At 38.6% G+C, this 144179-nt stretch overlaps 2 protein-coding genes across 2 annotated transcripts; one reads left to right on the top strand and one right to left on the bottom strand.

Moving 5' to 3' along the window:
* Positions 1-17882: 17882 nt before the first annotated feature.
* On the bottom strand, positions 17883-24048 carry yipf5 (Yip1 domain family, member 5). Its single transcript, XM_003446940.5, has 6 exons — positions 23899-24048; positions 23008-23125; positions 21743-21915; positions 20227-20372; positions 19311-19492; positions 17883-19042 (listed from the first exon to the last, which is right to left on the bottom strand). Exons 2-6 carry the CDS (start codon positions 23115-23117, stop codon positions 18880-18882), a joined length of 774 nt encoding a protein of 257 aa, XP_003446988.1. The 5' UTR covers positions 23118-23125; positions 23899-24048; the 3' UTR covers positions 17883-18879.
* Positions 24049-38488: 14440 nt separating this feature from the next.
* Positions 38489-123914, top strand: kctd16b (potassium channel tetramerization domain containing 16b). The gene is made up of 2 exons (XM_003446941.5): positions 38489-40365; positions 121375-123914. Exons 1-2 carry the CDS (start codon positions 39528-39530, stop codon positions 121836-121838), a joined length of 1302 nt encoding a protein of 433 aa, XP_003446989.4. The 5' UTR covers positions 38489-39527; the 3' UTR covers positions 121839-123914.
* The last annotated feature ends 20265 nt before the right edge of the window (positions 123915-144179 follow it).

The following is a 144179-nucleotide window of genomic DNA, read 5'->3' as shown; positions in this document are numbered from 1 at the left end:
ATTCTCACAACTGCCATAATGTTAAAGGTTGAACCTAGGGTTAAAAAAAAGAACATAGGGTTTGTATTTCATCCCTTTAATGGCTTCACTTACTGTTTTAGACAGGAGCAAAAGTGTATTTTTTATGTTTTCTAAACTTATAATAATGCAATAAGGATTTCAGAATGTGAATGTGAATCAGGCATTCTGGAACTGTTATGAATTCTTATATAACCATGTAAACCATTACAACCATTAGACACTGTCCTCAGTGCTTTATCATAAAAAATCCTAATAACTAATTATCAATATTAGTGCAACATTAATTAATTATCCAGTAGAACTTAAAGCATAAGAGCTACAAGGTTAATGTTAGGTTGTACCTCAAGCTACATTTTAGATGTTTGCAGAATCTGTGTCTATGTCAGTGCACCCTCTTTGACCTCTTTATGACCTCTGTAAATAGTCTTAATTTGCCAGATTTGGCTTAAATAATATGTTGGGGTTAAAACTTTTGTGATACTACCTTACATATTAATTTGCTGCCAAATGTCTCGGCAGCAGTAATGTTAATAATGAGCATTTAGAATAATAATACTTATTTGAGGTGGCAGGCATGCACACACATAACTAAAATAACTCTTTGTATAATTACTCTAACAAGGAGAGGTAAGTTATAACACACTAGCTCGCAAAACACAAACATATAACAACAATCAGGTAAGACATAAAAGCTTCACTTTAGAGAAGCTTAAGTAGAAAGACTTTGCAGACAGATTACTTCATATTAAATGACACAGAAAACAAGTCATCCTTTCAAGACAATAGCCTCAAGGTTTCTCATGCATCCGTTGTACAAAAATGTTCCTGTTTCCTAAGCATTTTTCTTGATCTTTCACTTCCTGTTTTATCATTTATAACATTGAGAAGTCATCCAAAACAAGGGTTTCATTACCTTGGTAATTGTTGCACTAATGAGAAGCTTGTTTATCTAGGAGGAGTAATTAGACATGTCATTAAGCATCAATTAGGCCCATGGTGTTTTAATCTGGCATTAGGATGCAGCCAGAAAGAATGTTCCCATGCCTACTCCAGATTGGGCACAGCTTTTATGAAAGATACTTTGCACAATTTGCCCCAAGACAGAGGGGGATGAGTACTCGTAACCTGAGCACTCAGAGAACAGAAAATATATTTTAGTGCTTAGTGCAAATAAGAGTGTCTTGGTAGCAGTATATGAATACAGAATATAACCTGCACCTTATAGAGTCCAGACAGCCAGAGCTTTGTCAAGGAATCAGCCATTTATAGAAAACAGTTATACAGTCGCGTGAAGAAGAACGCTGTCATAACTGTGCAGTCCTGTGGGAGAAAAAACCAAACAAACAAAAAAAATTATTTCTGGCCCACTCTTCTCGACAGTGTTGCGTCAGTTCTCTTGCAGGCGTTATTTATGCACAGCTCTCTTATGGTCCTGCTACAGAGTTTCAGTCAGGTTGAAGTTTAGATTTTGACAGGGCCCTTGATTTTTTTTCTTTTTAGGCCATTGTTTTGCAGATTTGCTGCTGTTCTTGAGACTGTTGTCTTGTTGCATGACCCACTTTTGGTCAGGCTTCAGCTGTCAGGCAGATGGCCTCACAAAGAATACTTCGGCATAATGTTCAGGGTTGACTCGATGACTGCAAGGTGCCCAGGTCCTGGGTAAATCAAGCTCAAATCAGTAGCCTTGTACTACCATGCTTGACATTAGATATTTGTGTTTGTGCTGATATGCTGTGTTGTTTTCATGGTGTTATGGCTAAAAATTTCCACTTTGGTCTTATCTGTTCAAAGGACAAACCACAAGACTTCAAAGGAAGTCTTCAAAGGAAGTCTTGTGGTGTGCTTAGGTACAGCTTTGCAAACCTAAGCTCTGCTGCCATGTTCCTTTTAGAGAGATGAAGCTTTCTGCTGGCAAGCCTTCCAAACAAACCTTTCTTGCTTAGTCTTTTTCTAACTGTACTGTCATGAACTTTAACATTTAACATACAAACTAAGGTTGTAGAATTTGAGATGGAGCCCTGGGTTTTACACAGTCTGACCTTGGAGTGAATTTACTGGGACATCCTGTCCTGGGAGATTGTGACATTGTGACACACACCTATTCCAGAACAGCAAGCTGCAGGGGTGGATCTACAGAAATCTTCTTAGGGTGGCGGGTGGCATGGAAATCAAATGGGGTGGCAAAATCAGAGCCTTTAAAAAAAACAAAAAACCCACATATGCAGGTGTTACATATGGTTAAAATGACTCAAATCCAGTAAGTATGCACGTATACCGTATAAATATTGTCTATAACTTAATTATTTTCTGTATTTTCTGTCATAATTAAACATTTCAGTTACATAAAATGTGAATTTCTGGTTTTATGTTCTGTATAGCCTGTATAATAAATAAATATGCAGCCCAATAAGTATAAAATCCAGAAAGCTACACAACATGGGGCGGTTCATTTACAAACACAAGTCTAACTTAAGTTTCATAATGTTTTTTGTTAGAAAAAATCAAATTGTTGCTTGAATTTACACAAAATGTCAGAAATCTGCACTGTTGTGAAAAAAAAATTTAAACCTAATTTTTCATGATTTGTTGGATTAACCCTCTGAGGTCCAAAATATAACTGGCCGTTTTTGACTACTTTTGATTTACTTTTGTATTTCACCCTCAAATTGTTTCATTTTATTTTTTTTCCTTGCCTTGCTTCTTGGTATCATTCTTTTCAGCTCAACCTCACATGTCTGAATTTAATGTTATTTTTTCATTGACATACTGTATTAACACAACCAATCTGAAATCACACAACAAACATAAAATCCTAGTATATATATATATACTAGGATTTTATGTTTTTTCATAACTTGAAATGCAAATATAAATTGTAAATTTTGAAAACTCATGTGCAAATTTTGTAAACAAGAAGTTATATAAAACTACAGAGAACAATCAGGTGTCACAATAAGATGCTCCACAAATTATTTGAGCCGGTTACAAAAAAAAAAAAAATTGTCCGCCCCAAGACAGAGGAGAACACCACAGGGATAAACCTTGCAGGCCTGACAGCAGGAGGTGTATCGCTCCTCTGGTTTTCCACCTGGAGACAGTGTTTACATTGAAATCTGCCTTTGTGACATTCATTAGTGCCCTCACTGACACACAAAATAACGACTAGACAACACACTGACAATACATTTTCCACGCTAAGCGTCACAAATCTCTCACATCTCAAAACTCGCTATCGATTAGGGCTGGGTATCGTCACTGATTTCTAGAATCGATTCATTTCCGATTCACAAGGTCCCGAATCGATTCGATCCACGATTCGATTCAATTCGATTTGAATCTGGGAAATTTTGACAGTCAGAAAATATTATAATTCAGATCAATACATTGACATATTTTTGTATCTATAAAAAGGAAGCTGACACACGCTAGACTTTATCAAAGGTGTGAGCGTCACATCAGATGCCTTTGTGTCAAAGTAGCTGAAGATAAAACACAGAAAAACATGAAGGTGGTTTTCCTGGCCTGGGATTTTATAAAAATATGTATCTGCAGTACATCAAAAACGAAAGAAAACCATTAATCAACATATGAACGTTACCTCTGACGTTACAGCGGTTTTATTAGAGACACTGCTAAGCGTTTTGCATTTTGCATAATTTTAAAAAGTTTAAATTTGTTCAGTATTGAACGGCAGAAATTAGGTTTTCTTTTCGGAAGTATGTAAAACGAAAAAAAAAAAAACAGCGGCCGACAGCGCTGTAAACAACAGTAGAGTTGTGCGTAACAAGCAAGCGAATAATGCAGAAAACAGTACACAGAGAGAGAGAGAGAGAGCTGTGCATGAAGTGTGATTTTATCGTGGGTGAAGCAAAACAGTAAAAGTCAGAGGGAATTCATGACGATGTTTACGTGAAGCGTAGTTTGGATCTTCTTTTGCTGCTGGTTCGGTCAATATTGTTTGGAGAGAGATAAAACTAACAGCTTTAGAATCAGCGCAAAAAGGGCGTGAACACAAAGCGCGGACCCGCCGAAACATCAGAATCAGCGAGCTGTCGGCTTTCAGCCCCGACCGTGTCCGTGCAGTTGTTGTGCCAGAAAGTGATTGCCGTCCGCGGGAACGCGCGCAGCCGCTTAAAGCTGCAGCGCCCGTCGGGTGAGAAAGGCGACATCTCACTGATTCTGATCCGCGGGTCCGCGCTGTGTGTTTACGTCCTTGTGCAGAATCCGTGTACCTGCTCTCACTTACTGTCTTAGCTGTTTGGTGGTTGTTGAAATTTTGTGAGGTTTCACCTGAGATTCTGGCGTTTCGGGCAAAATAAATTTATTTTAAAAAATCGATTCAGGATTTTAATGAATCGATTTCACGTTATCCAAGCCAGAATCGATTTTAATCGATGAATCGATTATTAAAACCCACCCCTACTATCGATATATCTCTCTCTCTCCCTCTCACTCGCTCTATCTCACTGCCACTCCTGAAACATTCCCCTCTTCTTAAACAACCAAATCCCATGGGTTGCCATTTTTTTTATTGGTCGACATTCCACCAATAGGAACGATGCAGCTTTTTTTCTTTCTTTAGTGTTTTCGCGCTTCCTTAGATAATGCTTTTTTTTTTTTTTTTAAACCATGACGATAGTATTTAGAAAAAATAATGGCTTATATATATATTTTACATCACAACTCTGGATTTAGTAACACTATGCAATATGTTCAGTTTTATAATTTATATTCAGTGTTAACTGTAGCTAGGTTTAAAGTGTTAATGCTATCTTATTTTAATAAACAACGCTGTCATATGCAAAACTAGGATGGCACTAGGGGTGGCAAGAGACCATTTTAGGGTGGCACATGCCACCCCATGCCACCCTTCTAGATCCGCCCCTGGCAAGCTGCCAAAAATATCTGCTTTTAGCCTGCTGCTTACACTTGCTGATGATTAAGTTAATCAAGTGCATTTGGTTTACAGCACCTGGCTGCTACTTACCCTCTTAATTCTTATCGAGCCAGTAAAGGTGTCCTTTCATTCTCACAGAACTCCTGTGAAAACCTTCTTTTTCACCTTCTTTTGTTCTGTACACATGATATGGCTTTGCTATTCATGTGAACTCTTAGTAATTACAACCACTCAAAAAAACTACTGCTTATGAGTGAATATCCCAACTAAGAACATACATTAAAACCAAACCTTAATTTATTGTTAAAATGACTGTACAAAATACCATTTAACAAACAAACTGTGGGAACCAGGATGAATGTGATAGGATGTTACTAGCCCCACAGTGATAAATGATTTAGGCATTTTAAAGCATACTGCAAACAGATGGTATGAAAGAGCCAAAAAAGTGCAACTTCAGTGAACTAACACAATGCTTCTTTTATTATTTAACATCTGGGTCCTGGTCTCTTTCCAAACATATGTACAAGATTAGAAACTTACCATACCTTACCACGCCAAATCTCACAGTGAATACTAAATTTAGCTGATGCATTAAATCTGGGCGCCTTTGTGGGATAAACAAATGCAAACTGACTGTTTCTGTTACATACATGGTGAACAGAAAACATTTATTATGTTTATTATTATTGTGATGTTTGTATGTTGGGAACATTACAATAGTTGGGAATTTGGGAGCAATATGATGCCTATCTGATTGGATAATGAAAGAGGAAGCATTGCTGCAGTGCTGCACGGCAGAGCGTTAAAAAACGGGGTACAGTCAGCACATTAAACAGAATTTGTCCAATATGAATGCAGCTCATACAGTCACCTCCTTTAAATTATTTAAAGTCTATTTTGTACTGATAAAATTTGGTAATGCAGTGATGTCCATTCAGCCTACTTTTCATTTCCTGATATTAGTATACATGCAAAAATCTACTTGTTTCAGGAAGAAGCTCATTAGTGCTCTAACAAACAGAGCACAATGATCCAATTTGTTCTTCTGTTGTGCAACATGCGTGAACAGCTAAAGACAAAGACCTACTTCCTGTACAGTACAGTTAAAAGAGACTAAAGAGATAAACAGGGATGATGATGAGGAAGTGATACAGTAAAATCATGTAACCGCTTAACTTTGTGAATTTAATTTCATTCATTTTAATCTCATACTCTGTTATAGTATCTTTTTACTTTTGTTCTGTGTGAAGTGTGCATGTTCTCCATGTGCCTGTGTGGGCTTCCTCTGAGTTCTCTGGTGTCCTCCCACAGTACAAAGACATGCCTGTTTTGTGAAGTGATGATTGTAAATTGTCCCTAGGTGTGGATGTGAGAGTTTGTGGCTGCCTGTCTCTCTGTGTTAGCCCTGCGACAGACTGGCAAACTGCCCAGGGCATATCCCACCTCTTGCCCTATGAAAACCCGGATAGGCTCCAGCCCCCTGCTGAGCTGGATGGCCTGCTCAAAATAAAATAAATGGATAAAGGTTCCTTATCTGTATTAAATGTTGCTTTCTTTATAGCTTTACCTAAAAAGATCCAAAAGGTGTGGGAAGAAGTGTCCCTGCCACCATCCCCAAAGCCAGACCCAATAGCCAATATACAGTTAAAGGTACCAATAACACCAAAACTGAAAGCATTAACTCCAGGGTGAACAAACAGCTCTGAGCATGATACACACAAACAGCCCTATTTGAAACTTTCTTTTAGTGCAAAGAAGGAAAAGAAATGTTTGAGAAAAAAAATCTTCTATCACACAGCATCATGCCATATCACAAAAACACAACAGGAATAATAAGTTAAATTTATCTTATTAAAAGTGAAAATACAAGAACATTCAGGAATTGACTTCTGATTTATTTGTGTAATTATGTGCAACCATTACAACTGTTAAACACTAATGAACAAATCCTCATAACTATCATCTATCTACAATTATCAATATTCAGCATGAACAGAGATGGTAACGCGTTACTGTAATCTGATTACTTTTTTCAAGTAACGAGTAATGTAAGGGATTACTATTGCAAAAACGGTAATTACATTACCGTTACTTTCATGTAGGAACGCTGCGTTACTGCGTTACTAAAACCGTGATTTTTTGCGAGAACGTCTCATGACAGTGACGTAAGCCAGTGCGACGTTTGTGACAACAGCTGTGTGCAGATCAACAATGGATAATATATCGAGTGCGGGACAGAGTGTAGCATGCAGCGTTTAAAGCGTGGAAGTACTGACCTTATTTTGAGTTTGATTCCATAAAAAGTGACAAAAACATTAGTGTCCGTTGTGCGTGGGAAGAAAACTTTTTACAGCGAAAAAAACCCCTAAACTTCCAAGCAAGCACGGAGTGTACTATGACGTAATGTGAAATTCACAGAGAAACTCGCGGATTCTTCCACTGACCACTGCGGCACACCTGCACCAGGGTAAACCTCCGCCTACCCCACTCCTGCTTTACAGGTGAAAATAGAGCAACAGGACCGCTAGTCTTTGATTTTATTTATTTTCTGCTGTGTTTTACTTGCATCTATTTGAAAGAGTGAGTGTAAACACAAAAAAATATTTTATTTTATGTGCTGGAATGTGCAGAAAATAGGTTTAAATGTTAAACAAATTTCTTCCAGTCAGAGAATGTTGCATATAATTAAGTTTTTGCTTGATGCATAAAGTTAAAAGATTTAAAGTTTAAAGTTTTAAAAAGGGATATTTCCATTTGATTACATTTTGTATGATGGATTATGCAGAAAAAGTAGAATTGGGCTGAAAGATCTATTGCTTTATCACCTATTCAGGTTGTAAATCATGTTTTTAAAAAGTAACTAAGTAACTAAGTAATTAATTACTTTTGAAAATAAGTAATCAGTAAAGTAACGGGATTAGTTTTGGGGGGAAGTAATCAGTAATTAGTAACTGATTACTTTTTTCAAGTAACTTGACCAACACTGAGCATGAATTAACACTTATCACACAAAACATTAAAACTACTTAACACAAACTAGTCTGTGCATTCACAGCAGTGATATGAAACCTTACGGGTTTGGGACTTGCACCTGTGTTTCCCACAGTCATTGAAATGGCAGCTCTCTCTCTCAGCTCTCTAAATCTCTGTTAACTTGGAGTAAACTGATTTTAATTTGTTCATTTTTGAATTATTTAGCTTCATTGCGGGTGCTTGTGCATGGAAGTCCAGATCTCGTCTGTGCCAAGGCAACCTTTGACCTCTGTATGGCCTGTGTCCCGTTTGTGCACCATTTATGGTCACTCCTATAGCTCCATCAGATTACCCAAAATTTGTATTGTGCTGGCTGCCGCTCTGTATGTGCACTATGCCATTTATTGTGCCTGTTCATTGTCTTTATGGGGACTATATTTGCCCAGTCTTTCTTAATTTCTATAAGTTGTCATTAAGTATGTTAATGCGTGAGGATTGCCCAGACCACATGCTTGCGCTGTGCTTTGCTTGATCCAGGGGTAAACTGTTCATGTATTCTGCAAGCTGTTGGAAATCATGAGTTTCAGAGTGCGTTCTTGCATTGTAAATGAAGAGCCTATATTATTTAACTATTTCACTGCCTGGAGTTTCCTACGTGACCCTTCAAGCTGACCAGCAGGTACCTTTCTGGGCAAATGTGGTGGGAACACAGAGAGCTCTCGTGACAGTGTCCAGGTGCCTGTTCAACTCTGTCACCACTGTCCCATAAATAACACACACAGACATAGCATGATTTACAGTCTCCAGATTCCCTAAAACCCCCCATTCTGCTTGATATCACTCACACTGGTGAATCTAAAATCTTTTAACATTAGTGGAAAAAATGGATGGATAAATATAATTATTAATAACTTTGCTGATTTTTTTGTAATCTATGAAAAGACATCGGATTGGACCCTTTTGCAGGCTTCATGCTTGACAGCACTGCTTTAAAATCATCATATCTCACTAAGGCATTAATCTTGATGTGTAGTAAGCTCCAGTAGAGACAAACGGTAAAGATTCAGTCTTATGAAATAAAATCAACAACCAAAGCTACAGTGGCACCCAAAACCACAGCAAAGACAAGGTGGGAGGAACATGTCTTGGATTAAAGCACTGCATATTTCAGTGCTTTAAAGCAAAAGAGTATTTGGGTATATCTGCTTTCCTATTTTATATCCTAAAAATAAGTACCCTCTCTGTTGTGCTCCCTGTACTGAGTGGCTGCTACTAACATTTCACTGTCTAATGAAACTGTCATGGACTTAAGCAATACAGAAAACAAACAAACAGATCCCGACAAGCATGCAGCCCACTTTGCAGAGAGTATGATTAGTTTGTACTTCGGTATATTATATTACTCACTGAAATTGGCTTATTCAGCTGTGCAATTCAAATTACTCAGTGACCTGCACTGTTCCAAACAGGTTGAGTTGCAGAGGAAAAATGGTGAAAACACTTTGATTTGGTTCATAATGAAGCTTTTTTTCCCCCTTTCAGTCATCCAGCTAATCAGTGAGTGTTCATGTATCTTTATTCAGACTTAAGATGTTCAGTATATGTACAAACGAATATCACTATAAATGCAGATTATCAAGAACTGCGTCAGTCAAAACTACACTAATTAAATCGCATCTGAATCTGAAACATGGTGCCCAGCAGTATGGAGAATGCCAGCTCCCTAACACAATGATTTCTCACCACGGTTTGGAAATTCTTCTTTTACCACGCATAGCCACACAACACATGCTTTAATTAGTTGTCATATTTTTATGATTAATATTCCTTGTAATTCAAGAAATAAATGACTAATATGAACTGGGAATTCATTTCATTAAGTATTCTGGAATCTGAAAACAGTAATCTGTAGTCGGATTTAAATGAGCTATATATGATATTTACTCAGGTCATATAATTTCCCATTCAGGACTTTAAATTGGAATGAATAATCATACAACCTTTATTAAAATGGTAAATGGACTAGTATTAATATAGCGCTTTTCTACTCTGAGCCTTCATTCAAACAGTGCTTTACTCTGTGCTTTTAAGTGCTTTCTAACTATGATCCACACACTATCGGGTAGATGTGGGTAATCTTGTATCCCCCAGTTTGCTGCCTGCACACAGGGGTACTTCCCAGTATTTCCCAAGGAAGAAGACTGCTTCCCAGACCTTTTTTTTACTCACTCATGAGTACCCAGCTTTCTTGGAGTCACTTGATAGGGTGCTGGACGGTGCTCCACCTGGTGACTTCATTGTTCTACTGGGAGACCTCAGTGGTCATGTGGGCAATCGCATGTGACTTGGAGGGGCAGGACCACAAACTGGACTGGGACAAAAAACCCAAACAATTGTTGCACTGCACCATCTGACAATTAACTTTAGCTATTAGCAATGGCTCATGGTCAAAGTAGCCATTCATTTTACATAATCCTTGAATCTTTCCCTTTGTAATTATGTTATCCGCTTAGCACGTTCATTTCACCTTCCACCTCCTTCCTGGTTGCGGATGGGACAGTTGCGTTAAGACATTTAATTGGGCAATTGAATGTCGGTAATGAAAATGACAAATTGGCTGCTGTCAGTGCTTGTTCGGCCGGTGCGCAGCGGACCTTCAAGCTGGCCCATTGGCCCAAAACTGCGTCGGGCCACCAGGAAAATGCCTGTTATGCCAGATTACCAGTTCAATCCTGGGCATGAGTGGGAGGAATTGCCTGCTGGATCTCAACCTGATGTGTGTTCTGTTATTGGACTTTTACGCAATCCACATTTTGTCCATAATGCCATACTCATGTTGATGAACAATTTTGTAATCATGTCTTCAGATCTACAGTTGCAACTCTTGGACACTCAAGTAAAGAGAGGATTAATACCTGGTGGTGAGTTGGATCAGGTGGCAGGAGAGAATGCTGGTTTACCCAGACATATAGTGAGGGTCCTCAGGAAGCATCTGGTGTAGGCACTTGTGAGATCATCAATTCCTACCTCCAGCAGAGTCTTAATGAAACTCTTGATCCTTTCATGGATATTCTATGGTGCGCCAGACTTTCCCCAGACATCTACATGTGGTTTTGGGCTTGGAAAAGGGATTCAGCCACATTCTTTGGGGCATCCTGTAAGATGTGCTTCAGGACAATTTTGTATCTGAGCCATTGCTACAAGCCATTCAGTCCTGTAGAAATACAGAGAGAGCTCAGTCTGTATTTCTGGCGAGCACTCCTCCACATTGGAAGGGACCAGTGGAGGGAATTCAAGCATCTGACTAGGATGCCTCCTCCTAAGCAAGGTGTCCCAGGCACGTCCTCCTGGGTGGAAGCCCCAGGGCAAACCCAGGATATACTGGAGGGTGACTTAAGAGAGGGAGATTTCCAATCAGACTATAACACCAGTGACCTGGCCCCAGATAAGCAGGATAAAATTGATGGATGTCTGGATGGATAAATCAAAGCCATATACTGACATTGTGGTGGCCTGTATATGTTGTAGCTTTTTATTTATTTATTTATTTTTTTAGCAGCATTCTTCCATTTTTCTTTTCTTTTTTAGCTTGTCTTTTTCCTTGCTCCACCCTTTGGTCAAGTGTGTGAAACCCAACATTCTGGTCACTGGATCCTTTGTAAATAATTAAAACCACAAGGTTATTCAACCATGTGAAGATTTTTTCTTCTGCCTGAGCTCTTCCCTTTGGACTTGCAATAAAGTCCATAGCTGTTTGCAGCTCTCCAGTATGCTGCCAATTACTTCCAGGTTCCTGGATAAAAAAGAGTGGTTCAAACAACTGTTGACATAACATATACTACTGAGTTTAAAAGTCCTAAAATGATGGTGATTTTATCTCTACTTCACTAAAGAGTAAATAATAAATCCAACTGATAGCCGGGCTGTGGCCCAAACTAAATAGAATGATAATGTAATAAACAGTTTTTTTGTTAGAGAAAAAAAGTAAAATGCTTGTTCTCTATTCTAATCCAGAGCATTCAAAAATGCATGGCATAAGCTTCATAATTCAAAACATTATCTTAACACAGCAAGCAGCAACTCAACTGACATCATATTTGGACTTTCATTAAAGTTGAATTAATACTCCATTACTGTATTTTCCTGTGAATCTTTGTGCACATTTTGATGTTATTTGATCAGCATGACACACAAATTGGTAATTAAATAAATAAATATTATATCTAAATGTACTGAAAATGTGCACAACTGCACCTGGCATTGTGTCCAAGTTTTGAAGCTACAAATTCTGTTTAAGCCTTTTGTTTTTTGTCTGGAAGTTATGTAAGAATCCAGGCCTGCTGCAGAAATCTAAATCACAAACAGAAAGAAAAGGCTAAATAAATTCTAGCAGCGGTGGATTTACTAGCAACTTTTTAGAAGCAGCCCTGACACTCTATAGTGCAGTTTCAACATGCTCTCCATCATATCCTTATATTGTGCATATTATTTAATGGTGGAGCCTTTCATTTAATTATACATTAAACATTAGTGAATATGTATAAGAGCACACATATTCACTGTAAACACCGTGTACATTTTATTTAGTATATACGTTGTAAGAACAGCTGCAGCAAGTACTGTTGGATTTCAGTTCTTCTGAAGCCTAAAGTCATTTTTCAAGGCCTTCAGGCACTAGAGCCTAAACAGAAACTGCATGAGGACAGAACTGTCATTCAGTATTTCTTAGTAATATTTATGTCAAAGTTAAAATGTTATGGGAATAAATATGACACCATATTACAACAACAAACACACAAAATTGTTATACATAGTTTCTTTTTAATTGTTAAAAGTTTTTTGTACCTTCTTTCCCAATGCCGAGATAAAAACTACTGTAATGACGGGCCATTTAAAGCCTGGTAATTGTCTCTGGCATCCTGAAAACTCCATTTTGGCACAGAGGAGAGCACTTTCACAAACACAGTCCCAAAGATGCATTACTACTGCAAACACACGTTTTGTGAATAATTAAGAGAAGGCACTGGAAATGTTGGCAAGAATAACTGAGTGAAGGAGAAAATTAGCTCTTCTTCTAGACTGTGGATGGTTCCCAGCTGTACAGAGGGTTTCAAAAAGAAAGCATGGTTTGAAGAGTGAAATGGTGTCTCAGGAGTTATTCATTATTTCTTGGTCAGAGAATGTGGAGTGCCTGAAAATCTGTCTTGGTGAAGGGATCATGGCTTCACATATGTGCAGTTGTTTTTCTAAGTTACACATGTGTGTTTTGTTTTTAAGTTCAAGTATAATTGTATTATTTATTGTTTTTTCTTATTTCTTTTCACAGAGAGGAGTTTTGTTCTTAAACATACATATGAGACACAGCTGATTATTGGAAGAAGGCAACAAAAATCACTGTTACTTAATCATAAATTCAGATGTTATTTCATGGGCCATGTACAGCTGCTTGAGATCAACTCTGGCACACTTGAGATCGATTTCATCTCAAGTGGCTCAGTCTTGAAGTGTTTGCACTTAATGAAGGATTCATTGTGAAAACAGATGATGAGCACCATGAGATGTCTTAAGAAAAACAAGTCCAATGCCTGCTTTCAATCAGCTGCAAAACTTTAAAACTTTAGAGTTTACATTAACAGTACAGTTTATACCAAGGCATTGCTTATGTAAGGAATTTGGGAAGTAAACCACTTTAATAATTTACGTATTTATTTTTCAGATAATGGTAAGGTCTAGAAATAACCTGAGGTTTTCATACGTGTACTAGAATGGCAATTTACTAAAAACTTCATTAATGAATTAAGAAATTATTAGTGATTTTCCTGCAATTTTCACATATTGCAGAACCATTAAGTGGACCTGACTGGAACACTTAGAAAACCGGTTCTGGCTATACATATGATGTCACTGCTATAAGTTCTTATTTTGTGTGTTTCTGCACATGCTTGTGTACATTTGGAAATGTACATGAGTTCAGTGGAGAATGGCTAGATTGCTTCGAGTTGATAGGAGGCAACAACAATTCAAATAACACCTTGTTGCAAACAATGTATGCAAAAGAGCATCTTTGAATGCATAACACATTGACCCTGGAGCAGATTGCCTACAGCAGCAGGAGACAACACCCCTCTCAGTTAGGAAAGGAAATCTGAGGCTACAATTCAAACAGGCTCCAAAATTCAGAAGTTAGAGTCAGAATGTGGAATAAACAACATGAAATCATGGATTCAGCCTCCCTTGTAGCAACAATTTAGGCTGGTGGTAATAGTGTTTTTTGACACACTTTGAGCCCTTTAGTACCAACTGAGCATAGTTTAAACATCGCAGCCTACCTGAGTATTGTTGCTGACCATGTCCATCCCTTTATGACTGCAGTGTAATGATGACTGGCTTTTTGAACATGACAATGACAATCTAACAGAGGACCTTTGGAGTGGTGGAATGAGAGATTCACATCTGAATTAATGCAGTTCTGAAGATCAAAGGGAGTCATAATAAGGTATGTGGTGAGTGTATGTTGATGTGTAAATGTGTTTGTCTCTTCAAATATGTTTAGCTTATGCATGCATTTGTCTTTGCTCTCAAAAAAAGATCAAGATCTTTTTACACAAAGAATTAGGAGTTCCTGTGAGCATGTCGCTTAGAGCACACAAATATACAATATGCACACAGAAGTACATGCTTGTACAGGAGTGCTTGTACACACATCACACTTAGACTCATGAATACACATGAGCATGCACTGAAGTACATGCACGCGCTCACATACACATCCATATTTTATCTTAGCCAGACTCGGCTGATCGGGCCTTGCAGTGTTTGCATTAGTTCATTGAGTTCTGAATCAACTGTTAGAAGAGTCCACAGTACAATGAGGGGTACAATTAGCCTAATGAAGTGCAGGAGCATATCACACTCAGTGCTGTGCTAACAGTTGCTCAGTGAATATTCATGTGCTGTTGGCTTTGCAGATGCATTAAAAGGCAGCACTGCGTTGCTGAATACCAATCGTTACATTTCCAGCCGTCGCTTCTCTGGCACCTCACTGAAGATAACATCCTTATCAGCCTCACTGCTCCGAGGCCTTTTGGAGTGTATTGCTTACACAAGCTACACCTCTTATCCAGTAAAATCTGCTGCTGTCAGTGACTTAAAATAGAAATAACTTCTCATAAAATATGATATTTAAACATATTTTTTTTTAAAAGTTATAGAAGTAGATGCATGTACTCGATTATGTATTGCTTGTATTGCTTATGTTTTTTAATTAGTTGAAAATTAACATTTCAGGATTCAATTTAGACAAGAAAAAAAATGACATTCTCAATAAATATCACCAGAGTTAGGAGTTACACAGTGACTTTAACTTATGATTGCATTTTCCCCCAAAATCCTTCAGGACAATGACAATTTTGTGGCTTCTTTGATTTCTTTTGTTTTTAATTCTGAGTAATGAAAATCTTCCCATGAAGGCACTGCACATGCTAACCATGTTAACTGCAGGAAGGAAATGGAAAACAAATTCCAGGTTCCAGTGTGGCTTTCTTCTTTTTTTTTTTTTTTAGAAAAAGTTGAAATGCTGACTTTTGTTTTCCAAGGCTGCACGAATGCCACATGCATCCTGATTTACAGCGAATCAGCCTGCATGCAACCCACAATATTATCACAATCTTCCTTATTAAAACAATGAGCTTTAAGTGGTTTCCCCATTCTAGTTTCTTCCCCTTTTTTTTTCGTAATCTCAGAAGCTTTTATCGCTCTATGTATTTCTCTCACGCTCTGTGTAAAAATGGGGTGTTTTCTTGGGGACAGTTTCAACATTATCTGCAGCTCATTGGTCAGCCAGGCATGCTTGCTGGGTAGGACAGACCGTGTCCCAGGCCAGCCAGATGGAGGTGAGATTATCCAACATTAGATGACATAATGGTGGGCCTTATTCCTCAGAGACAAACAGAACGATAAGCCACTCCTAAAACAGCATGTAGGTGAAGATGAATTTTAGGATTAATATTTTACTAGCTGTACGAGTACTGGCACAACAGAAGCAGCAATAGTGACACTATATATCTATTCCAGTGAATACAAAGATTAATATTACTTTGCACCCATGTCTTAAAATAAAACGGTTTTGATTTCAAACAATTATTTATTTATTCATAAGAACTTTACATGGGTGAAAAAGATTTTGATTTCACAGTAGTCAGCATTGTGGAAGAACACTGTATATATTCTCCTACTTGAGGCACTTAAGTAATTACAAAAGAAACAAACTGAAAGTTTAAAAGCCAATCAAAAAAACGAAAAATGAACAACAAGAACAAAAAAGTCAGAGTACAGAGTAAAACGGGATGGGTGTGTTTGGCTACCAGATGATCTTGTGCTAGAGTGAGACATAAATTTTATGACTAAATGTGAAAAGAAGCGAGGATGCAGTCATTGCTCCAGGGGATATATACTTCATATTGTAGCCAGTGAATACATGAAAAGCCCAAAATTCAGTGAGTCATAAGGACAGTAACTCAACACTGTCACCTGGAGGCGCCTGAGTGTAAATTTTCAGTAGGTGATGAAAAAGGGAAAAGCTGGATTCTTGTTGACATTTCTTAACTATTAGACTTTATGAATCTCAACTTTGTGGTGTTTAAATATCTTTTGCCACTGTTGGATATTTTAAACTAGTTTTATATGTCTTTCACACTTAAATCTTTTTTTTTACATTTTGGGGGTTTTCCAGAGGAATTTCGACGTTCCAGAGTGTTGCAATTCTGCAATTGGGAAACTGTAGAGAAATGTAATTAGAAGAGTGACTATTGCCTCTCGGCAAATGCTGTATCCAGCTGTGAACTGATGTACAAAAACAGAGACAACCAGTTAAATCTTGACTAAAATGATTTTGAGGAACTACTTTACAAATAGGAAATGAGACGTATCAACTTCCTTTCCTAAACATTACCACAGGACTGCCACGGGCGCAGAGTATTCCCACAGCAACTACTGACAGAAAGAAGGGAAAAAAAAAAAAAAAAAAACTAAGCCCAAGAGGAAAATGTAACAGTGAATCTCTGAGTGAATGGAGATGCAAGGCACTGAAATCTATGAGCTCTGGAAACCGCCTGAAAGCAAATACTGTACGTAAGAATGTTTGAATGTCAACATCCTGTTCGCTTCTATCGTACAGAGAAGGCTTCATTGATCCCCAGAGCTGAGGCGATGCATAACTGCATAATAATTTGAAGCACCCGAGACACTCAACGTGGCGAACATGAGTTAAAAATTCCTGAAATGACTCATCTTTTATTAATCGAGAAACTGAGAACATCTGCATCAAAGTGCAACATTACAGTCTTCCATCTATTAATAGCTTTGACACGTCATGAAAGTACAGGTTGATTTTGAAATTGACACTCAAATTAAGACCACACATACACAGAATGTCTATATGAGGGGGCCTTTGATCAGACTCCTCCCACTAGGTCTTCTTGAAATGCTACGTCTGTTTTGGTGTTAAGTTTGTTGGAATAGGAAAAAAAAAGGGGTCATTTTTAAATTGTTGAATTATTCATTTATCTAAAGTGGGTTATTATCCATTTAAGGAGGCTCTTTGTATGCGTGTGTATAAAACAAAGAAAACCTAAAAGAGGGAAGAAAAGAACAGGTTTGAGTCCATTATTTCATTAGGAAGCTGAAGGTTCTTGCATTTGCAGACATATGGCATTATGTTTCAGAACAAATGGGGTTTCAGCATAATCTTTCTAATATCCTCCAACCACCACAGAAGGGCTACACCTGAAGCTGAAGGTCTGTAGTTGTAGGCTGACAGTGCCCTCACTTGGCCAAGCTTTAGCACTGTAGGAGAATGTTGACAATGTTTTTCTCTGCCAGACAACAAACAACGGTGGGTCCGTGGCCCAAATAAAATCTTTGTTTCAGTCTTCATAGTGGTCGTAGAATTTCTTAGGATGACCACCAAAACATTTAACCACACAGCAGGCAACCTTCAAAAACAACTTTAATGTGCATGAGAAGATATGAACAACAGATGACACATCAAAGCATTAAGTGAGTCGTCTCTAAAAATAAAGATTTAAGAGATGAAAAGGGATACATACAAGAACGAAAACCTATAGAGACACTTCTGTACCTAGACACATACAGCATCTCTAACAATATTAATTCTGAGCATTTGATCAAACTGGTTTGGTTTGGGAGCAGTGTTTTTGTGCAAACTGTTGTTGTCTTCCTGAAAAGGCATCAAACTCAAAGGAATCTCCAAAGAATATAATAAAATACATTAGATATAGCAGAGCAGCTGTCTTTCTGTTCAAAAACACACTCGATAAAGTTCGTGGCTCTTCGGTTGTGAAGAAAATGCAATGCTGCGGAGGAGACGACCCCTTCGCTGTTAATGTAGTCCTGTGCAGAATGAAAGTGGGTGTTTCCCTTAGTCTTGTTGTTGCTAAATCTATGGGAGGCAGAAAATGCTCATAAAAGCTTTTACAAAAATCAGGACAAATGGGATTTTAGCGGAATTCAGATTAGGTTGCAGGGTTCATTTTTATTCTTGAAAACTGCAGTTTTTTCCCCACCTGTGTCCAAAACACTTAGTTCCCCTTAATGTCCTTAAAAATCGCAGGACTGTACAAGACCATTTAAGGCTCAACTCGGTCCACAGAAGATCCCCCCCTCCCAGCAGGCTTGTTGACAGTCTTCTCCTGTAAGACGCATATCAGGGGAGCAAGGTGACGAGAAGTCAGGTGTGACACCATATAGTCCAGCTTGAGAATGGTCAAGTTGTAATGTGGGGAAAGGTGGAGGCCAATAAAAGAAGACAGAAAAAAAATCCTGGTACCAATTTAGTCAGGAGCGCCCACTTTTCTGTAGTAACAGCATTACTAGCCAATAATTTCACTAATTACACTTATGCCAATTAGGCCGACATTACAGAAACTGGGGAACAGTTATTTGAAACTGTTGATGAATTGCGGTTTTTAGAAGACTGAGATGAGCGCGAACACCCCATAAAGCAGAGCGCATGGGTAAGCAACCAACAGCTGCTGCCCATCCATGGCCAACGCTGAGATGAAGATCTTTGAGGCTGAGAAACTGCACCAGCTAATGATTGTTGCTGTTAGTATAATTCCCATCATGCCCCTAGAGAGGACACAAAATAAGCAGAAAGTTAGCCTTGACCATTTTAACAGTTTACACCGATACATCGTACTACAGGTGGGGTTTATTAAACAACCAACTGATGTTATTTACGGGCTGTACTACAATAATACAACAAAACTCTTTATTTTAAACTACTAGATTATATATTAATCTAGTAAATAAATACTATATCTTTTTAAAAGTCTTTTTGCCAGATTTGCAGGCTACATTAACAATCATAAACCTTTTTGTTTTCCTGTATACTCACTGTAAAGAGAAGAGAACTCCAAAACTTGAGAGAATGATCATGGGGAGGAGGCAGTATCCCAGCACGCTGGCCACGCAGCCAAACGACACGCCTGTCATACTCATGAGGTTGAGTAGGCAGTACATGCCAAGGCAGCCAATCGCACTGATGCCATACACATAACCAAACTGGATTTTACCTGACTGTAAACAGAGAGGAGGAAAAAAAAAACAAGATCCAGCCACACAATTAGATATGGACTACACACACCCACAGTTCACACATTGAGTTTGTAGTTATATGCTCTGTGCTTTTTTTTTTTTTTTTTTTTAAACAGTAATTTAATTGCCAGAACACACACAAAAATAATTTGACTACACAGCAGTTGTGTGCTGTTTCAACTATAGCTGATAAATAAAAAGTCATTTGCATGACTCAGATTTGATTGGAAGCAGCCATTTACACTGAGATCTAACTCAATGATCACACTATGAGATGGTGATCACAAGATTATAATGAGACTCAAACTAAAAAAAATAAAACAAAAACAAAATTACTGTGGATATCAAAGCTATGAATTTGGTACAGTCTAATGAAGCAGATGCTCATGATGAAGGCCTTGTGCACAAGTCTCATAGAAAATGATTGCATGGTAAACAAAGATTCATGGTTCTGTCATAACTTGAGCACATTCAACTGAACAAAACCACAACACTTACTTTACTGATAATTTCATCACTGATAGCGCTAACAGTCTATAATGTAAACGACTACACAGCCTCTGACACATCGATACCAATCTACCCAAATTATAATTAAGACTTGGCACTTTTATTAATGTAGTAGCCAATATTTTATTATTTTTAAGTATTATTACTCGTCTTTACCAGTTTATCTTCTTTTTAATTTTCACCTAAAAATCAACCAAATGATTTACCAGAAGAAGTGTTGCTCCAAAGGCCAAACAGAACACCATAGGCCCAGCCAAGTCTGTCTCGTTCATGATGCTGCCATCTGCTACTTTCATTGGATGGAGAACCGTCAGAGTCTTCTGCCAGATGTGGTCAAAATTGATTCCTAATTCTAAGAGAAGAAGAGATGAGACATTTCAGATATTTATACTATACTATTTTCTATACAAACACCAGGCCCTATTGGTTGAAAATACATCTGTCCTCCACAAATACTCAATGTGGGATTTCAGGTGTGTCTTCACACCTGAAATCTGAATCATAATTGTAGATTTTCCAACTAAATAATGGCTCAGTCCTAAAACGAAACTCAATTCTATACGGATGCATAAAACTATGACCATTTTTATAAGATTTCTATTAGACTGAATCTGCCTTATTCTAGTTTTGTGTATGCATCTCCACATATAACCAACACTGCAATATAAATGCATCTGGGTGGGCAAGTGCACACATTGTGCGTTTGTGGAGCAGCTACACATACACAAATTATCATCATCGTCAAATGATGACAGATAACAGAAGTATATTTCTGAATGCAGAGATTAATTTCATTTAGCTCATGTCTTAAACCCGGATTTTGATAAACTAACACCAAAAATTTTAACTGATACAGGTCAAACACAATGTGCTGATTTCCCAGAGTACAGATTTATATACTTATACCCTGTTTTGGGGATAAGGTACTATAAGACTACAGAAAGTACTGGAAGCAAATATCTACAAACACTACAGTCAGAAACACTTCAAAAAAGCTAAATGTCTGCAGTCTTTCTCAAGCATGTAAGTAGACGCAAAATAAAACAATAGGTCTGCCAAGAACAGGCAGAAAAGTCAGGCCTGCCAGTTACAGAGACACTTGGCAGAACTCCATCATTTGATCCATCAATGCTTTTATTCTATCAAATCGTTCTTGTAGTCATGAAAATCTCTGAGTCTGGAAGCAACTGCAACAGGCGAGTGAAACTGTAATTTCATGCTTTGATAGACAGTTTCTCTGCTGAATATCAGAGATGATACTGAAGGCTGATTTCAAAGATGCTAAACTTTTGCATGTTGGGACTTCAACTGGAGCTCCTCCTACACTACTTTGAAATCATATCAAAGGCTGACAAACAGTACAACAACTGATTACTTGCATCAGCTGATTCAGTTCAATAAAGCCATTCAATTTATAGTATTATGAAACAAAAAGTAAAGCAAATTCAAATGACTAAAAACAGAAATCAAGCATTTCAGCAATCTCAGCAACTGATAACAATAATACTAGTCAGTTTTCTTGCTAAAAAAGAAGGAATAACTGGAACAACTATTGAGATACATTTCACAGAATGTAATCGAGATAATTTAATGGATTATTCTTTTGCTCTGGTTCTCCACAGTATTGAGACTGGAATGAAATGTTTTTGCTCAATCTTGCTGATAGACAGACAGACATAACACACCAGCATGTAAAGATCATAGTCTTGGTGCTTGACATACCTTCTAACAGTGGTGGCTCATCATCAAAACTGTTACTGTACATGGACTGTGATGCTGATGGTGTGTAGGTCTGTGCGGGCTGGAAGATTTGTCCGGTATATGGCTGCTGGGGCTGCATTACTCCTGGGGATGGGTAGCCCATGGGCTGGGAGTAATCATATTGACCATATGGCCTGGGAAATACACAATAATAAGAAACTGGAAACTTAATTTAAGAAAAAAAAAAACATAACACAGCATCAGAGCACAGCACAGAATAAGGTACAGAATGAAGACAAAATAAAATACCAATATAATGAACAATTACTTTTAAACTGGCCCTAAACCTAATGACAGGTTGTGCTACCCTAGACAGCAAGAATTGCTAGGCCAACTAGGCCATTCCAAAAGCTTAATTTTTTAAAAATCATTCAGAGGTGGACTTGCTAATGTGTTTTGGATCATTGTCCTGCTGCATAACCCAAAAGCGCTTGAGCTTCAGGGAACAAAGTGAAGGTCAGACATTCTCCTTCAAGATTTTCTGGGAGAGAGCAGAACTCATAGTTCCATAAACTACAGCAAGCGGTCCAGGTCCTGATGCATCAAAGCAGGCCCAGATGATCCCACTACCACAGCCATGCTGGATTGTTGTTGATACTGTTTTTATGAAATACTGTGTTAGTTTTAGGCCAGTCCTGTAACAAGTCTCGGGTATCATCAGGTTTTGGTTTTTGATAAATGTGAGATGGGCCATTGTGTTCCTTTTAGTTTTTGCATTGGAACTCCCATGAAGGCCAATTTTGCCTAATCTCTTTCTTACTGTTAAATCATGAACACTGAGCTTAACACTAAGGCAACTGAGAACTACAGTTCTTTAAATTCTTTTTCTGGGTTGTTTTGTGACCTAGATGAACCATTAATGCCCTCTTAGAGTAATTTTGGTTGGTGGGCCATTCCTGAAAAGGTTTCACCACTGTTCCAAGTTTTCTCTGGCTCTCACCCTGGTTTGCTGGAATTCCAAAGCCTTTTATCCAAAGTCAAAACAGCTCTTTTGTATTTACTCAGGTTATCTTTGTCTAATATTAAATTCTGTTTGATGATTTGTGTGACAAATATGCAAAAAAATAATAAATCGGGAAGACAAAAAATACTTTTTCATGGCACTATATGTTAAATACACAAATTACCAAAAATCAGGGAGATTAGTTTTGAGCACCTGAAATGGCCAAGTAATAGTGTACCAGCAGCTGAGAAATGATCAATTAAAAATGGCTTTATGCACTTACTTATTGTAGGGGTTGTCAGTGTTGCTGTAGCCATAGCCGGCTTGGCTTTGGTCATCTACACTGTAGCTGGACTGGTAAAAGTCTGTGTTAAAGTTGTCAAAACCCGACATCTCTTACTCTGAAAGTAAAAGAAAATGGAACACAGTCGATCAGCGTGGAAAGTTATTTTAATGCGTCTGCTCTACATACAGACACAACACTCTTATACTGCACAGCATAGACTCGCTTAACAATGCCAGCTTCCTTCGTAAGCTATCAATGTCAATTAGAAATACTCAGTGCTGTTATCCGAAATGTCAACCTTTGCATTTAGTTGCGTTTAATCTTTTTGTGTCAATTACTTGACACCTCACCACGTCATCGTGGTAAAAATCGTACACAAATGCGCAGCGACCAAATTTCAAGCCTAACTGCACAAACAACGCGACGTGACAGTTGTAGTCATGTTTAAAAAAAATAAACAAACACATTTTACCTTCCATTTATTTGTTAACAATAAGAAAAGCCTCACAACAATTAACGCTAGTTGGGTCCCTAAATGCAGCAGTGCTAAAGCGGCTAACAAAACAAACCAATACCGTAAGCTGTATGCTTCAAGCATTTTCTTTGCTTATTGTTACTGACTGTTCCATCTATAAAATGGTTCAACAGCTACGACCACGGGCACGTAGATGAATAACTGATGTTGTCGGTACACACTGAGCTACTAATCTTTGGGAGGCTAACGTACCGTTAACTCTGCAGCTAATTGGTTAGCTAATGCTAGCCATAATAGCCGGCACAGACCTAACTTACACAAAATATCAGCGACGGTTTAGTATTCAATCCAACTTTTCAAACTTAATCACTATTTTCACGCTATGAAACACCACGGTCGTGCCAAACTCTTACCTGTGCTGTGTGATAACTCTGCCCAGAGCCCTGCCAACTTCGCTGCGGCTGCTACGTGTCAGGAGAAAGGTAAATCTTCCGGGACCAGCCGTCGCTAACAGGAAATTGTTGGGACCACTGACAAATTCCTGCTCGCAGAATATCTGGCGCATCCTGCTGGCGATTGATGGTACTACACGTCCATAAAACTCACTTGCTACCAAAAGGAAGAAAAACAAAACAAAACATAACAGAAGACCAAGGAATAAATGTTTTAACTTTGTATAGGCTTCAGTCACTTCTCGGATAACGTAACTCGCAAGAAAAGGCAATTACTGTTAGTTTCTGTGTTTTCTGGGCTGCTGTGACTTTTTTCTCAGGGATTAAAAAGGGTTATACACAATGATTTTGTTGCTGTGTTGATACGAGCATTTACATATGCACCATATCCAAAGATCAAGTGTGTAGTAGTGGCTATCTGATAAATACAGTCAGTTTGAAATGTCAAACAACATAAAATCATGCAATTTTCCCTCTTAGTAAATTATTATTATCATTATTAATTTATTTTTAAATAATATATATATATATATAAATATATATATATATATATATATATATATATATATATATATTAATATACTGAAACATGATGGCTCTGGTGCAAATATCATGGGAACAAGCTGATGAATTATGTTTCCATAGTGACCCATACAAAATGGAAGTTGAGCTGCAGGAAAGAATTAGAAGTGTGCACAGAAATAGAACAGGAACACATTCTTATAACGTAAAATGATAAATTCCTTGTATAGCTTTGCTTAACAAAGTCTCACAAACAATGAATTTTACTTCTTATGAATTCAAGTGCTGCTTATTGTGCTTACATCTGGTACGTAACCCTATTAGGTTCTGACTCATATCCTGAGTAAATGATTCTCTAGTGATACCAAATAGAGACAGGAAGTGTGAGATAATTTAAGAGGACAAGCACTGAGCTCGTGGTAAGAACAGAGGTAGCAGGTTTTGTTGAGAAACAGATCAATCAGTATGCTTATGCAGGAGAACTGCACCGCTATCAAATACTCCGGTGAATCCTTCCTCTTTGATGATGACGACAGATAATGGAAAGTAATGTGCTGATGACCTCTGCTGAGAGGAAATAGGGAAGGGAGGAAATGGGAACTGAGTGAACATTGCAGATGCACATGGGTTTGACATGTGGGACGTGGAAAAACACAAATGTAGAAATGCAAGAAGAAAAATATATTATTGGTGCCTATACATTCTTGATCCAGTGCTCTCTATCTTTAGAGTGGTCAAGACCAGTATAGTGAATTAATGCAACAGAAAAAGCCAACAGGAACAAGAAAACTGATATAAATTCAGATGACTCTTATTAAACAGTCTCCTTCCATTACTACTATCTCGATCTCTTACCCAGGGCTTATTAAAACTGGATTATTTCTGCTTCACTGAAACAAAAAACACTCCTGGCAATCATAATAGGAAATATGTGAATTTCTTGACATAAATTAACTGGTGCAGTGTGAAAGGCAGCTGAATTACACCTGGCTCCCTACCTAGCCTGGAGTTACATTCTTCTTTACAGAATGATGAATGAGAAAAATGCTACAGAAGTGCATGAACCAGAGATTTATCATTATTCAGGGCAGACATACCGAGTCCCCTCTGTCTTTAGGCAATAATATACAGAAAAGCCTTTTTGGTCAATATTGTACAAAACTGTTGTCTAGCCAAGGTTGTGCGGAAGAAATCCACTGATCTGGTACCATCTGTCACATTTTATCTCCCTGGTAAAAACAATGCTCAGATCCCAGCATTTGCTATACATCCACGATACAATGAAACGCATCACAAAGGTGCTCTATTGGATTGAGATCTGTTGACTGTGGAAGTTATTTGACTACAGTAAACTCACTGTCATGCTAAAATCATTTCCTTTTTTTCTTTTTTTTAGCTTTGTGAAATGGCATGGTTATTCTGCTTGAAGCAGCCATCAGGAGATGGGTACACTGCTGCATGTTGTCAACAACAATACTCTTTTAGGCTTTGGTATTTAAACAATAATTAGTTGGTGTGAAAGGGTCTAAAATGAGCAAAAAAGTATCCTCCACACCATTATACCACCACCAGCAGGAACTGCCAACACAAGCCAGTATGGAGTCATGCTTTCATATTGTTTACACTAAATTCTGATCCTAAAATTTGGATGTTTTAGCTCAAATCAAGACTCATCAGACCAGGCAACGAATTTTCAGTCTTCAGTTGTTCAATACTGGTGTTCTTAGCTGACAGTAGTGGCACCCAGTGTGCTCTTCTGCTGTGGTAGCCCATCTGCTTCGGGGTTTAATGTCTTACATATTCAGAAATGCTGTTTTGCACACCTTGTTTGCAACGAGCGGTTATTTGAGTTACTGTCATCATCCTCTCAGCTTGAAGGAATTCGGCCATCCTCCTGTGACCTCTGCCAAGTAATTTTCTCCCTGAGAGCTGCTGTTCACTCAATATTTTCTCTTTTTCAGACCATTCTCTGTAAACCCTAGAGATGGTGGCGTGGGTAGAAAAAAATCCCAGCAGTTTCCAAAATACTAAGCCCCTCCCCCTCTGGTACTAACAACCCTGCCACGTTTGAGTTTTAACATCACTTAAATAACCTTTTCTTCCCTATTTGGATGTTCGATTTGAACTCAGAGGGCGATCTTGATCATATATACACGGATAAATACATTGAATTGCTGCCACCAATCAGCCATTGCTTGCTGATTAAACATTTGTGTTGAACAGACGTACCTAACAGAGTCGCTGGTCAGTGTATGTTTTTATCACTTGCTTCAAGATTGCTCCAGGATGATTCTATTACAGACTATTTTTGTGCAAGAAACAGGTCACCTCCTTTCCCAAAAAACAATCAACCAAAGTGCATAAAAACAACAACAAAAGAATGTCATTAAAAACCCTTCTCATGCTGTGCAGCCCTGGCATGGATCATTTCTCTGTCTTATGAAGAACAAAATCAATTTGATGCAGGGAACATGAATTCTTACAGCAAACACCCATGACTAATCATAAGCAGAAATGAGTTGCTTCCCCTTCATTGCCTCTCATCTTTCTTTAGACTTTTAATCATCTTTAAACTTGAGGAACATGCCTTTCTTTTTAATCCACTTAATTAAAGAAAATTGAAAAGTGCCAGAGAGGGTAATTGAATTTAGGGTACTGTATTGCCATATGCTGTCATAATTGCCCTCTTATAAAAAGTCTCCGTTGTAATCCTGCTGTCACTGCCTGGCTGGATGAGTGGATTAAAACCACTGAATTTCCTCTACTGAAGCAAACCTTCGTCTTCAACCACCTACTACACCCCCGATTAAGATTTCACCTGCATTAAGCGAGGAAAAACTTATAAATCTTATATGTTCCCCTGAAAGAAAACTATGCAGATGGTAGGCATTTTTCCTATTCAGTAATGCATACTGAACATTTTAACGAGCACAGAACCAATCCTGTCTCCTAAAATTAAATTCCATTACAGCTAAACTGCATTCTCAGTTACATTTTAACGCAAATGACGGGGCTTCACAAAGCACACAGAGCTCTAAAGAAATGAATCTTGAGAACATTTACAAGGTTAACTTCAGTTAATTCATCGAATTCATTTCCTCCCGCCCTATATGACTGCTGCACAGATCATAAATTAGTAGGCATCTGGTTCGCTGGAGCAGCTTTCTCCATTCTATGAGTTAGCTACACGAGCACTAAAATGACAATAGACACCTGAAGAGTTTGAGAAGTTTATTCCAAAATGAGATTTTTTACCCTCATGAGGTTTTAAAAAAAGAGATTTAGTCAGCATGCATTATCTTCAGTATAATATGCAATAATACAATGTCTTCTGTGATATACCAATGAAGTATGAGGTTAGCTCTCAATGGTTTCTTGATCTGTATTACACAAAATTATGCAAGGTAGCTATGGTTCAATGTAAACCTTTGTTTGCAAAATGAGAGATAAGAATTGAAGCATTTTAATGTGTAGTGCGGACATTTGCCAGCTTTTTTCCTTCCTGCCTCTGGTTGGCATAAAGGGACAGCACCAGTCGACCCACGAGTGTTCTACCTGTCAAAACAGATTTAGGAGCTTCTAAAATAAACCTCATATTATGAATAGCTGTATGGCTTTGGTTCTCCTTCTTATTTCTATGCTTCTCTCACAGACATCCTTCCAAGTTTTACTTTGCAGTTTACTTCTCTCACAAGTTTGGCCATGATGCCTCCATTCACTTCGAGATATGATGAACTTATATTATTGTGAGCTGATGCTGAGATGTGTGTTTGTGTGTGTGTTTTATATGAACGCAGCTTAAAGAAGAGACGTCGGTATTTGAATGTTGTTTATTTCCAGACTCTTTCCTAAACTCCCACACTGTCTTTCCCTTTATTGCCATGAATTCACAGTTACCACAGTTACTCACGTGTGATTTGGTAATGGAGTTTATGGTGAGAAGTTTATGACCAGTGGGTTTGGATCTGGAGATAGTAGGTCATCTATTAATTGGAAGGTCAGTGGTCAATTCCTCAGCTCCTCTGACCGACATTTCAAAGTCTCCTTTGTCAAGATACTGAATCCCAAGTCAATAATCAGTATATTTGGGATATATTTGCAAATTTGTGAATGTTATTTGTAGCTTAAAAGTGCTTAAAAGCACTTCAAGTGCTCAGTATGAGTAGTAGTACAGTGCTGTATAAGTACTTCATATACCATGATAGCTAACCTTTCAGACCTTTCTTTCCTTCAAACCCATCAGTGTCATTTAGGAGAAATAACAGCTACATGTCTCTTTAATTACATGCATCACAGTATTATAATTACTGCCAATGGAATAATAAATATGTGTCCCATAATGAAAGATTTCTCTCTGCATGACTGTTGACTATCAGCAGGAGGAGAGATAAAAACCCTGGCTCTCATTCTGAGGGACGGACACAAAAACCTGAGCCTTACTATTTTTGTCTTCAATGCTAATAAGCACCAACTGGACTGGTAATATCTTAATGAGATTTCACATCATTAATGAAAAAAAAAAAACAAGCATGAAAGCCAGAATTATAAGCCAGAAACAATCAGCGTGGTCTGTGCTTTAACAGTAGAACAAGATAAGAACACGAAATTAATAAAGTTGTACTGCAACTCCTGACTTCCACAGAGAGTGAACTGCATTGTAAACTGCGACTAAAGCTGCAATCGTTCACCAGTTTTGTAATTCTTGTTGACTTGTTCTGTGTGTGGGGTGACTCCCCACTGGATGTTCTGTCTTTCTGAGGAAATTAATGATGGCAGAAGTGAACTGAGACCCAAATCTTCTACTAACTGTCACCTTCATTTTGTCACACTCGCAGAAATTATTCATTTTCACTGTGTCTGCTGAGGGCTTCATACACTACTTGACTGCTTCTTCGCTCATTCTACTTTAATATTGAACTGCAACCAAGTTACATCGTGCTGGATTGGATATAAAGACAAATGAAACACATTTAAAGCATTAAAACATGAACAGCTGAAGAGTAAAATTGGATGCTATACCTTTAAAGGGGTTTTACAGTTCAAAGACTTGTGGAGATTTGGCCCTATCAAGAGATTTGTCACACACTGAGGACCTGTGGAAACCACCCTTTAATCCCAAGAGTGGGTAAGCAGGAGCAAGAGAGAGATTGTGATGTAACACACAGACACACACACACACTCTCTTACACACAGGGAGAGGCAAATATACACACCACACCAGTACACTAGCATGGCTAGCTACCCCCTCCACAGTGTTCCCATGGCCTTTGTGCTGGCAGAGAGAGAGCGGATGCTTAGCAACATCTCATCTGCATGGTTTGCCAAATCAACAGGGTCAACATCCCTTTAGGCTTGGAGAACTCTGCTGCGCTGTGCAAGGAGCTGCCTCAGACATGCAGAGCCTGGTGCAGATGTGGGAAGATTCTCTTCATTACAAATATCTCTTGTAAGCTGCTTGGTATCAGTATTCACCTTCAGGATATATTCTTCTTAAAACAGGGAAAATGTTGCCATTGTGACCACTGACCATTTGCTCCTATTTTCTACTGTTTGTGTTGTTTCAGGAGATTTTCTTTGTCAACGCTTTGTTATGCACACTGCTGCTTGTATTAAGAAATATGGAATTTACTGTATGTAAAAAAAGGAAAAAGAAAAAAGAAGATATTTATCTTTGAAACAAACTGAAATGTGTTAGAAGGGTGTAATTTGTGATAAAATAATGATAAAAATGAGGTAAAGAGAAAAAACATGACTGTTTTAGATTCTAGTTTTCCTTATTTGCCCATTATTTGGGTTATTTATTTTTTTGACTGGGGTCCAGAATAACCTGTGGCAGTGACTGCTTAGAGCCATGCAAAGTCCTAGATTTCTCAAATCTCCAAATTAAGGTAGAAAGGTTGACAGATTAAAGCATTTATTGTCTTGTGAAACTGTATTTTCATAGTGTTACATGCATTCAAAGTCAGGATAATAAATATAATAACATCCGCAATGCATTTTATTCTATTTAGGTTAGGTGATTTGCAACTTGCTCCTGAATATCCTTTGTAATTACCTTGGATGTACAGTACATGGCATCAACCTGACTGCATGGCTGCTCTGTACATTTTACTAAAGCTTATCTGTGTCTGATGTAATCCACATAGGAAGATGAGTCAGTATGCACTTACACACAGTCTGACTCAATGGATTTTTTTTTTCTTTTTTAACAAATGAACAGAGATTTCTTCCTTCACTGTGGAGCTGTCAGATCCTCCACCCCCTCCCATCCTTTCACTACACCCACAACTTGATCCTGGCCAACTGCTTTCTGAGTCCCACATGGTGCAAATTGAATCAAGCGCCAGCTACTGTAAGATACACTGAAAACCTCCTGGTTTTAACACTGCATACAAGTTTGATTATCTCTTTGTGTGCAAAGTTTGTACATTTGTTCCAAGAAGTGAAAAAGAACTTTAGGAGAAAGGTCTGGCTACTATTTTCATTTTTAACAACAATACTCCTTTCCGGTCAGAAAATAGACTAATTAATACATTAATAAGTTCAGTTATATTTCTAAAGTCAGTTATTATCAGACTGCCTTAGGCACATCTTGTGAAAAGGAAAACAGAAATCTGTCTGATACAGTACCCCTAAAGTCAAAACTTTGAGGGTATTGTAACTGAGAAATTTATTGGACATGTTTAAATATCTGATCGTTGTTAATATTTCATATTTTTTTTTTACCTGCACCTTAGATAGAGCACTGACCTGAACATAGTGTATCTCTCCTCTTGGCCAACTTGCTTTGTCTCTAGTTCATCTTGGGGAAACCGCTGACAAGGTAAAAATTTTAGAAGGTGGTTGGATGGTGAATTCATTGATGGATGGATTGTTTATCACTTTTTGTGAAGCCTTTAGTTAGCTTGTCTACTTTGTCTTGGTTTGCCTAAGTTATGTAACATTCTAACACAGTCCTCCTTAACAGTTAGAGGTAAACACACCGATTCTAATTAGTGAAAAGATCACAAATAATGGAAGGTAAGTGTTCTGCTCCAAACTGTGATGCAGTCTTGTAATTCTTTTGTATCTCGTCTTGTTCTCTGTGGAAGCCACAGTACATGAGATAGGAGCCTTGAATACAGCAAAAGATCGTAGACCTCTAAAAAAATGAGGCCTTCAACATAAATACATTAATGCTATGACAGCACAAACCAAACTATTGAAAAAGTAAAAAACAAAACAAAAACAAAAATACTCAGAAAAACAGCAGGATACCTAAATTAAAACTATGGATTAAAATCTAAATTGGAAATACTAATTTGCATCTGTGAGATACCAAATGCAATAATAAATACCATCTATCATTTAAGAGTTTGAAATACAATGTATCTACAAAGAAACTAATCTTATAGCACATGTATGAAATAAACAAAGAAATGCAGATGCATTAATACCTATATATTCATAATATAAGTTATTAATATTATTATTAAAAAGTAAACACTGGTCTAGAAGAAACCACACAAGTGAATTCTTGCTGGAACAACATGCAGTGTATACTCTCTTGATATCTAAACAGCCAATCACCTGGAAGTAACTCAATGCATTTAGTCACTTAGGCATGGTAAAAACAACCTGCTGAAGCTCAAAACAAGCATCAGAATAGGGATGAAAGATCATTTAAGTCACTTTTAACATTGTTTGTGCCAGACAAGCTGGTCTGACTGTATCAGAAACTGCTGATCTACTGGGGTTTACCTACGAAACCATCTCTAGGGCTCACACTGAGCGGTCCAAGAGAAAAGAAACAGAGCAAATATCCAGTGAGTGGCAGTTCTCTGAGTGAAAATGCATCATGTTAGAGCTTAGAGGAAAATGGCCTGACTGCTCCGAGTTGATAGGAAGTAATTCAGTAACCAAAAGGTATGCAGAAGAACATCTCTGAATGCACAACATGTTGAACCTTGAAGCAGATGGGCCACAGCAGTGGAGAAAATCACATTGGATGCCATTCGTGTCAGCTAAGAACAGGAAACTTAGGCTATAATGCACACTGGCTCACCAACATTGCTGTGTATGGATGTCACAGAGGATTGGAAAAACATTGCCTGGTCGGATGGGTCTCGATTTATGCGACATTCAGATGGTAAGATGAGAATTTGGTGTCAGCAAAACCAAAGCATGGATCCATCTTGCCTTGTATCAATGATTCAGGCTTGTGATCTTTTCTTAACATACTTTGGGCCCTTCAGTAGCAACTGAGCACCATTTATGCCACAGCCTATCTGAGTATTGTTCCTAAACATGTCCCTCCCTTTATGCCCACAACATGCTCTTTTTCTAATGGCTGCTTCGAAGCTCATCTCATCTCAAAGTGATTTCTTGACTGTGACGATAAGTTAACTGTACTCAAACGGTCTACACAGTCACCAGCGACTGTGTGATACTATCATGTTGATATGGACCAAAGCATCTTGTTGAATCGATGCCATGGACAATTAAAGCAGTTCGGAAGGCAAAAATGGGGTTAAACCTGGCATTAGCAAGGTGTTTATAACAAAGTGTGTTCCCATTGAGTAGATTTCAAGATAAAACCCAAAACAATTATGTAAACACTGAATATCACACAGGATGTGTGTTAACTGGGTGTATACAACAAACACAGGAAACTATTATAGAAATGTTCTTGATCAGATCTTAATTTAGCAGTAAGACCTACAGTCATCTCTGTGCAGATACACTCATACAAAGCCCTGGCTCAGTTGTTTGCATCCAAAATATCTTTGGATCTTAGATTTTGATGCTCTGTTTAGACTTGGCTGCAAGGATCCACCCGCTTCCTTGATGCCTTCTCCTGTACAAAAAGTAGTGCAACACAGACACATGCACACACGCACACACACACACACACACACACACACAAGACACCTGCAGCGTCAATGTTAGTGAGTGGGATGACAGCTCTGCTGCTATGTTGCTGGCCAAAAGACAAGCTGAGGCGTTCAACTTCCCAGCTCTCTGTGGTGTCTTGCAGTCCTCTTCTTATTCTGGCTCCAGGAGTTGCTCGTCTGTCCCTCACCAAGCCACTCTGCTCTGGCTGCCAGAGCCCTTAATGTTTAGTGGGCTTCCTGGTAACTAGCCATGTCTCCAGGGAGAGCAGGGGGCCTAGTTTAGCAGGGAAAAGCTTCATGGCCTTGTGCAGAGAGTGGATAAGGAGAGGTTTTCAAGAGTAGAGCAACAAAGTGACACAAACCAAAACCAAACTCATTTTTAACCTGCTGAAATGAATAATACTAAAAAAAATCCCATGTTGCTGAAATCACATTGCTCCATTGGCAAGAGGATATAAAACTGTCAAAATTCATAGACATGCCCTCAATTTGTCAGTCTTGACATTTTGAGCCACAGAGGATTACTCTCTGCTCAAAATTGTTTGTGGGTCACATTACTGACATTGTATTATGAGATATGACGATTGTGTCAAACAGTTCAATCTACTTCCTCAGTGCAACTGACTCCCACATTAGATCTGTTTGTTGGAACCAGCTAAAAATATCTTGTTTAGATACCATATCTGGGGCATCGGGACTTGTTGCCGACTCCCACAAGTACTTCATTGAATTGATGTTTGAAGATTGATGTCAGAGAGACAAAAATATTCGTTAACGATAATGAGTTCATTAGTGTACTTCTAAAACAAGCCAAAAACATTGCTCAGCAATGTTTAAAGGCACATTTGAGAATGATGACTCATTGGTTTAGTAGCAGCAAGTGTTGGAGAGTAAACACTTTCAGGACAGAGTTCAGTCAGCCTGCATGGATCATCTAATTGAGTTGGAGTATCGGCAAGTTATTATTTTTTGGTTTTGTGTATGAATAAATAAAACAATAATGAAACAAAAGTCTTTATAATTCAATTAACTAAAATAGAGCCTTTCCTTTTTCAGACTGTTACAATTGTGGACCATAGTTTTAAATTAAACAAACAAAAGGAAAAACTGAGTTTTCCACTTTAGATGATTTAGTATTGATAAGCTGTATAACATCTTTTTAAAAATCTGAAATATTAATAGGGGCAAAAGTGTTTGAGTCGGTTTAATGCAGTGTTTCACCACAGGGCGATTGTCAACATCAAAATAAAAGGTTTTTGCAATTAGCAGGCTCTTAATATCTGCCATTCCACCTTCTGGTCACATGCAAAACAGAAGCCACCAGCTGTATTTTTTTACATTTCCCACACATATACATACATACACGGATCAGGCATAACAATATGACCACCTGCCTAATACTGTGTTGGTCCTCCTTTTCCTGCCAAAACAGCCCTGACCTGATGAGGAATGGACTTCACTAGACCCCTGGAGGTCTGCTGTGGCGTCCTGTAAGTTGCGAGGTGGGCAACTTACAGGACGCCATGGATCAGAGTTGTTTGTCCAGCGTGTCCCATGGATGCTTAAGTAAATTGAGATCTGGGGAATATGGAGGTCACGATAACACCTCAAACTCATTGTTGCGCTCATAAAACAATTCCTGAACCATTTTAACTTTGTGGCAGTGCACAAATCCTGCTGAAAGATGTCACAGCCATCAGGGAATACGGTTTCCATGAAAGGGTGTACATGGTCTGAAACAATCGTCCAGCCAATACAATTTGGCCCTTGTCAAACTCGCCCAAATCCTTATGCTTGCCCTGTGGGGACAAAATGTTCACTTGCTCCCTCATGCATCCCACCGACTACCAGCTGCCATGATGAAGAGGTAATCAGTGCTGTTCACTTTACCTGTGTGTGGTCAGAATCTTATGACTAATCGGTGAAGTCTTTAAGAAAATCATTCATGCACACACAGACACAGCCTCGTTTCACCTTAGAGGACATTACATTGGCTTCCATATAGTATAATCCACTTAACCTAACTCTAACCCTATCCACTATCTGATTAAATCTTAATCTAACCTTAAACTGAATGTTAACCCTAAAAATTGCCATAGAACCTGATTTTGCTTGTCATTAAAGTGAAGTCAGGCTATTGCAATGTGACTGCGCAGATTCATGTGCCCACATCATTAGTCATACAAGCAAAAGTGCACACGTTGCTCTCAGGCCCTGTAATTTCACAGTGATTCAATAAACTTGACGGCTCCCTGTTGGTAGCAATGATGAATTAAAAAATAATGCTATCACTAATATGTTTTAAATAACACCAATAATCACTTTCCTCGTGTATCTGACTGAAATGACTGCTCTCTTGTAGAATTCAGTGCTAACATGCTCGAGTTTTTTCCCTGTGAAATTTTGCAAATAATAAATAGCTGTCTATACGTAAAAAAAAAAAGTTAAAGTACACGTTTGAGAGATAACTAAGGTTTTCATAGAAACTCTTGGTAAATACTCATCCTCTCTGAGTCGGCTGAATTTATGCATTGAATGTCTGCCTGCTGTACTTGCAGATTTCCCATCTAAGGCCTGGCATCATTCAGTGTGGCTGTAATGAGAGATGGAAGTGGGAGTAGTATGCTGTTTATTTCAACCATCTGTGACTGGCCTGAAAATTTCCCTTTAATAGTTTTCTCTGCACTGCACAGGAAGAAAATAACTGTGCTGCCAGTTGATCTGTATCAAGGAAGAGGAGTGTTCACCAAGTCGCTTTCTTTTTCAAGTGAAAAATTAAAAATCCCTGTGATATAATGTCTCTCTTTGAAAAACCATAAATTATTAATGTTGCCGCTGTGCTCGCAGAGTGAATGTTTGTGTATAGCTTTAATTTGTTAATGTGAAACTAAAAGGATTTTAAAAACATAGAGCGCAAGGACATAATTTGGAAATTGTAACTACTGCACAAGCATGTTTTATGAAAACCCAGTAAGTATGACATTATAACCCTAACAGAATAAATCAGAATCCTGCAAAAGATAATTTCCAAAAACTGATTTTCTGGACTTAAATGAAATAAATTATTTGAATTATTTGAAATAATTCAAACCTATGTTGATACTGTACATTGTGACCTGAAATGCAGGCACGGTGCACAAACCATAGATGAATGTGTCTGGTGATGGTGTTGCTGTGTGTTTTGGAAGACTACACCAGTGAATCAAGTGCTCTTTGGGGACAAAGAAAGCTAAGGTGAAATTAATTTTGTCAGCACAAGCAGGTTCAACTCCTTACAGGTGGTCAATCGTCTGCTCTTTAAATAGCAGCACAGTGGGGAGTGTTGTAGTGCCCACATGTATTTATGAAGACGCAGCCGACATGGCCTACTTCTGGGTGACTGCTGATGTCCGGGCACACCTCCTCTCTTTCTGTGTGTGTGTGTGTGTTTGTGTGTCTGTTTGCATGATTGTATTTTATACAAATTTTTGTGCGACTTTACAGCTAAATTGATGGTAAACCTGGTGGTTTAATTCTCAAGCGATAAAACCACAAAAGAAAAAAAACAAATGGTCACTTTTTTCTCTCTAAGAATTTCATTTCCAGTAATTTTTGTGCAAAACCTGTGAGGTGTGGGTGTTGTGTTAAAGCAAAATTAAAAGTTTAAAAGTGCTTTTAAAAAACCCACATGACACCGCATCCCATAGAAAGGCATTAATAGCACTAAAAGCACTGAATGCAGGATGAGATTGTGCATTAATACCAAACGAAAGAGAAGCGATTCCAGTATAAATGTTTTAGTGACTTTACTTTTTTAATTTATCTGCTGCGTTTGATTGCCTTTTTGGCTATGTTGCTTTAAGCTACAGTTAAAATGGATGGAAATTAGAATTAACACTGAAATAGAAAAGTAATGGCATAATTTTCTCAGTGGTAGGGCATACACAACAGTGAAGGAATACACCTGAAAATGCAGTTTTGCTCACAGCAAGGTTGGTTAAAAGTGGACAGATGAGCTCCAAAGGAAAATAAATTGCTGAAGGCAATCAACCAATCAATAAAATACAAACATGATTTGGACTTTCTGAGATCCAGCAGACTACATATACTTCATTCTGACCCACACTTCTTATATACAAGTCCCTCTTTGGTTCTGCAACACTTTTCACCATGCAGTAACTGAATTCTGTATAATGTGCTGACTACTTTTGTCCCCATGACATAAAATTTTGATTGAAAAAGAAAAGAAAAAAGATCCCTCTTTGTAAAACTTCCCCAGAAACAGAAAAGTGACAATCCAAGCCTTGGAATGTCTGTCCGGAAAGTTTGCAAATGCAAATGCAAAACTAGCGCAGCATGCATAAAATGCATTAATTAACGCTAACTGTAAACCAAAAAGCTTTCACCCACTAATTCCATCACCTCTCTGTGCGAGGATATCTCCATGGCACTGAAAAAAAGGAACTTGAGAGGGAGAAACATAGGGAGGCGCTGTTGTTCATTTTACAAAGCAAATGCTGAAGGCTCACACAATATTTCAATTCAAAGGTATTTTTTTTTATCTGAATTTTGAATGTAGATATTTGGACTTTGGATTTCAATTTGTAAAACAGTCCTAAAATGGAAGGTGCAAATATGTTGCACGACAGTAACGCACTATGGTAACATAAACATGTCCTGTAATGATGTATTTAAACTAAATGTCATGCAAATGGATTCAAGCTGCGGGTCAAATTACAGCATTGTGCTCCCGTTATAATAATGGCACAGCGATGGATGGAACATTTCTTCCTCTATGCACAGTAAGCGGCTGGGAAATCTTAAAAAAATATATTTTTCATTGCAGCTCCTTAACCTACGACAGCACCAGTTTCCCCACATTTGCATACAGCGGTGCTAGTATTACAAATGGCATAGGTTAATATAGCAAACTTTAGTGTGCTGTATATTCAAATAGGGACAAATGATTTTTGCTCAGTGCGGTGTTTACTTACACAGATGCTTGTGTTTGCATGCGGGTACATGTAGGAGAGAAGGGGCAACATTGAAGACACCACCCAACTCTGTAGGGGAAGGGAGGCGGTACAAGTGTATGCGAAGGAGAGTGGGGAGAGTGTATGTTAGTGTGTGTGTGTGTGTGTGTGTGTGTGCTCGGGGAAGGGGCTGAGAGAGAGAAAGAGGGAGAGAGAGAGAGAGAGAGAGAGAGAGAGATGCTCGTTTCAGTACCGCGGACAGTTCCCGGTAACAGCAGCCAGCAGTGGTTCGGTCCTTTCTACTGCTTTAAAGAAAGAAAAAGAAATCCAAACTGAGGTTTTAACACCTCTTCGGGACATAAAAAAGAAAAGAAAAAGAGTCGTATATGGGGTTTTCTGTGTTTTTTTTTTTTTTTTTATGAATAGGAGGGTACTTTAAATCAGCGCGCACCAGGCGACATGTCTGGATGTTGTGACAAGCTACAGACAAAATGATTAGAGGACTGTGTTTGCAATCTCTGCGAAGTTTCTCGTCACTGAAAGGCTTTTTTCCTCCTCCCGTCATTCTCTACAACCTTCAAAATCGTCTGCTCTTGAAAGGAAGTTAAAGAAAAAAAAACAACAAAACAAAAAGAGAAAAGTGACAGCGTCGCATTTGCACCTTTTTCATTTCGGGCTAGATTCTAAAATAAGTTGTTCGACTTTTTTTTCTGGTTACGTGCGTTTGTGGAAAAGGACATATTTCTATTGGATGTTACTTTCAAAAACTAAAAAGGCAAGCAAGGCAAGTGCTTTCTCCCCCCTCCATCCGGTCAAATAGCCTTCTTCCAGCACTCACTGGTTTTCCATGTAGGCTAATGCTCTTTTCCCAGAGGCGAAGGGAGTCCCACAACCACTAATGCAGTCAGCTTTTTGATGCGCCAGAATACATTCATCCTCTCTTACAACGACGATTCTTTACTCCATTCAAGTTGCTCTTTTCAGTTTTGCCAATTCGAGACTACGAAGTGACATCTCCCTCTCCATTTTCGACAACTGTTAAAGACTGGTAGGTGATAATGGCAATGCAGCCATGAAAAATGCTCATTCGGATCGCTGTGAGATGAAGTTGGAGGTCCTGCGTCAAAATAACACGGGGCACAACTCGGGCAACTTTTGACACCGACCCATCGCTTTTTTCTTTCTTTCTTTCTTTTTTGAGACTTGTGGTTGAAAGAGGTGTGTTGCCTGCTTGGAGCTGTTCATGACGGAAACGATGGCGCTGAGTCTAAACTGCAGGACTAATCCCAAAGAGCAGGCATCAGTTCAGAACAGTTTCCCAGATGTTGTTGAATTAAACGTCGGGGGACAGGTTTATTACACGCGTCATTCAACTTTGGTGAGCACCCCAAATTCGCTGCTCGGTAAGCTATTTTCTTCTAAAAAAGACGCATCTAACGACTTAGCAAGAGACCCCAAGGGTCGATATTTCATTGACAGAGATGGCTTTTTATTCCGGTACGTGTTGGACTACCTCCGGGATAAGCAAGTTGTCCTCCCGGACCACTTCCCGGAAAAAGGGAGGCTCAGAAAAGAGGCTGAATACTTCCAGCTGCCCGACCTGGTGAAGCTGCTGACCCCTGAGGATATCAAGCAAAGCCCGGACGACTACTTCCACAGCGACTATGAAGATGGGTCCCAGGGCAGCGACCACCGGCAGTGCCCGCCACCCTCTCTCGTTCCCGCGGACAGAAAGAGCGGGTTCATCACTGTGGGGTATCGAGGGTCGTGCACCATGGGCCGTGAGAGTCAGAGTGACGCCAAGTTCAGGAGGGTACCTCGGATACTAATATGCGGCAGGGTAGCCCTTGCCAAAGAAGTGTTTGGGGAGACGCTGAACGAGAGCAGGGACCCGGACAGGACCCCGGATCGGTACACCTCCCGGTTTTACCTCAAGTTCAAGCACCTGGAGAGAGCTTTTGACATGCTGTCGGAGTGTGGTTTCCAAATGGTGGCCTGCAACTCGTCAGTCACAGCTTCGTTCGTCAACCAGCACACAGAGGACAAGATCTGGTCCAGCTACACAGAATACGTTTTCTACCGTAAGTCACACTGGTGCTTTAGTGAACGAAAGGTCACCGTTTGCAGGCGTGCACGCACACGCAAACTTGGAACGCCGCTAGAAGGCGCACATGGGTTGTCAGCTGGCGTGAGGGGAATATCTGGCTGTGGGGATGGGTGGGCCTTCCTAGCTGTGGACTCTTTTGAGTGGTGTGAGCGTGCCAGTCACTTTATAGTGGGTGGTGAGATCCGATTGTCTGTATGGCAGTGCTCTTACACCTGACTTCTGCCAGCAGATTTGCTCGTTGACCAGCAGCCTGGAAGATTTCCATGATAAAGAACCATTATATATAATTCCTTGCATGGATTCCACATTTCTGTGCCCTGTAGGTAGCCTGGATCTTCCTCTTTAAACGCAAGCACAGCTGCAGAGTCAGGTTTGCATTCTCAGTTGAAGTCTGAAGTTTTGTGGAGCGAAACCTATTAGAGATCATTTCCTGTAATTGAGGTTAAGCAAAGGTTTTCCACTTCTCCCTGGAAGCAGTGAAACCTTGCAGCTAACACATGATTGACAGGCTAGTCTGTGTTCCGATTCTGGCGTGTTCAAATCTATTACAGCATGCTGCAGCCTTCAGTGGGCTCTTATATTTCAAACGATTTAACCGGATTTTAAAAATTTCACAACCATCTGAGCCAAGGCAGTTGTGAGAGCAGTGATTCATCAGTGCTTGCCATTTCTTATTATGGTACAATTTGCTATTCCACCTCCTCTCTGCTTTTATCCAGACCATCTTTTCAACTTCTTGCATTCCCTCATAGCTTTTGCTACTGCTTTCCTTCCATTTCGCCATCTTTGCTGCTCAGTAGCTGCTGGCAGAGTGGTAGTAAAGAAGATATCATCATGACTGTTATACTGGCTCTCATAAGATTTTATGAGGCAACAAAATAATCCATATTTTTTAATCTGAGAGTATATAATTTATAACAGACGTCATAATGATACTGTGGATGTTCTTAAGTTTTCAGTACCTGACTGCTTAGATGACAAAGCTTTTGTCACACAACCCCTGAAATGGTAGCAGGGGGGCATTTTTAAGAAAACAAGAACAATTCTGGAAATAAAAAGGCCTCAGATTTGATTTGACATATTCTAAGATAAAACCAAGTCACTCAACTACCTCACTGCATTTGATCAGGAATTATATCATAGCATTATGAGTACATGTAAAGACTATGGGATCCTATACTGGTCATAGTTACCATCCCTTTCAGTTTCTTAATGTGGAAACAGTGTTTGGGTCATAGATTTTTTGGAAAAGGGCACATTTTTCTTTAAATGTTGCCTCTGTACACCTATACAGAGTGTTTTAAATATAAAATCAGTTTGTTGGTTATTGGATGGATATTTCAAAGGATTTTATGTCAGTCAAGGAGAAATAGTCCTGCAGTCATGCACTTTAGTTGTCTTCTGTGGTCTTTCTATGTACCAGATTGTTGATTTTGCCACTCCTAAAGTTTTTGCTGTCTCCCTCATAGCTCTATTTGGGGTTTTCAGTTTAATGATGGCCTCCTTTATTTGCATGGACATCTCTGCGGACCTCATCTTGAGATGTCAGTGAAAAGCTGAAACCACAAATTACAAGTTCAACGCTTGGAATCAACTCAACATGTTTTATATGCATAATTTGCCATGTAATAATAAGGGAAGAGACCTCATTTGGCCATAAAACGTCTTGTCATTCAATTCAAATTACTTCTGAGTCTCTGAAAATGGAGGACTATGCATAAAAATGGCTGCAAGTCCTAAAAAATGATTGCACTTCTTTTATGAAACTTTTTTGAGTTAAAGCTGAAAGTCTGCAGTTCAATCACATCTTGACTATTTCAATTAAAACTGTGCTGCGGTGGCCTATATGTCTAACTGTCCAAAAACGAATGGACAGAACTGAATGTATCAATAGTTTGATATTAAATTTAAGTCTTGTCACATAAGCAAGGTACAGAGGACAGCATCGTGAATATAGATGCAAATAAAACATTTTAAAGCTGACAGCAGTGTTGTGCCAGATATCATCACGTGAAAAAATAAAGGAGAATATGTTTCAATGTTGTCAAAAAAGGTTACAGTTCTAAAAAATAAGAGTTGTGACCCTGACTTATCTCCCAGGTAACACTCGTAATGCTGCAATCTCTCGGTTTAGTATTTTGTGAATACGTGTTCATTTTGCTGATAATTACATTATATTCTATGCAGACTTCTGACTGGCATCCTTTTTATCCCAGCAGAAAAAGAAAACAGTGCAAATCAGCTTGTCTGTTGCAGTTTTTAGCAGCAGCCATGTTCTAAATTCCTATTCCATCCTCATTCCCAAGACATTTGTAATTACATAGCAGACCGTTCTCCTACTTTAAAAAACTGCAATAAAGCATTGGACACTGTTTTATATTCATAAGATTTTCTATTTCAAAAGGTAGACATCTAACCCAGTTTTTTAGCACCACTGGCTTTGTTGTCTCAACTCAATGCCCAATCCTCCAGATGTTTGGCAAGTGAAAAGAGTTCTGAGCTAATCTGCACAAATTTTTACATTTAACATTACATTCTAAAACGCTTATTTTTTAACATGTTCATACAATAAAATAAGGCCTTTATTAAATATTACAATAATCTTTTTTTGTGCATTGACAAACTTGTCATTGCCCCCAAACTTATGGACCTGACTGTTTTGCCTTTGTCCACAACTATGGAGAATTTTAAATCAAACGTTCAAGGTGTGATTGAAATGCAGACTTTCATATTTAATTCAAGGGGTTTAACTAAAGTTTTGTTTTTAGTGTTTAGGGTTTATAGTAATTGGTACACATAGTCCAACATTTTCAGAGGCTCCAAAGTAACTGGACAAACTAACATCTTTCAGACATTTTTAAATGAGTGCCTGATGTTTAGAATCCAGGGACATAACAAGATACTGTGTTTTGTCCCTTGAGATGCTCTGCTAGGTCTTTACCATCAGCTGAGACTTGTGGGTCTTTGCACTCGGTTTTGTATTTACTAACTGAGAAACATGCTTTAATGGGCTGAGATCAGGTGACTGACTCGGCCATTGCATTGAGAAACCCTCGGGTTGCTTTTACAGTATGTATTGGGTCATTATCCATTTGTACTGCAAAGTGCTGCGCTGTTAGTGTTGCAGCATTTGGCTGAATCTGAGGACAGTATAGCACCGTACACTTCATAATTCATCCTTCTACTTGTATGAGGAGTCACATTATCAACAAACACTAATGGCAGCCTGTTTGACCTGAGCTTTCTCTCCTTTTAGTTTTTTCTCCTCACATAATTCATTCTGCTATTTTTAATCTTGTCTGATCTTGTAGGCTGTTTTAGATATTCTCTGACAAAGTCTAATCTGGCCTTTCTGTTATCCATTCTTTTAAAAAATATCAAATTGTTTATTTGCCCCCCTCCCCTGTGAAAGTTTTATTTGGGGCTTTCAGCCTAACAAATATTAGTCCTCACTTGTGTACGTGTGTCCTCACGTCATACACATAAAACTGCTTGTTATTCAATTCTAGTAGCTTCTGTATGTTGTGTCACTTGTCAGTCACTTGTTGATTAATTTGGAATGGTAAATGAACTGGTTCTTATGTAGCACTTTTCTACTCTGCCTGAGCACTCAAAACGCTTTATATAACTTACCCCATTCATAACAGCTTCTACTGAAGTGCTTTCTATCTAACAGTCGCAAACATTCCTACTCCTATGGATGCATCAGAGAACATCTTGTGGTTAGTATCTTGCCCAAGGATATTTGGCATGCACACTGGAACAGCCAGGGATGAAACCATCAACCTTCTGATTAGTAGATGACCTGCTCTACCTCCTGAGCTACAGTCACCTCAGAATCCAGTATAGTGGTGTAGAAAATTATATATTTGAAAAAAAAGAAAAAAACCCAATAAAAAAAGGAAAAAACAAGCAAACTGATGGACCTAACTTCATTTTTTTCCACCTCTGGGATGAGGGCCAGAGCCCCTGGTTTCAAAAAACACTGAGTCATGCATTCATCAGCGGCCTTGGGGAAAACCAATGCTAATCACATCAGTCAAATGAACATGTGGTCCCAGAGCAAACTGGAGTAATTAAAAAAACAACAAAACAAAAACAAAAGAAAACAAATGAACAATCAAACATAAAAACGATTTGCAGAGCTGTGTCCAGAGCTCTGCATTAAATGCTGGCATAAAGCACAATGACTCGAAGGCTCTTGGCTCTCATAACCTTCAGAAGTAGCACTAACAAGCTAAATAAAGTGGTGTTGAGGGCTGCTCAGATGAACACACACACACACACACACACGTACTATAGACACAGAAGTGTGTCACTCACATTGCTTATACAATATCTGTGGACTGCTGCTGCCTTTCCTTGCTTACTGACAAACAACAAATGCTTCCTGGCTTTGTTGACAAATGTTCAGCTTGTTAGAGGCCACACGCTCAAAGGAGAGTTCACAAACAGTGGCAGATGTGCTTTGGCCTGTACTTCACTTCACAGTAGATATGCACACAGGTAAGCATGGTATTTCTGAGCTTGTATAATGCTGCAGTCATCTAGTGGATTAAATGCAGTCACTGACAGTCCCATGTTTATCTGCCTGTCACATTTTTGGTTCGCTCATCAGCCCCCCTGTCTCCCCCGCCCCCACTACGCACACACACACACACACACACGCGCACACACACACACACACACACACACACACACACACACACACACACACACACACACACACACACACACACACACACACACACACACTCTTCCTCTCCTTCATTGTCTGTCTTCTGTCTCTTTTCTTTTCATGTCGCCTCATTTTGTCAGTCATACCCAACTCTTCTCTCTTGTCTCGGTTCCCACTGTCCCTCTCCTCAGCTTCATTTTGCTACATGCGCCGCAGGGGTAAGGAGCGCTGTGGCGGCACCAGTTGCCTTTACATGCCTCACTGAAGCGTCACGCCTTCTGTCTTGCTTCTTATTCACATCTTTGTCTGTGTGTCTCTGTAATTATTTATTTTATCTCCAGATTTCTCATTCCTCATTTGAGGTATTCTATCAGCCTTTTTAATGTACACTACTGTTAAGTCTGTTAAGTTATGTGTGCCTACTTTTGCTTACTTGTCATCTTAGGCTGTTTATGTTTTACGAAGGATTTTACTTGTTTCAGCTTAGCAATGACCCCTGCACTGAGCAAGTTCCATAAAAAAAGATTTGTCCCACCGTGTTCTGGAAAAAAAACAAGTCTGCTGTGTATTTAGCCCTTCCTTTAACCTCACTTAACATCTTTTGGATGAATGGTATCATCAGCTGGAGGTCTTACCAGTTTCACTGCCTTACTAATGCTTATGTGGCTGAATGGGTGCAAATCTCTGCAGCTAGGTTCCAAAATCTTGTTAAGAATATTCCCTGAAAAGTGGAAGTTGTTACGGCATGACAAGGAGGACTGTTGTTTTGTGAAGAGCTCTGCAAAAAGTGCATTTGCTGTCGGTGCAGTGTTCAGTTGTTTAAAGAGCTTTGGCCATGTAGGGAATCTACCTGACACATCAGTGTTACCATTACCAGCTGTGAATCATTTCCCTTAGGCCTCACAGTGGGTTCTGTACCAAAATACCCTACAATTAGCTAGCTAGTGTTACCAAAAACCTAATTGCTTGTTTTAGTCAAATGAGTATCTTCAGGGAAAGCAGGCTAAACAAGACAATGCTGTGTCAAGTTTTTTTTCTCGATTTTTGTCCATGGATAAATCTTTCTTTGCACAGCAACAGTCTTGATTGTCAGCTATCTTGTTATTTTATATTTAGAACACACACAAATGATTAAAAAACACACACACACACAACAGAAATGACTGATCTTTAGACACATTTGGACAAACACTTGATCATGAAACCCGTTCTATTAATGAAGCGTTTTAATGAAGGTTCTTGTCTAAAAGTCCTGACGTCAGAAACTAGTATGTTCCCCTTTAGGAAAGATATTTGATACATTTTGCATATTTGTTCACAGAAAACAGCTCTAACTTCTAAATTTCCATCAGTTAAGCAGCAAAGCTGTCTTGAGCCATAACATTTATACCACCATGCTTCAGGCCAAACAGAGCATTTCAGCATCTCCTGAAAAGTTCTGTTTGACCTGCACCAAACTGTACCAAGGTCTACTGTTACTTTGGCAAGAAACAAAATTGTGCTGCTAAAATAGCTCAGATAGTAGATAGATACAGTGTGACACCAAAAATTACTAAAGTTATGTGCAGATCCTGTGATGGCATTTTAGGGTTCTTGGAGACTTCTTTCTGCATCCTTCTCTTCCTGAGTTGAATTTGTTGGTGCTGAATGTAATGGCAGTTGCTTGAAATCTACACCACTTGTAGATGATTTCCCTCAAGGTAACATAATTAATTCAAAATATTTCAAGAGCTCTTTCGATTCTGGCATCATGACACCACACACTTGAATCTCAAACAGAGCGCTGACCCAAGATAACAGAGTTTTAATTAAGACATATTTCACCTGCCACTTCATAAACTGGTTCATATCGTTGGCACCTTGGACCTCCATTCACCCATTCATCCATCCATGCATCCGCCCATTTTCTTCTTCTTATCCTGATCTAGATGTGCAGTTTCCCTGAGACCATCCTTTTGTGTATTTAAATCATGACTATTAGCTGAAAAAGTGAATTGTATGAGTATGTCATTTTTATTAATCTGTACTATTAAAAAAATGATTGGATATTTGTCCTGTGAAAACATGTTAAGGAAGCAAATCTATTGGCTGTACTTTTTCAGTGACTCCAGATGCTTTGCTTAGGGGCATTGCAACAGTGGATGAAAAGGTAACTTACCTTCTATTCCCAACATTGTCAGCCTTCACTCAGGGAAATTGTATTTTCTTGCCATAAGCTGAACCTCCTCTATCTCTTCCAATCCTCCGTTTGCTTGTTATCCATCACCCTGTATCCTCCTCTCCTCTAATTGTACCTATCAATCTCTTTCTGTTTCAGGCTATTCAAATTCTGAATAGTCTCTGAAGCCTTACAAGACAAAGTGTATTTACCAATTTGTTGCATGGCTGAGGTGACTGATAATCATCTCTTTTGACAGTTACTTCAGTGAATTGCTAACGTTGACCACAGCAGAACCTTCAAGCAAAACAACATCTACCATGTGGCAAAAAATATTTAAAGTCCGCAGAAAAAAAATGATTTTGTTGGATCAGGATGTTTTCCCACCAAGGCTTTATTTTTACCTCCGCAGAACATGCCAGTGAGTGAATTATGTGTCATCACAAATGGCCACTTTCATGCGACCACGTATGCTGGCGTGTGACACACTATGCCATTAGCTTTTTACGCACAGACGAGTAACTCCTTGTGTGGCAAATGTGATTTGGCAGGTGGCAGCAATTACGGTGTCTGTGCTTGTGTGTGTGTATGTGATAATGCGTGACCCATGTTGCACTACCTGAGGCATTTGCACACCCGTTGAGCCGCCAGCTAAACCCACCTGCACTCTACCAGTCTAACATACACAGAAAGACACACGCATCACCATGTGAAACTACATCATGCTAATCCTGCAACCTTCTCCCAGACTAGTCAGTGATGACATTAGCAGCAGCGGCCCCCGTGCTGCAGGCCTGTAGGAAGTGATTAGCCGAGGAGCAGACAGGCCATGACAGCTCTGAGGAGAGTCTTGATAGAGACAGCTGCTACCCTGGCCTCAGCACCACAGGGGAGTCCACCACCACACACCTCAAGTTCGCGTTATTTAGAGTGAGACAGAATGGGAGAGGAAGCAGGTGGGGAGTACAGTTCAGTGCCTGAAAGAAGGGACAAATACAGATACGGACACTTTTCTTTTCTTCTTACAAATATTTCTGCTTGTATAACTGCTGCTGATACTGCTTGCTCTCGCTCTCTCTATCTATAGACATATATATTACTTCGGAAAATGGCTGGTTTGACCATTTTCACAGGAATGTTTTTATGTTTGTTAAGCCGCTTATCAGTGACCTATGAATCATACAAAACATAAAAGACATAAAAAGGCACCTATCTCAACGGATGAATAACAGACTTAGCAAAGAACCAGTGTTGAGCACTTTGTTACTAGCAGCTTGTTACAAACACACAAAATTTGCTCCAGTTTTTTTTTCTCTTTTGTCGAATCTACAAAAATGCCAAAGATAATACAGTTTGACAGGCATAAAATACCAACAAGCTGATTCCCAAAGTGCTATTAGCCAAGAACTTGACATATCTCAGCATGCACGGTGGGCAGAGTATCCTTAATGAGCTTTTGGAAACAGGACTATTGCAGGTCAAAAAGAAAAAGCTGCAGAAATAAAAACAAGCAAAGCAAAATGTCATGTCTAGGAAATTGTAAAATAGGGGAAAAAATCTGACAAAGGACCCGAGAGATGCACCTGGTCATCTATACTGTTTGCTGAAATGTTATTGGAAAGGTGGCTTCAAGAAACCATTCTTAATAAGGAAGGGAAGCCGGGAGAAAAGAGTGAAGTATGCTAAATTACACAAGAATGGGACTGAAAATCAGTGGCAACAGGTCACCTGTTTAAAGTTGAATGTTCAAATTCTCATCAATATGTAAAGAGCATGTCACGGGAGAGGTACAGCAGTGAGTGTCAACATTCATCTGTAAAACAAGGTAGAGGCTCTATCATGGTTTTGGGCTGTATCTCAGCCAGTGCCGTTGGGAATCTTGTCAAAACTGATGGAGATGGATTTTGATCCACCTTGCAGGTCTAACTTTACAGGTCGAAAGTTAGACCTGTAAGTCTCAGTTTTTTATGATGAATTTCAACATATCTTTGCATGTTTAAATAAATTGCTCTAACTATTTCCCATTCTCTTAGCAAGATATAAAGAAAAGGGGGTTTCTCAAGGCTCAGTATATGTAGATAGATTGTCTTATACTTGGGAACTGGCTATTCTAACTGCTACAGCTGTGTGTGTTTTTTTCCTTTTTAAAGCTGTCTCAGTTAAAGCCTCAATAGAGCTCGAAGCGGGAGAGAAGGAAAAAAAGATAAGATCTGGGAATAAGAGCAATGAAAGAAAAGAGTTACTTAAAGGTAAACTCTAAAAGTAGTCTAGGGCAAACAAAAATGAACTCAATTTTCACTTTTGAAATAGAGTTTACTCACCTTTTGAAAGTGATAGAAAATACGTTATGGGATATGTTATAGATAGATGTCTTAAAAAGTAACCCAATCCTGAAAATGTGGATTGTTTTGCATTTATTTAGCAGTTTCTAATCAATTTGGCACATATAAAAGCAAGAGGGCAACAAGGAAACAAGGAAAGGCCAAGTGGGTCATATAGAAAGAAGAACTTGTTTGCGTAGCCTCATTTTGAACTTCTCCCTTAGATGTTTGGTGTAGCTAGAGTAACTTTCCATGATCCCCTCCCACTGGAGAATATGGGGAATTACCAAGCTCGGAGACAAAGAAAGAGGAAGAAATACACAAACAAAACAAAGTGAACAGTGGAGCATCAACAACAAGCTTTCCTAAGTCCTCGGTGACTCCCTACTCTCTTAGCCGTCTATCAGTCCATTTTCTTTTCCTCTGTGACTCCTGGCACTCTATTCTCTCTGCGGCGGTGGCACAGCTGATATAATGCTGATGCTCTTTCCCCGTTGTGTTGAAATAAGTGCACTGTGGTGCGACGAGGTGTGGAGCGTTGCCATAATGACAGAAACTGCAGCTGGAGAGTCTCTTCACAAACTCAACCCACCAGCTGGCTCCTGCAATGCATCAATGCTTTAATAACCCTGCTATGTGCGATTCCAGATTGGCTGTAAATGCAATGTAAAGGGTATACACGAAAAATTTCTCACATCTGCAAATGCATTGCCTAATCATACAAACGTCTGTTTCCACTATGGGAGTGCATGTGTCATGAAGTTAAGTTAAAAATTTCTATAGCTGTATCTAACATCTGAGTGCAGAACTATCATAAACTATTGAGTGTTGACTGAGGAAGACATGTCTGACTTTGGTTAGTCAGTTTCTATATTTGTATTGAAACATTCAATTCAAATGGAATTTCCCTGCAGCAGTTTTAGTTGATTATGTCGAAAAGTAATTCACAAATCTTAAACAACTAAAATAAATCCGAAATGTTTCATATATATTTGGGCTTATGAAGGTTGCCATTTCACATGCACAACTAGCTGACCTGCAGTCAAGCAATTGTTATTATTTCTAATAGGATGTAGTGCTGTCTTTGTTTGTAGTTTCCAATCAAAAGGACACAAGGGAAGTGAAGTAAGGTTTTCATAGCTTAGCTTTCTTATAGATAAGAAGAGAAGAAAGGAGTGCCTTTGGATATGGATGGTATGTTAATGGCGCCTTTGTCCTGATGCATTTTAGGTATTTAGTTGACTAAAAGATCTTTCAAACACTGCTGGTTATAAGTGACGAAAACCAAGTGCCATGCAAAGTGAGTGGAAATTGCTTTAAGAAAGGTTAAACATAGGCAAATAGATGCTTTTCTAGCTAGGCAGCAAACCATCCACTACAGCTGTTTCTGCCTCTGAAAGCAAACCAACAGTCACGATCCTGATCTTTGAGGATGCTGATGAACTGCCAGTTCAGTCAGACTAGAAGTATTCAGTGTTCTGCAAGTTAAACTAAAACAGGTGCTAAGATTGATATGACTACATCGATTGCAGCCTTATGGCTAGGAAATGTGCATCTGCTGATGACTGTGGATAGAAGAAGTATAAGGATACAATGAGATGGATGCTAATCTCTGAAACTGCTCTTAGTGGATCATGTTTGTCATTAAATGATAGTTTTATTCTTACACTTCCCTCTAATCCCCCGATTTAAGGATTCCCTTTAAGTTGTTGTTTCGAAACAGTCATGTTATTGATCTTGTCAGTTATTTGTCTTTAAGTTCCTTGAAGTTTCACAAAACTTAAAGAAGTTTCTTTATTCAGAGAAAACCTCAAAAATCAGACGATCCCATTTGAGCAAGCATTTGGCTACGGTGGGAAGGAAAAACCCTTTAACAGGAAGAAACCTCTAAGCAGAACGAGGCACAGAAAGGGGCAGCCATCTGCTGTAACTAGTTGGGGGTGATGGAAGCGAGACAAAAGACACACTGTGGAAGAAAGCCAAAGATTAATGATAACTAATGATTAAAAGCAGAGTCGTGTAATAACACACAGTGCGTGAAAAAAGGTGAGTGAAGTAGAAACACTCAGTGCATCCTAGGAAGCCCACATCAGACAAGATCTGTTGCAGGTAATCTGAGCCAGCACTAACTATATGTTTTATTAAAAAGGAAAGTTTTTGGCCTAATCTTAAAACTACAGAGGGTGTCTATCTCCTAAATACAAACTTGGAGCTGGTTCTACATAAGAGGCGTCTAGAAGGCTGCAGACTCTGCTTCTCATTCTACTTTTAAATATCCTTGGAACCACAAGTAAGCCATCAGTCTAAGAGCAAAGAGCTCTATTTGTGTGATATGGTGCAATGAGGTCTTTAAGATGGGGCCTGATTATTATTGATTAATTATTGATGGATTAAAACAAACATTTATCTTCATATATAGGAGTTAAATGAAGGGGGTTGTAATGTGGCACTTTCTGAGTCCCGTCCAAGTTGCCTCATCTTTTTAATTTATCAGTACCTGCATTCAGCTCCATCGGGAAGAAAACTTCACAAAGAAACCTCACAGTTTGATCATGTTTGGAACCATTTCTTATTCTGTTGTGCCTCATTAGAATCACACATTGTCGCTCACACAGCAGTGGTCCACAGCCCGTTCGAGCATATGGTCATACCCTTGTAATTTCATTCCTCGGTGCTTTATATCTTCCTGGGGCAGAATGACAGTGCCATTTCATTTAGAAGCAGCAATGAAGTCTTTATGTGTATTAAGATAGCTAGAGGCACTGGTGTAGTAACTCCAGAGGAAATTATCTCTGGCAGAAATTGCAAAGGTAACTTGTGATACCAGCCGAACGTGTCTCGGTCTTAGAAAGGGCTTTGTTTCAAATTTCCTTCCTTTACCACTGAGAGAAAAGATGCAAATAATTGTCAAATGTCTTTATCCTGAATGTGCTAGAGCCCAAAATAGGAGAAATAATTAATCTCAAGCCATTACAGTTACATCTTAAACAGATACCTGAAACCATAAGTCATGGAGCTTCCAGAGAAGAGTGTCTGGGCACTTTTACAGTTGTGAATGTCTTAAAGGAGTATATACTATATTTAAGCAGTTAAACACTTTTAGCAGGCAGTACCTGAAGTTTTACCACTGTTACGGATTATTCCAAACTTCTACACTGTGTCTCATTAGTAATCCCTCTTTGTCATGTCAGGGTACTCAGCTGCTTGCTAGAGCATACTGTCATCGCCATTTCATTCCTAAGTATCTGTGAAGCTCCCTGTCCATTAAAACACACACACACATGCTGTAAGCATATGCATGGCATGCATGCACACATGATCCCTCCTCCCCTCGCACACGCTCGAAGGTTAACTTTATATAAACAGCTCACAGATGAAAAATGGCTCTCATTAGAGAGAAGATTATAAATCAGACTGCTCACTTAAACACACTTAGTGTATCAGCAGATACCTGCAATCTTTTCACTGTTGTGTAGCGTACCTACTGCCTATTAATTTCAGCCAGAATGAATTTTGTGCAGTGCTTCATTACAAAGTAACACCTACCATCCACACAAATTATTAGACATACCATGCTGAACCTTAAGCCACCTCATGGCCTAACATTTCTGCTGTAATCTGTTTTCTTTGCTTTCATCTGTAGCTCCCTTTTAAGACTGAGGGGGATTTACAGGGTAAATATATCACACTGAGATCAGAGTTCATACTTGAACACAGTTTCACCTCTCTGTCTTTTCTCTAGAAAGCAGAACTTTCAGCTTGTTTACATGCACATGCCTTCATAGGCTGCAGCCTATTTGTCTCCTCTGTGTGGGACCTAACTAGAACTACCACAGGAATCCTCTGTGGTAGTTCTAGTTAGATTTTTATGCTAAATATAACTTGTTAAGATCATTTTGACATGTTTCATGTATTATTGTGTTATATTATTATTATTATCCATACTATTTTATTAAGGATTTTTATATCAGTGGCATCTAACACAAAAAAGCTTCCACAAATTAATGAGCATAAACAAATAAAACATTGCAGTGAAAGGAAGGAGTGGTGTATTGTGAAAGAGTTCCAGAATGGAGTACAAGCCATACACATTTTGAATAACAGATCATTACAGACTCAGCATCTTTTTTCATTTTTTGAATTTCATTTACCGCGATTATGTTCTCATTATACTAGCAGTGCTGAGAAGGCACTGGAATATTTGCGAAAACTAACCTGCACAAATAATAAAGCATTTGGACAAAAGTATTGGGCCAGACCTTCTGGTCTTTAAATTCAGTTTTTTTCAGTCACATTGCCATAGTTGTATAAAATCAAGCACCAAGCCATGCCTTGAGAAACACAAAGAGCACACAGAGTTTAAGCATAGTACTGTAGTAGGATGCTACTGTGGCATCAAGTCAGTTTGTCTAATTTTCTCCTAGATATTCCACAATCAGCTGTAAGTAGTATTACTGCAAAATGGAAGCATTTAGGAACCACAGCAACTTAGCCAGGAAGTGCTAGACCACATGCTGGAAGTATATCGTGTAAAAGTAGACAGCGTTCCAAACCTCCTCTGACATTAGCATCAGCACAAAAACTGTACACCGGGAGCTTCATGTAGTTTTCATGGCTGAGGAGCTGCTGTAGGTGTAATGCGTGGGTGGCCAAGTGGACATATATATATATATATATGTGTGTGAATAAAAACAAAAAGACTACTGAGCAATCACTTCTTGGGTTTTTGGTTGGCTTTGCCTGATTAAAATCCAGTGAAAATAAACAGGTGTTTTTCATCTGATAGGCAGGAGGATTTTTAGAAAACCAAAGCGTCCACTGTAATCCCATCTAGCCCACAGTCTTGTTTACTATTCATTCTATAATGAATTACTGAGAGCTGTTCACAGTAGACTGCCCAGTCTGTGGCAGCCCAAAACAGGTCCCTGGCTGTTTGTTTGAAAAAGTAATGGTTTGCTACTGAGAGCCCTATGTACACATACAACCTGTATAATGGTCTCCTAACCGCACAAGCCAGTATTACCTGTGTGTAGAAGATGATTTGCTGGCTGTGAACCTGTGTGATTATGGTCTGCAGACAGGAGGTCTGTTGATAAATTGGTTTTGTGGGACAACAGCAACCGCATCAAAGTGTAAACATCCCACAGCACATATGCACAAATGCATGCAAGTACACACTCGCACAGACTATATAGATAAGATCAGACAGCATTCTGGCCCAGAGACACATTGTTTACCACTGGATTAACCTGGCCAAAGCTTTAGAGGGATTAGTAAGCAGTGTGCGCCTTTACAAAAGTCAACACAACCAAGGCACCAACGCTAACCACAGTCCAATCTGCAGACTTGTCTTTGTGTCTGCATGCAAGTGCCAGCCGTACCAGGGACTGATATGATCTCAGGAGTGCAGCAGGCTCATTTGTACATGAACATGCTTGTGTGTGCTGGGATGAGAAACAAGCAAATGGAGCAAGACAATTATCTACATCCATCACTTCAGAAACTCATTTAGCCAATTAAAACTGTTACAGGCTGACATTTAGGTGCAATGATCCCATTTTAATAATTAAGACTGTCATGCACACGCACATACACACACACACAAACATGTGCACACACAGAAATACACATACACACGCACACACTAAGCTGTTAAAATGGTAGGATCAGAGCAATAATGTAGTTGTCTCATAATATAATGACATGTCCTTGTTGAAGCGCAAATCTCATTCATCCTGATTAGGAGTTTGTGTGTGTTATATTTTCTTGTGTGTGTGTGTGTGTGTGTGTGTGAGGTGTAACATGGGACACTAGCCTTTTCAGAGTTCACCCCCCTGTTTTCGTGCGACACTCAAAAACAAATGTCACTCTGCCTTCTGTTATCAGACATCATTCGCCCTTTGCAGACGCTCTTCTTTGTTCTACTTCTTAACTTCACCCAGCCTCACTTCTCTTTCACGGATGAATACACGATGAATACGTGATCAGCTATGCTTTGTTTCTTTTTTCAGCTAGAAAACATTGTGCGGCTGGAGAGATGTGCCACAATGCGCAAACAAACCAAACAAAATTAGACTCAAAAACAGACAAACGCTAAAGAAAAAATATTTATATGAAATTGGCAACCATTAATCCAAAAATTAATATTTAAAATAACTATTCAATTTACTTTTGAACTTAGAATCTCTTTAAAAATGTTTTTTTTTATCATGTGTGTGATTTTGCTAGTGTTAATACCTTCTCAAGGCCATTGGAGGACTTTGCCTTGTTTGGATTTTTGATTTCCAGCTCCTGTTTACTGGTCAGGTGGTTTGTGTTCTCACTGTAACACTTAGGGCATTGTAATTCTGTGCTGTTAGGCACACCACATGGGCCTTCTGGATATTTGTTAATAAAGTTTTCAGTGCGACAGAATATTCTATGTATATTATATAAGCAACTCTTTGGATGAATAAACTACAAAAAAATGCATTTGTAATCAGTTACAGTTACCGAGATGGGATACACCCAAAAATATTCTAATTACCTCTTATAATAAAAATGTATACAATATTTGTAGACTATACCAGTCATCTTGTTGCATTGCATCCTTTTGTTCTGCAGAAATACCTTCATTTATATTGGTGGACAACGTGGGTTAGCAAAGTTACTATGATGAACTTGAATGCAACGCCATGAAGAGGGGGATTCATGTAGATCGGCTCAGTTCATTTTGTAGTAAGCACAAAATGTAGCACTGTTTTTGACTAGTTCTTTTCTATTTTTCTTTTTAAAAATTTCAATCACTTTTTGTCTGCCAGTCCAATCTTTTTGCAACCAGTGAACCAGGCCAGGCTGCCGGTGCTGTCGTTCCTTGGAATTCAATAATGTTTTCCCTTTTCAAATCGGGAAACATTACTGTGCAGCGTAAAGCATTTCGATGTGGACTGTGGTGAAAATGTAGTCCACATTAAAATGCTTACTCATTACATTCAAAACTGCGTAACTAGTAATCTGTGACGTACAGCTACATGCAATGGCCTCCTTCCAAACACTGAACTTGAACTAAATACATTTTTTAAAAAGGGGAGGCAGAACAGAAAAAGGGACAGCAGTGAAACAAACACATGATGGCTAGTCAGAGCACAGCTAACTTTCCAGTAATGGTTCCAGTATATGTCTGCTGCATTACAAAGTTTTCTGTTTTTAGTAGTTTTACAGCTAACGTTATTGCAAACTATCAATAGATGCTTAGATATGGCTCAGTGGCAACACAGAAATATGCTTTGGAATGAAATCTACAAGTGGGCGTTGAGCATATAGGCTACAAGCATATTTTCCTCTGTTTTTTGTTTGTCTTCTCAGGTCTCACCTTCCTCTTCCGTATTTCCTGCTGCTTTAAGGATTTGATTCTGAGCCAGTCATGCAGATCAGATAGGTTTCAGTTTTCTCCGGAGCATTTAAAACATCGTGGTGTTGTGGTGAGAGCACAGCCTTCTCTCTTCCGTAAACAATCTGCAACTGTTTGTTTTACTGATTCCAAACATTAGACCTGAAGTGAACAGAGTGATATAGCTGCCAGTGTTGCAGCTGCCGACAGATGTTTTTTTAAATTCAGGGTTGAGCTTCTGTCTCATTGTGTAGTCATTTCGCTTATTAGCCTTCGTCTCTCTATTTCCCTCCCTGTATTTCCCCCACCCACAATGGGAGTGTTTGGTAGGTGCTTGAGACCTTTGTCGTTTGCTGACTATATTCCCGTCTGTATTTGCCTCTCCTTAGCCCCCTTCATCCTGCAAGAAATGGGTTTAGCTGTGATTTCACCCTCTCTTTCTGGAAGAGTTGCTGCCATTTCTTTCTATACTCTGTCTTTATCATTATTGCTCTTTGCTTCACTTTTTCGTTCCAAGTGCCTGAGGAATAAAATCAGGGGCAGAAAAAACAACAGTCCCGTTGGTCCTTTTCATTCTGTGGTGTTTTATTTTCTGCTCCTCTCCCACTGATTCAAGCTTTTTATTTCCTTGTTTCTTCAGTAGATTCTCAAACCCTTTCTAATGCTTACTACCACCAAAGAAATATAGGTAGAGACTAACAACAACCAACAGGAATGAAAATACAGTAACCCAGTTACATTAAGGATGAAAAGATGCACTTCTTGGTCTCTTGCGCCTCTTACATTAACCACATGTAGCATAAATACTAAAGAAAACTTTTAAAGGTCAGATCAAAAAGGGTGGGTAGGACTGAGTTGGTTCTAAGGGAGGCTGGGTCCATCTTCCTGGTCTCAATTGTGAGCAAGTGTTGCCCAGGTGTGTGAAGAGAAAGTCAGGGAAAAGGTCAAAGTTTTTAAGAAATCCATAGGCCTCTTTTGAAACTTTGTTTCAGTTGTTCCTGTTATATTATAGCTTGCATGCACACTAAGAAAACAATGACTTAAATCATGAATTTCTAGTGACGTTAAGATGATTTAGGACTATCTTAAATCCACACACACACTGCTTACAGAACTGATACGGGACAAGACCCATCTTGCATCTCAATAGATTCATCAGTCTAAGTCAGTGCAGTTGAAGCAAACCATGCACGTAGTCCACATGCCCTTTTCCCCACCCACGTGCTTCAGGTCTTCCTGGGTAATCCTGACGTGTTTCCAGGCCACATGGGGTATTTAATCCGGCTATAATTTTTAAGGTCTTCCACAGGGTCTCCTATCAGGTGGATGTGAGAATACAGAATACACGCTCACAATCCAATCACAATGTGGCTTCAGTTCAATTAATTTAAATTTTACTTACATATTTGCCGAACAACAGCAGTCACCTGAAGGTGCTTCTTATAGGCAAAGACAATATTACAGACACCAGTGTCTGCTTTTAGGTGTTTGAGGTTCCACTGCCTAAAGAAAGCTTTTAAAGGAAGCTCTGAGACAATGTTCATTTGGTTTGTAACTACAAGTTTGAAAATGAGTTCATCAAGTTTGAAATGCAAGCGTCCGACTGACGCTTGCATTTCGAAACTGCATTTGCTCCTAGCGTAACGCAACTGAATCTCTGAATATCTGTCTGGACTGTTGAGTTGCATTGTTGTTAATGTAGCCATCATGTTCTGATAGTTAAAAAGACAGAGAGAGAGAAAGAAAATAATTCCCATTATGCTGCACTTTTTAGACGTTTCTGTTGTTTGACTGTTGTCACGGTCCCTAAATCCATCCCTAAACTGCTTCAGTTCAACAAACTTTTAATAATCAAAGTTTGATTACTTACAAAGCACAAACACAAACAATGGAGATGGGGAGGAAAACAAACAAAAGAAGACGATGAGCCAGCCACACAATAGAGTCCATCTTCTCCCCTAAACTAATATTAGTAAGATAAACTAATCAAACTAAAAAACTGCCAGTAACTCCCAACTCAGCTCGTAATTAATAAATAGAAACTGGAGAAGCAGCAGAAGGATACCAATGCTGTTAGAGGTGACGGAGGGACTGAGGCATCAACTGCCAATTACATGCTCTGTCTTTTCTGGCTTTATATGTGTAGCACTGAGGCTTCTGCAGCCAATCAGAACTAGGGATAAATTAGAGGAGACAGCAGGATGAGAGACAAGGAAGATAGAAACGCAATGGAAGGGTAATAAATGTCTCTTTAAAGTATTTTAAAGCTCGGCAATGCTAAATCATTTTTAGCATTTTTTGTTTTTTTTGTTTTTTTGTTTTACTAAGTGAACGTAATTAGAAAAAAAGCAATATTTGATTTCATTTTGACAATTGGAACTTAATCTCATTTTTTGGACACGTAAATCATCAGATCATTGATGGAGGCTAAAAGAAAACTGGTAACATGAATGTTGCTTCATTCAAACTATTTTATAATCATTGCTTTGGAGGCACACATTACAAATTGAAGATGCACTTGACTAACCAGCAAGGATATAGACGCATCTCAGCCTTGATTATAACGTGTATTAAAAGCACCAGGTGGCCTTGGAGCAACTTGGGTTTTTTAAAATCTCCCAGTTTTGGTGTTATTTCCCTCTTTTTTTTCCCAGTTAACATTTAGCCTTCAGTTGGTTTTCTTTGTGAAGTTTGCTTTTAAATCCAAGTGGTTTTGAACTGTTTGCTTTTGCATATGCATTCCTCCCATTCTGTTTCAGTGACAGTGATGTATTTTGGTCCTCCTGCTTACACAGATAGATGTGTCTCATATTGTAACCCTCATTCTTAAGAGGAAATTGTCAGCCTGTGTAATTGTGTGTGTCTCTCTGTAACATAAAGTAAACAGCTGAAAGGAGATCGTGTCAGTCACATTTGTGGAATGTCAGTTTATATTGACTCTCCAGTTTATGTTCAGCATGTATATTTATCTCAGTAAGACACTGAGTGACCATATATGACTTTCAGATATTGAAATCAAGACACCACTATCCAAAAGTATCAACAAAATGGAGCACATTATGTTTTCTAGACACATATACTGCTGCTGAGACAGCATGTTTCCATAGCTTCAAAGGGCAATACACTGACTCACATTCACTTCCTTCAGACTTACTAACATTACTGTGACTACAACTTGTTCAATTCTAGCATTACCTTAATCTTAACTTAACCTTAACCTTTCACTAAGCTTTTCCACAATGACATTCTATTAGAAATTTACAGTAGGTTCCAACAAGATAAGTATTGCGTGCCTGCCCACCCACCTGCATACACACACACACACACACACACACACACACACACACACACACACACACACACACACACACACACACACACACACACTCAAATGCTTACGGTAAGACAGGAATCCATTATCAGTATGGAGTAGCCGAGAGAGAATGTGAGTGATGTGGTATGAGTGGGTGGGGTGCTAATGTGAATGGATGCTTCTCATATATTGCATGCAGCCACCAGTCAACTGAAGTGATGACTTTGTGCATTCACGCTGAGCGGAGGACTTCCTGTGATCAACTTGGTTATGGTGTGATGAATGCGAGTCAGAACGATTTCATTTTGGAGAGGCGAGGTGCTGGAAGCCTCTGCGGCAGGATGTGATGGCTCTGTTTTTGAATTCAGCTAGGAGCAACTTTCACACTGATAGACTCACCGGAGGTTCTGGTGCCGCAATAATCAAAGTTCATGTCTGGTTTATTTTAAATTGCTGCACGCTGCTGTTGTCCACTCCGTTGTAACGTCGTTGAGTCCTATTTCTTTCAGCTTTTAGGGAATTTAAGTCAGTCACACCCCACATTCCAGGATCTGTGTTTGTTTGAAATGGACATGGTTGTTTTATTTCATTTTAATGCACTACCAAATAACTGCATGTCAACAATTAACCTGTATACTTAATAATTGGTGTTTCCTTCATATTCTTGCTGCAAAGATTGATTGATCATTCTTTTTTTTCAAGCATAAAAACAGCAATATTGGAATCGTAAAAAGCCCTTACTAATGTCTGCAGTCTTCCTTATGGGCTGTGCACACAACTGCAGCAACCTCCATCAACAATGCAGGGCAGCTTGCCCAAGAGGAAAAAAAAACTTCAAAAAAGGTCTGTGAATCACTCTGCTCTACTTGTAGAGTGCATGGTAATAACTGAAGGCAACTCACAAAATTGCTGTGGTCATACAGTTTGCTGTTGTTTTAGGGAATGCATAAAAAAGAAACTGCAAAAAACTTGACATTTGAATCTAGTACCAACGTTTAAATTCTACAGAAAAACACTTTAGGAAGAAGAATTTAAAAGTCACTCTCTAAATTCTTACCAATGGGCCAGCTAAGTGAATTTCTTGTTACTAATACAAGAAATTCCATTCTGGACTCAATGGGATCTTCTTCTCCCCCCTCCCCCTATCTTCTTAACATTTTTTAAAATTATTATCAATTTTATTACTTGTAATCACTTTGAAATGATGGATTTCATCTAAACTATCCACCCTTGGATTTAATATTTCTTGTAACTGTTAATTCTATACTTGGGAAATGATTTAGAATAACTCTGGAACAGTGTTCTCCCAACTGTCTTTGACTTTTGCGTCTAACAAACTCCAGTAGGGCAGTTCCCATATAAGTCTTTCTGAAAGGCCCCTCAACAGTGAATGAGCGAATCAATCAGTCACTGCTACTCCTTAGTTTCTTCAGCTGGTGCAAATACTCGTCTAAGCCAGCCAATAATCTCTGTTTGTCCAGGAAATGTTCCTCGTGATTCCACAGCGTTATATGCACTATAAATTGTAAGGTCATGTGTTATGAAAGAGGTTATCTGATCTGGTATTATCAAGTGATATTTCCACTTCATGGGCTGGCTTTCACTGCTGCTTCACGCGCGCATGGATCATCAGATAAGGCAGCGCTTTGACAGGGAAGCTATTGGCTGCCAGTGCCTCTGGAGACTCAGACACTCCACAGCTCATGCTGGCAGCAGAAATGGCCCACATGTATGCATAAACACACAGACACAAGCATACACACGCACACAGATGCTCAGAAATACAGAAATGCATGCAGAAATACAGACACACAAATAACTGCATGTAATAACTCTGTTACACTCAACCCATTTTCTTATTGTCTGCATAATGAACATATGAGTGGGGTGGTTCTGGCCAGTGGTTGAGAAGATCACGCAGTTTATGGATTGATCTCTGGCACCTTCTTCTCATGTGCTGAAGTGGCCTTCATACAGATAATGAATACCAAATGGGTACCAGTTAGTCTAGGTCAGGCAAACACCACAGCATAGCTGACCACTGCTGGTGCCTGAGCATGCCAGTGAACTGGTGAATGAGTGGAGCATTTTCCCAAATACTGCACACATATTACACTTTCTAATTTCAAAGAAAAAAGGTCATAGCCATGAGGTAGGTGCACTTATGGTGCAAAGGTATGTGAAAATGTGTATAAGAATTGTTACCAAATAACAACAATAACAACAAGAATAATAATAGTTGCTTGTTGGAGCTGAAAAGCTCAGTCAATCCACTGAATGACAGAAAATGTGATTAATAACTGTTTTGATATTGCACTTGCAACATGTTTCTTTTTTGTCAAACCCAAATTATTAAAATTAGCTATAACCTCAAATTTAAAGATTTGGTGAGTGATAATCAAATGATTATTATTTAAGTGTTTATAAGATATTGCATAATATTTAAAGATGTGAACGGTCCAGCTTTTTCCTGATTCTGATCAGTACCAATAACTTGGCTTTGGGTATCTGCCAATGCCAGTGTTTAATTAATAATCTGTATTCCTCAGCAGAAACTCGCCCTTTTAATGTTTTTAAGAAAACATTAAGTTCAACTTAAACAGCTTCCCTAAATTAGAAAAATTCCAAATTTGAATCTGTGGAATCATTGGTATTTATTATTTGAATAATAAATGCAAACAGCCCCAGGTGAAAAAAGTTTTATTGCTTCTGATTTATGTTCAGAAGTCTTATTTCAGATCAAAGTGAGAGTCATTAGATTACAAACTGCTGTCAAGTATAATAAATGTATAACAAGTAATTTTTAATGGCTAAACTGTACAAAGTGGCATATTTGTATTAATAATATATTCTAAAAAATGCAACTAACTAGGGATGAACCAGTGATGTGCTCAGAAAACGGAGAATTTCCCTGAGACCAGCTTGTGAACCAATATCCTAACCAAATATTACTAGTCTGTGCAAAAATACTTTTCTGTACTAGATGAAAATTAAATAGTAATGAAATAATCTATAAATGATTCAACAAAATAAAAACCTTTCAAAAAATCTTGCTACTGTGGTGTGTAGCCCGTTGTGTTGGCAAATGCAATCTGTCATGTAACTGGACAAATGGGACCTTTAGAGTTTTGATATGTGATCTGAAACTCGGATTTCCTGAAGACTCACCAAGTTTGAAAGAAAAACTAACATTCATCAACACGCTGTTCTTAAGGACTTTATGCAGATTTAGATTGTTTCTCCTCTTATTGTCAGAGGGTACATCACATGATCAAAGAACAAGTGGGACACTGTGAAAAGACGAGATGAAAGAGCAAATGAGTCTTGTTTTCACCAGTGTTCTTTTTAAAGCAGTCTAAAAGCACCCAAAAAAACCTCTCAGTGTAGAACCTCTGAGAGAGAAATGACCTTGAGGTTTGCCTAAAAAACAAAAAGATTCTTCACAGTCTCTTTCAGGGTGGGGGCCTTTGAAGTCATGATTGTTCTGGCTGAAACATACTGGGTGTCTTTTGTACATTATGATACCAGTGCTGATGGCTCCAGGAAATGTCTGGTCCCAAATGGAATTCTCTGTTGAATTCAATTTATGTGTGTCTCAGCGTGCTCTGGGGACCACTAGCTTCACAGCATACTATACAGTGGAAAAGATATATAGCATGGATGTTTCATCCTGATTTCTGCAACACCCAGCCTGGGGCCCAGAGCTGAAATGAACAGGAAGAAGATTGCCTGGTGCATATGTAAGAGTGCGGGTAGAAGGAGCTGTTGATGGAGTTCCTGCTTGTTTGTCACATTTTTAATTCCCCTAATGTTATTTGTTATGACTTTTTCATGAGCGCACCATGATTAAAAGTATGAGCTTTGTGTTGACACAATGACAGCTTCAAATGTGATCTGATAATATCAAAACAGGAGCACAATCCAAGATTTCTTATTTTTAATCTTCACTCGGCAGCCATTATATAACTTTCATCGTAGTCACACCAGATCCTCTGTTATTTATTTGAATAGGAAAGATGGCTCTGCTGCCATTAACTCGGTGAACCGTTTTGACCTGCAGTTCTGTGTAATCGATTGCAAGGCGCTCTGTAAAGAAAAGAGTGATTCAGGGAAAGAGACAGATATCGGACTGTGAGTGGATATTGTACCGGACAATCGTAAAGAAATAGTGCAATATTTTATCTTGAACATGGTGTAATGCTTCATCCTGAAAGATGCTGCCATGTTGAGTAAATTGTTAAGGACAAAACAGAATGCAATTATGCCTTCTGACTGCGTGGTTATATTTCCATTTTCAGCATGTTTCCTCACATGGAATTTGCAAGTGATTAAGTAGGCTATTTATTTCTCAGCTTGTCTCGCTTGTTTCATGAGTTAAAGAGGTTGTATGGGGGTTTTGTTCTTAGTCCCACAGTGTACCTAATGCGCTGTTTGCTGTAGCCTTTCGCCTTATGTTATCAAGAAAGATGCAAGCTGTATTCACCTCTGTATTTAGTGATTTTATAATATCTGAACTAAAAGATTAGTTCAATTTATGATTTCTATGGAAACTTGATTTGCATAAAAGCACAAAATTACACCAGCCGCTCCCAACAACAGACACACTAATTTGCATGTTAGTACATGATTGGGTAAGCGCTGACCATCTGCCTGACATTAGAGGAGTGACTGGATGATTGCATTTGATGACAATTAGGCCACACTGCAAGTGTAGTGCCAAAAAAGACATGACCAAGATATTTTGCACAGTTACCTGAACATCTTGTTCAGAGTGCTCTCTTTTGAGAGAGTCTACCATTATCAACACTAGGTGAACTTAGTATTAACTTAAAATGAAGCTGTCTTTTGAATTGCCATCTAACTGCGCTGTCTTTCTCTCAGCATGATTGAAGAAAAAGTAATTCTGACAAATGTGCACTGTGTCAGCTTTTGGATGTATCCTACTTCTAAATCCAAATTCTCCGTCTTAAAAATCTTAGAAACATGGTATCTAACCAGCACTCCTCATCACCTTAAAACAGAAACAAAGGATGAACTGTCAGTAAGAAACTTATTGTCATTAAGTGCTCTTAAATAAGAGATATTTATAGAATGATTTCTACAATGATTTCACAACAAAAAGATTTAAAAGTGAAGCTCCTTTCCTTTTTAGTATTTAAATTATTAGTATTAAAATTCATATTTATATTTATAAGAGATTTCAAGTGGCTTTTGGCTCACTGGCTTGTTTTGTAAACTGCAACTATGCTGTCTTTGTTCTAGTAGTAAATTAGAGCTGCTTTTTTCATGAAGCAAGTTCTAATTAACTCTCTGTATACAGCAGCACCTCCACAGTGACGGTGTTGCAGAGCAGCATATAATTCGAGCAGAGTAGCTTGAGTTCCTCTAAGAGTTGGTACCATAACCATTGACTGGAAACCTTAACACTGAGAAAAAAGACCTACGGTCTCACCAGACTGTTCGATGTGTACATAGGTAACAGATTCGTCATTTCTTCTTCATAAGATATATCATGATTCTGTTTAGGGGTGACATCACACATACAGACACATGTCTACAAACGAACACATAGACCTATAATTCATATATAATGTATATGCAATGCATAACTATTTGGCTAATGCTCAGTCATTTCCTTGAAAGAAAATATAGTGTCGCACAGACACAGATAATAATAATAGAGAACTTTGGTTTGAAGCAACTTTACAATTGCATGCTATTAATGAATTAATTAGAAGCTGCTTTCCGTGAGAAGGAGGGAGGCACACAATGGCAGATAGAGTGAGTGTGTTTGAATTTCTTTTAAGCAAAATGCCACCAATACCCTCCGTGGCTGGAGGGCGAATCCTCCCTTAATAACAGTGAAGTGTGAGTGAGGTTGTTGCCGCTTTATAATCAGCAACTTTACCTTATCCAGGAAATTAATCTTAATATTCCTCCTCAAGCATGCTCTTTATAGCAGCACAATTTATATTCATATCATCACCTCAGGGGGGTTTTCAGAACAACAGAGCAGCTTCACTGAAGCAATTGGACACTGTGTCTTGTGCTCAAGAACATTCTGCATGTAACCATCCACCTAACCTTTAGGCTCTACATTTGGGTAAACCAAATTGTGTTGTAAATGCCAACTGGGCTGCTATCAATAAGGTGAAAGAAAAAGGTTAAATGAAGCAAGAATCTATTAAAAAAAAATGATGTATGTACACACTGAGGCAAATTAAAACCTTTATGTAAAAGTAGCTTCTGTGTTTCTCATGGTGTTGATTGACATGACAAGATTATGTCCTACTGCCCAAGACTATTCACCTTTGCTTTTATTCAGACAACAAAAAAGCCTTTTCATTTCAACTTCATTTTATTAGGAACTCTGAAGTATAAAATGTCAAAGGCATGGACTTGAAAGACTGCTGGGAGCTTTGCAGTTTTAATTTGATATTTGGCATGTCTTGGAATGTATTTGCTTTATACTTAATGCATAGAAGAAACTTTTGAAGTACAATGTTTGCTAGATTAGAGTGTGGAGCTTATAGCTTGTGGCACGTATCCTTTCTTCTGTGCTTTCTGAGAAATGTGTGACTTGACTGAGAGATGGTGACAATACATGAGTTCCTGGATATTCTATAAAACAGCGATACTCCATCAATCTACCCATACCCAGCAGCTGTATGTTCTTAATCACTAATAGGGGAGCGACTGGAAATTTGAAGTACAGTACAAAGTACTGCACTTAAGATAATGCTAATGCTTTTAAAGTCGGGTGTTTACAAGTAAAAGTATTACCGAACTGATTTAAGTATCTATGGTACTCAGGAAGAAGAAGAAGAATGGATGCAATGCCACTTGTAAGCCAAGATTTTAGATAAGGGGGTAAAAAAGACAAGAAAGGAAATTGGGTGAATAACGAAAAAACAAATATTAGCAGTATCTTAGGCTGTGCTATCTTCTGTAGACTAGTGTAAAAGTGAAAATAAGTTAGATATCTTGCTATAATATGCTCTGTCTGTATGTTTGTTTATTTCTTTGTCTGCAAACTTTCCCTAGACCATTAGGAGGAAGACACAGGTACATTATAGGCCACTGAAGGCTCCCAACTATGTCATAAATTATAGTATCATCATGTTGCCTAGAAACCACCCCAGAGCAGAGTAAAACAGCCTGGTTTTAGCAATTATACATCTATTAACATGTTATAAAAGAATAATTTTGTCACAGTAAAATCAAATTTATATACAAAAAAGTTGAACTATACTTGATTTATTATTGCCTGGCAACCACCTAATAAGGGGCTAAAATTACACATTTTTAGCATACAAAAAACATCTACCATCCCCCTCTTTCTCAATGTGATTATTTTTTACCAGTAATGCGCATGTACTAGCAGGTTAAATGAATGAATATATCTGGAAAAAAAGAAATAAAAAACAGCCCCTAAAGGCAGGGTGGATGTTAAAAAGGTCTAAGAAAAAACTTTATTAAATACAAATTTAATACCAGTGGATTTATTTTTTTATTTAGCTCAGGGTTGTTATTTTTTTCTTTTCATCTCAAGCATTAACTGTGAAACAAGGATAGAGGATGATGAAAACATGTTATAAATGCATATGAATTTTGATGTCATGATCTAATATGCGTTAAGGGTTTTGTTGCATAATTTAGTATTTTATGCTTCTTTACAACAAGCACCTTGATGGCGTGTTTTCCTCATTGAGACAATGAGACATATTGAGGACTGCCTTTGACAAATCTCTGTTTTGCTCTTCATGTCACGATTACACATCCTAAGTCCTTTTGATATCAGTGGATTACAGCCTCTTTCAGGCCACAGGTAGTCGCTGGAGTAAGTTGCCAAGATGATTTACAAGCATGCGTTTGTAGGGCTCAGAGTACCCTGTTGATGGACAGGGATGCACATTCTGCTTCACATTTATCAGTGACACTTCAGTGCCCTCTCATGCCACCTCAGAGCAGATGTCCACTAAGGTAAACGGGACAGGATGATGACATACTAAGCTGACCTAAACCGGTGTGCACTGTGCACTCACACAGTGCACCCAGAGGGACAAACACCTTGGCGTGTTCTTCATGGAGCTTGAAGATTTAAAGAATCTAGACACATATGACCTGGATAAACACAAAAAACACCAGAACGAGTTACTGACTTTCTTTCTTTCCTTTTTTCATTTCAAATGACTACAATTTCAACAAAACAAACACAGGAGGTTGAAAACATTTTAAAAAATGACCAACAAAATGGTCTGTAAAACAAAAACAAAAGGTGATTGAGCAGGAACAAGCAGTAGCTTACCCAGTCCTGCCCTTGAGTTTGCCTACAAATTGGTAACTATACACAGGCACCCACAGACAAATACTCTCTCATATCTCCAACATAATGATATTCCCATTCTATACAATGCCACAGATATATACTCATAATGTGACTCAGGAGACAAAATGAATTATACATCATTTTATCTAATCTCTTTAACTTTTATACCCATCAAAGATGTCTTGCTCATATTTCTTCTTAATTTGTGCAATAGTTTTACTTTGTTTAATTGATAACTTTTTTTTTTAAATCAAACTAACATTTAAGTTTATTACTTACTTTTTGTCAACATTAAAGAGCTGCTTTAAGTGTTTCTCAGAACAAAAAAATGCTTGTATCATGTACAAAAACAACAAACCATACTATGTTTGTCACTCTACACATGTCATTGATATACATAGTAAACAGTTTGGGACCCAATACTGGACCTTGTGGGATACCACAAGTAATATTAAAGCACACAGATTTTGATTGACCAATTTGTCTATTACCAAGATACCTTTTTTGTTATAATAACTTGTTGTAATAACTTTTTTGTTGTTATAATTGTTTTCTGCCCCTCTCATAACCATCTAATTGATCTAAAGCCATACTGACTGAATGCAAAACTAAAAAAAAAAAAAAACTGTCAGAAAAGATAAAGAAATAAAATATTATTGGTCCTCCAATTCTAAAACCATTCCTGTTTTGGAGGTTGTCTTATTGTTGGCCCTCTAGTGCACCTGCTGTTAATTTCATTAAGACCAAAGCAGCTGAAACTGATTAAAAACCCTCTCTGCATTTTAACAGTCCGGATCAATATCCCAGAAGTTTTTAATGAAGTTGCTACATTTGAACCTTACTCAATAAATATGGCACTACCTTTGGTGAAGTTAGTTTCATGTTTATTCCTCTATCACACATCTGAAAATGCCATTCCTTGGAGTCTTCTGGGAAGTGGGTTGTGTTCAGCGGTATCGAACATAACCATCTGAAATTACTCTGGAATTGGGGCATAGCTCATTTATCTCGCTCTGTTTTTCTACACAGTGGTGAAATATTCAAACAGTCTCTTGCGGTGGTGGGAGACATTCAAATGCAGTTTCCTCTTTCAAACCTGCTGCATCTTTGTGTCTGAGCACGTTATGGTGATGGCCATATGTGGACATATGCTCTTATTGTATATTATGAGGCATTTGCAGTTGCATTCTGCAAATGCATTCTGTCTTTTATAAAACCTTATAGCTCAGATGAACAATGTAATTATCTCATTGGTTTAATTTTCTTTATATTACAGGATAAAAATCATTTAGCTCTTACGTATAGCCAGGATCTGTGCTTTCCACCCACCCACACACCATTAGGCAAGTTTGCCTTCTCTCTTCAAACGTTTCTTTCCCTGTTTGGGGCCTTTGGAAGGAGCTGAAGACTTTTTTTTTTCTCTCAAAATCTCGCACACATCAAAGTAGTCAGGTTACAAACAGATAAAAGAAGTTATGGAGGAGAGAGAGACCACAGAGAAAGAGATGATGGGAAATACACAGAGAAAGAGAGGAGAGAGGCGGGAGGGAGGCAGAATGTACTGTATCTCATCAGTTGGATGTATTTTTGTTTCCACATTCACTCACATGCTGCGGAATGGCACGCCACCTCTTCATTCCACACCCACCCACACACACACACACACACACACACGCACAATCACACACCTATGCACACAAGCACAATAGCATAGAAGAATGTCACTTTATCAGCAGCAGTGTGGAAAGAAAGTAGAATAGCCGAAAGGCAGCATCTCCAAAAGTCCTCAGTGATTCAGGACTAAACAGTTGAGCCTGCTAATAAGAATCAACAAAGCTGAAAAATCACTTGTGGCTATTCAGCATTTGTTTTCACACCTCTATTAACTTTTCCTATTATCTCCTCTTTTTTTGTTTTGCTTCTCATCTCTCCATCTGCCTCTCCTCTCCACACTTTGGCTATCTTTCCCTCTCTTTTCTTTTTTGGATGTCCTTAAGCACCCCCAGCTGGAAAAAAAACAACCTTTGTTTGGCTTTCTATTATCCCCTCATCCTCTCTGCTTAACTTTCTTCGCCTTTTTACTCTGTGTTGCTTTCCTCATTATACCCTTCTCCCTCTCCATCGACCACGATGCTCAAGTTCAGACCACTGCACCAATTTGGCCTGACAGCGAATTGTGTTGAAAAAAAAATCCCGCTTTGCTAAGCGGCCTGTCCTGGACTGAAGTTCAGACAGATAGGACATGATGGGAAGGGCTGTCAGCCTAGAAATTGTGTGGCTATTGGAAAACACACAGCCAGAAGAGAATCCAGCAAAATACAGCCAGTTTACTTTCTTTGTAATTTTTAATATCTAGTGTTCCAAGTGCCACATCAGTTAAATGGCAACATATTTGATCACAATTATTGCTTTCTTTTATTTTTTTGCAATTTTAATACCACTGAGTTAGAGATAGATTGAATTCCATGTTAGTTCTTTCTGCACATTTAAAAACATTGGTCTAAACAAAACAAAACCCCCAAAAGAGCTTGCATGTCTATTTCACCACAACCAATATAAATGTGCTAAACTCATTCATACGGTTCACTAATCTACTGAACTGCAGTCTCATCTTACAAGAGACAGAAAGAAATACAAAACATATTGGCATGCAGGCAAGCATAGACACACATGCACCATCAATCCCAGCCCCAAAATTCACATACTACACACACAAACACATATGCGCATACACACACACACACAAACACACACACACACACACACACACACACACACACACACACACACACACACACACACACACACACACACACACACACGCACACACACGGCTGGTTTCTTGGGCATTCTTTGCCACTTTGTTGTCTGGTTGACAACAGCCCAACTGTACTTGGTGTTGGAGTCTAAGTGTGTCTGGTCATATCCAAGACAGCTTTGGGGCAAAGTCTAATTCCTGCACATTCAATAGCAATCTGATTAGAGCTCTAAATTGCTTTTCCGCTCAGCCTCTTAGTGCTTTAACAATTTCTCTCTTCCCCAAACACCATATCTCAGACCTTTTCACTATCTTTCTTTTTCTCTGTCTGCCTCACTCGTTTTCTATCTTTATAATTACTGTCCAGCTTTCTATCTCTTACCCTTTTTGTACTTATCGCTGACTTCCTTATGACTACTATACTGTCTCTAATACTGCTGCACATCTCGCTTTCTTTTTACCTTCTTAATCTTTTGATTACTTCACTTGATCTGGTTCCCACTGTTTTCCCACTGTTATTTTCTCGTTCCAGTTCCATATTTTCTTTCTTTTTCTTCTTCCATTTTGTAATCACCACATACGTTTCTCGGGGTTTTCCTTTAGCTGCAGCAGTCAGAGTTTTCCAATCTTTTCCACACTCACCCATTAGCCCATTAGAGGCACGATGTACATTATTCTGGTCTCAGCGGACAGCCTATCTCTTTCAGTGCAGTCAGAGAGTCCCAGTGAATGGTATGTAGCCAAGCCAAGGGGGTCCAGCACGCCTTGTTAGATGTGTCTCAAGCTTGAACGATTAGCAATTACACTGTCTGGCTAAACTTCTTGAGACTTGATGGAGTCAGCACTCTTGTCCAATCAGCTATCTGAATGAAGCTATTTTCTGCTAAGAGTGACTAAGTTCTGTTGATGGCAGATGTTACTGTGTTTGAAAGTGAAGGTGCAGGCCTGCAACCAAGATGGGAGTGTGCATCGTTTTTTTGTCTTCAACAAAATAATTTGGCCTGGTCATCCTTAATACTGATATAAAATCATAATATGCACGATATCTTAACACAAAGTATAAAAATTCATCAACTAACAAATGCCACATCTATATTTTACTGCTACATGTTCTCGTCTTTTTGTGTTTGGTAAATATACAGAAATCTTACACAAGAACCCTGTTTCTTCCTCATGGTCCAAACACAAATGAATGTGAATGGGACATAGCATTATCTTCTACCATGTTTCTGGCCTATGACTGACTGGTGACATGCCCATGGTTTGACTCGCTGTTAGGGTTGGCTCCAGCCCCCCATCGTAACCCTTTGAAAAGATAACTGGAGATAGCTAATGTCTGAATACACTGAAGGCATTCATACATTATTAAAGGGTATCAAAGGAGGTGGTAAAATAGGTGTAAATTGAATGAGTCATATTCTTTAATGAAGACATTGTGAAACCTTGATGATCACAAGGCTATAAGGAAGCTCAGCGGCATCCCCCAGCAAGGTCATCACTCTATTATCAAAGAATCTCTCGAGATGCAGCTTGTAGTGTGTTGTTAGTCCACGTGTATAAAATATATATCTCTGTTGACCAGTCATGGCCACTATAATTGTAAAGAATTAATAAGAGTTTAATGCTAGACTCAAGAAGACCCAAACAGACCTGAAAACTCACTGGAAAAATGCATTACAATATCATAAAAAGTGTTAGAAATTTAAACTATTTTTATTTTAGTTAAAAAGACCCCAAACCCAAACTGTACTATTATTACCCCTCTAGCATCTTCCACTTCTGAATGAGTTGAATAGCGTCTCATAACATATATAGCGACTCATAATATATTTTCATAACTATGTTCATAAAGTGATGAATGGTCTAGCCTGCTACAATGAGCTGAACAGGTAAAAGTCATAACTTTTGCTTGGTTCTTTATTCCATCTTTATAGCTTTTTTTGAGCTGTATACACTGTCATGACAAAGTATTTCCACCCTTCCTCATTTGGTTTCTTTTCTTTTTTTTGCATATTTGTCAAACAGGTTTCAGATGATCAGATGTGTTAAGTTATGAATTAACTTTGATTACCGCATTTTTTGAAAAACTGAATTCAGTCTCACTAGCCACATCCAGACCTCATTACTGATAGACCGACTGAATCAAGTGACTTAAATAAAACCTGTCTGACTAAATTAAGAAGGCTAAAAGATCTCAAAATGCAACCCATTATTCCACAATATAAATAAACTAAAGAACATCTGAGACACAAAGTCACTGGCATTTATAAGTTACAAAGGGTTACAAAGCCATGGCATGACAGAGTTCCAAGATGAAAACCACTGCTGACCAAAAAGAACAAAGGCTTGTCTCACAAAAAACACCCAAAACATCTTGATGGACTTTTGGGAAAATATTGCAGACTGATGAGACAAAACTTTAACTTTTTGGAAGGTTTGAGTCCTGTTAGATCTGGTGTAAAACTAACACATCATTCCAACAGTCAAACACGGTGGTGGTAGTGTCATGGTCTGGGGCTGGAATCATGAATTCTCTAACAGAAATTCCTGAAGGAAAATGTATGTAATGTCTGTCTGTCTGTAGTTCAATTGGATTGTACAGCAGGAGAATGATCCAGTGACACACACCAGCAAGTTCACTTCTGAATGGCTCAAAAAAACAAACAAAATGAAGGGTTTGGAGCAGCGTAGTCAAAGTGTGGGTTTAAATCTGACTAAGATGCTTTAGCATGAACTTGAACATGCTTGAAAAGCCTACAGTTTAGAGTGGGAGAAATTCCTCCACAGTGATATGAAAGACTGTTACCACAAATGCCTGATTGCAATTCTAAGATTATTTTTGTCTAATGTTAAAATGTATTTGATGATCTGAAACATGTAAGTGTGACAAACATGCAAAAAATAACAAATCAACAAGTGGGCAAAGGAATTCTGGGCTACAAGTGAGTATAATGTGATGACTCTGATGAAGTAGTGTCAATAACATAGCTTCTTTACGCAAGTAAAGGCTGTGAATTATTCAGCATGATCCAGCCTGTTTTGACCTTTAAAAGTTTGCTTTCCTTGAGCTGAGAAGCAACTGATTCAGCTGCATTTTCCTGGAAGATGTGCAGAGAATCCTAATTGTAAGTGAAAGCAGGCAGTTTACCATTGTTTCAATATCTGTTACAGTGATCAATCTAAAACTGCTGTGGATTACTAAATTGTAGTTGTTGTACGGTATGTGGTAATTGGAGCACTTAGGGCAGTGACCCCTAAACTGGGCGAGTGATTCCAGGAACAGTCCCAGATATATAAATATTATACTTTTAACATCCTAAGCAGAAGATAATGTAATATTCTTATCCTACTTCTACCACTACCGTCACTGACCTGCCGACTCAGCTTTGCTTATTATCCCATCACATCACAACACAATGCACACAAACCTTTCATTTCCATCCATCCCTCTGTCCGCCTGTGTAACCCAAGGCTCTCCTACACCCCTTTAGTCAGTTCTGTGGCCTGTTGCCTGGACAGGAAAGTGATGGATTTGTTTTCATCAGACCTTGTGACCTCCCCTCTGGCCATACACACTGCCCAGACTGAGAATGCCATTTAGCCCTCAGCCCCCTTTCTCTGCAAGGACTGTATATGACCTTTAAACTCCGTCTTGCCAACAGCATATTTACTGTGCTGATACAACATATATAAAGGCAGAGGGAAAAGAGGGTAAAAATGAAGAGAAGGAAGGGTGACAAAGGTTTATAAGCTAGGGCAATTTCATGTTGTACTCATTGATCACTGTCAGCATTTTGCTGAGATCATAGAGTCAGACATTTAAGCATTAGCTAAACAAGCTGACTAAGCAATGCTGATGAAAAAATATGAATCCATGAATTATCCTGATGACCATGTACATGATTAAACCAACACTTTGTATATATTTTCTTTGATTGAACTGATTTTACTATAAAAGCTCCTCATTGCAACTAATGTGTCCTAATATAACCTAAAAAAAGAACAGTAAAATTGTAACCAACAACCATTGCTAAGTATTTGTTGTTCTGTTTTAATGAATGATTTGAACACCCTGACAGAGATGCAGATACATCATTACAGTTACTAAGACAGCAGTACTGTTTTTTCTTCAACCTAGAAGAAAAAATAAAATGACTAAAAAAGGATTGTGAAATTATAATCAGTGTACTTTTATAAGTAGACTGATCGGGCTTGTTGTCTAAAAGTAAGGTGCATGTTCCCAGTTCATGTTAGTCTGTCGAAAGATTTGAACAGAGATTAACTAAAAAAGGTTAGAACTCTGCTTAAACCATTCGATTGCAAATTTTGTTGGCTCTCACTATGTGCTAGTGTAACATGCTTTATATACAAGTATAGCAAAGAAAAAAAAGCTTTAAACACTTAAATTCAAATAAATTTGGATTTTGAGCTAGTGTTTTCAGGTGACCTGATCCCTTGTTATGAATAGACAGCTTCTCTTTTTCCTTATTTAATTCTCTTCATCTCTCCATCACCCCTTATTTCTTCTAGCTATTCATTTTGGTGCTGCAAATGCAGGGAGAAATGGATTTGTGCGGATCTTCAGCATAAGCACACTTGAACACTGCAACGGGAGTGAAAGGAAGCGTTGTTGAAGCCCATACTCTTATGCAAATTGCTTTTTTAAATTAATTACTTGCAGGACATAGGTGTCATAGGTGTTTAATATAACAATAAAAGTCAGGGTCATCAAACAACAAAATGCATATTCTTAAAAGTATGGAGGCCGTGAGTAACTGTAGTATTCTCCAAAACAAAGTCACTGACATTCTCCCGGCGTCCAAACTACTTCTCTGATTTTTCCCACACACCATTCCAGTGGCAGACATGCAAATTTTATAGCCCTCTTACTGCCCCCTGCAGCGACACAAGATGTGTGCTTCATCGTGACAAGCCCTTAGCCCTTGAAATTGTCCTTCCATCACTTGCCTTGTCTCTTTATGTTATTCCATCTCTCTGTCTCTCTCTCGCTCTCCTACTTGCTCTGTGTTGCCGAGCCACTCTGTGACAAGTCCTCACCCCCTGCGCGTTTTATTGGTTCAAGCAAGTCATTGCAAAGATGCCCCAAACAAATTTTGAGGATAGATATGTGGCTGCATGGAGGAAAATGCGGGGGAGGGGGGTGGCAGGGTGAGTGGGTGGGTGTGCTTCTTCAATTCCACTCCCTCTAGGCCTCATACAGCAAAATACCAGCGCTAGAAATGTCAGACACGCTCACTGCTCTTTCTTTCGCTCTGTGTTTGTCTGGCTCACTCTGCAGAGGCACATTCCCCATTCCGTTTTCTTGCAGCTCCCACTGTCTGTGATTTTGACGTGCACCAAGCTTGTTTAGGCCATTGATAAGAAGGCTTGTCATTGATGTGTGGTCAAAGTGTTTCTCTGTGGAAGTTAGAGGTGGCTGTTTTGACAGCAGATAAGGGGGAAGGTGGGTGTCTGAATGCTAATGCATGACAAGGAGTCAGAAGCACCTTTCATCTATGGAGAACAGGGATGAAGCACAGGAGATGAGCGGAGACACCAGATACAGCACAGGGCAAGAACTTCAGCTACTGTTGTTTATTTTCTCATATTTCAACTGTTCTTTCACCCTATTAATGTCTGCCTGAATGCCTTACTCTAAAGTTCTCAAACACTTTTATGATTCTGCTACAGATGCTTATGACTGCTTATTTTAAAGGTTTAAGTGCACATACGTTCTTCAATAAAAAAATATAATTTGAGAAAGCAGCTTATTATAATACATGGTTATGTTTTATTGTCAAGTGGCATCTAGAGGTTATGGATATAAAATCAAATCAAGTCAGCCTACCATGTTTCATCACAAAAAACACCGACCAAAATGTCAATGCTAAAAACAATTTAATCAGTAAGAACCAATTAAGTTGATTAGGCAAGATCATCTATAGGGGTCATTAATACAGTTGCCAATAATTTCTTTTCAAATTTGACCTAATGTGTAAATAACAATAAGAAGAGCTATGATTGTAGTAGAGGTATGAGCACTGTTAGTGAGGCAGATGACAGGTTCTAGAAGTGGAAGCAGTTCCACAGTTTCAGCTTTAACTGAGAAAGACCAGTCAGCCTTAATTGCCAGTCTGGATCCAAGGACAAAAAAAAATGTTGCTTGTCAACTGGCCAAATAAATAATCTGGGGCATGAAAGTCTAACAAGTCTGACAGATAACCTGGGGCTAGTTCATTCCACTACTTGTAATTCAGGAAACAAAATGTAATAGTTAATTCTAAAATGAACAAATAGCCAGGCTAGGTGAGATATACCCATGTTCAAGTATGGAATTCAAGTGAGGAATTTATTTTCAGCTTTTTAAAAACAGCTGCAGCCACAGTATTAATGCTTTGCCCATTTTTACATCATGTAAAATCATCCACTGAATGCCATGTGGCTAGGCTACTTCTCTCTTCTCTTCCCAAGAAAACTGCCAACCAAAGTCTATAGACAACCTACAAAATACAATGAGCAAAAACAATGAACCAAAAAACAAAGATGGGTAGAAAAACAGCAGACAAGCCCCCACTTTATGTTACGTCCTGGTTTAGGGGTATAGGAGCGCAACATAAGGGTTTTAAAAGGGTGTCCCTGCCCTGGCCCACAAAGCCAGACCCAACAGCCAATCAGCTGTTAAAGGTGAGGTTTATTGCTACCAATAACTCCAAAACTGAAAGCATAAACTCTAATGTGAACAAAGGCCAAAATAATGAACAAGACAAGCTATTCCTAAGAAGTGCTACTTAAAACCTACGTGAAACAAAACCAAACAAAAACAAGCACTATCTCTAACTCCCTAATTTAATAATAAAGAGAAAACCTACAAAAATTAAATAGTCAGTTCACCCAGTCTGCTTCAGTACTATTTACAAATGGACAAGACTATTTACAATACTATATACAAATCCTGCTGCTGCTGCCAGTTGCTGCCAGAGGAACAACTGATGCAGTGTTGCCAACTCCTCAGTAAGGAAAATCGCTATTGGCTGTCCTAAAAGTCGCTAGAAGTCGCTAAATGACGTCATCACCTAATTTGCATAATTGGTCACGCTAATATAATTGTAACCTATGTTGTTGGAGAGAGAAATAACATCGTGGAAGAGACATAAAGTGAGTAAAAAACGTCCTAAATGCATTTAGAGTTTATTTAGAACTACAAATTAAATTTCTTTTAGCAATTATTGTTTTTTTAATGTCACAATTCCAACCCTGCTCCTTTACCCGGGCTTGGACCGGCAAAAGTGACCCGAAATAGGCACTCTGGTGGAGTTACTTTGTGTTTGTGTGTGTTTATAAGTAGTTTTAAACCTTGTGATCCACAAAACAGCATAAGAGTAAAAGATTAAAAGAAGAACTGACTGCGTTACAGCACCCGCTGCTTGTTGAGAGTAAAAGCGATACGCGCTTTCACGTCTTTTTTTAGCGACTTTTTATAGAAAAAAAAGTCGCTAGGAGGTCTGAAAACTCGCTGAATATAGCGACAAAGTCGCTAAGTTGGCAACACTGAACTGATGGAGACAAGGTTTTTGAAACAGCCAGTTGATATTGGGGGCCAGTCAGCAGCTGCCAGGTCAAAGTCAGCCCAAAACAGTTCCTCCAATCAGAAAGAGGACCTGCAGAGACTCTTAAAGGCACAAGTACACAATACATACCAGGCATACTGACACACTGAGTCAAAATATGGCCAGGGCTGTAACACCATCCTGACATGAAATGAACTGTGTTAGGCAAAATATAAGCCTTCCATCCTCAAACAAGGGAAGGCTTATATTTTGCTAAATGTTCCTTTCTATTAAATATGATTGAACTTAGCTGCATAAAAATTGGGGCAAAGATCCTGACAAAGGCTTGCCTACGTTGTCAAAATAGATCATTTTACACTAAGCCTTATCTTTCCTCAAACATAACCCAACTATTAATGTGTTTAACAAACCTTTACTATTACACAGTTATATACTAAATAAAATTTCTAAACACCGATTTTCTGTTTTATTATTTGTGCCATCTGTCCTGCCACCAGCATACTAGGTTATAGGAAAGGTACAATCAGATTTCCTGTACAATCACTGATGGTGGAGGATTTTTAAAACCAGTGGTGTGTGGTAACTTTTATAGAAAGGCAAGCAAAAATGATTGTATTCTCTTTAATCTCCAGCATCATCTCCAGATACAACATGACCGATCTGGATAAAACCTCATTTTCTTCTGGTGGCTGAATCCAACAATAATAGATCCACTTCACTGAGAATTTCACTAATACTGACTAACAGCAGCAAAAACAGCCGGACATACTGACAAGTTAAGGACATCCTCAACAACTCACCTCAGTATCACTGTCATCAATCAGAAAAGAGCTTCAACAACTCATCGACCTGTATTGGACTACTTTCACAAAATTTTACTGCATCCTCCTGAGTAAATAAATATGGATACATATTTACAGTTAACATAAACAGTGGACTGACCTTTTACACACTTATTCACTTTAAGTGGGACAAGTAAGAAAACAGACTTTATTTGATTGCAATCTGTAGTCTACTGACATCTAGTGGTGACATTTACTGTAAGATTAAATTTCGTGCATTCTATCAAGCAAGTGATTTTTTTTATAGATGCTAATTATAAAGTGCTGGTGGAACCTGCACCTGTTTAACTTGGCTGTTTTATTCAACTGGATATAACAATCGTTGATGTCTGCTCTCCATGCTTCATGCTTTCCTTAGTAACCTGCCAAAGGAATTATTAAATGTTTCTTAAATGAGACTTGATAGAAAGAGAAAATAGGTTTTTTAAGATCATGAAAACCAGAAGCTTGTTAACTTTTGTTTCTCAAACCTGCAGAAATTTATTGTTCTCAGATCAGTGACAGCAAAGCCAGTAGCAGCTTGTCTAGCATGCTGGTCTCCCATCTTCCTTTAAAAGATTGGAGGTCATGCATATGCAAGCAACCAGAAAAAGCTGCTGGCTGCTCTCAGCTTGACAAGTTTAAGCCACTGTTAATAGGTGATGGGCACACTCAAGATATCCTACAGATTTTAGTAGAATTGAAGTAAGCAGAGATGATCTTGCTTCCAGAGCCAGTAGCCAACCACAGCTTGCTGGCTTGCCTGCTCTGATGAAACACAACTACTTAAAACATGTAAGCTTGTGGCCTGGGGTTTGTTCTGTAGTATAGCAAGGAGGAGTGAGTTGAGAGGCCTCTCATGATTTACAAATCAGGTAGAACTTCCATAATCAGAGTTGGTCAGTCCTATTTTTTTTATTAATCTGGATAACTCTACCCCAGATGAAAATAACTGCCAAATATCCAGTCTGGTTCCTGGCATTAACAATTCGGCCCTCAAAATTAGTAATGTGGTGGCCTTGGATGGAATCAAATTCCCAGTCTGTTATTGTCTCAGTCTGCTCCTGCCTCTCGGTGCATTTTAAGCTTCTGTTTGTGAGCTGGTGTGCATTACATAGAAAGATAATTACTATGAACAGTACAATTACTTTCCCTTTGTATGTTAGTCACTTTTCCAATTTCCCTATAATATTCTGAGAAAAGCAACCCAATTACAAAGGAGCAATGTTCCAATTACATAAACATTGATATCTACTGTAGTTTGGCAGTGGCAGCTGGTTGAATGGTGTTCTTATTATGCTTAGCTGTTGTTTCATTTCTCTCCTTCTTAATTGCATTTCCAGAAAACAAAAAATTAAAAGGGTCAAGTGCTTTCTAAAATAACCCTTAAGAATGCCTTCTATTGATAGGTAATTAGCAAGGACTAATACATGTAGATCAGGGCCAAAAGAATAAGAATAAATAAAAAGGTAAAAGAAACAAGCAAGAAAAAGATACCCGAGGAGGAAAAAAAGAAACTAAAAAAAAAGACAGTGCTAGACAGTGAACCTAAACCGAGTAAAGAGTCTAAGAAAAATAAAAAGCAGAAGGAGGCACAAAGAGACTTCAAAACCTGCATGGCTCAGTGAGTTGCCCCCTAGCAAACCTGCAGCTGTGACATCTGAACACTTACCATTATCGGTGCAACCTAGCTTCCCCCAGGTCCACTGATAGCTTCTTGAGGGCAGTATATTGGGGTCAAGGAGGATACTTTCCCAGCAGCACAGCCTACGTTTAAAGCCACACCCCAGGTGTGGTGGGATAGAGATGAGCCTAGGGTCTAGCTATTGGCAGGGAAGTGGAGAGGTAACCAAGAAGACAACTCTGAGGACACAAGTTCACAGTGGCATGTTACTTGATCTTATGCCCTGTGAGTGGGGGGTTCTGACACTCTCATTTGCTCTCTCTTGCTCTAAATTTCTCTTTCTCTCTTTCTCTCTCTCTCTCTCTCTCTCTCTCTCTCTCTCTCTCACACACACACACACACACATACACAAACATTCCTTTTTACTGTAGTAAAAAAATAAAAGTATAACCAGTTGTACGTGCCTCACAAGAATCAATTTTCACATATGAAGCATTCAATTTTGTCAATGTTTTCATCATAGAGCTTGGTCTTGGACACATCTGATGAATGTCCTAGGCCTGCAAGGTATGCACACACACACACACACACACACACACACACACACACACACACACACACACACACACACACACACAAAAGCAAATTTCACTTAAAGTAAATCTATCCAGAGTTAAACAGGACGAATTCTAATTGAAAATTAGAATTGCAGTTTCCCTTACTTTTATTCAAGTCAAAATTTTTACATATTACATATTACCTCAGCTCTCAAATTGAGAAAGACTTGCTCAGTGAAAAGGTTATGTGTGTTTTTTTTTTTAATTAATGAAGAATTAACTAGAGATGTTGAAACTTTTAGAACATTTGGAATGTGCAGCAATATATTAAATTCTATTAGATGCAAAGATGAAATGATGCTAGGAGTTGTCACTGTGGTCAGAAAGTACTGTGGGGCAATGTACTGCACTGCTGAAATGACAGCAAACAAAATTAAAGATGGTTCAAATGCTGTTTACTTGGCTTTTAAAGTGAACATTAGTGAGTTAAGCACACAGTAAATGAAAGGAAGAAAGCAGTGTGAAAAGAAGATTATAATGGCAATTCCCTTTCTGCTTGAAACTGCATTCATTCTGACAATTAGAATGGTTCATCCAATTTACAGAATATAAAGACCCACTGTGCCCTCACCTGTGAAAGTAAACGACATGAAATTCTAATTAAGGTGCCAATAAACCAGTGTGTTGCTAAAAATGTTATACGTGAATACTTAGCCAAGCATCTGTTTGAAGAATAGCTTTCATCTTTTCACTATCCTCTCTTATCAGCAGCTGGTTCTTATCTACATGTATCTTCCTCAAATATCATCTCCATAAGTGATGGGCCTCGTTTTTGAGGAAAGAAAACAATAGCGTTGCTTTTAGGTTGAAGGCAGAATTCATTTAGCAGATCAAATAGACCCAACGAAGCACAGATACTAAACTTTATAATTAAAGTATTAAAAAAATGTGTAGACATCTGTCTTGTTAGAATCCAGGATGCAGTAAAACAGGTTTAGATTTTCAGCGATGAAACTGAATTCAGTGTTTCATAGTTCATTCATAACTTTGAGAACATGTATGACTCAGCAACTTCCAACTGCGGATGGAGATGACTGTATTGTGAATACATGTTGCCATTTTGCACAGCATGATGTCAAATTTTATTTTAGTTAGCTTGTTAAAAGCTGTCTGCAGTTATAATCTTATAATCTTGATACCAACAGGATTGACAAGAGATATATAGTTTTTGGCCAAATCAGAACTCTATTGGAACTCAGCTGGTGAGGGGGTATAGAAAATGGCTGGATATATCTTGATATAATATGCTACAACTAAGAATTTGGTAAATATTTTTTAAAAAGTTGAAAGTGATGACACATTTTACAGTGTTACGCACATGCTTTAGATTTCTTACCTGAGAGGTTAAAAAATCCCAATTAATTTCTGTAGTCAACCTTTTATTATGTTACAGCATTACCTTAGGAAGGAATATGAAATAGTGTAACCATAGTCCGGACAGTTGAACCACCTCTACTGGCTCCTTTTGATGTGGAGGAGTAGGCACTTTATGCTGAGCCCCTTCTTAATGTCCCTCACCCAATCTCTGAATAAACACCCAGATATTTTACAAAGGATGCTCATTTCCAGCACTTCTACCTGTGATCTCATTCTTTTGGTGACCCACACTTTGTTACCATAGATGAGGACTGGAACATAGACCTGTAAATGAACATCCATGTTATTCTAGATTGGGAGTGGGCAACTGATTTTCCCAAGGGGCCACATTAGAAACTGGAACTGCTGTGAAAGGCTGCACCAATAAGCTGAACTTAATTCTGCTAAATATTCATTTTATATTATTCACTTTATATTAGTCACCGTACAAGCTTATTGATGTGGCTCTCCATAACTAGTGTCTCATCAGTCGCTTGGAAAAATGAATTTCCCATCCCTGCTCTAGATGATCCACCATTCTGTGCCATTTACTCACTTGTGAACAAAACCCCGGAGTACTTGATGTCCTCCATTTTGAACAGCAACTCTTTCCCAACGTGGAGTAGGCACTTCACCCTTTTCTGACTGTGGACCATTGGCTTCAGACTTGAAGGTGCTAATTCTCATCCCTGCCGCTTCACACTTGGCTGTGATGAGAATAAACAAAACATCAAAACAAACATGGCACTGAAGAATTTGTGTTGTACTGAAAAGTGAACTGTTTAAAATTTACAGATTTTTTTGCACTACTCATGAAAGGTGTGTCACCGTTATATGCAAAAACTATCTGACTTAATAAACTTGCTATGTAAATTTAATGGGCGGTTCATTTGTGCTAGCTCTATAATTGATGGCTTGAAGATAAATGCTTCTCTCCCGTATTTTGATACCATTGCAGATTTGTTTAAATGCAAATGTTTTTCAGATTGAAACACTTTGATAACATGTCTGGAGGCCCATATTTTATGGATTCTTATCATTTAAAGATCTGCAGATGTTATTGGAGAGCCAAACATTCACATTATTAATCTGAACCTTCAGTCCAGTTCTATTTCTAGTTCTATTTCCTATTTCTATTTCTGAAATGTGGAAAGCAGCCTATGTTTACCTGTTAGTTAAAGCTGGCAATCCATTAATGTATCGTCCAAATCTCCAAGCTTTCAACCCTGGCTAAGGCTACGTCCACACTAATGCGTCCTCGTTTCGGAGGGTAAATAAACCGCTGACAGAAACGAGGCAGGTTGAATCTTCTTGTGCTTCATGTATGCGCAGTACTGGAATGTAAGTGTTTTCAGCCGTTTCAATGTGGACGCACAACACTGTGAAAACGACTGAAAATGCTAGTGTGGACACGGAGCGTTTTCAGACAAAAACGCCGTTTTCAAATCTTTCCGGGCTAGTGTGGACGTAGTCTAAGATCCTCAAATCTCAAGTAAATTTGCATTTAAAACTGTTTTACGTGATGATGATGTCTCAGGCGATTTTCAGTCTGCCTTTAAAATTGGGCACAGACTGTTGCACAGCTATTGCCACACCTGTTATAAATTACCTTATTGCTGCCTTGGACAGGAGACAACACTATTCTGACTTTTTTGTGGATATTTCTAAGGCATTTGATTCAGTGGATCATCAACTGTTGCCGAAAAAAACATGTTAATGCTTGATCTTAATGCTGGTTTTATCCCTAAAGCTGTTAAGCTTCTCATTTATCTTCTACATCGAACAAAGTGTGCCTATGCAGAGGCCCATAAGGTTGATTATCTTCAGCTAACTAAAGGTATCCCACAGGGTTCCATTTTGGAACCTATTTTATTCTTTTTTTAAATAAATTACTTAGTTAAGGACTTAGTTTAAATGTTCAGTTATGGTACTGTGTATCATTGTATAGAGCTCATATTTTATGTTGTATTTGTTGTATTTCTGAGAATTTGTTTTTCTTTTGACTTTGCATGGCTGTTACTTTGGCCATGACTCATTCAAAGAATTTTAGATGATTAGTTGCATTTATTATTAAGCTGTAGAATGTTTTGGCATAGGTGTGCAATGCTTTATTTCATAGTTTATTTAGTGTGCTTCTTCTTCTTTTGTGTATACATTTCATGCTGGCATTTCATGCTAGCATGGATTCTTTTTAACTTCTTTAGACAATCGCTGCAGACATACAGGAAACTTGAAAGGTTTCACAAAGGTTTTATTTGGATCTGTACACTGGTAGCATTGTATCTTACAAACCTAATATCTGTGCTTTGTCTTTAAACCACTACCGTTATTTTTGCTGGACTCCCTTTTCCAGTGCCACTCTACCAGTGGCTCAGGTGGTAAAGTGGGTTTTTCACTAATTGCAAAGTTAATGATTCAATCCCTGTCCTCTAATGCTTTTTATGGTAGCAGCTAACATGTATTTTTTTTGTGTGTGTTTGTGTGTGTGTGTGTGCTCTCTACTACTGCTCTGTGTAGCTTATAAAGTGAACCTAACATCATTTGCATTCTTAATACCCGGTGTTTAAAAATCACTCTGCTGCACCGCAAAGGCTGATGCCATGGAAAATACAATATAAACAAAAACATGCATAACCTGCTCTTTTTAGTCATCTGTGACCAGTTAATAAAACACTAGGAGGAATTAGTAACTCTGATATTAATAACTTTTCCAGTTATTAATTTCAATAATTTTTAATTAGTGAATTCAATATAATGTCAGCCCATCTTTGCGCCTAAATTGGAGCCTAAAACCCCTCATTTGTGTCAGCACATAGAAAGCTGCAGTGACTTGAAGAGTGATATGATGGGCTTACAAGATGCAAGATTAAAAATGTTCCAACTGTCCTGGGGGAAACCCATAGAAAAGAAAAGAGGGTGAGTCATATGCAACGGTTGACAAAAAAACAATGATGGGAAAACAGCATTCAGTTAAAAAAAACCAAAACATCTGTATAGATTTCATAGAAAACACTTATTAGGCGAAAACTTGTCATATCTCAGAATGGAGTACTGTATGTCCATGAAAAAAACAAGGACAAAGACAGACAAAGAAGTGTCTGAAAGTCACGAGAAACAGGAAAAAATCCAGCAAAGACCTGGCACAAGACCTGAGAGATGCATCTGGCCTTTCAGTTGATCCATCTGCTGTTCGTGAAGCCTCATAAGAGATGGTCTCAGTGGAAGAGTGGCTGTCAAGAAGCCATTCTTAAGGAAGGAAAACAGGAGAAGGCTGAGGTATGCCAAACTACACAAGAGCAGGACTGAAAATCAGTGAAAACTTACAGAGTGATGAATACAAATAGGAAATTTCTGGGTGAAATCGTTGTCAGCACATACATAGGAGGTCAGGAGATAGATACAACACTGTCTACAGCCATCTGTAAAACATGGTGGAGGCTCTGTGATGGTTTGGGGCTGCATTTCATTCAGGCGTTTTGTCAAAAACGGATGGAGTTATGAATGCAGAATGTACCATAAGACTTTGATCCATGTTGCAATACCACCAGGTCTAATTTCATGCTTGTTAGAATTGTACAAGTAATGTTTCTGCCTTACCATGAGATGTTAGTGAGGCAACTCTTCCATCCTAGAATTCCTCTTTGGACTATTAAAGTTGCTTTTACCAATGTTCTCTGTCAGTTTAATGGCCCAAAGGCTTGGTGTTCTGAGTAGCTCTCATCTCTCCTATGAGGCAGGCAGGTATTTCAGCAAAAAATGTGTAACCCCCCACTTTCCAATCACCCAGTGCCAAACAACCAAAATACAAAAATTACAGATTAATTGGTTAAATGGGAGCTAAAAGTGTCAAAGATGTCTGTGCAACTCTCTCTCTGTCTCTCTCTCTCTCTCTATATATATATATATGTATATACAATTATGTCTCACTGAATGTATAAACAGATTAGAACTACATTAAAAATCCTTTTAAAAAGGCCTTTTAAGTGTCTCATTTTGAGGTTACCTGTGATGTTACCCTTACGATTATAGCATAATTTGAAGATTCAATCATTTGGGGTTATGACAGTAGAAATTCTGCATGGGTGATGCTTTACTGAAAAATACACAGCCATCAAACATATAGATGGTACTGGTATATCAGAGATTTCCACATTTTATCTTATTGTTTACGCAAATTATTTTTTCACTCCATTTGTCACTTGTCAGAGCGCACCAAAGCAGCAAGTGAAGGATATCTTGACCTCCCGTACCTGTAATAAATCAAAATCATATAAGCATATCATAGAGTGTGCCAACTCAAGCCTTTTTGAATAACAAAATATCTGTCCCCGTAGAACATTTCTCTTCACTGTTTTCTAACTTTTCTAAAGCAGCAATATGCTAGTGAGAAAGAAAGGGAAATGTCCTGCTGCAGTTTTCCTATTTCTATCACCATGCATAATTTAAAACACTGGGCTATTTTAGGGGCATTGTGCAGGCTGGCAAGAGTGAGGCCAGAGTGTGAGCCAAGTGAATCTGAGTACAAGACTAATGATGGTAATGGCTGCAATTATATATATGGCCATGTTCTCATTTGGCTCACAAAGTCACTCTCTTTTCCATCTCTCTCACTGCCTGTGTCCTTTTATCATTAACTCTCTTTGAAAGACAGCCACCTTATCGCTGCTTCTACCCAATTTTCCCATTTCTCACTTTCTCTACTTCGCTCTTTCTCTTAGAGTCTGTTCTAGCATCTCTGTCTGCGCAGACAGGTGATGAGAGAGGGAGCTCTTCGTTATCTCGCTTCTGCTAACCTATCTATAGCCACACTGACACTGCCGCTGCACTGACAAAAATCTCAAGGTGCGTGACACCAATCAGATGGAGCTGCTCTGTCATCAACCATCACCTGGCTCAGCGTTTGACATCTTTAGTGTGCTTGTTCCAAAAGTTTAAAGAAGCACTCACCAGGAGACGTAAATATTTTCAAATTGTCACAGCCATTTTTGAGAAAAGTTTTATTTTGTTGCTTAAGAGTTTGCCTTTGAAACTGCATTTGGTGTGAATGGTATAAAAAATACTAAACCCTAAAGGAACCCCTTTGAGTTTTTTGCTAAACTAACAAAGTTTTATTGCCATTTAACATATTTCTGCATTGTTTATACTCAGAATAGCAAGCACAGTGTTTTTCTTTTTTTCATGTTTCCCAAGTTACTACCACCTATAGATCAGTTCAGCTGGGTGATATGTTATTAGTGTTTACTGTCAACCACATGTACACTCACTCATGTTCTTGTTTACATCAGTTTCAGAAGAAGAACTGTGTGAAAGATTTAACCTGATTACTTTCGAGCTAAATTCAAGTGTCAAAAAGATACGAGGGAAATGAATCCAATACCTACTGATCAATTGCGTTTGCACACGCCACACTGTTACACGCAAAATTACCGCGTAAATAGTCAGCCTTAACTCTTCAATTAGAAGGTTTTAAATATAAAAAAAAACATGCATGTAACAATGTAGCCAATGTGAGAAACTTGAACATGGTGTGTTCTGTGTGATGTTGCAACTTGTTTTTATATACTTGCATCTTTTATCAATATCAAAATCCCTCCTTTTCTATTCTTCTGGCCTCATCTTCAACCTTTTACAGCATCTGCTTTATCACATAATCATGCACATTTTGTTTGCATATCTAAAATATATATGTTATATACAACTCTGCATTAAAACACTGTACGTCCTCTTTAAAGTTTCATCAGTATTCAGTACAGACAGCACAACTTGCATGTTTGGCCTTCTTCTTTTCAGCATTCAGGCTTTTCTCTGGAGGAAAGCTAACAGCGCTGGTGTCACAATATTCTTGAGGGAGCAAATTCTCTTACATGCACTCATTTCTCTCTCTCCTTCAGTAGGCATCACATGCTGGTCAGGATGACATGATTTATAGAGTTCTCTCTGAATAAATAATCTATTGCAGTACTCGGGAATCAGGAGTAGGTGATGCATAGGCTTACTAGAGTGATGGAGAGGAGTAGAAATGGGACAGTATGGAAGATAAATGAAGAGATTGAGTAGAGGGAGCGATGAAGGTTAAAATAAGGAGAGAAGAGGGAGGCTCCATCTGAAGTTCTGTGACTGGCTATAAAAAACAAAAGTTGTACCTGATATAAATTTGGCCACAATCCCAGCTAAAGTAGTCACCTTGTACCACTCTCAGAGCCCTCCCTGGAAGCGCTGTTCTGTAAACACCTTAAGCACCATCTGCAACTGAATTGCCTCCTCTGTGTCAAAATGACAACCCTTAAAAGTGAATTACATTTTGGGAAAAAGGATAAATTTGCAGGGAGCAAATTTTTTCAAACACTAAGGGTGGGGAGACGTTACAGTATAAATTGGTGTTAACAGCATGACCCTGAGCAAGTAATTCATGGTGCACAAGCCTGTAACAGAGAGGATAATAAAGAACGTGCTGTTGGTCATGCTTATGACTTGACGTGCCTTTAGAAACTACCACACAGCAAAGGCTTCTGTGTGGTCTTTGCATCAGTGGAGCCAGTGATGATCCTTGACATGAACATTGCATGAACCAAGGTCTAAACTTGCCACAATATACAACATTTTATTTTACCACTAGCAGGATGTGAAACAGCGAGAAATCTGCTCATACAACATTTAGAATCATCGCATCACAGCTGTGTGAAATTGAAGATGTGGCAGCTTGTATTCATATCCAGACTTGACCTTTTCCTTTTTGAATATGAAATGTCATCACATCATCATTTTACTGAGTTAGACATGTGTGTGGAATTTCATCATAATTAGTGTGAATTCTTGAGTTACAGCCAAAGGCATGTTTTGTGACATCGCAGTTACATTTGATCTTTGACCATCGAAGTCTAATCAGTTTGTCCTTGAGCCAAAGTGGACATTTGCCTGCAATCTGAAAAAAGTATATTTCATATATTTACACCATACTTGAAATGTCGGTGATGCTTACACGTGTAGTGTTTGCTTTCATTACAATAGTTGTTTGGGCTTTTCACATCTATTTTGTGTGTAAATTGATCGTTTGCTGTACTTTTTGTTGATTGATGCAACTCCCATCATAGCAAAAGCATTCATGCAAATACCCAGAACATGTAGCATAGTTCAAAAGTTACTTAGGTGAATGTGATGACAGTAGACACGACAGCAGTGAACATGACATAACACGTGAGAGAGACAGAGGCCAGTGGAGATCATCTACTGAAAGGTAGTGATTGTGAGGGGAAAAAAAAAAATAGAGCGATGTCTCATGCAGCTTCGTCTGTCTCTAAAATGAGCATGCTGGACATGTCTTTGATGCCAGATTGATCCCTTGAACTTCACAGCAATTTGCATATCAAACAAACCCAGCATAATGCTACATGGATTATGCCTTTTGCTCGCAAAATGGCAACCCCACATCCCAAACAGATTTTTAAGAGTAATTTAACTGAAATGATAATTCATGAACCACAGTTGATGTGTGGAAATTAAAGCTATAAAACATATAAAAATAATTTTCATGCAGAAAGAATATTTTATGGTGAAATTTAGAGGGCTCGATGCAACATTTTGTTTTTGTTCAAGCCCCAAACCACGATAGAGACTTTACCGTGTTTTATGATTTCAACCAAAATTTGGATTCATCGCTCTATAAGACCTGTTTCCACTGATTTTCTTATTTAATTTGGCATACATCAGCCTTTTCTCCCTTTTTCCTTTTCCATTTTTGATGAGGCTTCAGTGAATAGTAGTTGGATCAACTGAAAGATCAGGTGTATCTCTCAGGTGCTGTGTCAGGTCTTCCTAGACTTTTTCCTTTTTCTCAAGAAAACTACTTTCAGATCCTTTTCACCTGCTGTAGGTTTTACACCTACTACTGCTTCTTTTATCCTTTACTTGACCGGTTTCCTCAGAGATTGCAGTCCATGCTGAAACATGGCAAGTTTTTAGCTAATAGATGTTTGGGAATCACCTTGTTGGAGAAAAATGTGATTTTATTTCCATCAAATAATGTAATCCTTTGTATTTTCTGAGAATTCAACAAAAGAAATGTGAAGAAATAATGGTAGCAAAATGACATGTTTTTGTGAAAGATGGCAAAGTTCCTAAAAATAGGTGTACGTATGTGTAGACACAACACCAATTGATCCCTTTAATTAGGTACTATTGTTTAGCCTTTGAATGATTCAAAGATCAGTGCTAAGCGGCTAAACAAAAAAAATGCTCTGAAAATGGTAAATGGCCTGTATTTGTATAGTGCTTTACTTAGTCTCTAAGGACCCCAAAGCGCTTTACACTACATTCAGTCATCCACACACTGGTGATGGCAAGCTACATTGTAGCCACAGCTGCCCTGGGGCGCACTGACAGAGGCGAGGCTGCCGGACACTGGAACCACCAGGCCCTCTGACCACCACCAGTAGGCAACGGGTGAAGTGTCTTGCCCAAGGACACAACAACCGAGACTGTTGGAGCCGGGGCTTGAACCGGCAACCTTGCGATTACAAGACAAACTGCCAACTCTTGAGCCACGATCGCCACAAGGACTTCACGTAAAAATGAGTGAAAATGCTGCCAATGTTCAACACAAAAACTTGGAAAACTATTGCTCGAGACCAGTGTAAAAAATTCCAAGAAGTCAAGCTCCTTGGGGATGACTCAGGACTTTTTTTTACAGTACTATGTGGAAAAATTATTTCTGCTGTTTTAAACAATTATTAAAAGTAACTTGTCGTACCACTAAGTTAAGTTTTTGGTGAACATATTGAATAAGAAAAAAGAAAACAACCCCCCCCCCAAAAAAGCATAACAAAAAGGATGCAGTGACTTATTTTAAATCATCTCCGTGTTGTCATCATCTATATTTGTGTTCCAAATTTGCCTCAGTGTTCTTTAGCAATCCAACATCTATATGTTTATATGTGGTCACCCTGGGAAAACATTTATGATTACAAGCTAGATCTATGTCCCCGTTGATCCAGATGTTTGATTTGAAAGCCTAATCCCTCGCCTCATCAGTAACTGTATGTACCTTTCTCAAAGGATTTGGAGAAATAATGTTGTGGCTTGTTGTTTAATGTGAAGGGACCTCCGTCAAAGCCTCTGCTGGGGCCTTAAAAATCTCTGTCAGCAAAAGAAAATTGTTCAATGTCTGCTGCCAGTTCTTAAGGGAGCCCGAAAAGAGTGTTTGGGATGTCTTATAGTCTCTCATTACAGTGATGGAAGACTGGATCAATCTCTCTGTCTCTGAGATCATTATTCAGTCATTCTGATTCTGGGGCTGCTCCCAGACAGAGTATTTCCACCAGACATGTGCAACATATCTCACCTCCAAAACTCGGGTTACATCATTATGTTTCGACAAAGTCATTTGGTCAGATCAGTTCATTTCCAACAAGTTACTTGATTTATTTTCGTCTGGCTTCGCTGATACCCAATGAGAACCTTTGATGAAAGTGTTGTGTAATATCCACATTAATATGCAGTCCTATTAACTGGACTTTGGCAACAGTTGTTGCTGTGATGTGAGGAAGGATATGACTTATGAAATTTGTACTCTGCAAGCATTCTAAAGTGCACATCAGTTATTCATTAATTCTAGTCGTCCTTTAAAAAAAAAGACACTCACTCTTTAGATGATTACATCTCACAATCATAGCCCAATGATACTGGATGTGCTTCCAATTCCCAAACAGTTTACCTGACATGGGTTTCACTTTTGAGCTGTTATTGGAGGGGGGCAATAATGCGCTACTGAGAACTAAAGATTTGTCAACAGAGAGCACTGGAGCAAGCTAACGTCAAACCAAAACCACCCACGCTCACCGACCCTAGACAAACCACAACATAAGTCAGGGAAAGAAACTGTGGTCCAGTAGGGATTTGTGTGTTCTTGTTGTTCTTTTATCTCCCCTCCAGGACAATTCAGTGTTCTTTTTGATATTCGTCCTACACGTTCTCCAGATGAGTACAAGAGTGAAGTAGAGTGTGCTTCAGAGTCCTTGTCTGTTCTGCTTTGTCTGACGGGCAATCTACACATGGGCACACGCAGTCCCCCTCTCCTTTCTCTCTCTCTCTAACTATTGCTCTCGATTGATTGCTTTAATCAAACACTGGGCTGTAGTCAGGTCGGATGAGAGTGCTGCGCTATTTTCCACTTCTCCAAACCATGCAGTGTGAAAACTCCCATTTTCTGCACAACCAGGCCAGAGAGCAAATGAGGTCACAGGTAAAATGAAAAGCAAAAGCAAAACACAAAAGTATCAACACGAAGAAAAAAAAAACAGTTCCCTTTAGAAATGTGGCAAAGAACTACCTCAGGCTGTGATTTAATTAGATATGTAATGACGGGAAAATGGCACAGTGTGGAACTGTGAAAGTGATTAGGCCTTCCTGTGTATTTATTTATCCCAAGACATAATGCAGTGTTGTATTTTATTGAAAGATAGAAGTTATTCCTTCTTGTCATGAGGAGTGACAGTAAGTGCACACAACACTTTAGGAAAAACACAGAAAACAATAAGTGAACCCAAGTTAAACCTCTGTAATATTAGATGCGGTCAGTGGACACATTAAGTTATTACTAAAACAGAAGAGCATCTGGAGACTGCACCCAGTGTTGAGGTCAACAGATCTCACCTGGAGCCAAAATTGTATTTAATGGATGCTTTGCTTCCTCTATTTCAGATTTCTATCAGATTTCTTTAAATGTGGGATGGTAGTTTTGTGTAATCTTACCGACTCGGAAAGCTTAGCTTAAATTACTAAATGATAATAAACTTCTTAGCGTAGTTATTATGTTTTGGAGAACTTGGACATTCTTGGATATTTTTGATATATATGACTCACAGCACTATGTCACACTGTAACTAAGCTTTCTTATCACAATAATGTGATAAATACTGGAGCCGATTAGTGTCAGTGGTTCTCCTGCTGCCTCCAAAACTTACTACATCTATATCTTTAATAGCATTCAGTTAGTAACTACAGCAGGGATGACAGAGTTTGCAGAAGTGCACAGTCTCATTTAAATTTCCTGAGAATGATGAGTTGAAGAAGTGGCGAACTGATTTTGTGAAGTGCCCCACTGATGGAGAGCTATAAGGATCACTACCAATACAACCCACTTCAGTTATGATCGGCTCATGGATTATTCACAGTTACTGGCTTTTTTTTTCTTCATGATTTTGAAACCTCAAGTGGAGGAGCTTAAGCATCTCGGGATCTTAGTTTCCAGTGATGGGAGAAACCGGTGATTGATGCTGTACCGATCTGTTGTGGTGAAGAGAGACGAGTGTAAATGCAAAGCTGTCGATGTACTGGACAATCTACATTCCGATCCTCACCTATGACCACGAGCTGTGGGTAGTGACAGAAAGAATGAGATTGTGAATGGAAGTGGTTGGAGAGAGACTGGACTCTTCCTTACATATGCAGTCATTTAGGAGGGGCTCAGAGATAAGCTGCTACTCCTCCACACGGCTAAAGGAGCCGAGGTGATTTGGGCATCTGTCCAGGACGCCTCCCGAGGTGAGGTGTTTTGGGCATGTCCTACTGGGAGGAACCCCTGGGGCAGACCCAGGACATTATGTCTCTCAGCTGGCTTGGGAATGCCTCATTATCCCCTCTAGATGAGCTGGAGGAGGTGGCCCGGGAAAGGGAGGCTGCCTTAACTGCCCACACAAGAATAAGAGGCAGAGAATGAATGAATGGATGGATGGATGGATGGATGGATGGATAGTCTATAAAATTAATACATTTAAGCACTTTTACTTGCTATGTGGCTACAAAGACAGGCAAACAACTAACAGAATCAGACAGCTTGGATTCATGTCATATGCTACTAAATTATTCACTTTATTATAAAATATATTTATGTTGTTTTTTTATACCCTTTTTTATGGACGCATGTAGTATGTGCTTGTGTCAATATTTGGGGGGATTTGTAGTTTGCTGGCAGATGTCTTTCAGCCGTGTCCTTCATGCAAAGTAGTGGCTGTTTGATGTCGTGGAATGATTACAGGAATCTGCATGTCGGTGTGTGCACACAAGGACAGAGGCATCAGCAGGAACAGAGCCAAATAAAGGGGTAGGGCAAGCAATCGAGGTGCAGAGCAGTCAGAAAACAATGGAATAAGATAAGATGAGAGCAAATAAGGGCATGATGAGACAAGGAATGGGCAAGTGAGACATAATAAAGGAAGAAAAGAGAAAAGGGAGAGAGTCCGAGCGAAAAAGTATGAGTCAGGGCAGAAGTGAGAAAAGCAAAAAGAAAAAGTTAGGAAGACAAATGAGAGGGACACAGAGAAATATGTATGTGAGTGTGTGTGAGTGGAGGAAAGATTAGGGAGGCAATATCAGACTGTCCATCAATGTCACAGAGCTTGTGTCCTCTGTAAGCCATTTCATCCATCAGCCCGGAAGGCCTGATTGTGTGTAGTCGGCAGTCTCGGCCTGTTTACCTATTCTACATTGTGACGCTCAAATCCCTTTCTATAATGCCTGGTCTAGATTAGGGCTCTCTGGAAACAACCTACAGATGTTAATAGAGATAGAGCATTGAAAGCAGTCCCCAAATCCAAAAGTAAAGCATATTTTTTTATTTGCATGCACTCTGTATTTGTGTCCAGAGTGGTACAAGTGGATCAAATATGACTTTAACTCTTTATGCAAAGCTGGTCTACACACACACACACACACACACACACACACACACACACACACACACACACACACACACACACACACACACATATAACACCAGAGAGATTTTGATACGTTCTTGAAATATTCTTAAAGTTTAATGTAGCACCTATTTGGCACCATCTATTTTTGCTGGCCATAAAATGCAGAAAAAAAGATTGTGACAATACACTCATAACAACACAACATGTATCCATTATTTATCCAACATTGATAAGCTTTGACAAGGTGATTAGAGCTCAATTAAAACAAGCTTTAATGACCGAATGTCACACTGTCAGACTGAAAAATATCTGAAGTGCTTCTGCTACAAAAATCCCCCGCATGCCGCTGTTTAAAAGTGACATTGCTTTGAAAATGGAGAAAGGGCTGTTGTAGGTTACAACTGCTACAGAGTGACTCTGAGCCGATCCAGCTGAAGTGATTAACCCATCATTCGCAATCTTTACCACAGAAGTACTGGCTCAGTGTTAGTATAATGGATGTTTCCAAGATGTAAATATCCTCTTCTTTTAGCTTTTGACACAAAGCCTGACGAGCACAAGACGAGACTACCTAAGGGGTCTTTCAAGGTTGTTTTGTATTTCATATTTTAATTGGTCTAGATAACAGTAAGAGCTTTTCAGGAATATTCACAGATTATTAGGCTCAGAAAATGTCCTAATTAGAGGCTGCACACAAGGAGGAATTTTAGCAGCCTGTTTGAAATAAAAAGCTGCTATTCTTAGCTTGCAGAGATTTTAGACATGCTATTGTAATTTGGGAAGCAAGAAAAAGAAACTACTCATAATGGGTAAGTACAGTCATTTTAGTTTTCATGTTCTAGCAAGATGACGCTATTCAGGATGCTGATTTTAAAGTGGGGAACCATTTCACCTCTGGATGTTTGTTTTTATAACACACACACACACACACACACACACACACACACACACACACACACACACACACACACACACACACACACACACAAAGACAAAATTTGTGTTTTTATTTCACAGCTCAGAAGTTCCAGCTTGTCCATGTCACATTTCATATTATTTATGACATCTATTCATCTATATATTTTGAGACTGGAGCCTATCCCAGTTGACAGAAGTGACGTTGCCAGTCCATCACAGGACTGACCACAGATCAAAGAGAGGCAGGCCATAATTAATGCTAATATGCTAATTACCATCAATTTCGAGTCACATGAAAATCCAAAGAGAAAGGTTTTGAGTACTTCAGTTCAACCAACTAGACTTGCTTTTTTGAAGACATTTCATCTCTAATCGAGAAAGCTTCTTCAGTTCTAAAAACAATTCAGGACTCTCAGGTATTTAACCCCTTGTGGAGTTATCACTTTAGAAATAGTCCCTATGGTTGTTGGCCTGCTCTGTGACCACATTATGGTAAATTTATGATTTACGTGTCCATTTGCGTAGGTATTACACTTTGCAGAGCTTAAGCTGATGGATTTTTAACCTATGCAAATGTGATGAGTGCAGTCCTCTAAAAAACAACAGTGAGTAGATGGCATGGATAATGCTGAAGTGCTGTGTAACAAGTTCACCAAAAACTAGAGAATTTTGAAAAAGAAAATTTTGATAAAAGATAAAACAAAAATATAGAATGAGAAGCACAGACGACACTTTTCATTAGCTGTTTCAATTGCTGGCAAGGAACAACAACAGCACAAGCAAGAGTAGCCCACAGACTGGTTATTTGTGGCACTGCTGCTTGGTGATAGCAAACAGCTACAGCATGTAGAGGGCTGTCTGCAAAGCTGTCTGTAGGTTGTGTAGGATCAATGCAGAACCTTGTTTCCCCCATGAGTCGTTAACCTGCATTCGTTTGAGTCATTACCGTCACCAGGGTTAAGGTGTGAGTGGGGAATGGGATCTCAAGGATGGGTTAGTGTTGGCTAAATGTTAGTGTTGTAGGCCACCACCCCTGTTGGCCAGCAATCAAGTTGGAAACCAAAAGCACCTTATTTTTTAGGATGGAATCAAAAGAAACGGCCAACAAAACAAAAAAATCATGGGTTAGACATTACAAGTTCCAGAAGGCGATTTGGTTTGTCATAGACAGATTACCCCGACAGATATTGATCATAAGATAAAAACATTTCATAAACCAAATTTCGCTTTCTTCATTATCCTCTTTTTCTTTACATGAACTTGTGTGGGTTTTTCATTTTGTGCCGTGAAAGAGAACATCCATCATCTGTGTTTTTTTCTTTGTTTACTGGTATTTGGTCGACCATGACAGAGCTTTATGAAGTTCTGCCCTGCGCTAGAAATCACTGATTGTTACCATTTTCTGGCTCCGCTTAGGAAAATAATCTGGTGGGACCGTTCACTGCTGGCTTCAAATAAGATTTTCAAACCTACATGTTTCACCCAGGGGAATTTATTCATTTTCCGCTCTGTATGCATGCACATATTTGAGAAGCTCAGACATTACAGTGGTCCAAGAAGTGCATTGTATTCACACAGCTTGGAATAGAGGTCCCTTTATTCAAATGGTGCATGAAAAGTCCCGTGTTGCAAAGACATAAATGTGTATCCATAGTACGGTGCTGCTCCAGGAGTCTGTTAGACTGTTAGATGATGACAGTCAAGTTGTTGATACCAATTATGATGTTAATTTGCTTATTACACAGTCAAAAGAAGGATGGGGAAGGAGTAGAAGTGATAAGCAACTCTTCTACCAACACAGTCACAGTTTTCTTTCTTTTTTCTGCAACTTTGCCTCTCTCCACCTCTGGTGTCAAAAAAAAATTAATAGATGTATCCTTGTTTTGCTAAATAGTGTACCGTCTGACCCCTTTCTCTCATCCAATCTCTTCTCGAGCACGATGTTCCATCCATTTACATCGGTCATCAAAGTCCATTAAAGGACTGTTCATCAAACAGGCCACACTATGTCATTCAGTGAATAATGCATCATTTGAGAGCGGCGGGGACTTGGAGGAGGGGGTGGTGGTGTGAGGGAATTAGTGGCATTGATTGAGAACCAGGTTTCAATTGATTACCTCTAAGCTGATGGAGCATGGAAAGACATTTTGCAAACCCTGCTCACTATTCCATTTCGAGTACGTGTGAAATATGGGGAAAGAGATGAAGAAAAGAACAACGGGGCAGTAATAAAGACAAATTAAAGGAGTGTTTATTTCGCCGCAGCGTTGAGATTGAATGGCTGTTGCCTTGGATACTGTGAATTTAAACAGAGAGGATAACAGCAAAACGGGCAGAGAGTGAGAAATAGAGAACGAGAGAAACAGCAGGACAAGTCGTTTAGCATTGTGCTCCTTATCGATTCCACCCTGTCATTGCTCAGGCAATGGCCAATACTACCTACCAATTAGGAGATTAGGCATGTGGTGTATCTCAGGAGGACAGCTGGATGGATGGAGAGTGGTGGGACGGGAGGAGAGCTGTGTAAGAGTCCTTAAAATCCAATTGTACATGAAAAGTGACATATGGTCACCAGAGCATAGCTGTGAAAGAGACATAAGAGTGAGCACAGAAAGATGTTTGTTCCCTGTGTTGTCTTGCTGAGTCAGAAGTATTGCCTAAGGGATCTGACACATGAAATTCTTCAAGCACAAATGCAAAAAACGGAAAAAACCCCAAAATCCACCAGGACTCGCTTCCTACAATTAAGACCCATGCTGCAATTGTTGATACGCTTTTGGTGTTTGCCTCCGAAACTGTGTAGGTACGTCCATTTGGAAAATTATCCTGGTGAGTTTTTTAATCTGGAAACCATCCAGTGTCTGTCGTGGAGTGTATTTTTTGTGTGCTACTCTCTGTTTGTAGGAAATTACACAAACAGAAGAAGCAGAGTGTGCGTTAACTTATGGTGTGAAACAGCCTTGTAGTTAATGCGATGGTTAAATGTGTAATAATCGTAAGAAAAGAGAGTCCAACTCAGTAGGGGATAATGATTGAAGCGTAATTTCGAAATGCCACTGCATTTACTGGCTTTACTTCAGGCTGGGTTTGGTTGCGTATTAAACATGTGTTTGATCCTTCAAGGAGGAATTAAAAGGGCATCTATTGGTTTAGATATTTATGACCAAACCTTTCTCTCTTTTTTTTAATCTGACCACTTTCTTCCAGCTGCCACATTGCCCCAGGTCTCTGTTTTCTGATACGCTTTTGCCATTGCGGTTCACATGAAAGCCACCAAAACAGGCAACATCATTTATAATCATCTTATAACTGTTCAGAATAATTTTGTCATAATGCTTTGGCTCATTTACTGCCAACAATCCAGTGAATAAAGCCTGAAGAGCCCTATGATGTTGTAGCTTGTTAACACGTAAGTCTGGACTGAAAAGCAAGACTGATAGAACAAGCAGGTAGAAATGAAAAAGCTTTCACAAAGTTACTTTGACTGTGGGTAGAAGAAAAGGTCAATCAAAAAGCCACAATAACAGACTAAGACAGCATTAGCACAAAGGGTGTTAAGTGATAAGTGAAATAGAGCCTATTATCAGGGGTTAAAGTGGGATTCAGCAGGTTGGGGAACCCTAATGAGTGCAGCGTGGGGAAAAGAATCAATTGGAAATGAGTCACAATAATTTGTATTGTGAATTCTAGGAGATTTTTCTTTAAGTGCAGCTGACCTGTGCTGCTGCTTTTGCCAGCTAAGTGGCAAGATATGAACAGATGTTTCCACAGCCTATCATGGCTGATTTCCAAGCCCAAGACAAAATAAAGCTGTCATAAAAGGTCAAATTTGTAAGTGAATCTAATCAGCACCATCATTTTAAGTTTAAACTGATGTCTGCTGCTCTTAGTGCAACCTAACTTTGAAACCTATGAACACCACCGGCTGCTGTGCACATGACTTTTTTGCAACACTGTAAACTTCACAACAGTACTACAAACTAACCAGTAACTACTACTAACCTGCACTAACTTGCCTTATATTTTGGATCCTGTGAAAAAAACAGATTTTGCATATATTACAAAATGTTTTACAGTTTGAAAAAGAACTTTACTTCCTCCACAGATCATGTATAGATCCATGATCTGGTTTTAAAATTTCTGAAATAAATTGAGGCATTACATTTAGGCTTTAAATTTCCACTCGCTGAGCAGTCCTTAACTTTGAAAATAATTTCCCATCCTTCTCTCATTTCCTCTCTTTCTTTCATCATTCTCCGTCTCTGAGAGTGTCACACATTAGCCTAATGTTCTTTTTCTTTAACTCTCTCTGGGAAACACAGGAACTGTACACTAACTACGTCGCTACTGAGATACAATGTCACAGAAAAAAAGTTTGTGTCTGCTGATATTTGTTGCATTTGATATTACCAGCCACTTAAAAATAACATTGCTCTGTTTGTAACACACTCCCCTGTATTAGCACCAGCTAGATGTGGAAGTATCACCATCGCAACTTTGACATCTGCACCATGAATGCATCACACGCACACATGGAAAAAAAAGAAAGTGTTGAGGTTGTAAGGGAGGTCATTTTCTCATTGTGGAGCTGGAAGCAACACCAGGCTGCAGAGCACAAAATTAACTCATTCAGTAACATGTATGAATCTGCCAATCAGATTGAATTACTTACTGATTTGAGGTGCTGCCTATTATACTATTACAAATTAATAGTCCTTTCCATTAGCAAATGTGCAAATATTAGAAGTTGAGTTAACTGCAATGAATAAACAGTCAATTTATCATGTGTAGCTACTTGATCAGGACTCCTTGATGCCATGTTTTTAGGCACCCTGAATTTTTTGGGATTTTTCTTTTCAGAGTTCAAAGCAGTTTTCAAAATTTGAGATCTATAACAAGAGACCACAGACAGTTCTTTTTTTTCTGTGTTTTTCTTGTTATTGTCATCATGGTTCATTGTTTAGTTTCAGTGCCTAAACAGTGACTGAAAGAAACTTAAAAACCCTACAAGCTTCACAAACTCACGTCTCCTCAGATGACAGTCCTGTGATCCTTGTGATTGACACCTCTGTTGCTTCCTTTGTGGCCATTTTTTATTTAATTTTTTTGTACTTCCTCACCTACAAAGATGTTATTTTGGAGCACTATGCTATAGGATAAAAAATTAGGCCAACAGAGTGTCTTGTGTGTCAAAATGACCATGTTACGTGCAGGGAGTGTAAACGTGTTAAAACAATAGCTTAATTAGGCAATAGCTTGAAGAAGAAAAGGACACGACGAAATGAGATAATTCAATAAGCACCTGTCAGAAATGGCAGCCACAGTCTGAAAGCAAAAATATCTTTAATGAATATTTTCATATGTTAAAACTTATATTTTTATAATCAGCACAGAAAAGGTTGCTTTACTCTTAGGAATTGCTTCCTAAGAGTATGCTACCTCTGCCAAAATATGAGAGCTAGTATGATATACTGTAAATGCTTTTACTTGTGGTTTGGAGGAAAGGAATGCAAACGTTCCTACTTGGCCATCTGGACTCGTTACAAGACAATTTATGGTATTGAACAGTGGGAGTTAACCAGGGATTCGATGGCAAACAAGCGCTACTGTGTGTCAGAAATAACTGGTGGCACACAGTATATATGCATTAGAATGCATTTGCATAAACAATGCCTCTGTGTCTGTTGTCATGCTGCAGCTCTAAATGGATGCCAGCTGACTGAGGCATAAAAAAGCCTCTGTGCTGCTGGTGTCTCAGCTGCATGTGCTGAGGTAAAAAAAAAAAAAGCAGTCCCAGCTGCATGTCGAGCACAGGCAGACAGATCAATCAGGCTAAAACCGATAAAGTTCTAAAATTCATATTATAAATTAACTTGTGATGCTTTTATCATTAACTTACAAATCTCCAACATCATCATAATAAATGTATTGTAATTGTTCAGTATCTCTTTCGCTACCATATCATATTCTATGCGGTGTACTGAAAATAAAAAGGCTTTCTCATGTATAGAAAATCACATACTTGCCTCATTCAGCAGTTTTGACTACTTCTATAAGAAAATGTCTACTTTCAGAGAGACGTGCGGGACTGCGGAGTGTGACTGCTTTGGGTCCTGTTTGTGTGTGTATGTATGGTGGGCTACCTATTAAAGAAGCATAAATCACACAATGTGATGGGTGTATGAGGTAGAAACTGAAAGACACCATATGGAGCTCTGCCAGTGAGCTGTAGAAGAGCTAAATGTAGGATGACGGAACACAGCCTGCTTCCACTATATTCACACACCCACACACACCCACCCACCCACACACACACTTGCACACACACTGCAGCTCACAAACATGCTCACTCTCAGTCACACATTGAGATATACACATTCAGGCTCACCCCAGCTGTGTGAAAAGACGAGTGGCTTAATGACACTTAACATGAGATCAACTCTGGAGATGCTCTAAAAGTCACAATAAGCCAAAGCTGTTGTAGCTAATGATCCACCACACACTCAAAGACACTTAAATGTATACACATAATACAAACTCATGAAGGAAACAAAAAACTACGCACTTGAAATTATTAAACTAAACTGAGAAAAAAATACCGTCAGAAAACTGCAAACACTCACTTCAGTTCGCTCATTTTTCTGTCAAGAAGTGTCAATCACACTCAGTTTGTTTATCTTTTCATCTGTCTAAATTTGTTTCTGCGATTTGCCTGACACTTTCTGCACACAGAAGACCTGACATATCATTTTACTGCCAATTACTTCTGTGCTCTGTCAGGCTCTCTCCTGGCACCTGCTGTGTGCCTGAACGTACTTGTATGAATGTGTGTGGGTAAAAAGAGAAACATACATGTGTGATTTTGTGCTGTCTGTGCTTTCAGTAGCTTGCCCTACTTACTCCAACTACCCATCATACATAGTCCCTAATGAGGCCCCTGGGAAGCTGTCCAGGGCTTTCGGTTCTCCAAAAAATGCTCCAGTTCCAACTCTATTTCAAAGCTGTTGCCTTGAAGGCTCTACAGCCTTTGAACTGGCATGGTTGGTAAACAGCAGTCCAGCTTTGTCACAATCCTACTGATAATAACATCATCAGATCTGGCCTGTACACCTAAATATTTCAAATAATGATGTATACCCATTTGTTTACACACATTTGCACAAGCCGATAAAAAGTGCCCTTTCAGACAAGCCAATACGCGCATAAACTGGTTACAGCCACTTTTGTGATCTAGGTTTTGCTTGCCCAGGCTGTTCCACTTTCATTTTTCTCTAATTTTTCTTTATGAGTGGTGCTACAGTAGAAACGGTGTTTACTTAAAAAGAAAAGAAAAAAAGGGTGGCCTCACACAGGGAACACTAATGCCTCCTGCTTTGATAAAATGCCAGCACATTCTCAACATAATGAATGACTGACAGAGAAGCAAGAAGGAAACAGAATGATAAGATAAAAGCTACGTGCAGTGAGAACATCAACATGCTGAGATTTACAGTAGGTTACGCTAAAGACTGTCACGTCCCTACGAGGAAAAATTCCTTTTGGTCCACCAAACATTCCTTTTCTTGCACACCGTATCCTGTGCTGCTTTCTTTAAATCATCCCTGCCGGGAATACTCCAGGTGAAATGGGACAACAGCGATGAGCCGTTTACAGATGGTGCTCCAGACGGAGGCTCTTAATGTGAAATGGATGCTTGAAGTGGAGTGTAAAGGGGGAAAAGCAATTCTCGAGTAGTGTTTTGTTTTCAGAGAGTTCGTGGGGATAAGATGGTAAACTCTCGAAAGCTTGCCGTCTCACAGCCACCTGCAAGGAGCGAAAGCACAAAAGAGAGATATTCACAATATGAAGTGATGTAGTGCTAACACCCTGCCTAAATGCCTCAATTGAAAATGATCCTGGCTGGCCTCTTACCAAATCTCTCCAGAGCTCATCGCATCTGTTTCCTATCTCAGCTTTTCCTCCCAGTAAAGAAAGACAATCGTGGGCCATGTGGCAACCCGCTTAGAAAGAGTAAAACAGATCGAGTAAAAAGCGATGATGATGGAATGAGAGATAAAGAGGCCAAATACAGAGAACCCTGCCAGGACGTGAGAGGATTAAACACCGCGGCTATATTGATCAGTCTGTATACCTTTCAGAGCCAACAGTCTTTCTTAAGTCTTTTGATGTTTCTACTTTTGAGTCAGCCCTTTCATCACTCCAGCTGTCCGCCACGGACATCTACATCGATTCTGTCTGAATCCAGAATTGCTCATGTTTGTTTTAAACTCTTGTCTGATCTTTGAATTATTTGTAATTCAGAGATGGGGCAGAAGTGTTGCTGCAATTCATTTTCTGAACTGATTTTGAAAAAATCTATTTCAGATTTGACAGTCCATCATTTCGCGTATTTGCTTTATTCATCTACTGTACACACATGCAAAACATTCATCGCCCAAACACTTGAAATGCCCGTCTGCAGGCCACTCAGGGGAAATTAGTGCCAGTCACGTGAACTGCTAAACTCATTTTACAACTATGTAGGTTAATTGGCAACAGGTCAGTAACATGATTGGGTATAAAAAGAGCTTCTTAGAGAGTTTTTCAGAAGTCAAGCTGGGCAAAGGTTCACTAATCGGTAAAAAAAATTTATCTATATATTGTGAAATTGTTTCAGAATAATCTTCCTCAGTTTGAGTTCGAATATGTTATCATCTACAGTACAGAACATAATCAAAAGGTTCAGGTTCTTTTTTATTTACATTTTACAGAGAATCATACAGCATTTTTGGAACTGGGTTTGGAGAAATAAAAAACACAATTCACCAGTTTAACTGCTGAGAACCTTCACGAACTTCATGACTTTGCATTACATTATAAGAAAATAACAAGATGGTAGACTTAATTTACACTACTTTTTATTATTGTTGCTGCTCAAAAAGAGCCAGTCTCCTGGGATGCTACTGCTGCACGCTGTCTTTAGCCTCCTGAGAATGACGATAAACAAAGAAAATGAAGCAGTCTTGTTGATGAAAACATAGAAATAAAGAGAAATGTCAGAAATGGAAGCCATGATTCTTGCTAAACTTTTCCTGATTACAAGCTTTTTAAAAAATCTTAGTGGCCTGCCAGCAAAAAGTGAGCCCTATAGCAGGTGTAGCTGGTAAATAGACCTCTCAGAAGAGTGAAATTACCGTAATTTTATAAGTTGAGGTGAACTAGCATGTGGCTATTGTCTTGCATTACATGTACAGACAGTGTAGAATACTTTGTCATTGATCTTAAGGGCTAGGCCAAGGTTAATACTCTTTATTATGGACCCCAAAAGTGCTGTCAGACTACAGGATCCAGCATCCCAGCAAAAATGCTACTAAAACATTACCGTCACAAATGGAAATTTACTCTGGCCATCAAACAAAAACAAGTAAAATGAAAAGAGGGAAGAAAAAATAGTGACAGCACGTAGAAAAATAACAGAGGAAGAAGTATGCACAGACATTCGATTTTGATGGCAGAAAGGCATGAGACGGGTTAGATGACAGATTTACGAGACAAAGGAGGAAACTGATTGAAGATGGATGAAGCAAGTGGATAAGAGCTGAACGAGACTGATGACTTATGTGAGAAAAGGAAAGGGAGAGAAAATGAAAGAGTTGATGTTGGTAATGATGGAAAAATAATAGTCATCTTTAGAAAGATGAAAAATGAATGTCCACCTGTGCTAATGATGTCGCTAATAGAGGAGTTAAAATTAAACGAAGTGCCATTTAACCTCGAGTTTGCGAGTTTGCAGTCATCCAGATGCAACTGAAACAATGCCAGAGTCGATATAGTGTCAGTATTGTAACAGAAACATTGAGCAATCTATAAGCAATTACATTTTAAAAGCCTTGTCTGTGTTGTAGATTGATAACGAGAGACTGTGTATGACAGAGGGACAGATATAGTGGACTGCGGGTCTCCTCCAGGGAGCCGATAATGCCAAAACAATTGTTTGCAGATTACAGCTAGTTTGTTGGTACAGATATCATCTGCACAGATCTGCGCTGTGCCACGGCATTTTGGTTCACTGGCTGCACTATCCCGTGTACACTTATTGCCACAAACTTTTGCCTGTAGCTGTGTATTCAGAGTAAACAAATGCCAGCAGTGTACTTTATCTAAATATTTAATAAACATCACACATTTGCTGTGACTTTTTAGCCATAGAAAAATCTTTTCCAAAGGACATCAAGGACCAGATAATAATGACTTTCGCATTGTCTGCATCATTGTTTTGCACCCCTTTGTCTGTCAAACACGTGTACTTTACCTTCCTCTCAGATGATTAGTTTGACTTATTGTTAATACCGTGTGTCATCATCTGCATGCGCTGCATTTCCCCTTAATGCCTACTGCATGCTTGCAACATTTTCCGCCGCTTCATGCTGCTCTGCTTGGATGGATTCAGATTAAAAACCACTCTATTTTTTCATAGGCTCCCATTAGTCCCCTGTGTTAGCCCACAGGGGACTTTATTTCCACATTCACGTGGATGTTTGTAGTAACTGGGAATTAGCTTAGCTTTTTTCAAATCATATAAATAAAATTCTCATTTGCATAAACTGCTGTGGTCATTACTACTACCGTTTTTTGTCTTACGAGCCATTTTTCTTTTTTTTACCCTTTGTGTCAATGTTCTGTTTTAAGTTGTCATTTTTAAAAGCATGGCAGTACATGAATGAAGGCTAGATTTATGGAAAATCAGCAAATGGGTCAAAAGTATTTAATAATAATTGTGTATTTATTGACTGCTGTAACTGTATCTGCACATAAATAACCAAAATAATTCATGATGTATGAGAAATGCAATACATATTTTAAAAACACTGATTCATAACTCAGGCAGATTTGCAATATGTCCTGCAACAGGAAGAAGCTGCAAGCTGCCACAAGCTGGTGCGATGGGTGGATCCACTGGTTGACATCAATGTTTCGGTGGATGTTATGTGTCAAATAATATGTCAGTACTAGGAATGCAGTGATCTGTGATTTGAATGGGGTATTGATCTGATACTGACCCAAAAAGCAGGACTGGATATCAGTGACAGTCCATCACCTGATCCATTCAGTTCAACATTATGTTGTTCTGAGTTTACTATATCCTACCAGCAACGAGCAGCAGAGCTAACATGCAATGGAAGATCTAGCAGCAGAGGGACAGTAGTTTTTGGAAGGCTATTATCAGAAAATTCTACTTATATGTTGGCAAATGTTTTTACTTCACTACAAACTGTGATCAAAGTGAACTAACATAAGACAACAATGCTTTCTGCCTCTTCATTTCTCAGAGTGTTTGGGCTGTCCTGATGTAAAAGCTAGAAGAACGTTCTTTCAGTTTGATGCTCATTTGTAGGCTTTTATTATACTTATGCTAAGAAAGCACACTGTTGTCAGTGTGATTAAATATCTCACTTCAGCTGTCTCCTATTAGCTGCACACCTGTGTGTGAGGAAGAAAAAGGAGAAACTACTGTGTAAATGACAGCAGTTTGCTGCTTAATGAATCTCACCTTGATCCAAAATAATATCAGTAGAAATAAATCGGATGAATGACACCAACACATTATTTATTTTTTTCACCATGTTTATCCTGGGCATGCTTTCATTACTTATTTTATTAGTGAATACTAAAAAATGCAGTGGATTTATATTGTTGGATTTATTTACTTATTCCATTTTGTGCTACAAAGATACTAACACCTTTAAGTCCAGCCTGGCGAATATCTTCCTCAGAGTGAGAAACACAGATTATTAATTAAGGCTGGTATTGCACTGGTACTGCACTCTATATCCACAGATACCTACAGCTAGGGTATTGGTATCAGATCTGAACCAGAAAAAGCTGGATTAGGAGATTAGGTTTCCCAGCAGAGAACTGTGTTGTTACTGGACAATGTTATTCAGCTCTGTCAGTGCTTTAAAGTTTTAATTGGTTTTTTTTTGGGGGGGCTTGTGACATGCATCCAAAAGTCTGTTAAGTCAGCGAAAGTCTGACTGCCCAACACGACGTACATTACTTTGATATGTGAGCTGTATGTAGCCATAATTGGAAGGCAAGGTAGAATGTAACGTAGAATTAGTAGAAGCTACTGACTTACAGTCTGTGCTTTGAGTTTGTCCTTTTTTATATTTATTAATGTAGGCAGGCTAATTAAAGTTGTAAATATAAACAGTAAGTGTATGAGCACTGATGGCCTGGCATTCAGCGTGAGCTGGGAGACACCGAGTCTCAGAGAGGGATCATTAGTTTGCATCATGATGAAAGTTTAAGAGGGCAGTCTGGATATGGTGGTTATTAATGAATGCTAGCATAGGCTGGTGTCTGTTAAAAAACAGAACATTTGGAGAGGAGGAGGAGGAGGAGGAGGAGGCTTGATTAGTAATCAGTAGGACTGGCCTTCAAGAGGAAAGTTTCACTGTGCCTGCGTCAGCACAGCCACTCTGAAGTATTTCAAATTACTCAAGTGCCCATTGCTACAATTAGTTCTAGAGCATGTTAGCACAGGACACCACTAGTTTACGTCAGATTTCAATTTCTTATTCTCCTTCATTCTGCAAATACTCAAAAGTTTTATCAATTTGCAAAAATACATTTTGTAATCTAGAAGAATGAATCCTGTAAGTTTTTTCTCATCTGCAGAATGCTCTGGCTTTGTGTTATATATGCACTTTTCGATGACTGCAGTCTAACAATAGACACACTGTATTTTATAATATGGAATTTACAGACACTCTAAGAGAAAGAGAGCGAGGAAATAAGCGGGAAGAATGAGGGACACAAAAACCCTTCAGGGGGTGCTGCAAGAAATGGAAACTCCTGTCAGCGTGTAGTGTCACTCTCAGAAGCCAAATGTAACACCTGCTCGGTAAGACGAGCGTTTCCACCCGGCAGACACACAAAACAAACACGAGTGCAGAAACACACTCACAAAGAGACAGAGTCTTAAAACGAAGGGGTGAGAAAATGCTGGCATTAAAGAAGAGGCCTGTTTAAGAGGATAGTCACATGCATCAGCTCACACTGCTTTGCAAGGGACTAATAATGCTGCATTATGAGAAAGACGGGGATGGAGGAGAAACGCTTCATTCCAATTATCTACTGTGCTAACCTTGCAAATATTCTTTGAACAAACAGCACAGTTAAGTAAAAATGCCTTTTTAATTCAGAATATGCTGAATTTTCATTTGACAGCTGACATCTTTGCCAAGAGCTCATTCCTGGGGCCAGGAAGAGTTTAATCAATATCTGACCAACCAAGCTTCTTCCCACAGCTAATAGCCAGACAGAGATGTAAAGCAGGCTGCTGCAGGTCCGGACTCCTGACTTGACCAGCATCTATCACGCTGAAGTGTCCTTGAGCAAGATGCTGAATCACTGCCAACTGTAATTGCTGTTCTATTGACCTCTGCATGGAGGCAAGAAAAAAAAAATCTTGTACAGATATTTTTAAAAAAATATAACCAGACAGAAACTCTTCATTTAAATATGTGCTTCTTGTAAAACTTATAAGTTAAGTTAGATGTAATAGTAAAACATGTTTCCAGCAATTACCCAGCGAAATCTGTGTGACACCCTTGCATGCTGGATCCTCTCCATCCACCGCTGTCACTTCTAGTGAGTGACCTTTATGAGTCCTAAAGCCAAAAAAATAAAATCAGTATTGTAAATATTTTAGTCAGGGATTATATTTGTCACCTAAAAGTGATTGGGAAAACAATTACTTACTTAGTTTCTAAAGGACAGAAGTTTCTTGGGAAGCCATGAGAGCACCAGGAGCTTCTCTACTAACAATGAAAAGCCGACTGACTTGTGGATCCAAAAAAGCATTTCTCTGGTCTTTGGAGCTAAAATAATATTCACTATATAACAGTGATACCAACTCTGAACCAGAAAATAGACTCACATCCCCAGAAAATCGCAAAGAGTGCAGCCAGAGTCTCATTTTCCCTCTTTTCTGATTGATTCTCTATGGTGCCTCAGATCGGTTTGATGCTCAAAGGAAGAGCAAACTCTTACTTTCTCTTAGCTTTGTTTTTGCTTGGATCGCCTCAGTTATATAATCTCTACTTTCCCAGGGATTGCAGTAATACTGGGTTGAGAAACATTAGTAATTCAGTTTTACACTATATTATAAATTATCAGCAATTCAAACCACTCGTCTCCTGATTGCTGATGTTCTTGGCAGCGTGGCAGTGTGGGCCTTCTGATACAGACAGACTCGCCACTTGTAATTTATCCTTGTGACATTGTGCACTAAAATATGTGATCCGTTTTCATCGAGTGGACCAATGGCACGAACAAAAAAAAAAAAGAGAGAGAGAACGATATGCAGCATCCTAAGCCTGCAGTCCGAATTGCAGCCTTGAAACTTCGTACTGAAATAAACTGTCTTGCATGTATACCACACGGTTATGCACAGTCTCATATATTTGCATTTAGTATTTAGTTAAGACCCCAAATACAGAATGCTGGAGGTGCAACAAAAAGTGAGCTATAATAGCTAAATCAAAACATAAATCCAAAAGGCAACGCAGACCAGAGTACTTAAGCCAAGTGAAGAGATGCAGCCAGAACTCAACACAAATAACAAACACAAAGTGGGAACTGAAGCTGAATGAGCCAAGGATACAAAACTAACACAAGAAAAGCATATCTTCTTAACAGGAATTCAACCTTCACGGACACTGGACACAAAAACATAAATACAACTTTAGCTCAAGATACTTTAATGATAACGAAATCAAAATAGGCATCAAAAACTCAGTAATTCAAATACCTACAACATTAGAACAACAGAGACACCAAACAGAAAACATTTAACACTAATCAGTGCAAAAAACCCTGAGACCAAAATCAGTGACCATGACAGACTGAAACTCCAGGCAATTCATTTGTAGAGAAAAACGAACTCGAGGGCTAGCTGAAAGGGAAAGGCACTTATTTTAAAAACTCAGCGTGTCCGGTGAAGCTCGTGTTAAGCCAAACTTTCCCAGTAGAGCTTTAGAAAAGAAAACATCTAATACAAGTGTTTGCAAACTACACTTAAGTAAACATTTGGTATTTAACATTTTTATTCTGAATGGTACATTTAGCTTATAGGTTGTATTTATTTTACATTTCTGAAAAGACATGTAAATGGTTAGAAATCAAGTATCAGCATGGATTGAAGGTGACACTTCACCAGTTATTGTCACTAAGTTGTGCAAGTTTTAAAGCATTTACAGCAGTTTAAGCTTTCTTTGCCTTTAAATATCTTGAGCTGTGAGCTGCTCCCACTGTTATGTTGTGTTGTCTTGATGCATGATCTATAATTTATTTGGCTCAATGTATTTGGTTCATGTACCGAGTGTTTTTCATAGGAAAGGAATGAGACACATATTTACAAAAGGCAACAACTTGGTGGCCTCAAAATCCCAAAACACAATATGCCAAAAATGGATCAACACTAAGGATCAAGATCCCTGGCACAAACAAGATAGCGTATGCAGTTAAATGCCAAGAGGATTGCTGTAAATGATAAATCAGGGAAAATAAACAACCTATGCTAATGGGTGCTACAACATATGAGAGCCACCTTGTCCAGCCAGAGATCCACAGTCTATTTACACCTACAGGCCAGTAGCCACTCTTTCACTGATGAGAACCTGCACAACATGGACGGGGAGTCAGGGAGATCATGCATGGAAGAAGGGAACAACTTCTTTGAACTGAAGGACGAGATTCATCATTTTACCATGCTGTCATTAGAGCACTTCCCAACTCTCTGTGAATAGCACTCATGGCCACTGATCAGTAGTCATAATAATTTGCATATTAATAATCATGAAACTGATCTTGTGACTCATTGTTAGGCAATGGTGCTAGTTTCGTTATGCAGTCGTTATGCAGTCTGGGGAAACCTGCAGTCAGCTGAGACTGAATAAGTGACTTGGATGAGTGATGGAACATTTCTCTCATGGAAAACGCTGCATCCAGATGAACTGAATCAACTTTGTGGGATTATTTCAGCTTATTTGAGTGCTCTTGTGAGGAAATTATCTGACACCGAGTGAGAGTAAATGGCTGAGTTTGTGATCGAATTACAGGCTGAATCCATGCATCATATTAAAAAAAACACATACACAATGAGTGTGTGTAATATAGCACATTACAGTGCTATATTACACACAGTTCATTATTGCATTACTCCTACTTGCTATTTGGTATAATGTTCTTCATGCTCTAGACACCAAAAACTGCCTCGGCTGACTATATTTTGGTGTCAGTTAAAGTAAAAAAAAGTTTAGTTTGCAAAATTAAAATGATCTCAGAGACGATTAGAGCACAGGGCCGTTCCAAGCGACTCGCAAGCCGTCACTGTCAGTCTTTGACGTCGCTTCCATTTTGCACCAGTGCTCAACTTTCATACAGAGGAACATCCATCACAAAAGATTAATGGGTGCGACCATGATGCATTCTGACTCTGACTCCCATTTCTCAAGAGAATTCAACGTTTTCGAGAAGCATTCAGGCATTTCTGAAAACTTTAACCAAACAGAATTAGAAGAGATGTAAGAGGAGGAGTGGAGGTGGGTACACCAAAAGAATTTGAGGGGGCAGGTCCTTGTTAAAATACCCCTTAAAGACATAATGTCTAAAAATCCCAATCTCAGTGAAAAAGACTGTGATTAATGTGTTTCAATTCGAATGAGTGAGTTTTCATTTTGAGCTGCTCATGTATTTTCTGCTGTTGTTGATGGGTCTTTTCCATAATTCCATAAAGATTTAATCATTTGTTTGTTGTTTGTTAAGTAATTTGGCTGTAACACTTCACTGAAGCGCTCCATTGGAAAGCTTGAGGAACAATACAGGTATCTGACAGAAAACCTTTTGTCAGGGGGCAGCTGATATGCCAAGATGTGATGCGAAGCACTATAATTAGAGAGAATAAACAAAAATACTACAACAACTTATGGAAATAGCAGAAGCCTTATTCTGAGACAGAAAGACTGATAGAAGAAGGCGGGGGAACTAATAAAGCAAAAGACAGGGAGGACACAGAGAGACCCAGGTAGGGAGCATGACACAGAAACAGAGTGATGCAGACAGCAGAGGGCAGGTGGGAGGCAGAAAAAACTGACAGAGTGAGGGAGTGATAGATAGAAGAGGTTTATTTGCTTTTGTTGTGCCAACATCATTTATCTCCAGTGAACAGCCTCCCAGTGCTGAGAGGCTATATGACAGAAATCAATCAGAGGGCAATCGTCCATACACTTCCACTGATGCGCCAACCCATCGATACAGGCTTTAGGAGAGAGCGTAAAGGAGGGAGGCATGGCAAGAGGAGGAGAGAAGGGAAGGAAGTGCAGAGAAAAATGGAGATACAACAAGAAAATGAATTAAAAGAGAAGGCTTTTTGGCTCCAAAGGCTCCAAAATGAATGTGCAGCATGTCTCTATCTGCTCATTCAAGAGTCATTAAAAAGTCCTTTCATGTTTTTATGACCACCAAATACTCCAGCAGCCTCTGCCTTGTGTGCTTGGAGCTCTGTTTAAGAAGAGCAGATTTGTATTTTTCAAAAACAAACCAGCATATTTGGGTAAATATCCGAGGCTGTTTGAACATGTCACGCATATTTGGAAACGATGGCACTGAATGCTGCTGCATGGGCTGTTTAGAGACATTTTAAAGTATGTTTATGTGTTTTTGGACTGCTATTCTCTTCATCAGGGTGATGAAGCACCACCTGTCACTGAGTGCGTTGTGCAAAATGCCAACTAAGATTTTCTCAGTAAAGACAAATTACATGAAAAATGATTAGGCATATATGGTAATGTTCTATTTTAGAATATCTCGGCTTATACTGCAGTAGTGTGCCAAAGTCTTGAGTCACCCCTTATTTCCTCATATTTTACTTCCAAGGAGCCAGAGTTTTTTGTAATTTTTTTAAGTGGTCTTCAGAAATAGTTCTCCAGGCTTTATAAAGGGTTTCCAATGCGTTTCTTAGGAAATCGACTACATCTTCAGTTTAGTCCTTGTACGTTTTCTTTTTTTTTAAAAGTGATAATCCAGCAAAGACCTGACACAGAAACTGAGAGATGTTGTGGTTTGTAGCTGTATTTCAGCCAGTGATATTGGGGATCTTGTCAAAATTGATGGAATTATGAACACAGAAAAGTACTGTCAGATTTTGATCCACCATGCAATACTATCTGCAGAGCATTTGATTGGCACCAGCTTCATTTCTCAGCATGACAATGATCCTGAACACACTGCCTTTGCAGTTAAAGCATACCTTGGTAGAAAAACACACATTGGAATACTATCAGTCATGGACTTCACTCTACAAAGCCCAGATTTCAACATTATTGAATCAGTATGAGGTCATCTGGACTTAAAACAGAAGAAAAGGGCAGCCAACATCCAAAGAAGCGCTTTGAATGTCCTTTAAGAAGCCTGGAGAACTATTCCTGAAGACTACTTAAAGAAATATTTTGGGTTTTTTTTTTCAAGCAATAATAGATAAAAAAGCCAAATATGCATGGATTAGTAATAAGAACATTTATTTCATTTTATATGTGCTGTGACAAACTCAGTCTTTTTACTGGCCAGAGCTAACACAAGTTGTGGAGGGCCCTGCTGAGATTAATACATCAGGCACCTGTCAGGAAGCACTGTGTGTTTGTGTGTGCATGTAATACCATGTGACAGTCATTAGACTTCGGTCCGACCTCCTGCCCACCTGCCCGGAAAAGAAACAACACAAGATCACATAAATCATCTGCTTCACATAGAATACGTCTCCTGCAGACACACACCCGAAGCAGTGTGTGTTCTGAGTGACTGTGGCCAGAGGCATGGCTGACAGCCTGACACCTCGGATGACTTGAATGGGAGCCCGCCCTGACACCAGAATCCCCTTTTCTGCCCAACAGTGTACAGATATTAGTTCCAAGGCCAATATCGCTTACACACTGAGGGATGACCAAAGGCGGGCATTTGAACTGTTGATGTATACCTCTCTCTCTCACACACACACACACAGACACATACACACACACACACACGCGCGCAGTCAGTATATCATATATTGCATGTTACTTATTAGCATTAACACACAAAGTACGGAATTCTATCTGCACTAACAGAAGCACACATCATCATTCACTCAGCCCTGAAGCAAAGTATGTATGAAGCTTACATTAGTTCACACAATGCCATACATATACTGCATAGGATAATATAGATAGCATTTACATACATATTTACTTGTCTCATGGATTACACATGCTTAAATTGACTGAAGGAGTGCATGGTTTAAAGATAATATTTTATGACTTATATCTGAGTCGGTGTTACTGAAAACAAATTTCTTTTTAACCCAAGGTACCGTTGAGGAATGGCAGAAATTTCTCTGCTTTCGATTTATTAGTTTGACACAATCAGAGGATGCTCAATAACACAACAGTTTTGCTGTCTGTCACTGGCTCTGTTTGGCGATCAAGGCCCTTTTCTCGAGGCACTTCTAATTCACGATATGAGTTTGAACTGGGTAACATGGCCACCTCTCTGACCTTTGTTTTTTTTAATTTAATTTTTTGGTTTTTTGATCTAATTGTGCAGCTGGACTCTAATTCTATACCTTGTACTGCATATTCTATTTCTATGTGTCTGTCTTCTGTGAAAACCACAGCTGCACCAGTTAATTGTGTGTAAAGAGTGGATGTTATAAATCAGCCTTAAGATGTGCCCAGCACCACGACTCTGACACCACTTCAAATATTTTACGGTGAGAGAAGTGTTGAGAATGCACATGATAAATTTGATTATTTTGGTAAAATAAAGTCAGTAGTTTTCTTTCTCTCCTGTTAGTGGATGTAATTTATAGGCCTAACCTATTTTATTATTCCCTCAACGAAGTTAAAAGTATAATTTTCTGCTTTTATTTTCATGTGGATTGAAAAAACACTGAATGGAAGATGTTTTCTGTTCTTCTCTCTTTTGGTGGCATGTGCGTAGCACTGTCACCTCCAGGTCTACGGTGCAAATCCACCAGCTGGCCTTTCTGTGTGAACTTGACAACTTTTGTCTAGTTTCCTCTCACAATCTAAAGATATGAATGTTGGGTCAGCTGACCCTGAAATAGACTGGTTTGTCCTGTAACAGCTGGGATAGGTAGTGATGCATGAATCTCTGTTTATGTTTTGACAGTGAGGCTCATTTAGAAGAGTTTCATGTAACCATGGAGAGAACTTCTCACTAACTTAACTCATCTAAGGTGACAATAATCGTACCTGGCCTTTTTGTACGATGAAATTAGGTTAGAGTTGAGTACAACTCATGCAAGGTCACCCGTTATACAGCACAGGTGTCATCATATTACAATAGGTCACACCATTGGCTTAAAGACTCACTCCTCATGGTCATTGCTCATTAGGTAGATGATGCAAGGATATTTATCTCAGCTCATACGGTTCAGACGACCTCAGGCAAAAAAGAACAAGCAAACTTTCAATTACAAATTTTAACCTGAGTGATGGATGCAAGCATCCTTTGGGACACTCAGTAACAAGATGCATCACATCTCCCCAGTATAATTAAAATCAGTTTGTGTAGCAGCTCTAGCCTTTCAAACACTAAAACCTTGACCTTTAATTATAACACTTCCATCAGTGTAAATTTTGATGCTGCAGAACACGCTGTCAAAATGCATCTATGGTGACTCAAAATTGGACTGAGGGCTTCTGAGATATCAAACTTAAGGTAAATGAGATTACTCTTATTTGCAGATCAGAGAAACCTTGGAAATCAGTGCAATACTCATTGGAAAAAAAACATAAATGGTGGTGTTATTAATGGAGAATTAACAGAAATATTAACCCAGTTCTACATGAATAAAGTCTATTTTTATAGTGTGATGCAAAGATGTAGTTTACATATGTAAAATAAATCAGTGGCTAGGAGCAAGAGCAAAAAAAGGAGAAGGTAATGTAATTACATGTAATCACAGTGTTCGCGTGAAGACAACAGACATACTGTGCATTTATTTCTCTAATTTCGATGACCAGTGTTTGGATTGTTCTTGGAAGTTCTTATAAGCAGTGTCTTCAATTAGATTTTTTTTTGCCAGTAAAAGCTTTGACAGGAAATGCAACTAGTCAAAGTGATAAATCAGATTCCTCCTTGTAGTCTTTAATGTTAGCGAGGCTAATAGCTACTCACAATACCTGTGAATTAAAGCAACATGTCAATGTCAAGACTTACAGGATAAAGAGCTAAATGGACCTGGATATAATTACCAAATGCCACAGATTAAACAGAATGTCATATATCAAATGCACAGACGCAAAGCCACAGGGACACACACAAACACACACACGACAAGGCTCTTTTACTGATTTGTTATAACAGTGGTACCCATTGTGTTAAATTTATGTGGACAGGCAGATTGGCTACTAGCGGATTTGACAATTCTCCAGGGTAAAGGGCCATTTTTCATGTCACCAATTACAAGCCTGCATCTCATTGATTGGGGGGAGCCTTTCACTCAGAGTGACATAAATTAACTCATGTGTCCAGAAAAAAAGCTGGGATGAGATGGCTATCATGGGGTTAAATCCTCTACCATGCAGCCAGGCGTGCATCTTTTTTATTTCTTCTGATCTCATTCTAATTGTGTTTATACCTGTAAAACTGCAAGTTAAAATGAAATATCACATGCTCTATCTTTTCTGTGAATGTGTGCATAGAATCGTGTTTGTGCGCATGGAAGTTTAAATCTCTAAATACCAGTGGTAATTAAAGAGATTCACTGCTGGTAGCGTGTTGTGTTCCATTTCTGTCAAGGACTTTGAAAGGTGAATTTTATTTAATATACAGTAGGCAGCAGCGTATTTGTGTGTGTGCTTTGGATTCAGTGTCAAAGCTGTTTACAACATACATAGCAAAATATAACTTCTACTATAAATTTCTATTTTAACTATACTCACAAAAATGTAGTTATGATGAGTTGCGACTATTTATGAGGAACAATGTGAGGAACAAATCTTGGATGGATCAATTGTTTTCCATTCTGCTGTCTAGAAACGAGCCAAGTATGCTGCTGAGTATAAAGGGAATTAAAAGCAGGGGAGCATTTATTTTAAGCAGAGTTATTTATAGTCTTCTACAATCTTGTTTGAAGTGAAATGCTCAGCAGCATGAAAAGAAACAATGGTATTATTGAATGTGATGAGCTGAAGATGTGTGGAAAGCTGAGTCCTGTCAGAGCTCGTGCGTGGAGCTGAGGGGAGGTGAGGGGTGGGGCTCAAAATCAGAAAGGGAGGTGGAGGCATGTGTGTGTTAGCCTCGAGGGTTTTGATCTCTCGCTTCGCTAAACAGAGAGAAGTCCATCAGCAACAGATACCCGTTCAATTATTCAGGAGGTTAGCATGAAAAATAAATGGCTGCTTCCTGCAGGGAGAGGTGTGGCACTGCTCTGGTTCCTGAATGTTTCAGGTCATTGTACGCTCACACAGAGGTTAGATTGGGCAACTGCTTCCATTCTGGAGCTCGTAAGTCGATCAATTATGTGAGACCACAGTTACTGGACCGCTCGCTTAACCCCATTAACATTAATTAACTCACAATTTTCTTAATATGTGTTTCAAACAACATGAGTTTAGATTAGAGTAACACAAAACAAAGCAGGAAAATACAATAACCCACATCCAGTCAATATTCATTGGTGAATTATCTTAAAGTTTCTACAGTTTTTGATAGCTCCTTAGCATTGCAGCATTCCTCACTGGAATCCATCAAAGCTAAAGGTAATGTTAGCCATATGCAAAGTGGCTAACGTCGCTAACTAACAATTTTCCAACAGTCGGAAAAATGTGGGGTGACTATTACTACTACTACTACTACTACTACGACTAAAAATAATAATAATAACAAAAATCAACTTGGATTTTAGTTCATGAAGTGCATGAAGATTTGTCTTTGTACAACAGAAACAACAACAGAAAGTGAGAACAAAAAAGGTGAAAGAGGAAATACTAAATAGAATGGGGTCTTTCATGCTACAGTCACACCAGGGGAAAACAGTGGATGTAGACCACACCACAACAAAAATTATTATGACCGAGTGCAATAAACTTGCAATTTTGTTGCCATGATTGACAGTGAGACATGGCTTGTTGGTTGTCAGTCATGGTTGACATGGTTACTTCAAAGATAAGGACCAGGTCTGAGAGCACTCACTGTCAGTTCCTGTCTTCAAAGTGTCTATGTGCATCAAGACAATTATAAAATGGCAATAAAACGGTGTCAGTCTGATAACTGTCTGCAGTTTGCCATTACATGCAGTCCGCTGGAGATAATGGAACAAATAAGTATTATAAATCACCAAAAATCTGTTGTCTGCTGCCATTTATATACACAGAAATTTACCTTCAAAATCACTGCTTGCATTCAGAGTCAGGCCAAAACTTTGACTTAAAATAGAATTTTCTTTATAGATTCTTAGAACCTAATTTTTTTTAAATATTTATTTATTTTTGGTCACTGTTGGATAGTGACAGTAAAGACAGACAGAGAAGAAGACATGTAGTAAAGAGCCACAGGTTAGACTCAAACCCAGGCTGCTGGTCTCTGGCCACACAGCAAATGGACACCAGCTGACCCGCTGAGCTAAACTGGCGTTGTAAAAGCTCCTTTTTATATAGGAATATAACCAGAATACAATGTGTCTACATACAAGTTGTACTTTATTGATGTAGATTGGCTCACATTGATTCCAATGTGCTACATAAATTTGGTTTAATTGTGGCTTTCACTGTTTAAACTAACCACAACTCTGCATTGTCCCTTGGTTTCATTGTTAAAGAGATTAATACAGTATGGTGGCAAATAAGACTACACATTTCAGGGAAATCTGCTGTTTGTTTGTCTTAAAACTGACCATTCCTCACATTGGGTTTTTTATCTTCCTCAGTTACAAACTTATTTGCAGTGTAGAAGATTGTTTTTATTGTCCTGGCTCTTCTTCCTACTGTTTTAGTATGAATACATGTAGGCTACAACGTGTAAATCTGGACCTTCATTTTCTGTTTTCAAAAGGCTTTAGCTCCTCCATTTGTTTCATATGACAGTGTGAATCTATGAGGGTAGTTCTCTGAACAATACAAGCTTGTCACATAGTCAGCCAACTCACTTCTATGACTGGAGGCCAGCCAGCTGTCCCCGATGTCATGTCACTTTGTCCTAATGTGATTGCCATTTGGCATTAGCTGACTTTTCGTCTTTGTCTGTCTGTAGTGCTTGTTACTTTGCCTTTCTTCTCCTGTCTCTGTAATTTGTGCCACTCTTTGTGCCACTGTCTCATTTTTCTCTTCACAATGATTGGTCTTAAAAGAAAAGAAAAGGTGGAAAAAGTAGCATCTAATATTAGCTCCCGCTCTGCTTCCCTCTCTCTCCAGGTGGTCCATCACGTTGGTCGTCCCCTCCATGTGACTGCTGCTGCAAGAACCACAAAGGTGACGGCGAGGGCGAGAGCGGCACCTCCTTTAATGAGCTCTCCACCTCTAGCTCTGAGAGCCAGTCAGAGGCCAGCTCTCCCCAGGGAACAGTCATCTGTGGCCCAGTAAGTCGCCAGTCGCATCCCCGTGCCAATGTCCAAACCCTGGACAGGCCGCTGAAAAAGGGCCCTGTCACCATGGTCCAGCAGTCTGAACAACGACGCAAGAGTGACTTGCTGCGCACTCTTACAGCCAGCTCCCGTGACACCAGCAGCTGCAAGAAAAGGCCCACAAAAGAGAAGCTCACAGTTGAGGAGGAGCTGGAAAAGTGCATTCAAGACTTCCGCAAGATTAAGATCCCAGAGAGGTTCCCCGAGAGGAAGTACATGTGGCAGGCTGACCTGCTGAGAAAATATCGTCTCTGAGCCAGGAAACACAGCTGAAGGAGCAAACACATGAGGCCAAGGATCAGTTCAAGTGTTTTTTGATCATAAATTTTGCAACAAAGGGGAGAGAACACTAAACTTATTTAAATCAAGTTTCTGGAAGAAACCTTACTTTTATGCCAGTGCGCTGAGAGTCTAAACAGAAGCTAAGGGAATGATAAAGAAAAAAGAGACTGTTCTATTATTGACGTATGTATGGTAGTAGGCTTTGTATGTGTGTTTATGTAGATTAGGCCTACTGTATGTACTGTAGGTGTGCTGTAACTTACTGAATGCCTTCAGAACTTTGAATAATTTATCCCAGAGGACCAATACAAGTGGATAAAGACAATGTCCATGAAATGATCAACCACCAGAAGGCTTGCTGATGGCTACACTTGGGGCTATTGATGGCTGCTGGACTGCACATGCTGTAATCGGTCATCACTCACTGAAAAACCATCGCAAGAGCCACAGTTTTAGTCAAAGCAGATTAGCACTGGTCTAGTATATGATTGTATGTGTTTATGTCTGTGAAGGTTCTCAGTCATCCAGGTCATGGTAATCTAAGGAGCTTGAAAGAAAAGCGAGAAGTGTCAAACTGAAGAAGCTTCTTGGATGAGAGGTGAAAGGTTTTCTTTCCAAGCTGCTTAGATGTATGTGTTTATGTGAGTGCGCGTGTTTTGTGTCTGTTTGCACCCAGGTGGCCTAGAGGTCACACATAAGTCCACATCGGGACCCAATAACACTTCATACTGTTCCAACAGTGCTCTCACTATAAATGCACGCAAAAATGTCTAATGACAGGATGGCATGAAAAGCTGGGTTAATTACTTTTAAACAACTTCTGGAGACTTCTGAGGCTGGTGTAGGCACAGTTTTATCAGCAAGTAACTTTTGCATAGATCTTCACAATGTTGGTTAGATGCAGAGCAATACCCACATTACTGTGTGAAGGGGAAGCAGAGGAGTGAAGGTACCAGAGGTTCAGTGAAGTTCAATAAAAATATAGCACACACATACACATTTTTTCCCATGTACTGAAAATCATATTCACTGCAGCATAATTACATTCCAAAATGAACAAAGCAGTCAAACTTTTATTCACACACTGACACGCAGAGCAATCAAGCACGGTGTCATTTAAACTACGCTTAATATGGCACAATAAATATGGAAAGGATGGAAGGGGCCTGCTGTATTTGCTTACCCAGTGAACATAGACAGATGCCTTCTACACTGACTGTTGACAAGCTAATCAATAGTTATTGATGATAGAGTCTGTTGATAGAGCTGATAGATGTGACTCTTGTTTACAATTACTAATGAAGCTCCTGGGTTACTGACAAAGACAAGCTGCTCTTCTATTCAGTCAAAATTAGTCATTATTCATGTATTCATTTACCTACTACTTGGCTCTGTCAGGGTCTGCGGGATGTATTGCATTGTAGCTACAAAGACAGTCAACTGCTATATTATAGCAACGCAATTTAAAAACATGAGTTAATATCCCCTGGAAGATGATTGTTATTCCTTCAAAGTGCTAGCTGGATAAAAAGTTACTGCCAGAGTCATATATATTATTTCAGGGTGCAAAATGAATGATGGACAGCCATGGCAAAAGCACACAAACGTTCACTGATGGTGCAATTATAAGACATTTGTCTTTAGATTTCATATTGTTATTGGTCATTTAAAGTTGCCGTTTACTTTTTCATTGCCAGGTTAGTTCATTATTATTACAATACTAACTGCATATGTAAAAGAAGAGTTGATAACTATATATCACTGTTTTTGTAGATACGTATTAAAAGTGGTGGGATAGGGATTCACATGAATGAGAAGGCTTCTGATTATGAGACAGAATTATTCTATTTTTGTCATGAAGGTATTTTCCTTCATGAGGAAGTAGCTGATAAATTGGTACATGTGTTGGTCAAGGCATCCAAAAAAATTAGTTTTTCTGAATAGTTGGGTAGCTGTGATAAAAGATGTTAGCATTAGGAAGCTATAAATCTAAATGAGTTCCTTTATATTGTTGAAATTTCAGATTGACCTTTTGATGTAAAAAAAATTATATATAAATATATATATATATATATATATATATATATATATACATATATATTAAAACAGAGGTGAAAATGAAAAGAATTATATTACACAAACTTGGCTGGACTTGTATTTATCATTGAGGGTTATAAAAGTGCAGAGGAGTGCGATCTATAAACAATCACAGCTTTTTGCAAAGCAAGAAAAAAAAGCACACACAACTAAGAGTAAAATATGCATAATGTATACTTGTCAAAGATCAGTTAATTTAAAACAATCCCTGATATGTTAATAAGAAGGATGATTTAAAATGTTTTATTACACTTATTTTTCTATCAAATGCCCTTTAATTTAATACACCGTCGAGCACTTATTCTACCCATATAATGTATTTCCTGTGAGAGAAGTTAACTGGCAGTAAGAGTGCCAGGGATAGTCATAACCATATGTCTGCTAAAGCTCATTATAGTATAGAGTAAGTGGTTGCAATAGGTGCTAGATACAAACCAATCATTCTCCTCATGTCAATACAAGTCATATAATTTATTTTTCTACATTACTGGAATATTACATTTTCATTTTGAAGTCATTGATCTTATGTGTTGAAGTTGAAATATGTTAATCCAGGCTACATATCATATGTAAATAAACACCATAAATCATACCTAACCAGAAAAATGTATTATGCTCTCTGTATATAACATGCAAATCCATGAGGCATTGCTGCTACTCTGTTCTTAATGTGCAGTAGACTGACACTAATGTAATACAGCCATTATTGTTTTTATTGTTTTATCATTTAGTGTTGGGCCATCAGGGATTAGGGAAATATAAGATACATCTATAACAGATCTCATATTTATATTGGGGTTTTTTTCTCCAGACAACAGTGTCATAAATGGACTTCTCTAGCACATTCATCTGTGTCACAGTCACTGACGACTGTGATGCTGATTTTCAACCAGAATACAATGGAGTGTTAGAATAGTCATATGTTTTTGCTGTTTTGGGTCTGAACTTGATTTGAAATGAAACAGTGACTATAAAAGTACTTTGAGGGTGTTTATATCCATTTTTGCGTTTCAGAGGAACAGTGTATAAATCCCCTTTAGCAGATACAGGAAAATGCAGCAGGCCAGTAATTCTAAACCCACACAACAACGAAAAAACAAAACTGGGGATTTTTTCCCCAAGAATATACAGACTGAAGATCACAAGAAACTGCTCCAGTAGGTCTTGGGTCATGGTAGTCTCAGGTCCCACTCCCACGGCCTAGAAACGTGTGACTGTGTGACTGGGACCTGGGGCAGTGACCATCTGGTAACTACTGGGCCTACTTAAATATGTGGTAAAAATTCGGACTGGCAAATGGTTGTTGGAGGGTGATGGCAGTCGCTGTGAAATTAGTTGCTAAAGCCCAAGTCATGCAGGCCTACAGGCTGTTTAATAACACCCTGGTAAGCAGGTTATTAGGGAAAAATGTGTAATACCAGACTGGTGGGTAGTCCAGATGATAGAGGTTGGTAGGTGAAACTGGTTGGAAAGAGGTATATGATATGCCACTGAAAACCTCCTTGCAATTGCTTTGGTTGCTAGCAGATGAACGCATGGAGGACGCTGACTTGTTTACCAATGCCTGCCAAATAATCTCTGAGTGCTGAAAGAAACTGTGAAAAGTGCAACACGAAGTAAAAATGGAGATGGTTGCCTTCAAATTAAAAGTTGTGCCTTTTGAAACATGTTAGCTGCAGCAGTGAGGCATAACTTAAAGGTTATTTGTACGTTCTCTGTTTCCCATTTGCACTCGGCTAGTAGTTAGTGAGTGTTTGCAGAAAAGTAGGCATCGTCCATGCAAACCGAGGGTGACCACAGCAATCTATGAGATACCAAAGCAACCACAAGGAGATTTTGGGTGCAACATCATCGTTGCTACAGATTTACCTGGCAACCTTTAAGAACCACTTACTAATAATTGTAATTGTGTTTGGGCCCTTGAGGGCTTGAGTTGATAGTGTGGCTTCTTTTCAGGTAAGTTTTAGGATAAAACCTATCAAGCCGTTATGTCTACTGCATTAAAGGCCTGACAAAAAAGGGTGACACTGATTAAAAATTATATATTCAAACATACGATCCCACAACTCCTTAGCACAACCTTGGCATTCTCAAGCCATCCCCTATTTAAATTTGGCTGAGCTATGCTTATGGATCATCATTTGGGCAGCACTGCAGAACTTGTTAAAACTCAATTCCGTCTAAGCCTGGTGGACAAAGTACAAAACCCAATCAATGTTAAAAAATGGTGAGCATAGTTCTGAGTATACCTAAGACGTCAACACTGTGTCTTTGATTAATGACATTGATTTGATGTTGGCACATTGTGAACTCACAGCAGGATACATTGCAAGTGGTCAGATAGGAGAGTCAAAGGAGTGATCTAAAACCAGCACTGGAACTAAGGAAATGACCTTAAAGGTGGAAAAATGTCAAATTTAAATCAGGTATTGTAGCATTTGAGTTGTATGGGGTGAGCTGGGAAAGTTTATGATCGTACCTTAAATTTCTGATACTGTTCTTTTCATGTGGATGTAAACACCCAGAAGATAAAGCTGAAGATCACAACTTCTTGTCATAGTCTGGCTAATCAATGCAAGACAATCCAAGATTAGTTGAGTACAAAGCCAGTTCACGGCATACATAGGTGAGAGAATTTATATATAAATCTTTGTATGTGTTTGCTTGGTGTGAACCAAAGGTACATGCATACATATAGACAGAAAAACAGTTTTGTCTCTGGCTGATTTAAATTTTTTAGAGCAGGTAGCATACTTAAGACTGATTCACATTTAACCCATAAATTGTGTGTTTTTTTAATTGCTGGTACAATTATCGTCGAACTAAAACACAAGAGCAAACATAGGTTATGTGTAATGTGAGGGTCTAGCTTTTAGTTTTTAGCATACTGTTTGTAATTATTTTAATATGTTCAATAGTTTGGGTTTTGCTGTCCATATTTGGCTATGCTGAAGTGCAAAAATAAGTTGATTTTATGGATTCTGCTTGCTTAACTCTACCCATCAGTTTAAAAACATATAGTTTTTTTCTTACTTTGAGGTGATTCAACAACAAGGTCAACTGTCATGAAAACCTAAGAGCATTTTCAAGCACAGATTTTCACAAGCTGTGATTCGAAAGGTTGCTGAACAGACAAAGAGGGAGATACATACCAAGACACCTGGTGGCCTTCTAGAGTAGACTAAAGATGTTGTTGTGCAATTTACAAAAAAAATATAATTTAATACAGAAACACACGCAAGAAAGTATTTTAAATGAAAGAAAGTTAATTAACTTACATGTAGATCACAGTCACAAATAAGGTGTCTGTCATTATTCAAGCATTTGTTGTTTTTGTAGATTTGTCTGGTCAGTTTTCATCTTCAAAGCACAAGAGGTGATTTTCAGTTCACTAGAAATGTAAATTTTTTGATAAAGAATGACTGCAATCTTGTTTTCAGACAGATGTATGTAAAGGATGGGAGAATGAATTGATTATATGTTTGTTGACTGAGATTATTTTGGATTGCACCTATTACGGTTTGTGATTTTCTTGCCTGTGTGAAGTGAAGCCTGTGTACATGACTGCAGTTCTTATTTTCCTCCTGCCTTTATAAGCCTGCTAATCGCAAAGAATATCATAATATTCTAATACAACATGGCAGACCCGGCAGATACTGTACGAAACAAAAAGGGGTTTTGATGTATGTTGATCTGACACACACACACACACATACAGAAAAACAACAAATGAAAATAAAAAAAGAAAAAATGGTTCAGAAGCATTGTGAGCATGTTGGTATACAAAACTTATAACAGATTTGACTTAGTCTGTTCTTGTGAAAAAGATTATGTTAACTGATATTTGACAGAAAAAAACGAAAAAACGAAAAAAGATAAGCACAACTGTGTTGATAGTGTCTGTTGTTCCTCCACCGGTGTATAACATTATCAAATAAAAACTAAACTGCAGTTTGACTGAGCTCTGGCAAAACAAAGCAACTCTCATCAGGAGCACATAGCTCATGGAATAAAACTTCACCACAAATTCTCCTGAAAGGTTAAATCCTGCTTTAGTAACCGTGGCATTATGAACGTCTGTTTTTTTCTGGTCTTTACTATATAAATTATAGATTTACTTTTCAGAGTTCATCAGATTGAAGAGTGAATTGTCAAACAATCACTGCTGGTGAGAGTTGCTCTGTATTCAAGGCGTTACTTATGTCTGCCTTTTGAGACAGTACAGTTCATCTGAGAGTCTTTAGATACGAAGCATATAGTAATTTTGAAAATGTATGAGTACAACCAATAAACCAGACATTCTGTACAGTGTTCTATGAGTTTCATTTATTCTCAAAATCTTACAGAGTTCAATGTTTTCAGCATATTTCATTTGTTTGGGTTCTCATAAGCTTCTGTGGCATTATTAAAAGCAGCAGTGATATATTCAAATCTTCAGTATTCATTTGATATTAAAGCTTCATGGATGAGCACTTGAGTGGCCAGCAGCTCTTTGTGTGCAGTGGCATCACACTAAAAATATTTTTTAGCATCACCCTGATTTGCTGTACATTTTTGCGGGGCGTTTTCTGAAAACGAGCTATGAATTTATCAGCCCAGGAGGCCTAGCAGGTGGTGCTTTCTTTCTACCTAGTGATAGTTGAACTATTGACAGTGGCACACGAGTTCAAGGTGAGAATTTTGCATGTAACATTTGTTATTCCTTAAGATTGGGGAAACCAAGTCACTTGGATGAGTGACGAAACTTTTCTCCCACAAACTGCTACGTCCAGATGAACAGAATCAACTTTTAGAGATTTACTTACCTGGATGATTGAGCATGCATCAAGACGTTTGTTATTCCTGCTTCATTTGTTTTTTTCCTTTTCACTTTTTGTCACTCTAGGCTGAAGAGCAGTCTATTTAGTGAGATTTAGGCATCAGAACAAAGCTCCATTTGCCAGCTTCCTGTAGTATTTACCACCTGAGATTGTCACTCATATAATTTGTCTTGCTTTCCATTTATCACTCATTATAACCAGGAGTTAAAGTGGGATTTAGCAGCTTGGGGAATCATAAAATCTGGTGCACCGGTGCAATGTGGGAAAAATTGATTAGAAAGTCACATAATATCTTGTTTTGTGAGCTCCAGTAGGTTTTACTTTGTGTACAGGCTGTGATCATTTGACCCATGCTGCTAGTCACTGTTCTTTGTGGGTTTAGCTAGCTGAATTCAACAAGATATAAGCAGATGCTTCACAAGCTTTCGTGGCCTTTATACTAAAACTAGTATAAAAGGTAGAATTTAATGAGTAAATTTATTTGCACTCATCACCTTTAATATAATCTCATTTTGGCTACCCCTGATGTAAACTAACATTGACCATGAACACCACAGCTGCTCTCGACCAGCCCAGTATAATGTATTACTATAAACTTCACCAAAGTACTGCGAACTAATCAATTAAACCTGCACTCATACTACTAATACTAACATTACAGCATCTTGATATAACCTTTAAATAACAGAAAACTTGTATAGTCTAGTTAGTTTTGCAGGACTTCTCACAAAGACATAATTGAGCAACACTTCGCGTATAGATCCAGTATCTGATTTTAAAACCCAACGCCATTGATGCTTGTTCCTTTTTTCTACAGAAAGTAACTTTATTTATATCTGCACCATTCACAGGGAAGAGAAGAAAAGGGGCTGTGATGAGGGTGTGTGTGGACTGTGGGATGGGGTTATTTTCATATTACCAAACAAGAATCTCCATACTGTCACTGAAGCAAGGCTAGACTGCAGCACATGAAAAATTAACTCATTCCGCAGTAATATGCATTAACCTGCCTATCAGATTTAATTGGTCATTAACTGAAGGTGCCAGAATGTCTTTGAAATGTTCCAGCCCACTTTAACCCCTGATTACAACAGACGATAATGATGCTCAGTGATTCAGCTACAAGGTATATAAAGATGCCTTCTGGTCATGTATATGGGATTAATAAAGGCTGATAACAACCCAGTCTGGAGTTCTATAACACTATTTCTTCTACAGTGTGATAACTAAAATAACTCCTGGAACTACTTCTCTCTGGAGTTACTCTATAATTTAATTTGGAGGCAAATGGCAGAGAGTAAAATTAATATTAATATGCAATATTTGTAAAGACCCACAATATGAAAAAAAAAAATTCCATTGCTTGTGTGCATTGCATTCTTTTTTCTACTTGACACCAAACAGTGCAAATCTACATAAAGTATCGTACCATAGTCACGAGAAAATTTCAATTAACTCCACTCCATTTGTTAAACACTATTTACTGACTAGTATATAAAGTTGTTTTTGTCCCAAAGCTGCAGAAAAGATTTACATATAAACCACAAAAAGCTGATTTTTTTTAATGATTTTGATAAATTACTTTACTTATCCTGGTGTTTTAAGCACGTAAGCAATTTGTCAAGAAAAAATTATCAGTTTAAGCACCAAAAAGAATGGACTGGTAATTATGTAGCACATTTTTACTCAGTTTGAGCACCCAGAGTCCAAGTCATCCAAATACACACATATGATTATATTTATATCTTAGCACTTTTAGCTAACACACACACACACACACACACACACACACACACACACACACACACACACACACACATTTCGATGGCAACTCAGGGTTCACTATGATACTTCGACACATGGTCTGTAGGAACCAGGGATAAATTCAATTATTTTGCGACTGGTAGATGGTTTGCTTTACCACCTGAACCACAGCTGCCCTGTTAATTGAGCTGTTTTCACACCTGACATTTTGACATGTCGAAGTAGAAAAATTACCAGTGAAAGCGAGTGGTTCTTGATGGTTTTGTTCCTTTATGTATACCAGGAAAACCATGACAGTGGGCTCACTGCATACCATACCTAAAATGCTTCAGATTCTAATAGAATACAGTTATATTTAATGCTCTCACCTGTGCTCTTATGACTATGACAAGCAAAAATGCTGTAAAGAAAACAAAAAACCCATAACCCGGGTACACATCCCACTACACAACATGTGCTATGAGGCTAACGAGGACATCTGAAGGAGCTGAACAAGCATGCCAGTGATCAGCAAGAAACCTGACGATGCTTGCTGTTGGACAAGTCAGGACTTCAAATGACAGGTGAGTAACAACACACATACACACACACGCACACAATGTTTAGCACAACATTATTTTAGCACAGTGTTTTAGCACAACAATTTTTACATTTTACATTATTATCATTATTGTGGGGTCTTTACTTTACAATATAAAGCATTGTGAGGCAACTGCTGTTGTGATTTGGTACTATATAAATGAAATGGAACTGAAAAATTGGATGGTGTTTTCAGTTATCATATAGAGGCAATTTGTGTGCTTCATCATGTAAAGGTCTTTGTCCTCAGTAATATTCCCAATCTTTATAAAGTAACCTATTGCACTATGGGGACTTTCATGCAGCCGATGTCTATTATAGTGATGATTTAGTTCTTAGAGTGCCGACTGGGGTTTGATCAGAGACTAATCAGTTATAGGAAATGAGAATTATGGTGACCTTTATGTACTCAGTGAAGGATGTAGATATGCAATGTTAAAAAAAATCATAAAAAAACTCGAAAAACTTCTCTTCTACCTACTTCAGGTCCTCTGACAAAACTTCAAGACAATTAAATCATCTATTTCCAAAAGGCATATGGAGAGAAATCTGCTATTGCTGCCAGACTAGCTCATCCCCCGGACAATACAGTTAATTATACTGATTTCAAAGTCACAGTCAGAAAGAAAATGTCTGGCTGGGAGGGAAGAATGCATGTTTCATGTCTCTCTTTGTGGCTGCCAGTTCTCCATGGAAAGGAAGAGGGTGGAGAGTATGCATGACAGGTCCTAAAATAGCATCAGTGGGATCAGCTATCTTCTCAAGATCAGGGAATGGGGTCTGCATGTGACTCTTTGAGCTGGACAAAGTCTGCGATAAAGAGACAGATAAAATAAGAAATGGGTTGATGGGGTGTGAATAGAAGTGTAAGGGAGAGGTGATAAACAGTGTTGAGAGAGGGAAAGGTATTGAATTAGGATGAAAGGTGAGAAAGGGAGCAGGATGAGGTCGAGGCAATGAGCGGAAAGAGTGGGAGAGGTTAGAGGATGGAAAAAATGAGTAGTCTGGATGTCTGGATAGAGGGAAGGAATAAAGACAGAAAGGAGAAGAGGAAGTAAGGAAACAAAATAACTAAATACTAGCTGTTACTGATAGGAAAAGGCCCTTTACAGGCAGAGAAGGCATGCCAACACATGAAGCAGGTGTAGAGACAGGTGGAAGAGAAACGTAATGAGGAAGAGAACAGCAGCAATGAGCAAGAGGTGCATAAGAGAAAATAGAGATTAGGGGAGAAAGCAGGAAGAAGCACACAAAGCCTGTGTTGGCTGTCAGCATCCATCTTTAAGATAAGAGCTGCAGCTACATGATCTGTTTTCCAGCATTACAGATGAAAGCGAGCGCTCCTGCGCGGCAATCAGATCAGCCGTGTGTATCGCCATTGTTGCCACTAGCCGGGATGATTTTCTCAGCAACACAGCTGAATGATGCACACTGCCAAGCATTGTGGAGCAAACAATGGTACAAGTCTTTGTGCACAAAAGGCTGATCCAGCTTCAGCTGTGTCATGGTTCTGCAATCACACTGACAAGATTAGTAAATAGACATATAATGCTATATCTCTGTGAACTGAAGTAAGCCAAAGATTTTTTGAGGTCTTGTCATTCCAGGAAAGTCACAAAGCAAACTCACGGAATGTCAACTGGTAACAGTAACTATATCACATAACATTTTAGAGCTGTTAAGTTAATGCTGACCGTGTAAATCGACTGAAACAATGACAACATAGCATGCTGTTCTCTAGCTACAATTTACATGTGTGTCTTAAAAAAATAGAAAATTGGGAAAATTTTTCACAATTAAATTCAAAAGGTTAAACGTTATATAATCTATGTTCATTGTAAATAAGTGAAATATATCAAAGGTTTCTTTTGTTTGTTTTGTTTTTTCCACATTAATTTAGATGACTGTGTCTTATAGCTCATCCCAGAAAGTTGATTCTGTTCATCTGGAAGAACAGAATCGGTGGGAGGAACGTTTCATTTCTCATCCAAGAGGAAGACTAAGGAAGTCATTTGGATAAGTAACAAAATATTTCTGTACAGAATAATAATTCTGAGATTTTCTTACCTTCTTACGGTTGGCTATTAGAATATTTTCTAAGATCAGTCAAGTATTTTCAATACAGCAATGTCCAACTTCTGAAAAGCATGTTCATTTACACACTCGGTACTTGCTTGGAGTTCTTTTACCATGAATTGCATCAGTTGTATCAATGTAGGGTAGCATGGAGTGAGCTGGCTGAAGCTGCTGAAGAGAGTGAAACCCAAATACAGGTCGTCCGTGTTTTTCCATTGGGTGATTATTTTTTTTTAATATAAAAATTCCTCTTGACAATACTCCATACAGTCTCTGTGGGTTACATGTGAGGTGAATTAGCTGGCCAATTAAGCACAGTAATTACATGGTCAGCCAACCATTTTGTAGTACTTTTAGGACCATGGGCAGGTGCTAATTCCTGGTGGGGGAAAAACAGGCATTTCCATAAAGGTTGTCAGCAGATAGAAGTGCTCTAAAATTTACTCGCCTTAAATCACCACAGACTAGGACCATGAGTTCCCAAAAAGAGGCAATTTTCTTTTCATCTGAAAAGAGAACTTCGTCTGCTGAGCAGCAGTTCAGTCTTTCAGTTCTCGTGCTAAAGTCCCCAAGTAGGACAACACAATCACCAGATGGAGCACCCAACTGTGCCCCACCTAGTGACTCCACGAAGATGGGGGACAGTTCTTTTTATAAGTTGCAGTGGATATTTGATGCATAAAGGGTGTAACTGGCCTGATGATGTTCACGCCCCTGCAAGTCCACTCGAACTACATTTTGACTCAACTACTGTTTCAGTTATGAGTGCTCAGTAGCATAAAAGAATAATCATGTTTTCATTCACACAGCACCAACGCTGCAGATATGTTTAACACTTGAGCACTTCACCCTATAATTTACACATCAATCTGAGCAACTGCAGGCTAATGGACTGGGGTTGGGATTTGGTAATGGAAATGACATTTCCTTCATTTGCAACAACCCAGCGTACAGTTATGAGAACCATTAAAAGTGTTTATCACTAAATTATTCAAATCAATGCACTTGATTAGCAATATCAGAAAGTTAGATGCCAGCATTGATCTGTTCAAATCAGTAAATTTTAAGTTGGCGCTTTTAGAACTGTTTTTGTAATTGTTACATGTCAGTGCTATGTGTCTTAGTGGTATACATTTGGTAGTAATAGATGAGAGGGATAATGCATAAAATGAAAGAACTGATATAAAAATAACTCATCGAATTAGCTAGGCTTTGGGAAAGGGACTCGAGAGAGTGCCTGGCAGCCAGGTCTTAGCCCATGGAGCCCAGTTGGGTGCAGCCTGAAGAGGCAACATGAGATTGACAGATGGTCAATCAATGTCTGCAGTGATGCAAATGCTGTATGAGTCTATTGTAATGAAGAGTGAGCTAAGTGTGATGGATGGATAAAAGAAATTGCCTCATCTAAACTTTACTAGTGGTACAAAGTTAGCTGGAATTGTACTTTATTCCAGTGAAACATAGTATCAAATGATTTAATAACTAGTAAACAGTAAAATAAACTTTAAAAAATTATAGTATTTTTAGTCAATTGGTCTCCTCAGGACAGGGGGCTACAACAGTGAGTTTAAAACCCTCATGTTCTTTTGGTTTATCTGTACATCTTTCTGTGATACTTGCAGTCCATTAACTGATTGACTCTATAACATAGTTTCTTGTAGCTTTCTAGCTTTGTAATCCATTCCAGACTGATAGATGTCAATGACTCAGCTATTCCTTAGTTTCTTTAGATCATGGCGTTATGTGTTAACCTTTAGCCTACTTCACTTAGTTAGACAGGTTTCATTTAAGCGATTTCTTGATTCAGTAGGTTTAACAGTGATCAGATATATGTGTGGTTAATGAACTTGAACTCAGCTTTTCAACAAATGTGGTTAATCGCAGTTAATTCATTGCTTAACAAGGAAGGAAAGTGATTTTTTTATATAGGGCCAGATAGGTTTGGGTAGCATTTTCCCTTTAATTGATTAATTTGAAAACCACATATTTGTTTTGGTCATTTTATCTTAATATAAACATTTATTTGATGATTATAAACATGTAAGTGTGCTAAGTCCACAAAAAAAAAACTAAAATGTTGACAATCTGGCACTGTGCAAAACTAAAACTTTTAAATAAGAACATAAACCAATGAGGAAACTGTTTATTCAGGTCACTGAACAAGTGAGAAATAGGATTGCTTCTAATAAACTACTGTGCAATCTTTTTTGCAACCACAAGAGTTACCCCATGCTGGCAATTACAAAGAAAGCAGTTTTTAAGCATTCGCATTCATTTTTCATACACCGAATGTGAATATAACCATTCGACTCGCACCGTGCATCCCCTTTCAAACACTGAACTCAATGGGCCTTTTGCAGTCACAGCATGAATTGTCAGAAAAAGCAAAAGGTCAAGCACACATCATTGTGGGTGGAAGTTCCTCATTTCTAAGTCATAGCTGCAGCGTTCATGAGTATATTAGCATTTAGCAACCCAGTACTGACCTCTCGGCTGCATAGGTGAGTTTGATTTTTATCACTTAGTGAGCTCTTGCATGAGTTGATCATTTGTGAGGCATAAAAACATAATGATGCAATTTTTAAACTTACTGCATGGTTGTGCATTTTGGTTGCTGTTCAAAAACTGCTATCATGAGTCCCTGCTCATTCTGACAGTCAACAAATGACAGTCAAGCATGACGAGCACCGAGCATCACTTGAGGTAAGATGAGCTCAGAGCTCTCCATATTTCTACATGGAGTTTTAAAAATTGTGTCCCGCAGCACTTGACACACAACTTTTTCTCTGGTGCAGTTCCTGATTGACTTTTTCCATTCTTCCATGGCTTAATGTGAAAATTAAACTGCAGCTTAGCTTCAGTTTAGAGCTTAAGATAAAAAAAAAAAAATCCAAAATGAAAGTGATATAAAAGCATTTCTTTGAGGTTGTGTTGTGGTTCCCCCTCACCTGCAGAGGGGTATTCTATAAAGGAAGTTCAACACAGCTAAGCTTTCTTCGCATTAGCTAGCTCGACAAATCCTGTAGTCCCAGTCGAAAAACAGTGGTTTGCAACTTTCTCTGTGAAGTCGGCTTTGTGGGTACTCTCCACAAAATTAGTGCCACCTTCCAGTCATAGACATTAACAGATGATGATGATAAAATGGTGATTAAAAATGTATAAAGAAGATAAAACACAGTAAAATGCAACACTTTTGCAAACAAGACAAGAGATTAATGCTGCAGAAAACTAATCTAGTGATTTAGTGCAGTGAGTGGTAAAACTAACATTTTAATTCAAGTTGCACTTTCTGAAACTGGATACATTTAAACATTAAAGGTTACTGTCCCATTGCCTTACAGAGAAACTGGGGGCATAGCTTTGACTGACTGAGCAGGTACACTTGGTGTGAGTTCTGTGTTGTAGTACCTGTAAATCCAGTAGAATAACAGACTTATGATTATGATCAAGTATAATAGCATTTATGTATTTTCTGCATCACAAAATTAATACACAATTTGCATGCATAATACATCATTTGCACATCATTGTCAATACAACACACATTGCATTTCATTCAAAGGTTTTAGTAAGGCACACTTTGACAACTCAAAAAACATGCATCTCTAGCACAAAATCTATCACCCTATTTTATATTATATTTCTATATCATACTTAAAATGTGCTATAAATAAAAGAGTCAGTGAATACAAAGTGTTTCCAGCTGGTTTTAAATTTTAAAAACTTGGAGCATAACCTGCTTCCAAACAGATTATGTGTTCAGCACAAGTTACCACGGTGATTAAGCCAGATAAAAAGAGAGCCACTTTCATGACACAGAAAACTCTCACTTTAAGGTTGACATAGCTCACTAAGGCATTAATCTTGATTCATGGTACACCCCTCAGGTGCAAACCCACCATCTCCCCATCTCCCTCCAACCTACTGTGTCTTTTCTCCCTGTATTGTGTGTGTGGGTGTGCGCTTACCTGGCTGCCTAGGCTTTAGGTGATGCACTTGTTGCTCATTATACATGAGATTTTTTTTTGTCTTACATAAGCTGTTTGTCCTCCTCTGTCACATACCCCTCCCCAGTGTGTCAACCTGTCCCACTCATAACTTACCAGTGATTATGTCTGTGGAATCCAGGAAAGCCTCAGCTGTGTTGACGTCTGAGCAAGCTGAACTCAAAACAGAAGATTGATTATCTAAAGCTTGCAGTAGAATTCAAAGTTGCTATACTTGTTAACAATCAAAAATCCTGTTGAACTTTTCCTGTTGCATCCATCAGTGTGTGGCATGGCATTAGATTTTTTTGCATGGTAAATGTAAATAAAATAATGCAAAATAGCACTGCTAGATTTAATGGAATTAAAAGTGCACTATTTCCTTTTTAAACTAAATTACATGGATTAATTACAGTAGTTAAATAAATTTATCTTATTTCATTTCATGCATCAACTTTTGAATTGAGCACAAGTTCATGTGTAGTTCTGTGAGGCACAAGTGGAAAGCTGTTTGTAAACAGTACAAGCCTAAGGGTGAATAAAGAAATTCATAAGACTGTGTGAATAATAAGGGCCATCAGGATTTTATTTTCACTTTAAAGTCTCTCTAGAATTTAGGAAGTGTAGAAAATGTAAGCCAATAAATAAGTACATCAGTGTATTGGGGAAAGTGAAAAAGAGCCCCTGTGAAAGTATGCTGTCATCTTTTTCCAGTTACACTCCAAACCAGAATCTATTTTTGTCTCTGTTGACCTGATATATATTTAGATATATTGACTCATATTTGGCTGCTTCTGCTGTCAACAGCTTGTGCATCTTTGCTGCTGATACAAGAGCAATGAAGCCAGTCAACTCATCAACTCAATCAGAAAAATGTGTTATCAGTGCCGTTTGAAGGTCTTGGACAGTAGACTGTATTGTTATTCCACAGAATCAGTTCCAGAAGCATCTATTTTTCAATCCGAAGTCAGGATGCCAAATTTCAAGTGCCAAAACAAAATGAAAAAAAAAAAAACAAACAAAAATCATTCGTCTTTTCTGCGGTGCTTTTGGCAGTTGGCTGCAACTGAAAGAGACATGTTTCCAACACTTCATTAGTACGAACTATGAAATTAATCCTCAAACACACTCCACATACACAAACGCATGAAAGCATATTTTATGCACATAAACACAAACATGTAAGCAAACATACATGCATGTTATGTAGTGTTTTTGTATACACTAGGAAAAGAAAATGGGACGGCGCCATGTCTGAGACATTCATATTGCACCATCTTGTAATATTTAATATGTTAATTAAAGTGCCCTGTGGGAATAGAGTCTTAAACATGCTTCATCAAGCTAGTGCAAAATCACCATCTTTTAACACAGCAAGGTCTGTTCACACACACAGCTACATGTGTATAATCATCATTGTGTATGTGCAATATTGTGTGATAAATTTTGTGTTGGTTTTACACAGTGCGATCAGACCCCGTTAGCCACGCTACAATGCTGTGACTATTTATGTAGCCCCCTGTTGTATTAATATAGGATGCTTATTAATACAAGCAGTGAAATTAATTGTTCTATGCATGGCATGTTTGGAAAACAAATACAGGATGACACAGCTAAGCAATGTTGTATGTTGCTCAGTGAATGATGTTACAATGTATTATAGATAATCCACATTTTTAATTTTACCTCAATATTTTTTTTAAAATATAACCTTTATTGTTTGTTACTATAATCTAAAAATATTGCCTATCAATCATATACCTAAACAATACAAACACATAATGCAAAATGTTGAGAAACATAAACAATAGTTAGCTTAAAGACACAAAAAAGGCTCAAAATTGCAGGTCTTGGTTTATTTTTTAATTATTTAGATGAATTTGATCGTCCATAGACCTGTTTAACTGACTGACACTAGTCTTGAATTCAGCAGTTTGGCGTTGATTTCCAAATGACATTAGCTATCCTACTTACCAAACTTTGTAACTGACTTTGAGGGATCACTCGAGGCCTGGAGTAAAGCTTACATGGGGGGAATAAATTGCACAGACTTAAGTTAATTCTGTTCCCATGAAAGTCAATAGCAGCTCTGTCACTTTAGTTTATGCCCAGTTTTGTTTCAGTTGAGTGCACAGAGCAGGCTGCTCCTGTGTAATCTAAAAGAACAGAGATGGCAATTGCCCTCAACACATACTTCCAGACATTTTAATAATTTCCAGATATTATTTCCTATCAAAGTGCAATCAAAAAGTTCCATGACTTTAACCACAGACATAGAAAATACTGGCATCGCCCTGTGGTATAAATTTGAAAGTCTTAGGTTTTTTTCAGAAAACTCGTGAAAACTTCTTAGTAGCCGTACCTGTGGGATGAATTTGAAAATCCTACATTGCTCCTTTCTCGAGTTAGTAATATGTGACCTTGCCCTTGAGGTCGAGGTGACTGCGATTCAAACTTGTCTGAAATTCTTATTAGATGCACCAATGGTATCAATATCAAAATCCTAGGTGATTTACTTCTTGAGTTATTGCAGTCACAAGATTTTCAATAAACTTTACATATTAACCTTGACCTTGAGGTCGAGCTCAGAAATTCATATGAGATTTTCAGTAGTTGCACCTATGGGATGAAGTTGAAAATCCTGCTTCACCTGGTTATTGAGTTGTTGCATTTGCAAACTTGGGTGTTCATGCCACCCATCTGAAAGGGTGACAAGAATACCCCATCAGCCTTTTACTGTCGAGGGTAAAAAACATAAGATTTTCTGTTTTTTTGCCTTCAAGGCCATGTCCTTGTGGAACACTGTTAGTATGACAGCTACCTTTAGAGTCCTCCTGAAATGGTCCATAATTATGATTTATTGTTTGCCTGCTATCTCCAACTTTCATGGTGAGGATTCCTAGTGATACATTTTTTCCAGTTATGGACCAAAAACCAGACAGGAGTTTTCAAAAGAGTTTGCAGTGGCAACCTTCAAGGAAGGTGCATCATGAATGCAACCAGGACCGTGCCCTTTTATGTTACACTTCAGCACTCCGAGGAATCTGAGGAAGAACGAGTTGAACTATGCTGAGTACCAGTGGGTTCACACGGTATTATGAAGTTACAGGACTTTTTTTTTTTTGGCACAAACGATACCAACACGCTTCATTCTCTGTCACAACAAAATCCAATGTGGAGGTTCGCTTTTATGACACATTTTGTGCCTTTATGCAGAAGATGCAAAGTGCAAGTGGTCAGAAAGAAATTTCCACATAGCTATCAAGAAGATCTAAGAAGATAATCTCCAGTGAAAGCCACAACTGAGGAAACCTATCAGGAACACAGGATAATTTTAAACCAAATATGGTTATCATATTATTACCGGCAGATTTGTGAAACTTTGTGATTACACGTCATTCAAAAAGGGTCTGATCATATACACTGACACCAGATTTGATAGATTTTGAGAAGATCAATTATTTCCTCCTTCTGAGTGTTAGGTTGCTTTCATACTGCTGTGATTCTCACAGAGCAAGTAAGAGCTGTGGTAACTCATACTAAGGTCTATTTCATATACAACAGTTCAACCACTTAATTATTAAAGTTGTTTTTCTTTTTTTTTTAAATAGCTGAATTTAGATTTCAGTTCAAGACTTTATGATCATTGAGGATGTTCCACTTTACAAAAATCAATGCAACTGAGAAGTATTTTACACTGCTTGATCCATTTAGCACCCTTCTACAGCTCCCAGCTGTAAATAATCCAAAATAGTTGCTGCAAAGTCTGAAATAGGCTATGTTGTCAATAATGGGAACAGTGAGAGCAACATCACATTTAATTCTAGCTAATAATGACAAAGTTAGTCTGAAAGCCACCACACAGAAAATAGAGAGAGTCTGACAAGAGAGATCTGGAAACAGTCTGTTCTCTTTGTGCAGACCTGTTAACTGCTGCCAAGAAGGCCACCAGTGATTTTAAGGATGGAGAACACTGGAGCCTGCCAACATGGCAGCCCAGTTATTACCGTGTATGAAAACTGAAAGCTTAGTGTGGCTCTGTGGAGAGCGTAAGGGGTCGTTGTTAGGTTGGCAAGGTGAGTGCTGTTGAGAATAAGATACACTCAACTCCCCAAGCATCAAATCAGGGTCAGCAGCTCAGGGCAGACAGCTTCAAGCAGACAAATGTGTTACTTTTTCATGCGTAGAGCTCATTAGTTCCTTAACCTGTTGTATAGTGGTAAGAAATACAAAATTAATGTCAGCTCAAATCCTTACAAATTGTAATCACAGCAGAAGTTCTTTTTTTTTCTCCATTATGGTGAAAGGCTTTGCAATGAGCAGAAAGAGGCATTACATGTTAAGAGTTGATACACTGGATTTTTTTTTTTTTATCATTCCGTATTTTTTGCTACTAAATTCAAGAAAAAATACAAAATGGCAATTTTGTTTTGAATGGCAGCTTGCTGCCTTGTGTAATTTAGCTGACAGCCCTTTGTGCCAGTCAGCCATGTAACAGAAATTTCAGCTTCCACTTCCCTGATTTTAGCTACTAAAAGTACTGAGTGAATGTTTTCACAATGATTTTAAAATGACCTCATACTTGAGCCTGTTTAAGTAGTTTCTGAATTGCAAGCCAATCCCAAATTGCTGGAAAACTTTGGGAGAGCTACAGTTAGGTCCATATGAATTTGGACACTGCCACAAATTTAGTTTTTATTTTTTTACCTGTTTACTGAAACATATTCCAGTTATAGTTATATAATAGAAATAGACATAATGTGTAGATGCTCAGCTTTCATTTGAGGGTATCCACATTAAAATTGAATGAAGTGTTTAAAGGTTTCAGCTCCTTAACGTGTTCCACCTTCTCTTTAAAGGTACTAAAGTAATTGAACAATTGACTTAAAGGCTTTCATGAGCAGGTGTGGCAGTTCTTTCATTATGCCATCATGGTTTAAGCAGACAAAAGGCCTGGAATTGATTTAAGGTGTGGTGCTTGTATTTAGAAGATTTTGCTGTGAACAGACAACATGCGGTCAGAGGAGTTCTCCGTGCAGGTGAAACAAGCCAGCCTTAAGCTATGAAAAAACAGAAAAAACCCATCTTAGAAATTGCTACAATAGTAGGAGTGGCAAAATTTACAGTTTGGTAGTATCATTTCCATGGTGAAGGAAAACCACCTAAATACAGAGGGTTCACTGCAAGGTGCAAGCCACTCATAAGCCTCAAGAATAAAACAGCTAGACTGGACTTTGCTAAAAACATGTAAAATGATGACGGACAGAAGCAGCCAACTTAATTCTGAGGTGCTCAAATGCAGCTAAATGCAGTCAAATTGATTGGGTGCGTTTCATAATACAAATGGACAATGACCCAACACATACAGCAAAGAAGTGTAATATTCCTGAACGTCCAAGTCAGTCACTGATCCTGACCCAGCTGAGCACATATTTCACTTGTTGAAGACTAAACTTTGGACAGAAACACCCACAAACAAAGAGCAACTGAAAGCTGCTGCAGTAAAGGCCTGGCAGAGCATTAAAAAGGAGGAAACCCAGCATCTGGTGATATCCATGAGTTCAAGACTTCAGGTTGTCATTTCCAGCAAATGCTTTTCAATCATTAGAAATGAACATTTTATTTTCAGTTACTTAATTTGTCCAATTACTTTTGACCCCCCAAATGAAGAGATTGTGTTAAAAATGCTTTAGTTCCTCACATTTTCATGCAATCTTTTTTGTTTAACCCACTGAATTAAAGCTGAAAGTCTGCACTTCAACTGCATCAGAGCCGTTTCATTTAAAATTCATTGAGGTGATGTACAGAACCAAAATTTGAAAAAAGTTGTCTTTGTTCAAATATTTATGGATTTAACTATAGAGTGGAGGGAATAATAATTTGATTCCCTGCTGAATTTGTAAGTTTGCTCACAAAGAAATAAACAGTCTAATTTTCATGGTAATTTTATTTTAATGGAGAGAGATATGATATCAACCAAAGATAAAAACAAAAACACAATATACATTACATAAAAGTTATAACAGTTTTATTCAATGACATGCAAATCAGTTTATAAGTATATAAGCAGTGTTGGGTGTAATGTGTTTCTGTAATCTTTGCTGTTCTCTACAAAAACAGGTTCCCAATAGTTCAGTTCTTCTGAATTGTTAGTCTGCTTGCCTGTCAATTCTGCTTATCGGTTCCACTTGCCAATCAGTTGTGCTGAAAGAGGAACATAGCTGCCGAGTCTACAGCGTGGATATGGACATTACTTTTATTTTTATTGTACATCAGGAGGAAGCCGCAATGGTAAAGTGCAAACTGCATTAGGACAGAAAGAATGGGATTTTGCTGCTAACACAACTTAATTATTTACAAGCATCTGCATGCTAATGCTAAGCTAGCCAAAGACCCACCGTGATGTTAGCTGAATGAATACCGAGCCCAGCCCAGCAGCTAAAACCCAGAACTTTAACGAGTAACAAAAGTTTTGGTCAGCAGTCAGACTGAAGCCTCCGTTTCTACACTGATTTTAAGAAAAGCATTCTGTGCAATATTGGTAATGCATTAGTTCTTTTGAGTACTGACCCCAACACTGATCACAACAAAAAGGGGGAAATGCCTCCAACAAACACATTTGACCACACAGCATGTAATTCATTTGAACGAATGTAATGTCTTTAATATGCTGCTTAGTGATGATGGTGACTCTCAAAGTAGAGTCAATGAGAACTCAATGAAAACCCAATGAGAATTGACAAGGAATTGAATCGATTAGTGATATTGATAATGAAATCGAAATCTTATCAATTCCCAACCCTAATTACCACATAACATTGAAGCATTAGCAAAGAGGCATTTTCCATACATTAACCTCATTTGGCTTGGTTAGGTTTACAAGTACAAAACAAAACCTGCTTTTTTTGACATTCACCAATCCTAGATTGTTTCGGTATTAACAATGAACAATGTGTTTTCATTTGAAAATAGACAAGACTGGACAGCTACAG

This window comes from Oreochromis niloticus, linkage group LG10 (assembly GCF_001858045.2).
Source record: "Oreochromis niloticus isolate F11D_XX linkage group LG10, O_niloticus_UMD_NMBU, whole genome shotgun sequence".
Taxonomy (NCBI): domain Eukaryota; kingdom Metazoa; phylum Chordata; class Actinopteri; order Cichliformes; family Cichlidae; genus Oreochromis; species Oreochromis niloticus.
The sequence above is the reverse complement of the archived record's forward strand: the minus strand, read 5'-3'. Positions and strand labels throughout refer to the sequence as shown.

What these genes read in the sequence shown, in the direction of transcription:
- yipf5 (XM_003446940.5), bottom strand. Translation starts at nt 23,117, where the DNA reads ATGTCGGGTTTTGACAACTTTAACACAGACTTTTACCAGTCCAGCTAC. An exon ending in ACTGACAACCCCTACAATAA is followed by an intron (nt 21,916 to 23,007) that starts GTAAGTGCATAA and finishes TGTATTTCCCAG; the next exon opens with GCCATATGGTCAATATGATT. An exon ending in GGAGTTCTCTTCTCTTTACA is followed by an intron (nt 19,043 to 19,310) that starts GTGAGTATACAG and finishes TGTCCTCTCTAG; the next exon opens with GGGCATGATGGGAATTATAC.
- kctd16b (XM_003446941.5), top strand. Translation starts at nt 39,528, where the DNA reads ATGACGGAAACGATGGCGCTGAGTCTAAACTGCAGGACTAATCCCAAA. An exon ending in CACAGAATACGTTTTCTACC is followed by an intron (nt 40,366 to 121,374) that starts GTAAGTCACACT and finishes CTCTCTCTCCAG; the next exon opens with GTGGTCCATCACGTTGGTCG.